Here is a 121,896-nt window from a genome sequence, read left to right as displayed (position 1 = left end):
AAAAAAATAAAGGTTTCTTTGATTGAAACGCAGCACAAAAACGAAGGTTCCCTCAGCGCCGGTGTTTATGGGTTTCCAAAAATAGTCAGTAGTTTCCTATGACAACATGAATGGTTTATTTCAATCATGAATATTCAAACATTTAACCAATCAACTAAACACTTCTAAGAATGTAACTTCTGTTCGTAGACAAATGACTTCTAATTCTTGACAAGGCATACCTAAAACAACACACAAGCGAAATCGCCTGCATATTTTGCAAAATAGCTTGAGTTCAAATTGAGATGAATGCAGGATTGCAGAGGTGCATTCAATTTGGCGCAAAAATGAATGTCAATATACTAAACCAGAGTTATATCAGGAAATTGAATGCTGACTTCATACGACTCAATGTACCCTCCTTGAAATAGAATTTTTATTTATTAAACAGAAATGGGGATTTCAATACTTGTTCTCTAATTTCACTCGAAAACGAATGCTGCTTTTACTAATTCATTTACACATTGTCCCAAACTGGCCAGGAAAACCTATATTAAAATGTATTAATGAAACGCTGGGATACTGAGCCAAAAATGGACAAAAAATTATCGCCAAAACATTTGTAAAGTGTCAGAAAATTGTACAATAACTGGCTGACAGCTTGTTACGATGATTTTTGAAATTTTTTCAAAGCTTGTAAAGTCAGAAAAATTAATCCATTTGAAAGTAACTATGCATATAATCTGTCTGAGGTAAACCACCACATTTGTCACATTTGGCAAGACAAAACAGGAGGAATCCCTAAATCTAAAATGCAATTCACTTTAATTTTTACATTAAAAAAACATTCTCATCATCGTCATTCACGCTGAGAATGCGTCCTGTCAAGATCAATGATTCAAAAGTTGTGCGTGCACTGTCATGTACAAAAAGAAAAATGTTATTTGAAAAAAAAAAAAGCCAACAGAAAGATTTCATCAAGATGCTGAATAATATTAAATTGTTCCAGTTGGCCTCATCTGATCTCTGAAGTCTTATTGTTAGTAACAACAGTGGACGTGTATACACATTAATTGTCAAATACAGTGGGCAGGAGATCTGATCATGCAAAAGCATACACATACAGAAACAACACCTTGAAACCGTTCCAAATTGCACTGTTAATGTCTTCCTTGACACATCTACTTTTAAAGCTAATTTTATTGGGGCAGTTCAGGAGTCTTAGTGTACAGAGAATGCAGTGACTATCTATATTATATTTGTATCTATATTATACGAGTATCTATATTATATTTGTATCTATATTATATTTGTATCTGTATTACATTTGTATCTATATTATATGAGTATCTATTTTATATTTGTATCTGAATCAATTGACTTTGCATCAAGGGTCTTAAGGACAATGAAATGCTGGCTAATGTCCAACATTCCAGTGAGACATTGAGGTGGTACAACTACATCGCAATTACTTGGCTACGGCTTACAGTAACACACAAATCCATGGGAACTGGCTGTGGCCGTGGCTAGCCAGGGGGCTGCCAAAGGTGTGCATAAATGGCTGTGGCTAGCCAGGGGGCTGCCACAGGTGTGCATAAATGGCTGCAGCTGTGGCTAGCCAGGGGGCTACCATAGGTTTGCATGAACTTTTAAGCCGTAGCTACATGTGATTCTAACACAGACTAATTAACTCTGATGACAAATCCTGATCTGCTTACCCTGGTTTACGTGCTTGGCTGTGCTTTATCCAGCTTGGCAAAGAAGGCTTTAACTCGTTGCTGTAGTGAGTCAGTCAAGTCACAGCACTCGTCCCATTTGTTCTTTTCAGGACTCGTCAAGCTGTTGAGGTTCTCAGCACAGCGAAGAACAAACTTCAAAAACCTGGCAGACCACCAACAGAAGGAAATCGACACGAACAGAAATTCAAAATCATTATGATTTTAAAGCTTGTAACTTGATACTTCAAATGATTTTAGCATTATGATTTTACGCTTCCTTCCTGCCTCTAAAACTGGACCTTCTTCCTAACTCCGTAATTTGATGCTGATCAATAAAGGTTATGAATAAACGTACATTTATAGGCGCAAATAGCCTCGGTAGCTGAAAGCGCCATTAAAACAAAACAACAACATTTTACACTTCTATGTTCAAATGTCTTAAATCAGGTGGCGGCTGATTAAGATGATTTAAACAATGAATTAATGTTACATTCATATTCATAATGGTTATAACAACAACTTATAAAAAAATCATCATGCAGCAGTATCATAAGAGAGAGAAATTGTCCACTCACGCCACTAAAAACAATGCACACAATCAAGATATTCATATTTGGTAATGGCATGGCCATGTCTGACAAAAAACTACATTGCAACTGCCTTTCAGCCACATGTCATTTTGCAGCAACAATTACAACGGCATGAATTGCCCGGCCCAGAGAAAAATATATCCTTTCATCCTTCAAGGTATTGTTACATGTAATTCTTTTTCAGGGCAGCACAGGGGCTCACTTAATGTCAAGGATCCTGTTTACGCAGTTGAAATGGAAAAATCAATATTAGTAAAAGGAATCATACACGTGCAATTTGGAAACTTCATGCTGGCAATTGCACATGATACAAATAGAGTGGCAGTCAGCATACAGTAGGCTGAAGAGAAAAGCTTTCTTGAATGTGCTTAGCCATACTGTACAGACTATACAGCCTGATGTCCGTTAGCTACGTAAATTTCATCCACTTTTTTACATGTACAAAACTCACTGCTTGCTTGGAAGCAATATACATTTACATGTACATTTGTATGAGCCTCAATAAGACCACTCCTTAATAAGAGTCATGCTATGTTTATGTCTGGTGATAGGTTCTCAACTGATTTTTGCTTAGAATATAAATTTTTGAGCAATAGATTCTGCTTAGATGATATTCACTGGCAAAAGATGTCACTTCAAAATTCATTCTTCCAGGAAGCCACATTTAGCAAAACTGGCAAATGATGAGCAGTACACAAGTGTTGATACAAGTAATGCAGACATTTTTACATACTCTGGGAGTAAAAACTTGGTTAAGTAATTTAGATCTTGAGGGGGGCTAGGGAAAGCAAAACATACTTAAGAAGAAGTTCAGCCTCCTTGGAAGCAAGGCATGCGATGCTGTGAAGGCTCCTGAGTTGGCAGAGGAGGATTAGTGCGATCAACCTCAGGCCACACGACACCCTTGGAACACTGCAAGTCAACCAAGAACACAAATCGAGGAAAACAGGTCAACCAAAAAACACACTGGATCAAGTAAGAATATAGGCAGACTACTGCATAATTAACCAATCTTTGGCATGACCGTGGAGTGGGTATAACAAAGGTGATATGCTTGTTTATAATTATAGCTTTTGCCAGCCCCTCCAATTTTTATACAGTGACATATATTCTTCAGGAAACTAGCCAATTAAAAAAAAGCATGTAAATGGCAGCTTTGGAGAACTGATCACTCCGGGGACAATTATCCACACGGTCATAAAGTCTGGTCTTGATCATACAAAAAGTCTTGACCATAATGTACCTAAAGCCTAGGGGTTAATTGTTTACAGTCTCAACTGTGCAGGTTCTCAGTAGGCCTATTTGGCAGTGAACATATCAAGTGGAGCACTGCAGGCACGGATCAGGGGGGGGTTGAAACCACCCTGCTCGGACATCAAAAAAGCAAAACAAAATTTTTTTGAAAAACAAACAAATTCAAATTTAAGATAGAAGATGACATCCACCAGGGTTATTTTTTTCTGAGCACATAAGTAACAATTTAATGTATATTTACAAATAGGTCATTTGCGAGACATTTTGTGGTACATGTAAATTTTTCAGCATTAGGGAGACATTGGCTTTTAGGGAGACATTTCAGTGTCTCCCTATTTTCAAACTACCAGAAGGAGGCCGAATTTTACCGTCCATATTTTGAGAGATGATAGTTTAGGGCCTAAAATGAAAACATACAAAGTCTGGTTCAGATCAGATTACGGAATATTGAATTATGGGACAGTAAAGTAGGAAAAATTTTGTGCACGTTCTTATGGTAATGTCTCCCTAATGACCCATTAGCGGTAATTATTATTATTATTTAAATGTACTTTGTGACTTATAAAACATCTGATAGGCCCGACCCCTCCCTGAAAAAAAATTCTCTGTCTGCCCTTGCACTGAGATGATCAAAGCCCAAAAACCACCTACACACATACTGTGATACAAAACCCTCAAAAACAACAGTGCATAAAAATGCATTAACCTCCTGAAATCCTATCAGGGGGATTCCATGGGCTGGATTTAAGGACAACGCTTCAATCAGACTGTTGCATAAGGACTGCATGGTCACGTGTGCCATCAGGCCCTGGTACTTGGCTGGCAAGTCAGGAAACTGGGAGCTTTAGATCTCCCGGAGTAATCAAATTGCTGTGAAAGCGTGAAACAAGCCTGAACGTCCGAGACACGAGCCCCAGAGAGAATTAAAGGCGTGCAGTCGGAAGAACACAGGAAGACAGTCCACTTGTTCACTGATGGAGAGTCAATGAAGCTTGAGTTCATTTTGATGAGAGGAAAATTGGACCGGGCAAGGGACAATGTGTCAATGAACAATTTTGTCAGTTTTGCTTTAGGCTCATCGATAGGCTCATTGTCACCATGTGACATTAGGTTCCACTGGGGTTAAACATGGTTACGTAGACTGTGCTGATTGCTCGAATGGGGGGGAGATAAGGTTTTTTTAAATGAACACTCCCTTGCAAAAAACAATGTTTTCAATAATTTGCAAGAAACTGTATGCCAATTTCTTTTTTTCACGCGTACTCAAACTAATAGTCTAACAGGGCCGGAGCTCATGTCCATCAAAACAAATTTTGTGCATACTCTCTCAAAAAATCTATCATGTTCATGGTATACATTTTTGTAAGTACCCCATACAGTGTGCCATGCATATAATGTTTGATTTTTGTTTGGCTTTAAAGATCACAGTGTAAATTGACAAATGTAGAGCATAGGATTACATTTTCATTTCCGAAAGATTTCTAATACAAAAATAAATGTCAGCTGTGGTGCAACATCAATATATTTCAAAGCCGTGAAAAAAGATACAGAAAGACGATTGGAAAACGATGTAGACAATGTATTTCCCAGGGGAGCAGATTTAATTTTGTTATAAATCTGCATTGTAGTATGCATCTGTCACATTTCATTCCTAACACACTTTCCCACAGGACAAAAAACATACTGATTTTTTCTTTTTCCCCCCCAAAACACATTGTAGACAAATTCATTCATACACAAGGAAGGCCCCTAGTAATGTGGAAACACTGGGCCAGCTATTGTACAAAATGACAGTATTGTAGTTAAAGCCTTTTCTGAGTCTTCAAATAAACTAAACTATCAAATGTGGTCAAAGTCATCAGGCTTGAGACCATGGGTATTTCCAGCATGGTTTCTGTACAAACTCTTATTCCATCCCATAATAAGCACTTTTATTCAGAACACACTGCCTAGTTTTCCAAGCTTGATTCCTACTCTTTCAACTAAAATATTGACACATTTGTTGGACTTGCAAAAGGACTTAACTAAGACACTCCAAAATAACTGGCCTGTGATGGTTCTTCAGAAGCAAAACTGGAGGAGTGCTTTTTTATCATTTGAGGGAAGCGTAATGTTCATCTTTGATCATGTGCCTGGACTCATCTATGGAAATTTACAGATGCTGTAGTGTTGCCACAAGCTTTTAAAGTATCTTTATATGACATCATAAATGTTTGGGCATCACAGGAGTATAATAGATAAAATCTTGAATTCTACATTTGAAAACTAAATGCAGGACTTGAGTGTGTCTGGACATTCTGAGTTTGATCCTTTAATTTTTTGTTCACTGCACTCCGTTCTCCTTCAGCCAACAATTTGTTACACAACTTGACAACTCAAGTACACACCTCAGTGAGAATGTGCATGCATGCCATCTCAGTCTTTCTTTGTAGTAGTAACTGCTGGATTAGTCAGCCATGCATGGAAACTACTTGACTTGCCTTTGGGGTCAAGTGTACATGTACTGAAAAGTGCACCTATACATTGAAACATTAAAAAACTGTACACGCTTTTCAGGACAACTAAGGGTGCTGTTGTGATGTCATTAAAGACACTGTTCAGACAGTTTACGCAGGAAGCGTTTTCTGTTCAAAATTGTGAACCCAAACTTTGCTCACTGAAAACACTCGAGAGAGGGTTGCTTGTGCCCTGCATTTACACAACAACAAAGTAACAAAGAAAAGAAAGTAAGGGACAGCAAAATATACAAAATTCGAACAGTTTTGTGTACAAATTAATATAACATTAAGGTTGCTGTTCCTGGAATGACTTTACAGTTTTGTTTGTGAATATGAAACTTGGGATTAGCATCATAAAAATCAAAAGGGCACCAAATAACTTTAAGAAAAGAAAACTTGAAAATCAGACTATTTAGCACAGAACTTTTAACCAAACACAGGGATTTATGTAACCTCTTACTAAGACAGTCCACAAAAGTTGACATGCCATCCTTAGAGCACATATGGCCAAGCACGTTTCGAGGCGCATGAATTATCAAGGTGAAGTGTGAATCACTCAATTATAATGCTGATGAGGAGGCCAGGACCACATTCAATAAAAACCTTGAAGATTTTCTGGCTTTCCCCAAAGGAAGTCCCCAGATATCTGTCATTCGAGACGTCTAGCTCTTTTTTATTTTTCTTAATCTGATCCCAGGGAAGTCATGAATTGATTTGCCCTGTAACTTGAACCTCCAAACTCCGAAATTTGCACTGTACGGTGCAGTCCTGTCTGCACTCCCTTAAGATGGTTGAAATTTGATATCTTTTTTTTATTTTGGAATGGGCTACTTTGAGGGGTATACAAAAGAGACAAGGGATGAAAAGAGAGGTAGCATTACAGCGGAAGGTACAGAAAGGGTGGAAATACATCCTCCTCCAGGAAATGAGCAAGTTAAATCAATTTGTATGCCGCAATATAATACCAAGTTCATTGGTAATAAAACATTACGTACTTTCACTCTGCAAGGGACACGACAAATTCTTCAAGGAAATAATTTTTAAACAACCTTCTTGATTTCTATGTTGTATCCAACAACATATCTCAGTAACATGGCCCAAATCAAACTTAAAGCCATAGACGCATTTTGTTCACATGAACAACAAAGCATTTTCGCAGTGCCCACAACTTGCGAAGGATCTGTCATTAGTCACATAGAACGATGACAGGCAACACTGTGTAACACTCACATTGCTCATTTGAGTGTAACAATCCCCTAACATGAGTTCAGTTATACAGATTAACAAAAGTGTCTGTTTTGACTAGTTAGTGCCTAATGACAAACAGGCAATGATGTAAATGTGATGTCATCCAAGAATGCACTCTTTGAGATTTAATATGCATGGCCCAATACTGCAACGATCAATTTAAACTCAACTGTTGTACTTTTAATAATAAGCATTCCACCTTGACCAGAAGCACCCGCTCATTGGTTGAAAACGAGCCATGTTGGTCAGGAGTGTTCATTTTGGCTGGTAGCTATGCGACCGCAAGGCGTGCATTTCATAGCTGTCTGTGAACCAGCGAAGTGCGGTTCCTACCAAGGGAGCCTCCTTTGCTAGGAAAATTGTGCCCTCTCTTGGTTGCACTTGGGGCTCTTAGCAGTGGTCAAAATCTTTTTCTGCTACCCCCTTTTATACTGCCAGTGCCACATCAAACTGTTTTATTCAGTTTGTCGCAAGTCAAAGCATGAAAAATTCTCTTAGCAGTGAACTTGTGCTGTATTTTGGAGGTCACAGGTTCGACTCTAACTCTAGTCCCTTATTTGTTCAACTTGAACATTATGAAAAGTATTGAGCAACATGCCTCACTCACCAATTTAGAAGTCTTGTGTAGTTGGCCCGCTGTCGGGATCTAAGGTCTTTTGCCATATATTGTTGATACCGCAACTCTGCCATTTCCCTCACATTACGGCAGACTGCCACACAGTGGACTACGATTCGTCGCAGCAAGGATGTGACCTCAAGCTCTCTGCGAGGCCTGAAGGGAAGAATTATTACAAAGTACTTTCTTTGACTAAGCAGTCATTTCTCAAGTGCCAAGGTCCTTAACCCTGACCCACCCAGATCGGTCACCATATTTCAGGCTGTGCAGGAATTTTGCAGGACTTCACAGTGGGGAATTTGAAATATACAGGAAAGTTTATGAGCAAACATGCCTAAGAGTTAATGTTGACCCTAACAGGACTGAATCTTCCAATTTCAATATACTCTTAAATACATTATGGATTAGTTGTAAGAAGGAAACCAAAAAGTGATGGAGTGGTTTAAAAGTAGTACAATTAAAACTGGTGAGGGGCCCTGGGTTGAAAAATGAACCGAGCCAGACCCCTTGCTGATTTAAAGCCAGTTGGTAAGCTTAGCATCTTTTAAAACCATCAAAATGAGGACTTGTTGACCAACAGGAGTGGGTAAACTATATTATGAATGGTTAAATTGTATATATTAAGTGCAATCAGGTTTTTTGTCTTTTTGTACAAGGAAAAAGTGCTCAAAGAACTGGTTGGCTTTTATGTAGAAATAAATATTTACCTGAACAAAGTTTTCACTGTTGATTCAGATATGCATTTCACTAACGGCTCCGGGTCAGTAAAGGGCATCACTACACTGGAATGAAATCAGAATGAATGGTGGAATAAAAACTGTATCTGTATGAAAATCTACGTCATCTGCAACTGTTCCCAACATCCACAATTTTTTTTTGGGGGGGGGCGACACCCCAGCTTCTGAATAGCATCAATAAACATAGTTCTCAGTTTGGGGATCTACATGTAGGACTGGCAAGCTATTTTAAGTCACAACCCTGCTGAAATGGTAACCTGGAAATTTTTTCTAATTTTCTCTTATCAAAAAAAAAACAAAACAAAGAAAACTAATCCATATTTTAAAGTACTTTACACAAAATTTGTTGAACTTCAGTTTCAAACATACAAGTTTGAGTCAACTAAAAAAATGGACAGTCTGATTTGTTTTACCTCTGGTAAATGTCCTCCATTGCTGCAGGCATCCCATACTGCACTGCAAGTACACTTCTTGCTGCATCACATGCTAAGCTTCCTCCAGTATCTATGCCTGACCACGTCTGGTACCCAAGATCCTCGCCTTCTGGCCTGCTTATTCCAATCCACCTAGACAGGGACTCGAGAAAGGTCAGGAGCTCTCTCTTGAAAAGTGACGTTGGGTGGAACAGTGACTGGTATTCTTCAGCAACTAGTCTTATTCTTTTGAGCATGGGCACCTTCAAAGACACAAACTGCATCAGTATTATGATGCATACCTGAGAGACTTCATCAGGCTCAGCTGAAAATGATTACATGGCATTCGCTTACATAAGATTTCCTTGTTATCAGCTTTTTCTGCAACAGTGTACTTATGCTTTTAATGTTCTTCACCCTCGCACTTTCGCACAATACCAGTAAGCACTATTTGAAGTATGACACCCTGGCATAATGCAAAATCTTTGACTATCAATGCTGCTAACTTTGAGGGAGGTCCAAACTGTCAGGGTACCAGTCATGCTTTGGGGTGACGTTTTCTTGGTTCACGCAACATTTGTTTCAATTCAGTCATAATCTCCTCTTTCCCTCAGTTCGTATAGGAAAGAAACTCCCCACGCACACCATTGCCAGCCTCTATGAAACTTTTAGGCTTGAAAGTTTAATACACTCACACAAACTTAAAACTGGTGAGCGGCACGATTCATGATGGATTGTGCCTTCTAAGAAAGTCTGACTGATATCACATTTGAGTGTTTAGGAACAGGTTTACTCTAAAATTGCTGTTTACAGGTTGAATGTTTAAACACCAATTCAGTCTAACGTTTTTCCATTCACTGATGCAGCCCGGAGTATACTTCCAGAAATCAACCAACACACTTACCTTACATACCTACTGTGGACATTCCTTTCTTTTCGTGCAGTTACGAAAACTCAGTGAAAATACTCATTTTTCTTGAACTGGGAACACGATTTTCAGCTGTTTTTTTGGTACAACGTTTCCTTGGCTATTCCTCTTCCTTTTACGACAGATGACCCCTACCCCAAAATGCCTCTAAATTCTTTTTCAGAAGGGCGAACGTCCTGTGCATGTTTTTAAGTCCACACACTGTCTTCCTTTCCTGCATCGTGTGGACATCTTTTATTCACAAGTCCACACTAGGTATGTAAGGTAAACGCCAATGTTTACGTTACCTATCTTAACACTATCTAAACACTATCTGAACACTCTGTTAAGTTGGATTTTTGTTGATGGTTTTCTGAACTGTTCGACAACCCTGACCCTAAATGTCTCTAAACCTTTTTTTCAGAGAGGGGAAAACCATGTGTGGACCTGGCTCAGTCCACACAAGTTTCACACAACCTGCATTCCATGGACCTGTTTTGTTCTCAGGTCCCCAATAAAAACGATAGGTTGGCATCAGGAACAGGAACAAAATCTGAATAACCACACGTAGTGGACCTCCTGTACCACTGTACATATTTCATCTTGGGGGCTCCAATTTTCCAGTTATGGGCCCTCACCCATCCATGGACCTTGCGTACCCTCCAAGATTAAGTGTGGGCACATTCTCACACAAAGAAAACACAGTAACAAACTCCAACATTACATATTTGAAAAAGCTTCATCTCACATGGAGCAGAGACTGGTTCTGGCAATCTCTCAAGCAGTATGCCGCACAGATAGATATGATGTGCCCAGCAGTGGCTCTTGTCATAGACTGCAAGTCCAGCTCCCCGTGGCTGATGTGATCTCGCAGCCTGGGTCCTTCTGGGTGAGCCAGGATGTCAAGAAGCATCTCCTTTACACAAGAACACATTTCACCAACTGTCCTGAATGAATTGTCTTCAATTTATTTTTTCCCCTGTTTGGTGAACATAGATTTATAAGTTAATTTTTCATAATTTTTATTTTACTTTCAATTATGAATCATTTTCCACACTCTTATCATTTTATATTCCCTTCTACTGATATGTGATGCCTTTAGATTATTGTAAATGGGGTTTTATCAGCGACCCTGATGTGGCTGCCTACCCTGTATATTTTAATTGAATAAACCAGAATAAATGAATAAAATGTTGGGAAGTGAAGTTTCATATTTAGGGCTTGTAACTCCTGATCAAAGGGTCGGGGTTCAAATCTAGCAGCTGGTTATATTTTGTGATCTAGCCACTTGCACCTGAAATGGCTGCATTTGAGCTATATACTTCCCAAGGAGCTGAGATAGCTGTGGAAGTACATGCACTTACAGGCCCTACGATATGGGTGTAAAGCGTATCGAAAGTCCAGCAATACTGAAATGTGCAGCAGAAACACATCACATAATTTTCATTTTTACAGTCATGAATCTTGTTTCATGCCCATCACAGTTTGTAAAGTGATGTCTTGTGCAGTGAGTAACGCCACCCAGCATCTTGAAAAAGGTTGTCTTTCTGACAAAAAATGTTAAAAATGACATTTGAAGTCAAACATAAAAGTATGGAGCGCCTGATGGGCAACACAACCAAAAAAAATCTGCTACAAAGTAAATGACCTTACCATGTAAGAGTCTCCAAGTGTTGGGATCAATACATTGTGGACTGTCTCATCTGACATGTGTGGACAAAGCATCTAATGACAGGGAGCAGTTGATAATGATTAGAATAAAATTGAACCCCTTTTTGTTTGGGATCTGAAATTCTTGTTTCTTTCATCAAAATGAACAAATGTTACTGTGATGATACTTTCATCAAAATGAACAAATTTTACTTTGATGATCTTTCCAGGTTAAATAGGATTCATGAAAATTTCACATTTCTTACCTCATCAAAGGTTGTGAAATACTCTGACTGCAAGAAAATAAGGAAAATATAAAAAATTTATTTATGAAAACAGAAAGTGGAATTACTGCAGCCCAAAAAGTCTACAGTGAAATCTATAATCTACACAATGGTATTTACTGCGTGCCCAAAGTCCTCCTTCAGCAATGAAAATTCTTAGTCCCGAGTAGATTAAACTTTCCAACACCTGTTTATCAACATTATTGGAAGTAACACTGACACTTTGCTGACATAAGCCTTACCATTCTTCTTTCAAAATGTGTACAGTTTGTCAACAAATGTCCTCCCCTCTTGAATAAAACTGACCCACTTTCAGACAAGCACTTGATGTTCAGCACAAAACGAGACATCTTAAAAACCCATCTGATGCGCTCCAGACATTCTCTGCTTATTAGATTACCTGGCTGGATATTTCCACATCACGGCTGGCCATAACGAAATTAAATTTCATAAGGCCCTCATATGCCTTAAAAGCTTCTTAAACGTGCCATGAGAAAAGAATAATTGCCAGAAGAATTGTTTCAAGTTCCCAATGGTCGTATTCTTGAGCAAGCATTTGTTTTTTGGGGGTTGAACGAAATCCCCTTTCCTGCGTTGCGTATCATTGATTAGTTCAATGTCGTCATCTGGAATAGATTCAATCAATTTATCAGGACTAGGAAAATAGGTCAATGGATAATTTTACATTTGTGTCCAACTAAACCGGGTACAGTGGAGAGACATTTCTTGAACAGTTTAATGATATGTATGAGTTGTAAATTAAAGACATGTTTTCTGGTGTATTGGAGTTTTTGAAACACGAGGCACTGTTAGTGAAAAGCCATCCAGAACTACAAAAACAAATGTACCATACTTAATACTTTTGAGGAACCTTAGATGATTTTTACGGTAGCATTTCCTTGGACAAAATCATAGCTTTTACTCACTTCAGCCGTAAGTATTCTCTCTGGACAATCATTGGCTTCTGCAAATAAAAATCTTACTCCGTTCTCCAACTGAGGTAGCAGTAACACACAGGTGATGCCGTATCTAAAAACACACATGTAAATGCAGGTAAATTAAAACCATTTTCTGGAGAATAAAAAACACAAAGATTGGACAAATTGGACTAAGCATTACTTACAGTACCTTTCTGCTCTAAAGTAGTCCAAAGCTTCTTTACAATAAGGCAGCATGGGCTTGTGAAAGAACTGACTAGCTGAGAAGAGCTCCCACAAGTGATCCAGATCAGTAACGTGGATATCTGCAGTCCAAATTATAAAGACACACAATAACATGTAGCATAACAATCCTAACGGTGTATGGTTGAAGGTTTGAAACTGCGGAAGTTAACTTACTTCTCTGACCGTGTTCAGCCAAGGTTTACTTGAATATGAAGAAACATCTTAATCTGCCAACATTCCCATTTCTACCACTCCTTCATTGAGGCGAACCAAATGTCCCAGAGTGGTACAAGCCACTCTCTAGTTCACACGCGCAACTTCAGTCATGTTTTACTCAATTCTGTCTCCCAGAATGTGGAAATATCAGGCGTTAAGGTACATGTAAGTCAGAAACCAGTGTGCGTACAGAGCCCTTTTCACTATGGGGAAGAATACAAGTCCTTTAGCAACTGTCTGTGCAGCGCCTACAACTCAGGCAGTGTGTCACACCACCCTCAAAGCACTAAATTAAACACCGCCATGTTATTTTCTCTCCATTCCTATAGTACCACCTTGTCCTTCAGTATACTTGAGGACTTAGAAAATGTTACGAGTACTCATACCCTCTCTAACTGACCTGGGAATGTTCGCTTGAAGACTTCAGTGTCTATCTGAGGTAACAAGAGCGGCTCTCTGTGTGGAATACTACTGGAAGGGATGTTGAGTTCTTCCAGCAATTGACCTAAACTTGCAGTTACTATCAGGAGGAAAGTGCTATACCTGTAGGAGAAGAACTGAGTAGAGTTAGAAATGATTATGTTTTAACCCTGTCAGATTAGGAACCACAATATCATCATAACACACATATTTTAACATGCCAAGGCACCAGGAGCTTTTATGCTGACATCTTACAATCTTCTGAATCCCATCTTATTTTTATAAGATCGATCTATTTTAGGAGCAGTATTTTAAAAAATTCTACTCCTGAAAAATATTGACCTTTTCAACACAGGTAGCCAAAACAATTAACTTTTTTCACTGGGATGTGCTAATTCAACAACACATGAGAGTGTAGGTAAAAACAAAGACTGGTCATGGGGTGGCCAAGAGCTTGGGGTGGATCTCCCAGGGTACCTAGGGGGCCAAAAAATGACCCTTAATAAGGTTAAAGCTGAGATTAAGTATTTTTCATTGACATCCAAATTGTTCTATTTTATCAGTCTTATGGAATGCCAGTGATGAACCTTTAAGTATTTTGAATGTTTAATTTCTTTGACATTGCTATGAAAATGAGTCTTTCAAGGTAAGTTGCACAAGGATTTTTGTCTTTGAAAAAGGCTAAAAAGGAATTCAGTGAGCAAAATATTTGAACAAAGTGAAGGCACTTCTGTCTTAATTTAATTTTATTTTTTGTGTTAAATACAACCTGTCCAGTTGTGGACATAAGTATGTTCGAAAGTCTTTCTCATTTTTATAATCAATCAAATATGAGGCTAAGCAAACCTTTGAGGAATTTCATCAGGTGCAGCAAAGCCATGCCACAATATATTCCGCAGGTTGAGACTGACTGGGGGACCAATCAGAATGCGTAAAAGACTGATCTGTACAGAAAAATGCACCAATGAGACATCAATTAGCATGACCGCATTCCCTTCTTTGAAATTCATGACAAAGTTTGCTGAAAGACACTTTCAACACCACTTTCACTGAGAGCTATTTCATAGTCATGCATACTCTAAGACTCAAACCATGACTAGGTGACAATGGGAGACTTTTGAGATTCATGGTGGCAGCAACAAACTGGTCCCACGTGACTGATCTGCACAACAGCAGCTGTTGTTTGCCCAAATTGGAGCAACTGGGCACAGTAGTGGACTGGAGGACCGGTAGGTTAGCTGCCACTACACATCTGGAAAGTCTCCCACTGGCTGGCTGTGAGGCACTGGCCCAACAACTTACTGCACTTTCTCCAAAGGTATCCACAAGCTCCTGTGTAGCCAAGAGATTCTTCAGCATTGCCGGGCAAGGATCATTGCTCTTCAAAAGGAAAACCTTGCAACACGCACAGAAATATGACAGTTGATGTAAGCAATAGCCATTTAGAAACTGTCTGTAGCAGATAATATGCTAATGGCTACAATAGAATCTTGTGACAGACAGGCTCCAACAGAGTAGTAAAATATAAGTCAATGAAATAGATATTCATTGATTGTCCCGTGGAGGATTTTAAGGACTGAGGAAGTACAGCCCAGCCACTGCTACTTTACAAGGGGTCCGATATCCCTAGAAAGTTTAACTGCAAAGAATGTATCATCGGTTTCCTGCACAAAAGGTGATCGGGAGTATTGAGGAAGGCTCCTCGTAAGAATGTAGAGGGAGTTATACAGTTGATCCCAGACTTCTATTGAGTAGCCGAGGCTTTCCCTGCAATTAATGGTACTTACTGGTAATTATTAATGGTAATTACTTGGTACTTGGTACCTCCATACGGGGAAAAAACTAGGGGTTATATTCCAGTTAACTCCTGGCTCCTTGATCATTCTCTCCTGAAGGATGGTATAGGGACTTCTACTGACCAGGGTAAAGTTGTTGAATGTAGACTGATCACTGATACCGTAGAATCCTGTAGCGACAGGAAGGGCAGGTACTTCGAAGCTGTTTGGCCTTGGGATAGTTGGCTGTTTGATCCTGTTATACTAAGCAGGCACCTCACTTAGAAAGTTGTTGCATCTTTTTGTGTTAACCAGAGTCTCTGACCACCACCTTAGTGGTGGGTTCAGTTTAAAAACTTTTCTGTAGCAAGAGAACAAGCTGAACTATACACTTACATCTCCCAGTGCTCTTTCCAAGGCTGCCGTAGATAGCAATATGCTGAGACTGGTGTCAACCCCTCGACTTGACCTCGCCATGCTGAAACAATCCGAGAACAGCTAGGAGGAACAGAGATGAGTTGTGCGTACTGTCTCTCTTGCTACCTTTACACTGCTCATTTTTTTGAAAAGGGTCATATTCTGAGAGCTTGAACGATGGATGAAACCAAAACAGAGTTGTAATGAATGCACTTTCTGAGTATTGTTTTTTTACTTTTTTACCTCCCAGTTTGTTTACACTAATCTGAATGTCCAAAGATGTTCATTTCTTTTGGTATTTATTAACGAGTGTCCGTATAACGCAGCTATTCAAACCAAACATTCTGAGAGAAAACTTAGTATCTGGAAAGCGCCCAACTACAACTTAGACCTCAACAAATGAATTTCCAAGGAATCAAAACTGTATGTATAACGTATCTAATTTGACTCTGAGCACAAAACACTTTTAAGCAAATGCACAAAATACCATCAAAATTCAAGGGTAGATCCAGGAACAAATTTTGGGGGCTCCAGAATTTTTTTGGTCAGGGGGCCAAAAATTTAGACATTTCTTTACCCAGTATGTTACCCTTTATGGCAACGCAGAGAACCGATGGTTAACCCCTTGACGACAGGAATTTTTTTTCCAAAAGCCGACTCCAAGAATTCCAGCCTTACTTTGCCACGAAGGCCACCTGCCAAACCGCAAATTCTCGGTTTGTGGCCCTGCGCGCTCTGCATGCTTTGAATTAGAGTGAAAAGGCTCATTGTTCGGTGGCATGCAGCTCTTTTCACGCTTCCACATTCCCGTTGCCTCTTTTCAAAGTGGGGACTATTGTGAAGCTGGCGATTATGATGCAAATTTGGTCTTTTCAGGCCAATCACCATATATACAAAAGTCAGGGTCTGCCTTCTTTCACTGTGTTCGCTCGAGCGTGGGCTGAGAATAATAGCTGAAAAGCAGGCCGAGGATCTCAATTTTTACGGCGCCTCTTACCGTCTCCCGGCGCGAAGGGGTTAAGGGCTTCTTGCAAACTTTTGAAGGAAATGGCAGTGAAATAGTCCCCCCCCACAAAATTGCCTTTTTCACATCATTTTGTTCAAAAACCATAAATATTTTGGCTCTTTTTAGGGGCGGGGAATTGCCCCCATTAACCCCCTATCCAACAGCATCCAAACTGTGATTTGACACTGACTTGGCTGGATAGGCCCATCTCTAAGGATTTCTGGACAAATTTTCACTTCCTATTCTAGCCTGCCCTCCTCCTAACCATTTACCAGAACAAAATACCTTGGCATTACCAGTCCACTCAAAATGCTTCTCATATCTGTCTTGGATGTCTTCACCTCCAAGACAAAGAGCCCACTCATGTACAGAGTGACAGTAAGGAGCTAGATGGACAACATGGTCCTCATACGTTGATTCTGTGGTTATCAATCCTTAGGGAAAAAAGGAAAGGAAACCTTGAGAACGTCACAAACTTCAAATGGGCATGAGGTTACCACCAAAAAGGTCTGTGTTCAAAAAGTTTAACCCTGATCATACAGGTTAAAATCTTCATTCATAAATACATGTACCTCACATAGTTTCCGTATTCAACAACACACAGCATGACCGTGTATTAACATTTGATAATGCCTGCTGCGATTTGATAATGCCTACTGCGTAAAGCTCGCTGGCAACTGGATATGAGACAGTTTAATCCATTCCTGTTGGTCAAGAGTCTGTGTTCACCACTGCACGCAGAACTCGCCACGCACACGCCAAGTCCATATGAGGAGATTCTTCTGGACTACTTGCACAAAGAATACACCATTAAATGGACGGGGGGTGTTCAGGAAAATGAAAGTAAAATTCTTAAACAAAACCCTTGGAAATTTTTCGTATGTTGACTTCTTTCGACTCTATAAGACGGTATTTATGAATGGAATAAATATGTGCTTGGTTGGTCTTAAACTAATGTGTAAGATAAGCTCAGGTGAATGAACATTGATAATGCCCTTGCCTGTGGCTTGGGCATTAGTCGCGTCCACTCTCCTGAGCTGGTCTTAAATGCATGTTTAAGACCTGCCAGGCACAGTTATTCCCTCAATTAAATGGAAGCAAAAATTAACTGTTTTACCAGCAACCCCCAAACATCTTTTTTAACCGAAGACGTCATGTTCATCTGACAGTGAGAAAGTTTAGCTGGGTTGTACTGGACACAGCAAGAGCAAAGTCAAGGGTTTGTTTAAGAGGGCATAAGGTGACCATCACAAGTCAAGACACTAGATCACTAACAAGACCAGTCACAAGACTGGTCAAAAGACCAGACCAGTCACATGTGACACAGTCAACAGTGACAAATGACAGTGGTGGTTTATTTGAATAGCATGTGTCTTGAATTCAGACTGGAGGTCTTGTGTTGGTGTTGTGATGAGTCTCAGCCACAACGATATCATCAGGTTCAGGAAGTTTTATATATTGTGCAGTTGGATTTTGCTGGATTTAGCAGGTGTCCATCGTGAACGTGGGAAAAAGAGGGTAATGGTTATAGGGCACCCAGGATTCAGGTCAGTACCACTGTCAATGTTGACCCCATCTGTAGTGATGCAGCTCCATAGCAACAGGCCTGCCTCTTCTTTGAAGTGGGATAGCCAGCCACTGTCCTCTTGCTGCAATGTTGGGCTGACCAGAGCTCCCAGGTCACAGACAAGACGGTGTTTCTTGGGAGACAGGCAGGTTGTCATTGTCAAAGGTTACTAGTAATTAACCATGATGAAAGGACAACTTCTCCATCGTTGAGGTAATCAGATAAAAGCTGAAACGAAAAAAGAAGCTATCTACTGCCATACCGTTTTCTCAGCTCATTTAAAAAATATCTTGATGTAACTGTTGGGCAGAATTACAGCATCTATGCTATCTCTCCATCACACTGCATAACACATGAACTATCTGTGGCAAAACATTCAGTCAACTGCACATACAGCAACCGGCCCTGGCCTATCTTAGGCCTGTTTGTTTCACACGGATCTGGATCACAATCAATAATCTGTCGTACGTTCGTTGACACCAGAACCTGTGTAATGGATAGCGAGAACCACCTCTGGGATCACTTATTGCGATCCAGATCGGTGTGAAACGAACAGGCCCTTACAAATACACTTTGCAATTAATCATCAAACTACTCCTATACCATCCCCTCCTGCATGATCAGTCAATCACACTGTAACGTACAGTCCACAACAGACAACTAAGACACCGCACAGATCACACCAACTTGTTCTGACAGCATTGCACAAAATGGGTCACTTCCAAGATAACTGATGCACTGATTTGATGGATAGGCGACGTTATATACGTTATACCTGAAACTGCACCTAATTATATGATCTATAATAACAATTCATCAGCATACTAGAAAAAAAAACGAGTCCTAAATAAATTTCAGTCCTAGCGTAGGCAGCAATACTATGCATGGCCGGCCACGACCAAGATTTCTGTGTACATTTTAGGTACTTCTCATTACTAAACAGGTTATCGCAGAGTAATATGACACGAGACAGAAAAAATAAACCGTTGCCATTTCACACATATGAACATGTTATAAGCACATGAAAAGGTTCATGCTTTTAAATTCTCTTTAAAAACTAGTTTGTAAGTAGTACATGGAACTTGTCTACTTCTGTGTGATAATGGAGTTACAACAGGGCTCGATTTTTTCCGTATTTAGAATACACTTTACCTCTGTAATAATGGACAATTCCAATATGGCAGCGCTCAGTCATACATGTGCACTTCGAAACGCAATGCGGATTTTGGCCTCAAAATCTCGCAATTGTGATTTGTTAAGCAACAAATGGGCTGGCAGACCCCAAAGAAACTTACAACATCACAGAAGATGTCAAACTTCGCAATTTTCGACCTGTACTTTTTCGCTTGCTGAGCAGAAGCAGAGCAGGAATTCGCTGTCTGACGACAGCCCGAGCGGTGCGAGCACCCTACCGCTCAGTGTGCTGTTGAAACAGGCAGAAGATAAAGTGAAGGAGAAGCAACAAGACGACGAACAGCGGAAGAAAGAACGCAAGGAGAAATTCGCTCGTTACCAGAAATGGGCACTGGGCATCACCGGTGTTATGCTGGGTGGGGCATCCCTCCTAACACTGTATGAACTTGGTGAGTAATTTCAGCTTAGATACATCGTGGAGTATGGTTGCAGCTAGCATGTGCAGCGAAGCCCACTGGCACTGAACATGCTATGCATTCATCATAGGCCTGCATTGGAGCTGGGATGACATGGTACAAAAGTGCAGCAACTATGTATAGCGTAGATTCTTAAACCTTAGCTGTTAATTTGTTTCATTGTAATCAGTAACTGTAATGGTTAATTATTGCAAATGTTTTTAAAAATAATTTTGGACTTAAAATCTTTGTAGATTATTAGAACTTACCCAGTACTTTGGAATTAACATGTTTACATTTATGACTCCCAAAGTTCCATCCCCTGTTTTCATTCATTTTCATTTCAGTTTTACAAAATCGGGCATTTAAAAATATTTCTGAAAGTGGAAAGGATTTTTGAAACCCTAAGTGGAAATTCAAATTGATGTCTTCATAAAGGCAGTTTTGTTGTTCTTTTACAGGTCAACCAAAAGTAGATGAACGTGGAAAAGCAGTAAGTCTCTGGTCAAGCATAAACAATGTTTAAACAGCACTTAAATCTAATCATTTAAATGTGTAAGAACGGATGGAGTTTGCAGGTTGTTGGATTAGTTACATTGTCAACCACAGAGAAAATGACTGTTATGCAGAAGGAAGTGACCAAGATCAGAATGTAAGGAGAAAGCCCGCACGCTAAATGATTGATAACCAATGCAAAAAGTGTAAAATCAAATTGACATTCTCACCCACGTTGCTTTGATAATCATGTGTATTCATTACTTGTAAAATTTCTGGCAGGTTCAGTGTGTCTTTTAGTGTTCATATTCTATGTCGATCAACAACATTCAAGTGGTACGATGGGCATTTTTACTCTTTGGAAAGGGAACATGTCCTTGCCCCTTCAAGATGAACAAGCCATGTGGATACTCCCACAGTATTATTGTATACATGGCTTACCATCACATTGTTTATGCTACTGTTAGACAGAGAACCTGAAACTCCATGGAATGCACTTGGTCAGTCTTGTTGATATTGTATCCGTTCTTTCTCGTCATTAACCTCACTTCTTTTTTTTTCAACAATCTCTCCAGATTCCAGATGAGTTTTCGGACCAGTTCATTCTAGTAGCTTACATTCAACGGGCTTTCAAAGAAATGAAGGAATATAGAACAGTATGCTTTGCATTTTTCTTGTTTTTTTTGGGGGGGGGGTGGCTATGCATTTTAACCACTTCATGCTGGGGCATTTTTCAACGTTGATGATGCTGGGCCGGCATGACTATCATTTTTTCCGTTTTCAAAATCCTTCAAAAATTCATCATTTCACTGAACGGTCGTTTATAGCCACTCGAAGTAATCTTTAGGCACTACTCTAAGTTGACAGGTGCCCTACATTGACGCCCGAATATTTCAGCCAGGCCTGCAGCCTTGTAAACAGAGCCCAGATTGTGCGGTGTTATACAACTCTCTTTTGTTCAAGAACCTGGCTCAGTGCACTGCTGACCTCTTTTCACTAGGAGCCAGATTAGCGTGCAGCGGTGCTGTGCGGCTCATCGCTGCGGTGGTGGAGCGCTTTTGTCCCCGGTGGTAATCCGCTCACTCTCAATGCCCCAAACCCTGGTATACGGTTTCAAAACAAGATTGGATTATCACCACTTTTGAGAGTGAAAAATGTCAATAATGCCTAGCAGCCTGGTCTTTTATTCGGAGTATGGTCTTTTGTTACAGGGCCCTGTTTCCTTTGTCCGAGTTCGGAGACGCCGGCCACCCGCATAAACCATACGTCTCTGATACCAGAGTCCCCGGCAGGAAGTGGTTAAAATGCAATGTAGCATTGGTGATATTGTGGCATTGTTTTGTTTCCCTGGGCCTAACCTAAGTTTGAGGATCAAGTCTGAAACTGGTTGGGGTCTCGACTCCAGCCTAAACTCGGGTTCCTCCTCTGTCCAGAGATCACTCAAAGCGACTTAAAGGCAAAGGGAGCAGATTCGTTTTGGTGGAAATATACTGCTGATTATACAACAAGGATACCTGACAATTAGACTGCTAGTAACCTCAACAACAGTGTGATTTATTCAGACATTCAACAAATAACTAATTGATTAAGTTATTAGGGATAATTCGTATTGGGTAAGCTTTATTACAACCTCTATTGCTTTGCGTGGTCTTGAGGAGAGGCTATTAGCAATACATAGCTAATATCTCACTGTGTCACGCCAATCAGCAACGCACTGACTAATGTCGCCTCGTGCAACTCCTATATGCAACGCACAAAACAATGTCGCATCGCATGAACGCTATCTGCAATGCACGTCCAACATTGCCAAACGTGAGACCAATTACCAACGTTGGACCCAAGTAGCACTGCACATGTCAGAGTCGCACTGCCTAAACAAAATCGCATTACATAGCCCAGTGTCACTATAGCGATACGGCCCGCATACACTAAGCACCACGGCACAGTTGGCCCAGCCCAAATCTACTTTAATACACCCGCAAGTGAACGGCTGGACCGTACAACCTGTGTAATGCTTCACGGAGACAATCTGCCCGCACCTAGCATATAGCAGTGTACACTACACCCTATAGCAGCACATGCTACAGCGATAGCACCAAGAACTCACGTCTACACAGCTTCGCTGAACTGGCAGGATCTTAACAAAGAGCAAGCTCCGCCCACTTAAGCGCTCACCTTGCACACGCAAACGAAAGAGCTTACTACCTACACAGAGTGCTACGCTCCGCCCATCCTGTATACGTCACAGGACATGTACACACTACACTAGTCCTCATTATTACGCACAACAAAAGTTACGAAAGTTCGTACACTTTCCGCTGCAATATTTTCTTGTAAGTAGAAATCAAATTTTTGACTGAGACAGCACTGAGTATACAGTGTTGGAAAGTGCAGGTCATTGAAGGACACATTAACCAGTGAGGAAATAACATCCCCTCACACAAAATTACATGTTACAAAAATCACATCGGGTGCACCTTTCATTTGTAGGTCCATGTTCTTCTAGAGGTCACAGAGAAGCCATTTTTTGCAGTGCATTGTGGGACATGGTTAACAAATTTTATTTACCTGCTGTGGTATGTACAGAGAGCTTGTTCGCGTGGTTTGCTTGCATAGAAGGTAGAGGTTTCTGCATGTCAGGGCTATTTAGTTCCAGATTTTTTTTATTTTTGTGAGGCATGGAATGCCCAAGTGTATCAAACATTTCCGCAAGTTGTCTACTGACATTTTCTCCAATCTAAATTGCTGCAAGTCAGCCACGCTTTTGTTGACCCCAATCTTGAAAAATGGCCTCTTTGTGGGAACTTTTTGCTGGCACACTGTGCTGTGAGTCAGCTGTATTTAAAAGAAATGTTCTTATTGGAATGCTTGATAGTGTTCAACTCCCAAGTTATGATTCCTGATGCTGTTACCAATCCCTAGATGATAGTGGAACCGTCGGCTCAGAAGCTTCTCCCAGACCCCCTGACGGAACCCTACTACCAACCACCGTACACCTTGGTCCTAGAGATGACCAACGTGCTAGTGCATCCAGAGTGGACGGTGAGAACAATGGCTATATGTATGTCCAAATCAACTGGCTATGGCTGGGAGTCACACACATACTTATGGCTAATGGCTCAGCCCCAAGCCAGTTGCTGCTTTAGGGGTGCATGTTGTTTCTAGCCACAGCCTTTTGGTTGCGGCCTTACACTTGTCTAGTGTGACTTGCCTGATCTCAAAACTCTCCAAGTGAATGTGTTGTTATGGGATTGTGTGAAGGAGGACCCCTTTGTAGTGATGGGCACAATCTCTGTGTCTGAATGATTAAATATTAATGTTACCCCAGCTTGTTTGACCTTGTTACGTGGGAAACATTTTATGGTCATAGCTAAGAGTCGGTCTATTAATTTCTCTTTAGTTTAGGGTATTTGAGTGCTATGTCATTGCTGGTAATTCTTGCTCAATTAAAGTTGCCAATGAGATATGCTACTGAGAAACAAGTGAACAAATTCTTAGTTACAGCTACATGTACTAAAACATACCAAAGTTGGTATCCAAAGAAATTGTACTTATGATTATGACTACTGGGGGCTTCTTGAGGGTTGAAAGAAAGTTTGGCCTTGTGAGATTTCATCCAGTAATAAACATTTTTTAAGTCCTTTATGCAGACTCCATTTTAATAGTAACGGCAATATTATTTTATTTTGATTTTAGTCTGTAAGTGTAAACGCAAGATTTATGATTTTGTCTGTTGTCAGTATTCCAATGGGTGGCGATTCAAGAAACGTCCCGGTGTAGACTACTTTCTTCAGCAGGTTGGACCACCTCTATTTGAAATCGTCATCTACACCTCTGAGCAAGGATTTGTAAGTGCAAGAGATAGCCACCGAAAAAGGCCAAATCATGCCACATCAAACTCATGGCACTCATGGCATGAGAAGTTGAATTTTGAGCTGAAAACTGAGTTTCTCTTGTGCTGTATTGGATTCTTACTTGATCAGAGGATTGATGTAGTTGATGCAGATAGCATGTAATTTACTAATTGAAAGGAAAATTTGCTACCTTCTTGAGTAAAAGCAGATATTTGACGGTGTAAGTACCGGAATATAACTAAAGAATTTGGTTTTCCATTAGTATCATTATGGGTGTGTTGTTTGACCAGCCTGTAATGCTGTGGTACTGTTCTGACAGTCAGGTAGAAAGTGTTTATAATACAACATTAAAAGAGTAAATTATCACCAGAAGACTAATATGAGAATTGTTTTCTCCAGTGTTCTGAGGAGTCCACCACAAGCCCATTCACAAGACCGATCACAAGATGACTCACAAATCCCAGTCACAGAGATCAGGGTGAACAGTGCTAAAGGAAATACTTTTGTGACACTCATTTGAATAACTTGTGCGAGGGCTGAGAGGCTGATTGGCTCGTGATGGATGTGCTGGGACTTTCCAATGGACCAGACTACAATACTGAGCTCTTCACTAGTTTTGCTTCCCTTTTCCCTCCATTACAGACTGGCTATCCCCTGATTGACAACCTTGACCCCAACGGCTACATCATGTACAGGCTGTTTCGAGATGCCACTAAATACATGAACGGTCACCATGTTAAGGTCAGTCATGCTCGGAGGAAAAAACAAACTGCCTATCAGCCAACTCCAGCTCACTGTTTATCATTTCACTGAAATTCAAATGGACAGTTCAACACTAGACTTTGCCTTGTTTGATGGATGCAGGACTGCACAGCGGTTTTGCTCTTGAGCAATTTACAAATGCTACTCTGAAGGTAGTCTCAGCAGACGACTGAGTTTAGATTGTATTGATGATGGGAACAAGTTCATATTACAGGTTTTGCCCTTACCCAAACAAAAACACTGTATACTAAGTGCTTCTCTGAGAGCTTGCGAAAAAATTCACAATCTAACTCGGGTGGGACTCAAACCCACGACCTCCTGCTTACTAGTGCAGACATCTTAACCACTCGACCACCGAGCTTGCCTGGGTTGGCTGGCCAGTCCGATCCAGGTGAAGCAGTGGGTACCGCGAACTATTTTCATCTTGAAGATGGAAGTAGGCCATGAGTAACAGAGGGTACTATCGAAAAGCAGAACCATATTCCGTTGTTGAATTTCAGCGTGTCCAGATTTAAGTGCAGGGAATGAGCCATAGGTTTTACCTGCCCAGTGACGGGTTACTGTGGAGTCAGTTTTCTGCACAGCCACAACTTAGAGTGGTCAGGAAGTTGAGATTGGCGTCTGAATATTCAAGCTCTATTCTGCAATACAGCATCAGACCTGTCTTGTCTGGCTGCTTGAGGGAAATGGAGCCCTCTTGTGGTCAGATATAAATCCTTTTTATACACAGATGCTCTAGAGTCAGTTTATGATGGCATATTCTGGTGCCATTACCTCATCAAGGGGACAGTATCTTTTGTTTGGAAAGCCGAGACTGAGTAGTGGAGACAAACATTTGTCCCCATAATGTTTTAGGTTCCCACAACATCTATGTTCCAACACGTGTGTAGTCCACACAACTACAGGTTAAGGCGATGTTCCCCTATTTTCATACTTAAACTTTCTGTTCTGTTTTCGTCATGCACCCCTTTCAGGGTGTTCCTCTCCAAGGTGCAGTGGATTTGTGCACATTCAATGGAAAATCGGTTGTGCACTCTGCCTCACTTGCATGGAGCCTATAGTGGTGCAGAGTGCATCGCGCCTGGTGCACATGGGAAGACCATACATTGAAATTGCTTGCACATGCTTAGTGCGTCCTGCTCCAAGTGCGCGTGAGCCAGTGCACGTAAGCTATGAGTTCCAACAAAAGGGCTTTTGTTGCTATGTAAAAACACGCCCTCTCTTGTTCACGCTTGGAGCAGATGTACATAGTCTGTACATAGTAGAAGATGTTGATATCTGAATTTCTCCCTTTGTTGTTCTTAAGAGTAAAGCCTGACACTGTGGATGTTGCCTTCTTTATTTCAGGACCTGTCGTGCCTCAACAGGGACATGTCAAAGGTCATCTTTGTGGACTGGAACGCCAAGTCCTATTTGCTACAGCCACAAAACGCCTTTGGCCTCAAGAAGTGGGAAGGGAACGATGATGACAGAGTGTTGGTGGATTTGGCAGATTTTCTCAGAAGTAAGGAATCGTGTTGGCTTGATGCCACCCAAACTGTCATGCGAGAAAAAAAGAAGAAGCTAGGGCTTGTCATTTGAGAAAGAAGGCTCCAAAACACTTAACATCCTCCTGAGAAAATTCACCTCTTTGGTTTTTGATTCTTACCCTTGTGAAAAGGAGTGGTTGAAAAGAACTGAGCATGATGTGCTGTATTGATTTTCACCATCATTCATGTTATGAGCTCTGAGTGCTTGGTGCTGTGATCCGAACATTTGTGAGAGGACACATCACAATTTGATATGGATGGGAATTGAACACATGACCTCTTGCGTCACTTGAGTAGACACCATATGAAAACCCTTCTACCACTAAGCTTGCTGGGGCTGGTGTGGCTAGCTGTTTCAAACTGGAGAGGAGTGGGCTCCACCTTCCAAAACGCAAAAAATATCGCAATCAAAATGGTCGCTGCTGCCGGGTTTGGATGGTGGGTCACAGGTAACTTGGTTGAGTAGTGTCTTGCTCATCTTTGTCATATTTTTCTCTGGTCAGCGATAGCCGCTAGTGGGGTGGAGGATGTCAGACCAGTGTTGGAGCACTACAAGCAGTTTGACGATCCCCTGGGGACGTTCAAGGCAAACCAAGCCAGACTACAGGTAGGATTTTTCTCTGTAGCATCGTGTTAGTAGTTGCTCCAACTAGCTACACCTTCCTTACGGCCTCCCAAAAATGTAAGTTGTGTCGCATTGGTACATTCCAACAAAAGGTTGGTTTCTACATTGACAATGTAAATTAGGTTTGCAAAAATCTGTTTCGATTGTCTAATGCCAACTTTTGCCAGGCAAGATTAATCTGCTGTATTGTAAAAGTTTGTCACTGGAACTCTCGGTACATCACATTTTGATATGACGTTGCTCACACTGCTGAGGGAAAAAATGGGAGAACCTGTGTGAGTCTGTGCTCATCACTAAGATGAGACATTTTAGATTAAGGAGTCGGGGCTCCAGGCAGAGAAATTACTTCGGCCCTTCCCTAAATGGTCCACAAGAATTTGCCACTATTTAGAAATGAATAATCAAGCGCTTAAAATCTTGCTGTCTTTCTGCCGGTCCCACTTTGTCGTCCCCACTCTCAATGAGTGTCCTCACAAGAGCAAGCTATAGTTACAATGCACCACCAGTCACATGCCTGAAAAGTTTTCCACTTTAGCACTTCCAAGTACATGGTGAAAATGTTGCTTAGATTATCCGACAGCTTGGTGGATTGTCCATTCCTCATTCCTTATATGCAGTGTGATGTAATTGCATTGGAGATATTTATATACTTATCCAAACGTCACACCAAAGAAAAATCCAACCATTGCATGTTGCCAAAAGACGTGATACTTAGGTGAAAGAATTCTGTTGGAAAAGCGAATGCCTTACTTTCTTATATTTATAATATTATTTCAATTCTTTGTCGTCGCAAAAAAAGAGGAGAGAATTAAGATTTCCTCAAAAATGTGCAGGTACTGTAGTCTGAATGCCTTAGGAAACTTAGAGAAATTGAAGAAAAAGTTCCAGCCTTAGAGTTGGGAGGAAATCCCTGGAATGGCATTCCAGAGAGAGAACACAGAATCTGCTAGGGAGTGAAAACCCAATCCATGTCGGAGTCGGTGGGGAGTTGAACCTGGATCACAGAGGTTGAAGACAAAATAAAAACCGCTGTGCCATATCTGACTCCCTATCCAAACTGAGTTGAAGTGTACCCTCACCGGCAAAAGAAAGACAGACTGGTACCGAGAACTTTCCAACTGAATTCTTGCATCCGTTCGGCATGCACGTGAAGACCATACATTCCAGGATAAAGTCGTTGCACGTGCCCACGCCAAGCGCACATAAACTTGCACGCCTATGCAGTGAGTTCGTACCAAAGGACTGTCAATTTCTTTTTAAAAACATGCCCTCTTTTGTTCCCACTCAAAGCGGATTACTGAGCTGCCTAAATATGGCCCATGTGGTTAATTTCTTCCATTGAATGTTGATTGTGTAATAGGAGGGCTATTGTGTGGGCACATATGCATAGTTGTTGACAGATGACTGTTACTTGCACAGAAAGTAACAGTTGAGTTGGCAACGTATTCCGAGATTTGCAGGTCACATATGGAACACACTGGACACTGTCTTCTGTAAATCATTTCATATGGGAGGTTTTCCTCTTGGTCAATTGTGACTAGTTGTTTGCCTTTGGGAAAGTTATTTACTGGGATTACTGCTTGTCCTTTCCGTCCAATCACAGCCCTAGAAATTGTGCACACGGGTGCCTTACCCGCCTGAGTGCATGCTGAATTCTTGCTTGGCATTACCTGTCGATGTTATCATTTGGTAACTGTAAATAACGTAGCCCAACTTGTGTGGCCGTGTGATGGATGCTCGTGACTGCAAATTATGAAATGCGCATGAATTACGCTGATCTTGCCTTCCAGGTGGATGTGTCGTTGAACCAAAAAATCAGCCCCTTTGTGTTGGTATAATCACTGTATTTGGGCATCAGAGAGAGTGGAAAGCAGATTACCGGTCACAATCTGAAAATATGCAAAGCGACTGATGGCACGGTGTTGAGCTGAAATTTCTCCAGCCAAATGCCTGAAGGAAGCCTTCGGCTGGATGGCTTGTGATGGACTTGTGATGGCAGGGACACATGATTGACTTTTGGTTGCCCTTTGACGTGCCTGTAGGGTGACAGTGTTTAATTTAGGTTCGCATTTGTGTGGCATGGAGAAATCTAGACTCTGTTCCAAACCTTGAGACAATTTCAGCTCCCCTCCGAGTACTGTCCTGAAAATTCATCGTCACTGCATCGCACATTCATGAAAGGAATATTGTCTGGTCTGGTCCTTTCCCTCTTTTTCCCCCCAAACTCCCCTTTCATTCCGACTTGTCAGAGATTTCAAGCTTTTCCACTAGGGGTCACTGGACGACACACCACACAATGAATCATGGCATCATTTCCGTCTCGTATAATGTTTCGATGACGCAGCTGCCAGATGGGCGATGACGATCGTTGAGGAACAGAATTTTTTTTTGCTCTCTCTCTACTGATGTTAAAGATTTCCTTTTGATATATGGAGATGACATTCCATCGCAAGACGTGCCCATGTGTCAATGTTGGTAGTCAGGCCGGCATGTAATGTTTAATAAAGATGTCACATCTGCCTTGGAATGATATACACACGTTATTAAAGGAACATTGGCAGACTTTCTTTTCAAGTTGAATTTCAAAAAGGAGTTTCCTGGGAATATTTATTTTTTATTAAATTAAGCCGTTTTGAAAACACACCTTTAAATCACATACTTATTAGCTTCTGTGAGTGTTTAAATCTACTCAAAATCACTGAATTCATCTAGAATTAAGATAGACGTCATTAGTCATCCACAGATTCAACTAAATCACTTTTCAATTTGCCAGCATTCAGATTACTTAATCATTCACACTATTCAGGATCCTATCTTTTCTTATTTCCAATCATCTTTCTAATCCTGCAAGATCTTGAAGAAAGTGTATAATCCTTCCTCTTTAATTAAGTAAAGAAACAAATTAAGAGAAAGTTTGGGTGAATTGGACTGACAAACAAGTCAGAGGAAATGATGGCGGAAGGGTGGAAGACTGCTACATGTATGTGTTAGCCAGATCTATACCTGTAAGGAGTCAGTCTTTGATTCTAGAGCCTCCTGACCATGAGATAATTCAGAGACATTTTGACTGTTTGCCATCTGGTCTCCTGTGTGCTTTAATGGACAGTTTGACATTTCCGTGGTCTGTTATTTCACGGGATATCCTTCCTCCACCATCCAGCTTTATATTGCCAGATGCATGGCATGGTAAGGGCATCAGAACATTGATGTTAATCTAGCAATCCACCGAGGTATTTCCATCTTGTGTTGGGGGGGAAGTTTATAGGAAATGATGCCCCTAACTGTGATCAAGTTCAGGCTGTCTTTGATAGCTACCCAATGCTTGTCTCTAATGTCATTGCCAGTGTTGATAAAGTTTGAATGCTTGATGTCTTGTCCCTTCGGAGGATTGGATTTGTTTGGTTTAACTGTCAACTGGTCCTGTGAATGTGATTCTGCGGCATTTATGGAGCATTCAGCGAGCACTTTTGACTGAAGGATTGCCTGACGTTGTTACCCCTGATTGATGTGCTTACAGTCATTACTGGATCCATCTGTTCTTACAATGCAGTGTGTCTAGCCTTTCTGAGCAGTCTCAGTGACAATAATGTGGTTGTACATAGTTCAACAGGGCTTGCATTAAGATCATTCCCTTCCAAATGTACCCCTAGCACCTAGGAATTCAAGAAACTGCCAAAAAGGTTTCAGATTCAATTCTGATTGAATTTCTGATTGACTTTCTGATTCAGTTTTTGACAGGAAATTCTTGGCCATAGTCTTCTTATTTAAAGGAAACCTTTACGTTAGAGAAACCTTGAAAGACACTGCTGGCTGAATGTAGCTACCTCAGTAATACTGGACCAGAAAATGACCGTGGTCTGCTCTGATTGACCTCAGGAATACTGTTTCTTGTTTTTTCCACCCATTACAACTGCACTCTTCAAAGCTAGCAACGTGTATCAAGCTTAAAGCCGCTGCTTGTGATCAGGTTGTCTGAAATCAGTCAAAGAATAGTTTGTAAATGTTCTATGAGTCAGGAGACAAATTGGCTTTGATGGAAAACTAGTCATTTGTAGAAATGACTTGAGAATAACTTGCCAGGGATGAGGCAGCATCTTTAACTAGTTCAACTATTCACCCATAAAAATATTCTCACTCTGGGCACAGGTGAGGCACAGATGACTAGTGCCCTGCCTTTGATGTGTGTCGCAGTTTAGGTGGGTAGTCCTGACGTCAGTCCCAGGCAGTTATACGGCCTAGTAATTTTGGGGAGGCAACATAAATCACGGCCATCCAACAGCTGATAATGATGGCATCTGTTGTGTGAGATACCTTCCCCCTCCGGTAGTAATGGCTTGTCTGTACATAATTGCTGACCCAACGTTGTATTTCATTCTTGTCTCATCTTTCAGGGACTCCCGATCAGTTGGAGTTGTCCTGGAGTGTGTTGAATGCATTTGTTAAACATGTTTTTGTTCCCCCATCTCGTTCTCTTTGTCCAGGTTTATTTTAGGGTTTGTTAAAAGCAGCTCAAGCTGATGAGGATTTATCGGTTTCCAGTTCAGCCCTGTCTCACAGCTGTTTCCCCAACCACAGCTGTTTAATTTGTTATTTGTGATCCTCTTTGCGAGAAATAAGTCACTTCTCAAGCACCTGGAATTCCTGTAAGAGGTTATTAATAAGCAAGAAAGGTTACGAAAAATAGGTCGTTATACTTCGTTCTTTTTGTGAAGTGCAAAAAAAAATCACTGTTTTTCGATTTCGGGCTGAGAAGTTGTCATTTGTAGTATTGGTGTCGAGACTGTTTCCATGTCTAACAGGCATGCTATAGTGCAATATGGTACTGTGAAATTCAGCCTGAGAACTTCAACTGTACGGTCAGACTACATTGGGTTTTGATTATAAGAAGGAAGTGTAGATATTGGACTAAAACATGCTGGAAGTGTCCATATATTTGCATAATGGACCCTGGGAATGACTTAGATTCAAGTTCAATCCCGTGTCCTTTTTTATAGTTCTCTCAATATTGCATATCTTCATGTATGTAAAACGCCCGCATTCAAACTCCAAATAGGCCTTGTGCTTAAGCCTTTATCTGTGCTGTCCCTCTTTACAGTTGAGGTATCGGTAACTTGCGGACTCAGAAAATGACTGGCACTCAAGTTGAAGTCTCAGTCCTCTTGCAACTCTTTCAATGTGTCAAACCCCTGGTACCCTGTCAACAAAGTTTTAGTGTCAAAGCTTCATTCCTACTTTGTGACCATGTACATGTAATTTCACTAGACTTGGGGCTAGCACATAAGGGCTCACCTAAAGCACTGGCTCTTTGGTCGGCACTGGTGATGTAGACCGGTACATCAAAGTCCTCACAAGTCACTCCCGTCTTTAGCCAAGTCAAATTCTGTTCAGATGACCTCTGATAAAAGCACTCCTTTGCCTCTGTTCATCCTGCCACATGTGTCCTCTGACTGTCTTGTGACAATATTCGAATGTTCAATAATCGATCAGATATTCGGATATTCGGCACAGCCCTATTAGTTTTGTCAGTCAGTGATGATTCATGTACAGTGTAGCAGCATTTTCAGTTTGTGAAAAAAAAATGAAGTACATGCATATATGTAAATACTTCTTATTGTGTATTTTGGTTGGTACAGGCAGAACAAGAGAGGGCAGTGCAGCAGGCAACAGAGGGTTCTGCCAAAGCGAGCAGTTTGGCAGGCAGTTGGACACAGAGGCTGAGGGGAAGGTAGAAATGCAGGTTTTGGTAAATGCTGCATCAAGGGGTGTGGGAGGGGATGTTTTATTCTGTAGTCACATACTGTGGTCAGCGGGACAACTTTGTAAATTACCTCTATGCTGTGGGAGTCCTGCACATTGTCTTACACTAGCCAGTGATGTTCATGAAGAAACTCGTATAATCTATATGTGCACATCACCCTTTCCACCTACTGACGGTGAGCATTGTTACCTCAAATTACAATTCATAAATGCCTAACACAGTCTCCCTATTCAACATTGTGTACATTGACCGTGTACTAATATTTGATAATGCCCACTGAGAAGTGATAATGCTTGCTGCGTAAATTGCACACTGATGCCTGGATATGAGGAGTTTAATTGATTTTGATTGGTCTAGTGTCTGTGTGCACACGGCTTGCCGTGCGGGTGCCGAGTCCATATTAGGAGATTCGTTTGGACAACTTGCACAAGGGATATACCATAAAATGGACAGGGATGTTCGGCAAAATGAAAGTAAAATTCTGTTACAAAATCGTTGGAAATCCATCACACATTGACTTCTTTTGACTTTCTGACTGGAAAGGTATTTATGAATGGTAATAAATATGTGCTTGGCTGGTCTTAACCGCTTGCTGCCGGGGAACCCCGTTTCGAGCACCATGGGTTTATACACAGAGCCGTGGTGCCCGAAATGGGACAAAAGAGCTGGTCCGTGTAACAAAAGACCGTACTCGGCACAAAAGACCTGCTTCTGGGAATTGCCATCATTTTTCAGCTTGCATTTTTGGAAGGTAATCCATCACTGTTTTTAAACAGTATATTACTGTTTTGGGCATAGGGCGCCTGGGGATTAGCATCACAGACAAATGTGCTCCAGGGCCCCATTGATGAGTGACATGGCACTGCTGCATGCTAATCCAGCCACGTTGGAAAAGATGCCACTCACATTCCCTGGGCACAAAGGAAAATACGCAACACCTCACAATTCTGGGCTCTCTTTACAGGGCGGTAGGCCTGGCTGAAGGCCTGGAGTCAATGAAGGTTACCTGTCAGCTTAGAGTAGCCACCAAAGAGACATTCATGTGGTTGTAAATGTCCATTAAATGAAATGATGACTTTGTGAAGATTTTTGGAAACTGAAAACCTTGAAAATCGCATTGCATTTTTAAAAGCACCCGGTAGCATGTGGTTAAATTAACGCTTAAGACCGGCTGAGGAGACTGAACGCGGATAATGGTGAGGTAGTTGCGTCCAATTTCCTGAGCCTGTATGAAACGCATGTTTAAGACCAGCAAAGCACATATTTATTCCCCTCTGGGTGTTCTTTACTACTATTCTTACTTCTACTGGACCAGTGCTAAAAAATACACATTTGCCATAAATTAGCAAGGCCCGTTCTGTTAGCCATTCGACAATATGACTGCCCCTTGACACCTATGAACAGTAGCTGACAAGATGCATCGGTGTCGAAGCTGAAACCATCTCAAGACTGTCCATAAGTAACAAGGTGTACAATGACAAAGGAATGCCTCATTAGCTTGTGACTTGAATGAGTCAGTTGGTTGTCCCAACAGCGCATGCCAAAAAAATGAAGCACGTCCGAGGTCACACAACCTTACACAGCTATACTTGTGGGGTATTTCCTTTGTTCTCGTGTACAAAACTCCCAGACAACAGGCAAAAATTTTCAAATCACTCCCATTTGAACCAGATTCACTTCCTACTTTGGAAATTCGACTGAACATCCCTTATTTAAAATACTTCATTTTGCGACAGACACTTGAAAATTCCTCCTTTTTGAGTAAATTTGAAATATTTATTTCGTGAAATCCTTGTCGGGTACCGTCTCAGTACCCCACAAGTACCCTATGGGGTACTTTCCATTGTTCCAGTATCCCACAAGCCCTTCTATACATGCGCATTTGGACGTGCACGCAAGGTCTGCCTTGTTAGTGCGGCCCAGTGCAAACTCACACACGTGCTTTGTTCCCGAACGACCTTGCTTTTTTGAAATTACGAACTGGCTCATTGAGCCTGGAGGTCTTGTGTCAGTCTTCTGATGATATTAAGGGGTCTTCATTACAACCTTGCAATGTGTGTGCCATGATTAGGGGGCGTCCTAATGTGTATGCAGATGTGTGCCTTGAGTAACATGCTTGGGCAATCGGCCATTGGCGAGTTGAAAGCAGGTACACTGTACATGCAGTTAAATAACGCTACCAAGCTAAGTGAAAATTTTACTACTCTGAATGTATTATTTCTATTACTAGCCGTAACCAAGTTATTCAGACATGGCCAAATAAAACTTGGAAAAGTACAAGGGGGATTCTAATGTATTGGAATGGTGTCCTTCATTACAGTAGCTGTCAAGCCACAGAGGGCACGAATGTTTCCTTACTTACTTTGTCCAGTGTGTGCAGAAACTGTGAACAAGCTTGATATGTTTTGAATGCCATGTCTTTAGTCTCTGATAACAACGTAACATGGGGTATGCATAAATATGGAATCAGCTTGTGTTTAGGTTTTCTTTTCGTTTTCTTAATCGTATCTTTGCATATGTTTACATGGCTTGTGGGCTTCGTCCATGTATCTTTAATATTTGTTTATCATTTTCCATGTATCATGTGAGAAGTTATCAAAGAATTAACAACGGCAAAATTGTATATGACATGGGCACGTGTGCAGAACTCTTGAAATAGGAGTTTTATTTTTACTGATTAAAAACAGTGCGACTGCATCCACCAACCTACTTAAGACTCGGATATGGGCTTTTGTAGGCTTGGCAATCGTCCTTGAAAAAATATTTTTTTTTAAAGCATCAATGTTGGGTTGTGTAAAATCCTGTAACACGAGAGAATTAGGGCAATCTGTCCTTGGGGAGTCCTTGGAAGGCTCAGGAAAGATACAAATTTAACCTGCCCTGATAAATATCCCTACAACTTCAGCCCGACAATTCGTTTGAACCTGAGTTGTGGTTAACTCAAACCACTGAACTGTACAATGGACAGCTGTCACCTCAGGGACATGAATTAAGACCATCTTGTTTGGATGAAGAAAAGTCGATAAATTCGGTCTAATCGTTCAGAGGAAAAGGGACTAAAACGTCAACACTCCTCTTGATATCACCCGTTCTGTTTCCACTTGAAACATGTGAAGCAAGATATGGGGCGGAGAGAATTCCCCCCCCCCCCGCCTTTGTGTTGGTCATTGTTTGATCAGAATCTCAGGAATTCTTTAGACACTTCTAGGGGGATGTGTTAGGTAACAATAGTCTAGAGTGTGTATAGGGATTGGACATGTGGGGGGAGGTACCCATCGGCCCCATATTGTGCACGGTATCAATGATTTTGATTTTGTGCATGTGACAGGTCTGGTGCCCAAGCCCTTTTAGGTCTCAGTTGAGCCTCTGCTGGCTGTATAACTGCTGTACATGGAATAATTTCCGTGTACAAAAGAAATGTTCCCATGCATTGTTACGAAAAATGCTAAATTGCAGAAGCTCTAATTCTCAAAATTTCAATTTCGTCTCAATGTATTTGTAGTCCCGTGTTTATTTATCGGAATAAACCACTTCAGAGATATGTACTTGTATCTTTGAGTTACAGTCTGTCCCTATTGCCAGTGGTATACTGTTTCTTTTGCTTTGAAATCGAAGTTACTTCTTAAGCATTCTTAATGATTAACATACACATTCCTTACTTGAATATCTATTACAAATATAATGAAAATTGACATAAGTCATGCATACAATACTTGCAAAATAAAATTATGACATGCACTCTAAGATTTTTATTCTTAAAAATGTCCCTTCTCTTAAAAAAAATCTGGGAACACGAAAAATAAAAATCAGCTGCTTGAAGAGAAAGAGTAAAAATATTGCACCCTCTCTTAAAGAGAGGTCACTGACTGTTTTAGTGTCGATTTTGGCTTGGCAATGATTTGGTGAGGGGGGGGACTCAGAATGCCAAGAATAACTTTGCGTTTTAAGAACACTCGGGGGACTAGGAGGAACATGTCTACAGTGGTCCCGGGCTCCACTGAGAGGAAGGGGGGGGTGTTGGTTCAAGATGAAGAGAAGAGTGAGTCGCATTGCTGGCATGCTCTCCCATTACGCTAGCTTTGCGGTATGCCACCGACAGCAAGAGAGGAGAGAGGTGCCGGACCGAGTTATCTGATGGAAATGGAGCGTGGGAACGCTGCCTGCCGTGGCCGGGCCTGGTCGCCTGCTGCCGCGTCAGCGTACCACAGAGTCTAATATGTCTAATGCAACGTAAAAAATACAGCCAACAATCCTGGTGCCGATGTATTTTTCATTCATCTGTGAATGCATTCACCATGCTAAACTAAATGGCAGTGATGTTGTGACAATTGTTTTAAAGGTATGATCCAGATGTGCATTGGCTGAATATAATCAATTCTTTTTGAAAGGTGAAATATAAATTTGACAATTACATGAATGAATCTACTCCAATACAAAGACTAAATTCACACACTATGTTTTTTACAAGTGCTATATAACTTTGTGGGGAATCTTTTTACACTAAGGGTCACTTTTAGAGACTTTTTGTCTGGCCAGTATACTATGACTTACATTACCCATCATCTTTTGTCAGAGCAAATATTTCAGCAAAGCACATGGTAGGCAAATGACCAGACCATGGATGGTATCGGCCCAAGAAGCCATTTAAGCTATGGAAATGTGCATACTTAAGCATCACAAATTGGAATAATATCCAGCATAATCTATTTATCAGTTTTTAACAATTTACTTCCCAGTACCAACTCACCCAAGTGTGTAAACGCCTTCGATCGTAGACTCCCTATTGTTCCTCTTTTGTTCATACTTTAACTTTTTCGGAAGACCTCCCATATGTTTTGTACACGTTTTCCAACCGTGGACTCTTCGGTAACCGTGGACCCTATTGTCCCCTATTGTTATAGGTCCACGATTGAAGGCGTTTACACACTCAGATATGTTTACACTAAACTGTAACTTACATAGCTACAATACTCGTGCGTCCGCTGACCTACATATTCATATACCTCAATATAGAACAGCTACTTTTCAACACAATATCAAATATTCCGGACCTAAACTGTGGAATAGCCTTCTGATTTCTCGCAGATGATGACGGTCTTATTACAGTTCCCAGCAGAAACTCATATTTTATCTTGTGCAATAGATTTCATGTGTCCTAGTCTCTAGGGCACGGTCCTAGTCTCTAGGGTCCTAGTCTCTAGGGTCCTAGTCTCTAAGGCCCTAGTTTGATATGCGATTAAGTATACATAACCCCCTACCACAGTCCTTCCATTCATCATTACTTTTGATACTCAGTTTGTATATATGTAATGTTTTCCTTGTTTGTATTTTCTTGTTTGTTTTGTATTGTCTTGTTTGTTTCTTGTAATGGCATGCCTGACACGAGCTTTGCTTTTAAGGTTTTGCCACCTTTAGTAGCCTAGTTAAGGTTTTGCCACCTTTAGTGGCCTAGTTATCTCATACATGTACATTGTTAGTACCTGTACCTGTATTTTGCCACAAGGAGGAAATAATGTAATTGAATCGAATGGGAAATCTTTCACAAAGTTTGGGGTAACAGTAACAAAATTCCTGCAATATCCCAATCGCTTCAAGGAAAATCCATCATCATCATCTAGGGCATCAGGTTTATCCTTTAATCTTACTAATTCCCTCATTGGTTATGTGCAACTTAATTGAAAAACTGCCAACAATTCTTTATGTATTTTAATTTTCCTGCAAAATACTGAACAGCTACCACATTGGCCTAATTAGGGGTGGATATTTCCTCTTTTTTTCTTTTTTGAGTTCGAGTTTCATGCTTAGAAATTTTTCAAAAATAAATATTTCTTATTTTTTGTTTACAGTTAGTTTTTAAATAAGTAAACCCCCCAAATGTTATTTAATGAACAGAGCAATGTTTTTCTATATTTATCTGAGATCCAGACATAAAATAGCACAATTGATACACAACACCCTTTCGAATACTTTCAACACTTCAAAGACACAATGGTCTTTCAATGAGTCAACACATAAAAATACCAGTCCCAAATTAGGCCACATAAAAAATAATTAGTTTAGCATCAACTCCCACCTCTGAAAAAATCTTGCCGTGTGGTTTTTTTGTTATTGTTTTTCTTTAAAAGTTGTCTTTCCCATGTCCTTAGCCGTCCCCTGTAGTTTCTACAATGTCCACACAGGATTGTGCACAACATGCAATCCTAGTGCACACACATTGTCATGTGCCCTTCTGTGCACGAGTCTGAAGTGAACATGACACTTTCGTTCCGTAGTTGCGGCAGTCCAGATCAGCATGCAATCCATGCATACCAAAGTATTTAAAAAAAAAAAATCTCCTACCTCCTCGTTTTTTGCAAATATGACTAATGCTAAACTTTTTTTTTAAGCGGCCTTAACTGAGACTCCATAAAAAAGTGGCTATGCATTTGAAACATATATGTACACGACTGTACTTTCATTGCAGGGGTTTGTTACCAAACAGTTCTCTTAAAATTACTGGTAGCAACTAATTTCCAAGTTTAATACTGTATAAAATAGCATAGAAACATTTCTACATAGAAACATTCCTACATTTCAGTTTTACATCCACAGCCACGGTTTGTTTTAAAAATCATTTTGAGAGTATCCAAGTTTTTCCTCCCAAGCGCTGAAGCCCCGATAGAGATTTTTCAGGAGTCTTTTCATTCAATTTGCAGTTGCTTCTTGTTGAATTGAAGTTATGGTTTACTCCTGGGCTTGACTTGCCACACTTGACTTGTCCTCCCTGGGCAAAAATGAGAGGAAATAAGGAGAGATGCTGAGTTGAGATGCTGAGAGTCTTGAGAAAGAGCAAAAAGTTTGGTGGCGGTAACAAGAGGGATAGAGGGTACCAAATATTTACAAAGGCAATTTGAACATTCTGAATCTGCTTTCCTACTTAAGCAGAGTTCCTTACTGTAACACAGCAAAATGTTTCTCTTCATCACTTCCCCCAAATAACTAGCTGTGACTCTTAAGATCAGTTCAGAAATTTCTTGTCCATGCAGATAGCACAACTGAGACAAAGCCAATGAGACAAAGGAAGCTTGACAACTCAGAAGACATATTAGATATTATATGAAACACATGTATGCTCGGCCTACACATGAGCACACGTATGCACTGCCACTGCTAAAAGTAAAGACTGCCCTCATCAGTCCAGCCTAGTTCATGCTTGCACCTCTGTCTATTTACACTGATTTCAATAGAACCTGCCAGTCAAATTGTCTTTCTACCCAAGTCCTGGCAATACACACGATGTCAAATGAACTTAAATGTCAGCATAACACACTCCACAGAAGACAAATGAGGCTAAGGATTAACTGACTTAACTCTAACCCCCCCCTCTTTTTTACTGCCACAAGGCTGTTCCAAACTCCAAATGCAAAGAAAGAGTTTCACTCATTAAAATACAGGAATACAAAGAAAAAGATGAGGACATGGTCCTTTGCTTCCTGTATTTTAACAACCTGGATCTGTCACTGCAACATCGTCGCCTGCTTCAGGCATTACGGAGGGCCACAGTATCAGCTGGGGGGGGGCCACATCACAGGAACACAATATTTTTCATGCTTATGCTTTTACTGACGGGAGGGGCAGCTTCCCATGGGGTGGGGGGCAGTCCCCTTGGGCCCCCTTGGTAACAGACCCGCGTCACCATCTATACTGAGTACATAGGTGGAGTTCCAAATCCAATCTGTAAAGGCTTTGGTACTACACTGTTACATATCAACACAATTACATGCCAATTCCATTCACTGCCACCTGCCATGCTCCTGGTTGCTATGACATTTGCACTAATCGCCGCAGCCAACAATGTGTAACAACTGCTGTCAAGCGTAACCGATTCTCAGCATTTGTCAACAAGAAGACTGCATCCCACAAAAGGAGTCTCCAGGCCATTTATTTCTTTGGACGCATCACTCAATTTGGCATCCTGGTGAAACTGGACAGAGTGTCAGTAAAGAAATGTTGGGAGCTGCTATCGATTAATACATGTACATTTGTGCAAAAGTGGCACTGCTGACTTACTACTCATGTTAGGATGGGGTCACTAATGTGACAATCAGCTCAGTAGAAAACTTGGCAGCCTTATTATGCAAAACATGGTTAACAAATAAAAAAAAGTCACTGTCACGCAAGAACAGTGACAATATCTGTCACTGTATTATAAAAAGGCCAAGCCCCGTCTCTTAGGCAATGTTTCATTGTTGGGATCAAGTGAGGGCAGTATTTAGCAGACCACTAATCATTCAGTTCTTTCTTCCTATATAGAATCATTTTTCCAGTTCTTGGTACCCAATTACACAACCTTACCCTCACTCATTCAATCAGGTTTTCCAATTCTGACTTCTGAAAATTCTTATTTTTGTTTATACAGCTTCAAAAAGCAAGCTCCTGGTTATTTGTCAGATTTACTCACAATTCGAGAGTGTTCAATAGTCACTCGTTCATCTCTCAAACACGCTTGGTTCAGCCACAATTTAACTTGGATCACTATGGCAGGGGTGCCTTCTCAGTATCTGTACCCATCCTTTGGAACAGGCTCCCATATTTTATCAGAAATGCACCCAATCGTTTGTCATTCAAAACAGCACTAAAAACACTAGTTTCGTCAAGTTTTTAAGTAAATTCTTTATGAAGGGATTTAGATTTTAATGTATGTACATGTATAGTTTGTCTATGAATGTACTGGTACATGTATTTTCATTTTGATGTACATGTACTTGTAGTGATGTTTTAATGGGCTATATTGTATCTTTAAATTTGGTTTTATCCTATAAAGCACATTGAGGTCACCTTATGATTGTAATGTGCTACATTATATTTACAAACAGGTTATTTGGGAGACATTTTGTGGTAAATTTTTCAGCATTAGGGAGATATTGGCTTTTTGGGAGACATTTCAGTGTCTCCTTATTTTCAAACTACCAGAAGGAGGCCGAATTTTACTGTCTAGATTTTGAGAGATGATAGATTAGGGTCTAAAATGAAAACATACAAAGTTTCGGTCAGATCAGACTAGGGAATATTGAATTATGGGACAGTAAAGTTGGAAAAATGTTGTGCATGTTCTTATGGGAATGTGTCCCTAATGACCCACTAGCGGTAATTTGTTATTATTATTATTTTCTGTGGGAGGGATTTTAAAGATGTTGCCATGGATTTCAGCACAGTAAGAAGCACAGCTACATGCCGAATGGTTACAGTGAGTAGCCTGGTCTATATGTAACAACCCCCCATATCTTGTCCACCAGTCAGCAAAACCTCTGGTAATCAACATCTCATCAGATGTTGCATAAAGGTCAACTGCCAGTACCAGGTGAGGTTTGGACACCCGCTTTGATTACCAATTTCTCCCCTTTTTTTTTTTTTTTGCACAAGCAGAAGAAGAAATCACATGTACCCTCAGAAGGCGATCACTTTCTCTTGTCGCTGTTGCTCCTGGTAAGGTTATCAAAAACAACGGACTGGGCTGACCTCTGTCAGCGTCACTGGCCAATTTGGACAAAATGCCCTTGCCGTGGGCTCATTCGGGGAAGGCAGATGGGGGAGAGAGGCCCGGCTAGCGAGGGACTGGGCAAAGAGGAGAAACTGAGAGAGTGCAAAATGGCAAATTAGCCCGGGAGAACTGGACTGATGAGAGAAAACGGGATAAGAATCACGTGAATACGTAATTATGGCCTGCCAGAGGACACCAAGGCTATGCGTGTAATATCCGAGTGTGACTTCAAACTGAAAGGTTAATGCATAGGCCTACCCTTTCTTGCTAGGACACACTAAAGGTCAACACTTTCTCATCATTCATTTTTGACATTTAACTCAAGAATCCCTATTATGTACTTATTTTGTTTAGACAGTAGACTGGCCCAGTGCGGGTTTTATGAAAGGGTTTCCTTCAAGCTTGTCTGGCAAGGCTGGGACACAGACAGCAAATTATACAGAAATGGACTTTACACACCCTTAGGGTACGTATGTTCATTGATTGCTATTGTAGCCATGTACCAAATGTTGGCTGAGTAAGCAGGACCATAATTGATCTAATTCCACTTATTTTTCTTTGTATGTGGAGAGGACTATTGATATATAACTCCATTATTTCACAGAAATACTGCAGACACAAACTGCAAACATGGTTCAAGCAAAAAGTAGCCAAGCATTGATATATACAGAACAAAAACATGGACATCGCATCTTCATTGTTGCTGTCTGACAGAGCTATATGTAAGTGTGTTTGCCCCTAGGGTTCATTAGTGTGTTACACAGAGGACCGTGAGTGATAAAGAAGTGGTTTTTGTTCTTTCTCGAGCAAGAAGAGAGTTCAATTGACATGTGTGGTGGGCCGCTTTGCAATCAATATGTTCTGCATTTGGCAGGCAGGTCTGACTGCATCTGCCGCTGACATTCTGAGGTCAGAAGAATAGTCTGCGATCGTCTGGGAAGTTGCATACACAAGCGATCATTGTGGAAATGCTTGCTCAGAGTAACAGCCGGACAGATACAGAGGGCCAATGAAGCCTAGCACGTGGTCATTTGAGAACAAACAGTTTCAAACCAGAACCCACCAGTAGTGTCTGAAACCTCTTGCTGTGCAAAATGTTGTCAAGGAACGCAGAGATTGGAGGTACCTCAGTCACACTAGTGTCACTATTGGGAAGGCTTGGTCTCCTCTCTTCAGGAAATTAATTATCTTGTTATTTGAAAGCCGCAAAGAAAAGACATCAAGTTCCAGCCACTTCTTCCATTTCGGGTTTCGACAAAGCAACCACTGGCTGAATTCAGAGTACACACCAACTGAAGAGCTGAACAAACAGACAGCATCCCCCACAAATGTAATATGACATCAAATCACTCTCGGCCATGGTGAACAAACAATAGCATCCACAGGGACATAGAGAGATGTTGTAAAAGGATGTTTGTAAGAGCCCGGTGCTCATTTGTTGCAGGCTAGGCGGAGGGGATTCTAATAACCCAAGGCCCCACAACACCAAGTAGACGACCTGAGCCTTGCCTCGAGGGGGTCCCAGGCTGGATGACCAGGGACTGCAGGATACCGGGAGGGAGTGTGCAGGTTATGTTAACCTCATTAAAGCCTGCCTGCAGAGTGCGACCACAACAACGTGTTGCTGGCCACACTAATCACAATGATGTTCGTTATGCGGCGCAGCTGCCTGCATGCGTGTGGATATACACCGTCCACTAATCTGCCAGCCTTCCGTGCGAGGTATATTAATTGCACTCCCCGTTTCTCCCTATTGCTGGCTTTAAGAGGGTCCTTAAAAACTCTGCGTGCCGAAGATCCATTTGCCAACATTTTATCTAGTCACGCTACCGCAATTAAACCCCACACTTAATTACGGCAAACCCATTATTCCGCAGCACGACACAGTTTGCCTTTAAACCACTTTAGGCCAGTTTTTTGCTGGAAACTGTCCCACGACAAATAGATATAACTAAAAAGGTCCACAAAATATTTCTGAACTACTTCATTCGAGCCAAGTGTTGACCATAATTGATAACTAGGATTATGCCAATGTAGTATTTAAGAATCTCATACATAGAGAATTAATGACTTTTTTATAGTGTTGCGTCTCAGAGTTGTGTAATTGCAAAATTCAATACATATGAAATCAACCAATTCAATCATAATACACAGGCTTATACTGCACACAATGCACCATTTGTACCATTTTCAACAAGATTGCTTTTAATACAGCAATTTGAAATGATTAAAAGCTGTTCTCTGCTCTCTATGGTAGTTATTTATACCCCTGGGTAAAGAAAGGCAATTGCAATAAAGTGTCTTGCCTGTCAACACAAACACAACAGCCCACACGGGTAGCACAGTCCACTTTTCAGGAACTGCACACGAGCGCACACCCTTAAATGGTTTCCTCCAAAATAGATTCATCAATTCAAGCAAAATCAACAAATCAACTAGATTTAATTTCATAATATAAATAAATTATATATATATATGAATAAATTCAGATGATAATAATTTGAATTTAGAATATATGATGTTCCAAGATAACCACTCAATGAGAGAGAAACATTTACAGAAAGGTTGAAGTAAATACAAGTACAATGCCATGAAAAAATGAAAGTCTGAACAAGTTTAATACATTGCAGGCACGTAAGACTGAAAAGGATTATGCAATCTGAATCTCGTCAAACTTTGGGGTATTTGGCCTACCAATTTCTGTGTCATCAAAGTACCTTGATCAATGAAACTTTGTTCAACTGCACTTGTTGAAAACAAAGAGCAGCTGGACCTGAATACATGCTGAAAACGGCTCTTACATGCTTGAATATGGACATTCTCTAAAGTGAAAGGATTTGGTATAAGTACCTTTGTGGAGTTTTTTCTAAATATCTGCCATGAATGAGTGAGATTACCTCTGGAATTTGTATGTACTTACTACTGGTGCTCTGAAACCGGTGCCCGGGAGTAGATACATGACCTCACCAAGTAGAAATCCTCAATTGCTGTTGCCTGCAGCAGGTGAACAATGTGATCAAACTCAATCTGGGATATCAGCCTTTTGTTTTTCAAAATGGAAATTGGTTGCTGAAGCAGGCTCTTTAGTGTGTGCTAACCCTTACCTTCCCCAATCCTTCATAATCTATCAGGTTTTGGAGGATTTTGTAGGATTGGATAAGGCAATGTTCGTCTACCTACATGTATTACTGTGGGGCTTGATGCCCCTTGAAGGTTAAGAGAACAAAGAAAGTATCACTTATGTTGCTGCACAGTTTAGGATATTGGAGATGGAACCGAAGTTCCTATCAAAATAGATCATTTACAATGCACATTTACAACACTGAAGAATCTTTGCTTTGAAAAACAATTCATTCTTCACAATTCAAGGCAACCAACATCTCGTAGTCTACCAACTCCCATAAAAATCATTGGAAAGGTTTAATCAAGTATTTACAAATTGGAATGAAAAGTAAGACAACCTTGTCTTTGCAAAAACAACATATGGTCAGTGGCATCTCTCTGAACCCTTCCATTCCTGTGGGCTAGTACCGATTGGAATCACACCCTTCTCCCCACCTTCATTGTAGTAACCATGGACTTCAACAGTACCGCCACCCTTGGTTCAGGTACCTGCAACCCCCATCAACCATGCCCATACCCCTCCCTAATCGCAGGGAGGGATGTTGCTGTGGCAGTTCACCACACTCACACACCCTCCATTACTAACAGCCACACCCTAATCTTGGCTGTCCGTCCAAACCACACATTTCTCTGGTTCAATGATTGCTCCACTAATCCCGACCACACTCAACAACCCCAAACCACGTGCAGCAGTCACACCTCTTGCTCGTTCTTCATCCTGGTTGGACGAAACATGGAAATATTGGGTTCACTAATACAGGCTCGTGCATGAAGTTTGCATCAGCGTGAACTAGATGTGCGTCAAGAAGCATTGTGCCCACTACACTCCAAATTTTTGACTGGTTATAGTGTTTGAAATTATAAAATCCTGCAAAGTGTCTTGTGAGTGACCAGCAGATTGACCTGCATGTACAGTACATATTTCCCTCGGCTGACCCTCATCTGGTCACTCACAGTCCCTTGGGGTGCATAGACATGCATGAGTAACTTCATTGCTAGTCCAGGTGTCACTATCCTTCCTCAAAATTTACTGGCCATTCTCATAAGATTCCTTTCAATAATGATAAAAATACTAATACTATCATATAAGTCTTCAAGTACAACTTTCCTTCCCAAAAGAGTTCCTGACCATTTGCTGTTTCATCCTGGTCTAGCCTGCAACAATTTACTTGTGACATGGTATGTTCATTTGCCTCAAGAGATGATGAACTGCTCCCCAAGGATTGTGCAATGTGTACTTCATCAATCAAAAACTGATTCTGACTTTGGAGACAGCAGCCGAGATTACTTTCTGTCCCTTTCAGTGGTATGATTGATAGTCAGACAAAGCCAGCACCACAGCACTTCCAGCCGTCACTGCTGAGGACACAAAAGCTTGTCAAGTTAAGTGACGAGTCAATGTCTACCGCTGTTCACCTTCCCACAATCGAGCATCAATGCTGCTTTTAACAGGCTAAAAAAAAGGAAACGTTTTCACTGTTTTGCTTCCAAATGCAAGTCAACTTTCTGTTCTGTTTTTCTTTGTCTTTTTTTCATGGGGGAGGGGACAATGCAATGGTACTGCTGTCAGTAACTGACAACATAAAAGAATGTCTGACGAACAAAGCTGGCACGTATCCAAGCACACAAATGATTTCTAACAGCGCATGGGGCCTACTTCCCCTTCCTGGGGTTTCCATTTTTGAAACTCTATTTCCTGTCTGCTATGGGTAAACAAAAAAAAAGAACATTTCTTTCAAAACATAAATCTAAAGGAAATGGCAACTTTCCTTTCTCAAACAAAAAAGCCCCCCCCCCCACACACACACAAAAGGGACTGAATGTTGAGTGATTGTTAATTGAAATGGTCCAGACTTGACATTACAAAACCCGAGGCCTAAACTCCTACAACAGAAACACAGACTGAAAGGGTTGACACTCGTACCAAAGGCACACAGAAGCAGCAGGATTATGATTTATGAACATTTCATTGACAGGAAAGCCTGTTGGCGCAGAGGGGGGCTCAAAATGTAAAAGAAAAGTTGATGGGATGTACATGAGAAATAGTAAATCCCCAGCAGCTGCTCTCAGTAACCATTCTTTCTTTCTTTTCATTCCCTTTTTTTTTTCTTTTAGATTTGAGAGTGGCCATTTATGGCAGATCCGACCGTAAACGCCAACCGTTCCTCATTCAGCAAACATGCATCACTGAATATAAACACGTAAACTCCCTCCCTCGTCCCCCTGCCAGATTTTGTGGTGGAAGAGAATGTGAGACCAAGCCATCTGTATTGCTGCATATGCGCACGATTTGGCACTGGTCCAGAATTGAACAGCGGGAAGCCCTCCGAGGGCATTCTCCCAAAATCTTCTTCCCCAGGATCTGCAAAATAATCATGTTCTGACCAGAAACAAGAGAAAAATTTCTAAGATTTCCGAGTCATGAATCCTCGTCTTTTTGGCAACTTTCAATTGACACACAAGCACACAAAAAGCAGTCATCCCACCCCACACCCATTTAGAATTTGGACTGAGGTAAATCAACTGTCCAGTGCATTCAGTAAGCAGCTCAAAGCATACCACACAGCACAGTAACCTGTTGCACCGACCACATGGACACTTCAGGAATGGAACTGCTCATATTGATGAATCCAGGCATGTGATCGCTGTCAAGTCAGGAATTACCCCACCCCACCCCACCCCACCTCACCCCTACCCTAATGGAGGAGCAAATGTGCCAGTCAATGTTGAGAAAATTTGTCTGATCCAGATCTGGCATGCTGTTTCCAATGTTACTTAAGCCTTACGATCCTGAAATGGTCACATATCCAAATTCTTCTTAACAAAATCTGGATTCTGACATAGCTAAGAGAACAAACACAACACCCTCTCACAAAAGCTGTGTTTTGTGGTCGGTGAGAACATGTTCTGAAAAAAAAGGGATTATTTTGGAGGTATTGACACTAATCATCGTTTTTATTTCATTTTTGCTCTGGCATATCATTGATGACAGTTTTTATAAACTGTGGTCTCCACAAAAGTGTTAACAAAAAGGTTTTTAATGTTTGTCTGAAGTGATATATGAATGTATTACAGGACTTCTGGTGTGAAGTCCTAGTTTTTACACAACAAGGGCAACCCCTGTTGTCATCTCCTCTGGGTCTCTTCAAACTGATTTTGGCATCGCAGACAAACAGGTATCATCATCATCATCATGGACCTCAGGGAGGATCTGCATGACAGACTCAGTGACTGACAGTGGCCATCAGAAAGCATTAACATTCCAGAATTCTGGCCAGACTATGGGAAAAGGGGGGGGATTCATCCAACTTTCTGCAATCTGATGACAGACCGCATAGTTCAGAAAACAGCAGATGAAACCAGACCTGGCATGCATGGCTGCTAAATTACTGACAGCAGATGGGCAAAGAGACAGTCAGAAATGAGGACAGGAAAAAGGATGCAGGAGGGAATTAAAACATGTCTCATTCCACCGTCAATACTTTCGGAAGATGCTCCTCTTTTGGAACTGGCACATTTTCACTTCAAAATTAAAAAAGAAAAGGACATTTTCTTTTTTTTTTTCTTTTTTTAATCAACTGAGCACAAGGCCAAGGCTACTCAGAAGCGTGGACCAAAGAGTGAGTGAACAAAGAAACACCAAAGTCATGACGATGGAAGGTGTTCACATTTTTGTTCCAGTTGTGAAGAAGTAAAAGGAAAGCCAGAATTGCGTAAGGGGTGCAAAATAGAAGAAAGACAAGGGGAAATGGAATGTCTCAAGGCTAAAGCTGTTTGAAGTAAGGTGGTGAAAAGATGAGATGAGACAGCTGGGCTTGTGGGCCACTTGAATATTTGGACATCAGGAATTAGACTTTAAGGTGAGGCCTTGTCTATTCCAAGGGCAAAAGGAAAAACCACAGTATGATGGGTATGGAGAGGTTCAAGCACAGACACTGGGTCCTGACCCTGCAGACCAGAGATATATTTCGGGATTTTATCAAACAGGGCAGATGACACATTGAAGCTCAATCCTGTAATTAGCTACAGCGTTTCATCCCAAGTCATACAGTTGCCCCATTTGGATGCCGAATTTCAGAAGAGGACTGGTAAAAGGAGGGATCGTGGCACCAAGTGCACCCTGACCTTTAGAATAAATGGAAGACATTTTAAGAGACTGACTGTGGTTGGCAGAGCTGTCATAACTGAGAAATGATCCCCGGTATCTTCAGAAGCCTCTGTTACACCCTTGGGGAGTGAGCTTAGAGCTCTTGGGACCAGGCTGAGCTCTGGCAGCAGATGTGGGAAGGGGGAATGCGCACACTTCCTGACAGACACCTGAGGGCTGTATTTCACCAATTTCTAACCTGCCTGAAATATGCCAGCTTCCCAAAGAAGATTTCACTCCAGGAGACGGAGAACCCAAAAAATACAAAGTGTGCTAAAATCAGCTATCTATGGCCAGCATAGATTCCAAAATGTTTTGCTCTTGAAAAATTCTTCAGCTGGAAACATATTTCTTTCCTTAAACCTGAAACTGAAGAAAAGGAGGTGACATTTTTTATATTATAACCACAAAAGAACATTGAAAAATGAACTATTTTCTCTAGCTTGACACATTTTTAAGCACAATATATCCAAACTCTTTGGAGCTGTTTATTGGTACCCATCAGAAATAGTTCTAAACTATCATACTTTTCACACAAAATGTTAAATTGCTCCTTCTCAGCTGTTTTCATCCATAAACTGAGATTTCCTTTCTTTTAAATTGCACCTAGACTGGCCTGTTTGATTTTTCTCTTGAAACGTGCACTTTATAACTTCTCTTTAATCTTTTTTGACATCTATACAGGGTTTCAACATGCTCAACATTTCAACATACACTGCTTTTTTTTCCTTTTTTTTGGGCTCTGTGAAATTGTTACGAGTACGTACAGCTGCTTATTTGATCTGTGTAATTTTTTGGGAGGCACTCGACATTTTACATGGTTGATGTTTCAATTGCAATGGCATTGCAGGATGTCTTGGAGACAACTGCAGGCTTGTGGTACCTGGAGATTCATCACGAGTTCACAGTGGTGCTAAATACCATAAGGAAGCAAGTGATTTTTGTGTGTGTGAAAAGAGAGGGAAGCAGTGTTGAATATTACAGCCCAATAGATGTTTGGCAACAGTGTCATCTGCTATTTCAGATGTCACTTCGTACTGCATCTCTCCCAGACGTAAGAGTACCTCATTCTTCATTTCTGAGGACGTTCCCCGTATCATCGTGATGTCACAAACATGTTCCTTTTTACAGGCCATGAAAACATGCCCCCGATATTTTGTTTCAATACCAATTCCTTCAACGACACCCATATTTTCAATACGATTATTTGAATTCAAATGAAAATGTTTCTGGAAGTCATTTATGTTTCCTCATATGACAAATGCTCTTAATTACACACACACTGGTGAGTTGTTACATCCTTATATTATTAGTGTTCCCCCACCCCACCGCATCAAAAACACAGTGCCATGTTCCAGACCACATTTACGAAAGTCTACCCCAGGAAACACCTGTCATGTAATTTCCCTGCATGATGTGTACCCTTCTCCATCATGCAGTATATGCCTCCATCTGTAATTGCAGACACCTGCAATGCATTTCCCCCCCTCCCCTTCTCAGAAACTCCCCCCCCCCCAACTTCAGCTGTTTCCACACCCTATTTGCATAAATCAACACAAAACGATGTACATTTCATCTCCCCAAATTCCATCTCCCTGAACGTCCGCCGATCCAAAACAAGTCATGTGCAAAAACAATCTGCTTGGGGTGATGCAAATCTTCTAGGACTGTATTCCTTTTTTTTTTCTTTTTTGCTTCGCCTCCCTTCCATTCCATTTTGTTTTTCATCACAGTTTTTCATCACAGAGTGGGCCAGTCCCTATGCAACCCCTCTATTTATTCAGTGTATGGTTTCGCAGGTGCTACACAGCAAGCGCTTTGCAATTACCCCAATGTTTTGAAGTCAATGCACTTCACCAAAATAACAACCAAGGGGACCTCAGAGAAGTCTACCTACAACTACCAGGGCGTCCTGCCCGTTCATTTATCTTCCATGGAGAAGGACATCATTTGAGAATGTTGCGGTTGTTGGGAATGGAACTGACACCCTCCTTGAATTTCTGCAGAAAATCCCTGCAAAGGGGGGCTTGTGGACTGAACACAGCGACAGAAGGTGGTGTTGTGGGACTATTTGTGACAGTCCTGATACATATACTGCACTACACAAGACCATTTTGAATCAAACTGTACACAAAACCATGGTATTTACGTGTGGGGAACGGGCGCTTGGTGGCCAGTGCCTGCAAGTGTCTGACAGACCTCTCTCTTTGTCATTGTGTAGGAGGTATGTACATATACATGTGCGGAGAATACACAGAGAACCCAATCAGTCTAACGTGACTTACACTGGAAATGTTGAGTAAGAGAAAATTTTGTGTTTATTTCAACAGGAATCAATGATCACAGGCATCCCCACCACCAAAAATTACTTTTAAGGACATAAGAGAGATTAAAGTAAGCTGTGTTTCCTTTTATTCTCTTCAAGCCTTTCTTCCTAACCATATCACCTGTCTAATAACATACATGTACCTCAGGAATATTAACAGGCTAAGGCCAAAAAAAAAGTCGGTCTCTGGTCAGCGTGCGCGTCGATTTTGAACATGCGCGTCAATTTTTTTTTTATTTCCGCACTGCCTGAATGTTCGGGAGTAGACTGATTCCCGGCCACAAGTCCATATGTCGGAAGGGCAATTTGTTCAAGGAACCAGACTAATTCCTGGGCAGCTCGTACCCGGTGATAGATCCGTTACAACTGCGTAATGTTGATGTCGAACACAAACAGTAGACCATGGGTAGGTTACAAAGTTGCAGCCAGCTGATCACCAACAATGGCGGCATGACGTGCGACGTGCTACTACTAGCCTTTGCTCTTTGATTGAATATGCCACTCATTTCCGTGTTCGTTGCCAGTCTTAAAAAGCCAACCCCATCCCCCTAAAAAAAAAAAAAAAAAAAAAAAGGTCTGACCAGAGACAGAGTGTTTTTTTTTTGCCTAATCAAGCTACATGTACCAGGAGTCCGGTTGGCGTAGTGGTTCTTTCCTCGCCTTCCACCTCTGTGGTTCAGATTCGATTCGCAGCTCAGTCCACATATTGTATATTAGGTTTTCAGTCCCTACCTGATTTAGTGGGTTTACCCAGAATATTCCTCTGGGGTTTTCCTCCCACCTCTAAAACTGTAACTGCTTCTCATTGTCTCCTCTGTACAGGTTTCTTCGTGCTTGCGAGCTACAGTGCCTAGGGCACTTCTGAGGAATCTTTGGTGTCATTACCAGAACTAAATAATAACAATATGGATTACCGAAAATGGGTCACTTGGGAGACATTCCCATAAGAACGTGCACAAATTTTACTGTCCCCTAATTCAATATTCCCTAATCTGATCTGAACCAAACTTTGTATATTTTCAATTTTAGACCCTAATCTATCATCTCTCAAACTTTGGACTGTAAAATTCGGCCTCCCTCTGGTAGCTGGGGCATTAGGGAGACATTGAAATGTCTCCCAATGACCGATGTCTCCCTATTGTCGAAAAATTTACCACAAAAACTCTCCCTAATGACCCATTTGTAAGCATCATAATAACTACAGCTAGAAACAGTTAACACTGTGCTCATGTGAATGCTGCTGTGCTACTTATGTCTACTGCCAACCTTGATTTGTTATTTTTTTTTTTCTTTCAACTCTGACTGATAACATACGATGCACATTTATTCCAGTGAGCATTTCCTGTTTGGCTGTTGAAACAGGTGTAACTGAAACACGAACTGGAATCAGGCATGCCTTCAGCACACATGCAGGTGTGACACAGAAGTGTGGAAAGAAATCATGGAGCTCTGCAAGACCAGGATCCAAACCATATGGAGGTTGGGAGAGGTGCCAGACCATGCCCTGTGGGCAGTGAAGTTACACTGACACAAAGCTCATTAACTCTCTAATGTCTGTATCCTGTGGAAACATCATTAATAGGCTCACACAAACAAGACAAACACATTTGGAATCCTGGTGAGTTAGGGATTCAGGATACCAATGACATATGTATCTCAGTGGGCATGTAGCTAATGAAACCCAATTTTTTACCACACTGAGGATGATAATCCACGGAGATGCTTCCTTCAGAGACACAAAGAGAGGTGTGGGTCCAATTTTCATCCGACAGCTGGTGAACGGCACTCATTTGCGACTGAAAAAAATGGTGCCTTCCAGAGTTAAAATGTACACTAATGACGAGCAGAAGGCATTGTTAGAGGAAGCCATCAGCAATAACAGGTGGTGGGTGTGCTCGTTTGGCATCACAGGTTGCTTACCTAGAAAATCTTTAATCGGAATTATTGCAATGATCACTGATTATGCAGAATGATTTCAGTCTATTAAACTTTTTCAAAGAATCATCCAGACATTACATCTGTTCATTATCTTATACTCCAACTTAGCAAAGTTGGATTAAGTCTGAGATGCTGTCTTCAAGAAAACAAAAAAATGGAATAGTTGATTACTACCACATGTGCATAGTATCCGAGTCGAGGGAACCTTCTTCAAGCATGTGCAAGGTAGAAGTCATGTCGAGACTAATTCTCTCCCTGGCTTACGTCCCCATCACACGTTCCTCAGCCTTGCTCAAATCCATTCTTCTCAACAATACATTTCCCAAACAACTGATAAATACCACTGGGCAAATATAAAAAGCCTTTTTCATTTCCAATTTTCTCTTTTAACAAAATGGTGAAAGAAGTGTTTAATTTTGTGCCTCAGCAACTCAGTACCTCTTTCTATTTAAACAAAATACTTTCTCTCTCCTTGGTAAATTGCATGAATCAACAAGTGAATAAAATGTCCAGTTTCAAAACCTTTGTTACAATGCTATCAATTTATAAATGTTTCAATTGAATAAAGCTTGACAAGTCTAACCTGATTTTTTGCATTCAGATTCCTGCTGATGGCAAAGCCAAAGAAGGAGGGATCTGTGAATTGCTACTTTCCACCTCATTTTCAAGAATGCAGTGCAATGCCCCGCATGACATCTCAAACTGTGTCACTCAGAACAAGAGTCCACAAAGGCAACAAATCAAAATTTAAACAAGAACTTTTACCCCGCTTCTTTCAGATGCCCCCCCCTAATATGAATTAGGCCTAACGGTGAGCAATAACTGATAACATGGTGAGTTTCAAAAAACACCTGAACAAATCCCTGTCATCTGATTATTGGGTCAAGAGGGAGGCAATCATGGGTTATTCATCCCAACATATGGCACAATAGCTAGTGGTGGAAGCTGGGGGGTGGGTCGGGGGGGGTAGCTTCACCAATTGCTGCTGGGTGCCTTTGGAAATGCAGTGTCTAATGCCGGGCGATTTTTCAATATCTTCGGTTTTCCAAAGTCTTCACAATTCATCTCTTTTTCCCTGAACACCTACACCCCATTAAGTGACTGTCTGGTGTCTACTCTAATCTGACGGACAACATCTATTGACGCCCGAGTATTCCAGACAGGCCTGCCGCTTTGTAAAAAGAGCTCAGATTGTGCGGTGTAATGTAACTTTCTTTTGTTCCTGAAACTGGCCCAGTGCGCTGCTGGCGTCTTTTCAATAGGGGGCCAGATTAGCATGCAGCGGTATTGTATGACTCATCACTGGAGCGCTTTTATCCCCGGTGGTAATCTGCTTGTGCTGAATGCCACAAACAGAGATGTAACCTTTCAAAACAATGGATTTCCTCCGCTTTTGACAACTGAAAAAATGTTGGCAATTCCCAGCAGCCCGGTCTTTTGTTCCGAGTACAGGCACCCCGGCTATGCGTAGAAACCCAAGGTACCCGATCCCACACACCCCGGAACGGTTAATGCATCATACAAAAAAAAACGGTTAATGCATCATACAAAAAACCTTTTGACCACATTGCAGTGGGATTCAAGTAGGTGGAGATTTATTGCGGATTATTTCAGACAATGTACGAACAAATAATGAATAATTCGCATGTGTGCAATGGAAAGAATCATTTGGTGATAGATGAACTAATCCATTCTATGCAGCTTGTCATAGAATGGAACATTCCATTTGTCCCCTCATAAAAATTTGTTTTACCACTGCATCCATAATCATAGGCCTATATTTTCTGAATCAGAACAATTCATGTTTTCTTCCCTAACAAGTACTAGAACACTGGCTCACTGACTGTTCCATAGTCTGCAAAAAGGAAGTCCCAGGGTTGCCATTCCCCAGGGCTCTCAAGGTCGCAGCTTTTATTTTTCAGTTGTTTTGGGGTTCCTTGTTTACCAAAACCCCACAGCTGACCAACTGTTATCTCAGCTAAAAACATTTCCTTTTAGTGCAGAAAAACATCCAATCTTTTGAAGAAGGTGTAGATAACAGCTTTGCTGTCAGACCAAACGGCGTCCACTCATACGCCTGGGTTTCTGGCTTTTGTATTGCCTCGTGCTCCCACTTTTTAGATATCGCAAAATTCAAATGCAAATGTTTTTCATCTTTGGTCAGTATGATAATCGCTACCCTGGCACGATGTGAAACAGAGGAACACCACAGAATTTGTTGTGAAATATTGACAATCAGACATGCATTCAGCTCTGTCTTATTTGAGTGCAGCAACCCTTGGTACCAAGCAACATGACTGAATGGTGATGAAATGACACAATATGCTCACTATCCACAAGAACTTGGTAAAGTTATCAAAAGCATCCCCTTTCATTCAACCTAACTACCAAAAGTAAATTTGCCAGGAATCTTCCTTGGCTCTTCAGAATCCTCCCTTGTACAGGAAACCTATGGTGCATTCTTTAGAACCGTAGATGGAGGCTGGACACCATTTCCTCGATACTGCAACACTCCTCTAAACCTCAGGGAAGATTTCAAAGGTTCTGGGAGGGTAATAGGTCTTTGCGCATAAATGTTGGGAAAGCTGATGTTTGTAAATCAATAAAGTGGAGCTTAGATTTTGATTGACAATGCTTCAACCAAAACCATCAGACGCCATCAGGTAAATGAAGACCCACTTGACAAAGACTCACTTGACAGGTCACGTGTCAAGCGGCTAAGGATGACAACAGGACAGAACTTTGCCAAGTGAAATCCAAAGGTTTTGGACAAAATGTCATCTACCAAATCATAAGATCCAATATTTGAATAAAATGCAAACATCACGGTTTCCATCAGGATGACGGACAACATCCATCACTAGATGGGAAGATGAACCCCACGACATGTTTACAAACATGTTTATAGTGACGACAAACATGTACTTGTTTTGGTGCAATGTCTTGTGACGGTCCCAAGCAATCTGTATGTCTGCACAAAGAAAACACTGCAGTGCAAGTATTCAGGAGGTATGCTGTGTGGTGAAACGAGCCAACCCCCGACATAAAATTCCGTATTCCCAGACCGCCCTGAACAATTTATGAACCGGTCTTCTCTCAAAAGGTACCGCAGGAGGGTTCCAGGGTCTGCAGAAATGCAAACTACGCACATGACGGGAGGATAACCATTAACAACAACAAATCACGGGAAATGACAGCTTGATGGGACACTCGATGAGTCTTTGATACCTTGGTGCATTGGTCAAGCAGCAATGGAGCATTTATATTGTGCCAGATATCTTGGAAGCACGCAATCACAGAGCAATCATAAAATCTAGCACAGTCTATTTATGATGCAGCTAAGCACTCTTGTCAGTCTTGCTTGAAGCCCAGAGGGCTACCAATTCCTTTATCAGCCACATCAATCTCAGTTGTAAGAGGGTACAAAGGGTCATTGAAATCAATTTCAGCCTGAAAGTAATATTAAAGTAACACAGGATTTTCATTTTAAATTACAACCTAAGCACCGCACTGGACAATGGACATATGCATGAAGAAAAGTGAACTGAATGCCAAAAAAGGAAATTAGGGAAACTTTGATGCGAATGCACCTGCAGAATTTTAACTTCACCAAAAATCACTGTTTGGCTGATGAATATGCATAGTTTCATTAGCATGGAAAACAGGCCACAAGCCTCCCTACAATAGGCAAAACAAGATTGACAATCAATTACTATGGGGTAATGCATTACACTTGCGGTATTTCAGTACACTATTTCTGTTACATGGCCCTTTGATGTTGAACTTGTTCCCTTTTGCTGCAAGTGAATTCATTACAGGAACTCCAAGCTTGTGACAACCACAGTGCTCAAGCTTGTAAAATGACGCAATGTTCACAGTCACTGTGCATCTAAACATACAAATATTTTTGCGGCATCTTGGCATGACAGGCCCAAAGTTGGTTCCACCCCAACATGACACAAGATTCAAGTTCCAACCGGTCTTAAGTGGGTTCCAAGCTCCCATGACACAAGGTTAAGACTCTGACCGGCAGGCCACAAGGCTCAAAAGATGGACTCACATTTCTGTCGCAGAGTTGCTGTACTGACACCCTACCCTGGCTCATCAGGTACTTCAGGTGGAACAGCTTGCCGTCAAAGAAGCGCCAGGGCATCAGGTTGGCCATGTCCAGAGGCCGGCCACAGGCCCCATTGACCTCACAGACCAGGGACACGCCCCTCAAGAAGAGGGCGGCCAGCTGTACACCCCTGGTATCAATTCGTGGCCTCTGGTGAGATAAAATCAAATTGCAGATCACAGCTGTATCAACATGAGTCAATATCCATGCTGCCTATGTCGGGGTATACAATTTCAATTGTCATGTCATGTCTTGAATAATGTAATTTTTGAAAGGCCACATGGTAAATACGAATGTTAAATAACTTATGTCTTGTGCTGCAGCTGAACCAACGAACCAAACCAAAAATCATCAAAGATGGCACTTTCGAACCAAATTGGTTGGTTTGGATGCTCAGCTTTAATATGGCATGGCATTGATAGCGCACGGAATGCATGCAAGAAAACTTTGTAAAAAAAGCAAACACATGGATAACGAGTTATGCTGCACCAGCACTTGGCACATATGCGTACGCTAATGTAAATGTACATGTACAGTAAACTTACGATGGCTGCGCATCAAGCGATGGTTGTAAATAGCATGTGGTGAGAATTCACATGGTGGCCTAACTCGCCTTTTGTTTGATCAAAAGTCGTAGTGTGACTCGAAGTGGTTTGCAAATCTCAAATAACAAACTGCCATTATCCGTTCGGCAAAAAATTTCCGAACCGTGTCCAAACTGAACCCAAACCGAACCTTGGCACCTAGTTGCAGCACTATTTATGACACTTGAATATAGCCTTACAAATACACATCATCAGCGTCAAAAATGTGTAATACATCTCATGTGTAAATGTGTAGTACTTGCCACAAGACAGAGCACAGTATTACAGAATGATCAACTAACAATTTAAGTCGCATGCTCACGGGGAAACAAAAGTAGTCAACTTATTGGTACTGCAGATGAACAAAACTACCCAGGACTGTATGAAGATGGAGAGAGATGGGTCTTTTCTTATATTGCATGATTGTAACAACTGTAGTGAGGGCTCTCAGCACAATGTCATCAGAGTTCAAAGTTTTCAGATGGTGGACGATAAAGATGCTTCACATGAGAATGGATAAGCGCACCTATGCACTGAGCCATCAACAGACACAAAAGACAGTGTAGCCATCAAAAAATGGCAGCGTCTGAACAAAATCTTGCATCAGCAGCTGATCTGGGTTTGAAAAAAAAAGGTCTATGCATGTGCGGAGATCCATCATCAATCCTACATGACAAAATTCACAAACTTAAAAAAAGCTGAGAAGAAACAGGTGAAATTTGAAAATGTACTAGTATGTGGTTCATACTAACACAATTTGCACTAAATAAACCAGTCTATGCCATTCATACACATACATGTATGTAGCCGATATGGCATTGGGAATTTCAAAGAAATCACAAGACCAAAGAAACTGACCACCCATTCAGTGCATTTAGCCATATCCACTGAAAGGCAAAAGCCATGTAAAATGCCATAACCATAACCCTCTAAAACATTTCCAAATCTCCCAGATGTATTGGACAATTTGGCAGGATTGAGAATGGCAGGGCCAGGCCTCTATTACTACATATAAGGGTCAATGGATGTCCATGAAAGTCTGAAGGACAAAGAGTGTGCCACTGGTTTCCTGTACAACAGAGGATTTCTGACAGATCCCACGCAGAAGTGCTTGCTTACAGGCTTGCAATGATAGCTAGTCTTACCCTGAGATTCTCCAGACTTGCCAGGGTGTACATCGGCAGACACACGGCTTGGGCCACAAAGGCATCAACGTCGTTCTCGCGGAGGAACCTGGGTGTGCTGTGCTGGTCAAAGTAGCGGAGGAGGACGCAGAGGAGTATAAGATGTACTGGGAGGCGGTGGAGCAGGGCGGGGTCCAGGTCACAGTGCATACAGGCCAGGAACACCCGTAGCTTCAAGGGCCACGCCTCTGCCTGTGGGCCCAGCCAAAAAGCCTCTAGCTGGGGTGTGCGTCCTTTCAGATTCAAGAACAACATGAACAACATAAGAAAGGTTTTTCCTCCAATCAGCTACATGTGCTCACCCAAAAATGCTGGTTTTCAGTGAATTTCAGTTGATTCTGTGTCATTTCGCTCATGAGAAGAGTGGTCTTTTTTATGAATTTCATGTTCAAGAATGTGAATTTTGTACCTTTTGTGAATGTTCAAATTCACATGCAAAAAACTATATCTTCATATGGATGTGCAAAATGTAAACTGTTCTGAACCATCAGACATTAAACTCAGCAGCTTGCAATGCATTGAGGCAACAGCACAGAAATCCAACAATCAAAAGTCCTTCTGAGTTACAGGTCCTTAGAAAAATTTTACCAAAAGGAAATAAATGGGAATTGTCAACATTTTCACTGTCAAGATGCAAAACTGATTGATAACGTTACCGAAAATATCGACGAGCTTAGACTCTTCATCATTGGACATCAAAAACTGAACTTTACTTAACACTCAATTCCAATCATTAAGTAATTCAACATTTCTATTTAAGACAACAGCCAATTGAGAAAGAATTATGATTCATGAATGACAGTAAGAACAATACCATGAAGGCCTTGATCATATCCCACTTATCTCAAATTGCGGAAGGTACCACACCTCCCTCACTCCCAATACGCACCTGGAACATTCAAGGGCTCTGCTTCCACAATCTCTGGCTCCATGGCTAGGGTGTGGCCAGGACAAGCAACCCATTCCTTCACTGCATTCACACCGATCACTAACCCTTGCAGTGGTGTACACAAACTCGGAAGGTGCTTGGCAGTTGTGTCCGAGCAAGAGGAGCTCGTTGCTGACGCACTGGCTCCACACAGGGCACTGGTTGGCAGCCGTGAAATGCTCACATCCTCCTCTGGCCCAACCCCAAGAATCAATCCATACATCCGTTTACGAATCGGTCGGAGCAGCAGGCCGGCTGTAGGCATGGTGGAGTCTGTCGAGTCCTCCAGCCCGGGTCTCCGCTGATAGACGTGGTCAGAGAACAAGTTGAAGATTCTGGAGGGGATGTTGGCGTTCACGTGAGCCTTTCTCAAGGCCTCAAACAGCTGTGTCTGGCATTGCGAGGCTGTGCTTTTATCCTGAAAAGTAAGCTGGTCTTCAACTCCTGCCCTGGATCCAGATCTAGACTGAGGTGAAGACTTAACAAGTGCCTGATCCTGGCGTTGTTCCATACAACCGCTTCTGACGTGTGTAACAGCAGGAGGTTCAGGCTCAGTCAACTGAACGTACTGGCTTACCACTTTGTCCATCAGCCCCAACATGTGCTTGGCCTCGCCAAAGACGCGCAGCTCTAAATCTGCCACAACCTTTGGCGTCAAGCGCCCAATCTGCAGATCTGACAAGAAGCGGGCAACAACCGGCAGCAGATCGGAGAACCTATTGGATGGCCATCCCGTGAGTCGAGAATGGAAGCCACTTAAACTTTCATGGGCTATCACATCGTTGCCCATCAGGCAGGCCAAGAGAGGCAGGTGGAAGGGCTGTAGACAGAGCTGCCTACACAGTCTCCCTCTGTCGTATCTCTTAACCTCAAGCCTCCTTTCAAATTGTAGAGAATTCAGTGAAAAGTAGTTGTGGATATCGTACACCAGGAAGTCAGAGTCTTGGCCCAATACACCAAAGGCCTGGTACTTCCTATAGAATTGAAAAATGGCCCTGTCAGCCTCAATGACAGAACTATAAACAGTGGCACCGTGAATCTTAAGGGCTTGTTGAGAAAAAAAGCTAAGACCAGAAGGAAGATACAAAAAACTGTCATTTGGATGTCTACCATCCTTCTTGACACTCTGAAAGATCTTGCCGACCTTCTTGATTTCTTCATTTCGTCTTTTGACCCACTCTGCAATCTTCGAGTTTTCAATGACGCCATCAAATATAAACACTAGTTCAATCCCCACTGCGGTAAAAGCATCCACAAAACACTTAATTCTGTCCAGTAACAGTTTCCACTGCCCACTGAAAATCCAGGGTGTCCTTGGGCTGAAGAATGTACGCATACAGCCCATGCCGTCAACGAGGAGGACTGGCTTCCTGTCATGGTGTCGCTGAAAGTCTGCAGCAAGGTGCGCTATGTTAACTTGCACCAGAACACCAGGGCAGTTGTCAGCAAAGCCCTGCAAGCCTTTGACTCCCATAGTGCTCCAACCTGATAACCACCACACGTCTGATGAGGGCTACCAACCGATGCACCACTGAATAATCCAAAATGGCCTGCAAAGACGGATAAAAAAAGACCCAAGTACGAAAATTGAAATTGTATAAAATGATCAACTTCAACGATTCCTTGGTTTCCAAATTTTTCTTCACAGATTATTTTGAGTCTTTCCAAATTCATTTCAAATCGGTTCAAGTTTCACGGATCTTGGGAATGAAAACTGCATGGTTGGGTGAGTCTACTTATATGAAGAATATCGGGGAGCAAATGGACACTGAAAATATGAGACAATCTGAATTGTTTGTAATTTTTGTGAAGACAACACTTAAACTTTGTTACTCATTTTAATCTTTACTCGGGAACAAAGAGACACTTAATCAGTATGTTGGGGTAATTGGTAGATCTGCATGGTCAATTGACTGTACTGAACCTGTTGATCGATTTTGTAGGAAATCTTTGACTTTTCTTCCCTTTAAGCACATCATAATATCATTCAAGCATCATGAATTAGAAGGAACTGTCTTTATGCTACCTCTGACACCGACTTTTCCAACTGCCTTTCTGTAAGCTAGCTTTGTTGATCAGCTCGACGCCAGTCTGAGTATATGTAACTAGCAGTAGCACTTTACAGGCTGGTCCTTTTAAATTTAGTTGTTTAGTGCAATCTGGAATCTTGCGCAAATTTACTGTACTCCATCCCGAGTTGAAGGAAAACTATTTACTTGACATTCAACTCAGGAAGAGTAAAACACCGTCACTCTAAGTGTCAAGTGTAGTTTGCTCAAGTGGCAAGATTGTGCATGCTGAACAGACATGACAGAGTCCCATACGTTAGCTTAGCAATAGTAAGAATCCGTTTTCCAATACTCAACTTCGTCTCCGTCTGAGGCTTTGTGTAGGAAACCAATCCCCGATTGTGGGTCTGAAGCGTGTAACTTAAATTGAAGTACTGTAATTTTTGGTTCTTTTGCATCTTACTTGATGTTTTGTGGCACTTTCAGAGTTGCTGTTGCGCTTACAACCTCAAAGTCAGGAAGTAAAAAAACAGTTGAAGCCTGAGACGGACATGACGGAGCCCAAGTCGAGTATTGGAAAACGGCCCTAATGTCGAATATTTAGGCCTATGTCTGCCTAGCTTGACTCCAAGATGGCAATTTATCTCCCGCTTCCGTCTCCATCTGACTTATATAACAATGTGAAAGATATAATGACATTTAAGAAAGTTAAAAGTTGTCTGAACCTTCTTTTTCACGGACAGCGGAACCAAATGCGACATGTCACGGGGCATTTAGTCTGACCATGAGTCAACTGTGTGATTATATTGATTCACTTTGCGTCGCATTGTTTTCATTGAATGCGCTCTGGGTACTATACTTCATAATTTGTTTTGGTAGGAGGCCCTCTTGTGGTGGTGCAGCCGAGAAGCGTCCATATTATAACTACACTGTATGTACTCCACGCACTGAAGTGGCATTTAGTGGCCGCTCACGACCCGACCCAATTTTGATTTGGTACATGACGTGAAAATATATAATAAGAGTGAAAGACCAGTTTTGCAAAACATTTGAAAATGAAATGATAAAAGCGTGGTGTGCCTATTCGTTTCCACCTATCCTGGGAACAATCCCCACTCATCCTATGATGTACTTTTGTTTCTTTATCAATTTAGGCAGTGGAATAAATCTGTGCTGGAAATTGGGAGATGGGGAAAGGTGGGGGATGACTTGCCTGGCCATGGAAGCTTGAAAATATAAGGGGGAGTGTTCATACTAAAGATGTACATCTTTAATGTGTATCAAATCCATGCAAAATCTTACATCAGAATGGCATGTTTATGGCTTTATAAAATAAATTATCCCTGTTTAGTGATATTGCAAACGTTTTTATTGTTGGGAAATCCTCAGAGCTCCTTACAATCTGCTTGAATCTTTACGCTCATGGCAAAAAGTGAGTGGGGCGGGATGATTGGATAGCCCATCACCCACCTCAAAAAGTGGTGGGGTGATACATAACCCCATCCCCGAGACTTACGCCCATGAAGATAAGCATGACAACCTTCCAATTTTTGCTCAAGACGATTTCGATTCTACGATTAGCATGGCCGGACAAGGCCATCTTGCTGCGAGTTCCGGTCCGTGCCTAGTCCGGAGTGTGGTCTCTGCTCGACTTCCCCTTTGTTCACAGGGGATGTTTGGATACTTGGAGTTTCCATCATAAGTCGAGCAGAGACCACACTCCGGACTAGGCACGGACCGGAACTCGCAGCAAGATGGCCTTGTCCGGCCATGCTAATCGTAGAATCGAAATCGTCTTGAGCAAAAATTGGAAGGTTGTCATGCTTATCTTCATGGGCGTAAATCTCGGGGAGAAATTTATACCAATCTCTTTATTCAGTTGGGTTTCCAAGGCGTAGGGCCTACTCAATAACCGTTTGCAGAACTCCGTTACTTTGAACACCATGATCGATCAAAGTCCAAATACCACCTATGATGTGATATGATATACTTCAGTACAAAACCTTAGTACGTGCACACCTGTCTTCAGGTAATACCCTTGAAATCAAGCTACGTACAGTCGCTGATAAAAAGCAAATTCCCGCCAAATCTAATACCAACATGGGCCGCATTTTATACCTTGTGCAAACGGACCCTGGACTTCGTCCAGCTACAGCGGCAAACCCCTGTAATCTTTCAGATGTTTGTGCACCTTCAGTCGATTTTTTCCCTCCTTTTTGTCGCGGGATAGCTTTGACAAATGATGCAGACAAAAGTTATCTCTTGGGGCGTGAAATGTGGCGCGTGCCCCGGCCCATTCTGGAGGGCAGGTGGGCCCACACCTGTCCTGCCTGCATATCCGAACAATAGCACCTCACCTGTAGGGCGTCTAAGCCTCTTGACAGGGAAATTCGAACAGGTCCTTTGAAAATATTCCTGTTCATTGTGAACACCTCCTTGTTGTGAAGACTACTGCCGTTTATACCTTTGATGGATTGTAGTCACTCTGGCATGACTACGCAATGAGTGGTCTTCAGTGGAGACAAACGTAGGACACGGCTTGCTGAATCACGCTTAAATTTACGGACATTTGATTTGCACAGGGTTGGGTACTCGTGGCGTGATTTATAGTAGGGTCAAAGGTTTTATAACACAAACTGCAAATACAGGTTTGTGCCTACTAAGGATTCACAGGCGTGAAGCTGACATCGGGAATAAAATGCTAGGGTTGTCCAAAAGGTTCTTTTACGCTCAAACTAACTAATGAAACTCTCCTCTTTCTAAACGAGTACCTTTTACCGAACAATCAGCAGGTTACATACCTTTGTACTTACTCGTGAAGTTGTCTAATTTCTGAGGATGGTGCAGTACCGAAACATTTCAAATTCAGAACTCAATCTCTATCAGATAAACCCCTAAACACAGCGCCGAGAACGTTAGCCAAATAAGACAAACAAAAGTTCATAATCTCTCCCCAATGACGCAGTGAGGGAGAGAAGAAAACGACCCTTAGCAAACAAGGTCAGTTCATACACAGAATATTGCAAAACAGTGCATTATATTCCGCACGAGTTCGGACTCCCTTTGTTCGCTCTATGTTGCTTTGAAAGGATTTCGCCTTGTTGCAATCTTTTTGAAGATCAGCCCCTTGACAATAGGCGCCCGCCCCCAGGGAAGGACTGGCCTACAACCCACACCCCTTCGCTCTCAGCTCACCACGAATACGAGGGGGGTTCACTCTGGGGTGACTATTTTTCAATTTTTTTAAACTGAACCAAATTCTATTTCTTCTGAGTCCACTTTCCGGATAGAGATTTCCAGACTCTCGCGGCAAATCAATTCTGACATTTGGGAATATTACAGATCGACTCCTCCCTGTGTTACCATATACCATGATCATACGATTAAAACGATCCGTGAAATAATAAAACATTTTTAACTATTGATCAGAAAGAAACAAGTATCTACTGTGTGGTTTTGGAGCAAAGGGGGGCAATAATGGAAGTACATGGAATATTTAGGTCATATGCAAGAAAAACACCTTCTTTGTCGCATTGTCGTTATATTTTGTCTGGGGAATGCTTTGTGGCGCTGCCTATGACTGAATGCTGAGTGATGTGGAATTTTGTTCTGCAATCGGGAACAGGTGACGCTACCTTCTCGACACGCTTTATATGCCACGGGGGAAAGTATCAAGAGGCATTGCACACGGGGGTCTCGCGTGGGTCAAGGGTTGCCTTGGCGACCGGGCCAGGAAGCATTAAAACAGGCCCCCTGAGAGGGGAGCGTCTGCCCAAAGTTCACGATCAGAAAGCATGAATTTATGGTCGGGAAAACCGTACGGTGTTTTTTGATCAATCGTCCAGGGTGGTCAATGGGTTTGGCCTCCGCGTGCCGAGCGCACGGGAAGCTTGGATTTGGCACCCGCTGCCCACGTGGTGGCACGCGCAAGAGTGTGCCGGAGCTGACCACAAAGGAATTTACAACTCTGCGCAATGACATAATCATTTTGTTTATCAACCTGTGCGTGTGGGTTCAAAGTTTGTGTATATATATACATATATATTCTGTCACTCTATGAGTCTTTGTCTCACAGCAGGTTTTCAGATTTAGTAACTCAAATGAACCGAACGGAACTGGATGAGAAATGAAGTTTAAACGTTTGGAAAACCAGGGCGTACAATATTACTTTGAGGGCTAGCCAGTGCGTGCGTTGTAGAACTTGTGTCATTGGCCCCGTCTTGTCAACACGGAAGTGAGCTAATAGGCGACTGATGATACTGTGTAAATGGAAAATAAATATTCACAACCACAGGTTTCCTCTAGCTCTCTTACTGTGAGAAAGTTATTACTCTCCTGAATAAACTTGACAGAGTTGGTAGCAATATGCATTAAACCACTTCCTCCAATGAAGATGTCAGGTTTCAGCGAGGGAGCTTGACTCCGTTTATCTCTGAAGTTAGACTTGCTTAATTTTTCGCTGTCGACCAACCTGAATTTCATCACTCGGGAGATTCTCCGAATGCTCTTCCCAATCAAACATGCCAGGGATATCTGCATGAGTGCAGTAGTGTACAGGACGCCGTTGTATCCTTTACTGGAAGAGCAGGGCCACGATTTCGACGCAGTCGACCATTATGACAGACCCCTCCATTATTTTGTGCACTCTCAAATGTCTGAGATAAAACTTCACATTCATATTTTAAAAAGCAATTCAATGAATTAAATGGCTTAAGTAGCTTTTGAAAAACATAGTGTTTACAACCTTCCTTTTAGGGAGATGTCATTCAAGCAAACAACGAACTCTACAGTAACGACAACCCACCCCCCCAAAAAAAAAAGAATTGAGTAAACTATAGAGTTACAAATGAGCAAATCAACCTACTGTACCCGGCCCTAAATATGTCATAACCCCCCCCCGCGGGCCCCCGCACATCCACACACAAAGAGACAATGTTCAGGTTGGTTTTCTTTGGCCTTTCTAAAGTTTGACCATCGAATAACTTAGATTTTGCCTCAAGATAACGGTTTTGACACTGATAATTTTGGTTCAGAGACGGGGATGTACTCTGCATGCCCCGCAGAATTTCGAAACGCTGCACATTAAATCCGGTACCAGTAGGCCTAATGACCCAGCAAACATCACCAGTCCTTCCACAGCACGTGAAAACAAGTTTTGCGTGACAGAAACAAGCAAGCTCTCACTTCCATGAATTCGCTGTAAGAGCAAACATACTTTAGAAAATAAATGCTGGTCGGTATTTCATGCACACAACATCCAAGTACTGTGCATTATGCATATGCGCCATCCAACCGCAAAATACTGTTCAACCTTGTGCAGTGTATCTTTTCCCCTTATCACAAGGCTACTTGCACCATAACATTGACGCTCAGGGGACACGAATGGCTTCGTCGTGTTGGATTTATCGAATTATGCCAACGACTTCCTGTATGGCTCTGATACGGGAAGTTAAACAGGGCGAATTGCCGTGGCCGTCAACAAGGAAATCGGCACTTCGCGCCCCGCATGTGTGTAGGCCCCCTGTCTGTCCTGTGTTGTAGGGGACTTGTGCTAACATGTGTCAGTTGCTGATAACAGTACTTACTCCGTATACCACGGCCACCTGTAGAAATGACACTGCTAACTCCAGCTCTTTTCTGATGATTCCGAACTCCCTCTATGCGGATGACGGAACTATATAGTGGCTGGGGAGCGTCCACGTTTCGGCGTAAAGGGGAATTTGTTCGGGTCGTGGATGAAAGGGGGAAATCCGGAGATACGAGTTTCAGTTTCGGTCCGTTTCATATTTCAAGTCAAACTGTAGTGGAACAGTGGAACAGAATGAGCAGAGCTGTAGCACAACTATTAAGATTTTAGAGTGGTCGTGTTTGGTTTTATTTGTAGGCCTATAGTTTCTGGACCTTAAATGCATAAACTGTTATTATCTCTTGGACTAAACTCCTAGTAAACTGATTCTGAGGAGTAGCCAACACACAGTTCTCCAGGCCCACACTACTGAGCACTAAGGTTGCAGACAGTAAATAAGCTGCCATAGACAAAAGTGATAAATACTCCCACTTAAAAAAAAGTTTCTCACAAGTTTCTTATACAGGTGTTCAAGACATCAAATTCAAGCTCACTTTCTCATCAATGATTTTCTTTTCAATTTTCAGTGGCCTAACCGATACTTTTAAATGTATTTCTCTCCAGAGATAATCACTCTTCAGAACAGTTGCTAGGCCAATCGCCATTTTGAAAATTGATGCCTACATTGCAAAATAGGGCGATTTGGAGGGCCCCGTTTTGTCAAATACTTTCACAAATACAAGCAGGCAGTCTTCCTGGTAGATTCCTTCCTCCTTCTTTACAAACCATTATTATATGTGCCACAAAATGTTCCAATACCAGGGAATTTGACAGCTATACAAATCGCGATTCGGTCCGTGCAGGCAATTTTGGGCCCATTGATCGGCCTGCAACCTGTTTGACCTTCAGTACTTGCAGGAATCGAATCGTACATTATATAAATGTATCACTTTCAACACGTTTTTCGCACCGTTTCGCACCATGTGCTCTCTGTAAGAAAACAGTAACAGTTGTCAGAATACTTAAAAAGGGCTTAAAGAAAATTCCGTTCGACTCAAACTTTTGGGGGGGGGGGTAGATGGCTTTGAGACGGCCTTATTACTGTCGGGCTGTACCGCCGTTCAAAAATTCGCATTGTTTGCCCGAAGCGCATGAAATTAATTTCCACAAAGAATCTGCAAATCTTGTTTCTAATGACAGTGGAAGGATTCGGCGAAGTGAGAACGGCGAGCGAGAAACAAAGGCGGTCCTTTCATTCTGTAACGTCATTACCTGGAGATTATAATGAAAGGCTTAGAAATAATGAACGCCGCCAGTGGGTTTAGCCCATAAAGAATTTGGGGAAAAAGAATACCACGTGCTTTCTCTTCCAACAAAGCTTACCACAAGCAGTGCAACGAGCAAACACAGTTAAACCTCACCCCAGGCTTTTGCTGCAAGATTCGGTATTTCCCTTTTGAAGCGGCACCAAAGGACACTCCATAAACTTTGAGTCACATCCTATATATTTTTCGGTGTTCAAGACTTTCAAAAACTGTTGGAAGCTAATACTAAAACAAGTACCAAAATACAGTCGCAAAACAAGTACTAAAATAAATGACGACGCCGCCGCCGGGGGGGGGGTTGTCAGTACAAAAAGAGACGGCTGCTTGATCCAATTATCGATATCCATTTTGCCATTATGCCCTTCACCATTGCAAACGCATTGCAAAAAGAGTATAGGCTTAGGTGATAATTCATTTTACCAAACTTTTTTCTTCGATCCGAGTTGCACTAACCGTATAATGTTGGGAATGAATAGGGGACACTGGTGGGGGCGAGATTTGAATGGGGGGGGGGGTGAATGCACATTTGAATGTCCAGACATTCACAAAGGGGAACATCCGATGTCCAGATATGGCTCAGTACTAAGCCCATTGGGACAGACTGCAATAAATGTTACACCAGATCACATGGGGAGGGTGCAACGGTGACAAGGGCTTCTGTAACGCATCATAATGGACGTCTTACGCACACAGCTGGATTGGATTTGGAATATCATCTTTCTATTTTTTGACGATCGACGTGTCCATTTTTTGTTGTTTATGAGTGAAATTCTAAAACATTTTAAAAATAAATTTAAAAGTTAAAATAATAAATTGTAACAATATTTTGTACAAAAGCGTTAAATTAGATTTGATTACATGCTTGTTTAAAATGCCTTCCACCACACCACTGCTGACCTGAGCAATAACGCAAGTTTTGTTGCATGGGGGCATTTGCGAATGTACTTTGGACAGGGATGGAAGCAGGGTTAAGCTGTCGGCGTCTGGGAATAAAAAGAAACCGAGGATCTCATTATTCACGACAAAGGACTCATGGGGTGGGGTGGGGGTACCAAACCACGAGCGGCATCCCATTGTTGGTGCACAATGAGGCACGCGACCTGTCCGGAGAATAATTTTAACGAGCGGGCGCCGGGTACTGTATTAAGAAGAGCATTGTCCGATAGTCGGATGCTATCTGTATGGCATGGTGAGTTGCTAATCGATCGGTTCGTCTAGTTAACAATCCTCCCCCGTGCGGGTGAGTTTGCTGGGGATTAGGTACAGGTTGACAAATTGGCGCAGGCAGTATGAAGACGACTCAGTTTATTGGTACATGTACATGCATTTCTGTAAACTACCTGTATGGGATTCCACATTGTCCATACCGGTATACCCAGAGTTCCAACCAGTCGCATCATGAGTTCAAATCGAGTCGAGTCAACGCACCGTGTGTAGTCGAGCCAATTCAATTAACACAGGAGAGAATGTCATTTGGGGGGCAGTTTCAACCTACATCCGGGCTACTGCATGTGGCCACACCACATTTTACTCTTGATAAAAGGAAGAGGGTGGCAGCTGATCACCATTCAACCATGAAATAGAAACACAATTTAACCACTCAAAACCTCTGTAAATGGTTTACATGGACACTTGGTTTGACTTCAGGAATACCATATCTGAAAGTAACTTTTCTGCAAATTCAGCCCGATGTTCGTTGACCAAAGACTCTTTGTACCTGAGCGTTTGATGCTGGATTTACAAGGTTCAACTTTGGATCACGACATTTTTCGCTAATCGCTGATAACGCCAAAACCTATAATTGCATACCAGACCGTTTCTGCTTCTTCCAACTTTGGACCTGTGTCCATCATTATTTTTTTGAAATTGGGGCATAATAGTTTTGAAATTAAGAGCATAAATTTGACCCGAACAATTATGAAACCACGAACTGAGAAATACATTTTAAGCTCGGTTCCAGGCTGGCATTACATGCTGCAGAACCACAAGGTGGGAGTCCGCGACTAGGTGTATGTTTGTTGTACCAGGGAAGGACAACAGACGGCCGATATGTACATGTATATCACAGTATGCATGTAGGATAGCCTATTGCGACATGACGTGAATATCATAAACAGATACCGTAGACCACTGCGAGTTATTTGGCAAACATGTTTTAGTTTTTTTTGGACTTGAGAATTATTAGCTTCCACTCGAGTCGAGTCTTCTGATGAGATACTCAAGTCAGGTCGAGTACTTTATATGCACACAGGAGTCGGTAGAGAAATAGACTCAAGTCATTACAACTCTAGCTATGGCTCCTGTTGAACCCTGTCTGAAGTAGTTCAGTGACAGTGAATTTACAAAGTGACTATTACAAAAAATTATTAGAGAAGCAAAGACCTGCCCTCAATGAGGCAAAGATGGATCCCTCCTTTTTTAAGGGGGGGGGGCAAAAACCGCCCATCAGTGTTAAACAAGAGCTACATTCAACACAAAATTGCAGCCGAGCCGGGTTCCCTCGGAAGCTGTGGCAGAAGGCGGATCAATATTTATCAAGAAAAACTTAATTAATGACTGCATGGTAATTCAAAATGTTATTTTCCAGCTTACACAGAGTTAACAAAGCATACGGGTCGAGACAGAACGTGGTGCATGGTCAACCATTTTGTCTAAAACGATGAATGACAACAATGCTCGTCTGCGTGGCAAACCACCGAACCGTGAAATTTCATCTGCGACAAAAAGAAACAGGATTTTTTGGGGGAAGGGGGGGTCGTAAATCTTTTATTGATCGACGCCTGTCAGATACAGGCAGGCACGCGCCAGATGGCCCATTATGCGCTACTTACATTATCTTACGTAACCGGGTGATTGGTTGAAGCCTAACAAAACTCTCAACCGTGTACAATGTACATGTAGTGCCGTACATAACCCATGTCCATCAAATTTCGGGCCTCTTGAATGATTCGGTATTCATTCGTTCAACAAATTGGTTTCATTTGTTTGTTTTGAAACGGATTGTTTTCTGCGTGTAGAGCCACATTGGCGTGAAATGTTTGCTTTCAATCTAGAGATACTGTCATGAAAGCGTAAGTAAGTTACTTCTCCACCAGTGCATGCATCACTCGGAACTTTGTGGTGGAACAGACTCATATTGATTATCATAACGCACTGGATAATGATTAAAGAAAATTGTTCTACAATTACAGCACTGCTCGAAGTGTGAAACTTATGACAAAATGCCGCATTTTCTTATGGAATACGTCAGCTATGGCTAACAGACAATCCGCATATGAAGCAAACTATGGGACAGAGAGACCCCCCCCCAATTGTGTTGGTCATTGTTATACTTGCATCTCAGGAATTCTTTTCAGACATCTGGGGTGGATGTGTTACGTGACAATAGGCTGGAGTGTGTAGAGGGATTGGACTTGTGTGGGGGGAGGGTACCTCTCTGCCCCATTTCGTGCCTGGTATAACAATCCGAGGCTCCCGGTCCCACGGGATTCTGTCTGTAACTATAGAGAAACGAGCTATAGCAATGTAACGATGTTATGTAAGTGAGAAATCTAAAGTATTTTGTGTAGGACTCACCAGTTTTAGTGAAAGCATTCAGAAGTAAAAAGACGATGCATGAGCGTGTTTATGCGTGCTCCCGTGAAACTTAGGTTCCAGTTTACCACCACATCTTTGAACGTTTCTACAATACGTCTGAAGCTATACCAACTTGCTCAGTTTGTTTCACGTTTTGAGGAGCCTGATAATTGTCTAAGACTAGTAAGAAAAAATAATTACTGCCGTTAAGCTTCGAGAAGGGTTTGGCAAAATTTGTGTCTGATGTTTTAACCACTTCAACCATTTTCGCAGTAAATGGCAAAAGCTAGTAGATTTTCCATAGAGTGATCTATTCATTCCTAACATCATTAATTGGTTCACCCATGGACTCTCCACGCCCTTTGAAGAAGACATCTTTTTACTCCTCAACCACCTCTTTCTGTTCCAACACTTTTGGGCCTGAAGTTAGTGAAAGTTCTGCTTTTGAGACGGGACTTGCGACAGTCGGAAAGTTCTGTTTTCCAGGGCAAGTAGGGAGAAACTGAAGGGTAACGTTTGTGTTCGGCCTTGGCAATAATCTACATGTACTTTCGGGCGTGTGCGATTATCGGCTTAGGCTGCTTTGAGGCGAAAACCATTTCTTTCCTCTTCTCCAATGACCACAAAATTTGTGCCTGGAAGTGTTATACCTACATCCGGCTTTCTTTTTTTGTCATTTCAGCGGGATCGAAGCCCATTTATTACGCGAGCAGGGGTAATATTAAGCTGTACTGAAGAGTCGTGCCTTTGACAAAAGGATAAGGGGGTGATTGGGACAGCGCGCGTGTGGCTTATAAATTGTGATACCCCACACGAAGCGGAGACTGAGCTTCTTTCCTCCCTCATTCATTTGCCGGAGCACTAAAGCTGGTTTTGTTGGTAATCAACTGCTTTAAGGGGGGAACCACGTGACGGTGTTGCCGGAGCACAAAGCCTAATTACAAACGGTAGTTCGAGAAACAAAAGCGGCACGCGACTCGCTCGCGTGGCAGCCTTGCCTCCGTCAAGTGGAGACAAAGCCGATCGGGGATAAGCAGGGGGGTTTAGGCGGGCCAACAAAGCGGGCCTTGCCGGCCACGCGCCGAGTCTTCGATCTCAACTCGGGACACGCGTCCCCCAGGGCCCTGGAGGAACATCTGCAAACAGCGTGTTGACAAAGTTAAACTTCAGCATGTAGCCTAATCGCGGGCGCATTGTCTATAGGCGAGGCACACACACTGGCTGCGGACAAAGGACCTTCAAAGTGGTCACTTTCCACACACCATTGCCTGCCTCCTCTCTCCTGCTTTGTTTTCCTTCCCGATGTGCATCCCCCAAATTGCAAGGGGCAAAGCACTCCCCCTTCAAGTTAAGCGTGTGTAAATTTTCTATGCAGTCCGTAGTGCAAACATCGTGCACTTAATGATTTCGTCCTAGCTAATGCCATTCGAGGGCCTTTTCCACTTGTTTCGTGGGATCCACACAAAGAGAAGCCAACAGGACGAGAGGACAGGTGCTTTGATCTCGACATATCCAACAAGAGGAGGGAACCAATTTTCGTTTCTCTGTCGTCTGTCGTCGCCATGGGCGACAACAGTCTAAGTCTCCGGGGTGCCTCTCCATTTGTGGGGTCATAGGTGATTCCCTCTGATTTCATGAAATCTTGACATTTTTTAGTTTCGTTTTTTAAGAAATCAAGTGTTAACTCTCTTTTTTTATCTGTTCAGTACTTGTTCCAGAACACTCCAAACTTCCTTTTTTGGACCGAGGATCTGTTCATCCGGATATTAGCTAGCAGGGGTGTCCAGTCCCGGAAGAACAAGTGGGCTACAGTAATCTCCGCGTAAATTAACTGTGTAAATTTGACAACCAAGGTGCAGAGGCACCCGCCGATGTCAAGTCGCACCCTCTCCCACACGACAAGCAGTTCCTAATAAGGACACCAACAACCCACAAACACGCGACTTAAACCTAAGTGAAAACAACAAGCGACGGTCTCCTTAAATGCTTCACTGCTAGGCTTGCTGTGTTTTGCATCGGCCCTGACCATATAAGGCGCGGCTGTCACGCGCCACACGTCGTTTGGGTGAGGGCATAGGGACCGGGGGACGGCGTCCGCGAGCCACAGTCAACCCAAGGCCCTCCACGTGCCCTTCCGAATTCCTTCAAATTAGCCCTTGTCACTGCAGACACTTGTAACGCTGATGAAGTACAGCCTGTCTTGGGCAAATATATTAGACAATCCCGAAGTGCAGTAGTGTAAAGATATGGGTATGAAGCTGAGTCGGTGAACCATTCTCACAGCATAAGTTCTAAAACACGACCTAAGTCAGTTTAAACTTTACCGTTTGGTTCAACTGCATAGATTCAAACTTGTCTAACAACCACAGACTATTCTGAGCGGTAATTTATAACATTTTGAAACATTGATTTCACTTTTTCCCCTGTAATTTCGCCTTAGGCTGCGAGTGAGATTTTAATAATGAACAATAGTAATAACAGTGATAATAATAATAATACGTACATGTATATGTACTTGTACAATGTACTGTAGATGCATGTACACATTAATAAATGCCGAATGTAAGGGGTTGTTCTAAATGAACACCTCGTGAGGCATGTGTTATGTAACATCATGTAACACACAGTCAGTGAAGCGTGGGTACATTTTATCTATGTGCATGTACTGCCAATCTTCAGAAGCACTTAGCACAGGAGCTCCATAATTTCTGTAAAGTAGCCTATGAAACCAGAAACAAATTACCATGTTGTGAGAGTTTGCTGCACCTGTTCATGTGTACCCTCAGCACAAGGCCGTTGGATAGGGTTAACGATATGCAGTAACCTTCCTTACTTTTCTTGACAAATTTGTAACTGTTTTCTTGTATTTTGAATTCTTGTCTACTGTTTATTTCCTTATTTAAATATAAATATTGTCATAGTCTTTTTCTTTCATGAAATAAAAAATCTCTGTAATTCAGCTTTGGGCTACGAATGAGATTTCAATAATAAGAAATAAATTACTTATTCTCAGGAAGTGAAAAGCGTTTGCATTTTGCAAGGGTACCTGCAACTTCCCAGCCTACTTTTACCGGAAATTCTCCAATTCTGCTCCCCAACGCCAAATCTGGACACTGGCTGTAACTTGTTGCATTGTACAACTTCAAAATTACTGAATAAGCCAAAGAAGTGACGGTGTCGAACACACAGACGACTAAGCAAGTGCACCTGGCTAGGAAGGCTGGTTAAGTTTCTCGGCCGACAGGTTACATCACGCTTTGGTCCACTGACCAGCCAGCTAACGATGACACGATCTAGAAGAAAAATACAGCTTTATCAGAACCAGGGAAGTTTGACAGTTTCATTTCTATACGACACAACAATGTGCACAATTTTTGTTTTATAAATGAGATGTATAACTCCACTCGAAACCTCCAATCGTCCTGTGGTATCCCCGTTTCACCATCTCAGGATAAACATGACAATAAATTAATAATAAAAATTAAACAATAAAAATGTTGGAGATGCAAGGGCCATATTCAACCGATAACCGATTTAACTGATATTTGACTCTACAAGAAGGGGACGGTGATGGAATCAGCGAAGTCGGTTGTCACGAAAGACGAAACACCATGTTACTAGCAACAATGTGATAAGATTTCTTCCATGCTAAGTATCCACGTCGTACCCAAACCTTTTGGGTTGACTGTACTGATTCCTGAAGACACAAGAGTAATTTTTCTTTTGTTCAGTAAAAAAGTCTGGGGATCCTAGGCCAACCCCATCCCTCGGGTTCTCCACCATTAGTGAAACTTCATTACATTTGAGGTCACTAACTTTGCAAGACAGAGTGATGGGTTAACCTTCCAATGCGTGAAGATATGTACTTCAGAAGATCCAACATTATATAATTTTGCACACTAAGTACCTAAGCTTCATATTTAAAGTGAACTTTGAACTCTTCTGACCCGTACGCCCGGGCTGAATCCGGATATGTTGTCAACAGTCGGATCGAGCTCAACTGAAATTGCCCGGGACACGCTGAAAACATAGGCCTAGACGTAGACAATGCTGTTGAAAACACGGCCGGAGTCATTTCCAGAACACCTAAAGTATAGGGGATGAGATCAACTTGTCAATGGAATGAAACGTTACGCCTTGGCACTTGTCTCAGTGACCGCACCAGGGGGCTGCAAGCTCCGTGAATTCGCTTCTTGTAACCTAAAACAAAATGCACAGAATGGTTTGTGCCTGGCGCTATTCGGTCCTTATAGCTTCAATAGCCACAACAGAGGTCAAATGGAAAATTGAAGAACCTCTCAAAGCGGGAGAATGGACATCACAGCAGGAGTTAATTCCCCAACATTTCTCGCTCACCAACCAGAGTGAAGAGAGGTGTCGGCAGTCTGTCGAACCATAGGGCAACTTCAACGATTTCTTGACCGAGGTCATTTGATAATTACACGCCAAGTACGTTTAAATGAGCTAAGCGACAGTTACTTTACACAGATCTCGTCCCACATTTTCAAAGTCATTCAAGAAATATGTACGATCAGGCTTTTGGTTTTTCGTCAATGTTTACTAAATAAGTGTGCCTTTTGAGACAATTTCAATCTCATGATTTCCTTCAGAATATTAGGCATGTGTGTAGACGCCTGAAGCAGAACAAAAGCAGGAACACGTAGCTAGTGTATCTGTTAATAGTAAATGGGAGGAAAACTATACCTCGGACCGTCAGATTCACCTCCTGTAACGTGTAAACATGAAGAGTGTATAGCCATTCAATTTTGAGTAAATTGTAAAAAGATGTAAAAGTAGGGAAACCATTTTGTTGGCTGTTGTTTGTTGATAAACAGTAAACTGACAACATCATTCACCGATGTGACGCACTTGCCACATAACACAATGCAAACGCTTTACTGCTCCTTCGCTTGTTTACTCGCGTGTCGACGAGCGTTACTGGTGTGACAAAGTCCACTCATTATGATCGGCACGCGAATCGCACACTCACTGAAGATAACCTCAAAGTGGAGGGGAGATTTCAATCGTTTATAGACCTGATAAGACGAAATGAACGTGACACCTACAAACACTTTATTATGCGCAGTGATAAACGTGGCTCCACGTAGTTTGTTGTTTGTAGTTTGTCCCACCATTCGAAGGCATTTTACCCCTTTCCAAACTGTGTTTTGTCGGGACAACAGGTGCGTTTTGTGTTAGTAATTCTGCATGCTTCTTACAACGCGTCCAAGTTGGAAGGAAAAAATACTTTATGAGTCTGTCAAGGTCTTTTAACATTATTAAACTGCATATAAATTATAATATTATTTAGACCTGATTGTCAAAATTGAAAAACTACTGAGACATATGAGTGAACGGTGTCTATAGGCCACGAAAGACATTTTCGAGCTCAGTTTCCATTGGATATAGAACATGTACAACACTCCGACAAACACCATCTTCTTCCTGTTCTATGTCATGGTACTCCTGAACAAATTGTAGAAGTGTTTTATAGTCGCTGATAGAGAATAGTAATGAAACAGTGCATCAAACTGTAACTTTTTTATTTTCTTTTTTTGTTTGGGGTCGTGCAAAGGCAACGCATCGTCGCATGTTTCTAGCGGTGAAGTCTGGGTAACCAGACTGACAGTAATCCACAAGGCAGCCCAAGAACTGCCAACAGGTCTATGGCGCCGCCGAAAAACTCATTAACAGAGCACGCGTTGGCACGTGGCGTTGTCACACACCCTGACTGCGGGGTGACAATTGGGGCCTTTGAGGTCTCCACATGGTGTGCGCGGTATGCCTATTTGGGGGTACCCTCAACATTTTTTTCTTGTTGGTTTTCGGGAAATTGACTTTCTTGGAGACAGTGATTAATTTTCCACATGTCCAAAGAGAACACCAGCAAATTCAACAAATTCATTTTTGGGATTGTCTGATTTAATCAAATAGGATGAAATGTGCATTTTCGGAACGTTTGACCTATGAACTGAACATTGAAAGAAAAGAAGTATCTAGACACCAAAGAACATAGGTTACAATTTGAAAGCAGCAAGTAAAAGTTAACAAATATCTGACTGTGCGTTGTCATCTGCTTTAAAACTTCTTCATTTTTTTAAACAGGCAGAATATCGTAGCCACTGCCGCGTGTCAAAGGTCATCTGCTTAACAGAGCTCAGCATTTTAGCCTTGGTTTCCACTGCCAGCTGTGATGATGACGTGGACTAGATCGGGTCAGAGGGGTCATGCCCTGTATCTCTGTGTTATGATAGAGAGGGATTCCTTAGACCACTAAGTGCATTGACAATGCATATACAGCATATCCATTACCTGCGGTATTGCACTGGCAGGGATCCCCTTGGATGCGCTAACCGCATTCGTCCCAAAATATTACGACTCGGCCCTTTATCACCATGGCAAAGTTAAATGTGTTGTACGCGATATAAGTAAAGGCTACTCCTCCATTGTACATGTATGGAACCATATTATATTATGTGGTATGAAAAGGGTCTTGTTGCGTGGTGAATTAATTTCATCAAAACTTTTAAAATACGGGTGAATCTCAACCTTTTCTGTGATTGTAACGTGAAATGCTTTGAATGGTGAATAACCAATAAACAATCGAACGGCCGCGCAGTAGGGGAAAGTCATCAGCTAGTGTACTGTAGGCCTACTGCTGTTTGTTGTAAGTTTAAGTAAGGTGCTGAGACAATCTATCTTGTTGACATCCATTAAGTCTACACTTTGAAGATGTTTTCGATGAAACTGAGTTGTTTTCAAGTGCATGGTAGCCATTTTCACCGCTGCTTAGCAGTAGTAGTGCACGAGCTGCGTTAGAATGGCGGGAACGAACTAAAATACACAAGGCCAAACTGGCATGACTATTCATACCACGCATGCACCTAATAATCCATGTTCAGGTAGGTAATTAGCATAACAAGAAAATAAGAGCCATTGGGTGACCGCTTCCGGGACTAGGCACGCTTAATGGGGGGATCCCATTGGTCGTTGGTGGCGGTTGTTGACTGGAGGTCATTCATAAAACGGGTACCACTAATCATGTGTACAAAGATAAGGAAGGCGGAACAATAGGTGAAGAGAAACGGACAGGTGCAAGGCAGGGTTTTGGTGGACAACACTGGGCTCCTTGCCAAAAGCAGGCAAGTACTAAAAAGCCCGTCCCCCCGGCGCACGCGCCACAAACAAAGAGAATTGTTGGCAAAGTTTTCTCGTTTGGCAGCAACAAAAGAGATCGTAAAACTTGTTTGGGCCTGGACGACCCGCCGACGCGTGCCAAGTTTGGGCGATCGATGAGTGCATTTCAATGAACACTGTCCGAAGCGTATGTCCGTGACATGGATTGTCCATAGTAAGTCCAAAGGAATTTGGCCAATATAATGTATCATTTTGTTATGCTCCTGCTTGGGCCATTATGAGAGAGAGAAAAAAGAGTTCACATGTATTTTGTCGAAGTGACATACTTGCAGATGTAAAACATGGTCAAGTCATTCACTCTGAGCGTAGCCAACAGATGGTCATGCTTGCAAGGCTATGAGGTGTTAAAAAATCCAAGTCGATAGGATGAACTGATTAACTTCTAATCCAAAGTGCAAACTGACTAGCTTAATTCAAAATGGTCGAGAAGCCATTCTTTTCCTTGGAAACAGGGATTAAGGTCGCGTGCCATACGCGAGCCTAAATAATCGTATGCTAATAAATGCGGGAGGGAAATACTTAAGACACACTTATACTGGCCGACCGTCACAGTAGAGTTCGAAAAGTCTTGGGATACGTTGGTTTACATCGCTGAAGTCTCCGCTACCGCCAGACTGCTGTCGAGTCTCTTACAGCTTGATGGTAAGGAAGGAACGCTAGGCTCCTTCGTTAGTTGACAGAGAGCGGAAACACGTGTGCAGGCAGTTCGAAGCTCTCAAATAAGTGGCTTTATTAATTTGGAAAGAGTTTTGTCGTCAGTCAGTCCCCTCAGTCCTTCCGGAGTTGTGCTTTTACGTAGAAGACCATAGAACTGGTCTCGTGTGTGCACACGTCGGTGCCGTTGGGGCATGCACGCATCACCAAAAGGGGTGTCACTAGCCCCATTGGAAGAGGAGCACTCCCTCATTCGTCCGTGCGTGCTAAGTACTGTCAATCACACTCTGTAGGCGTGGCTTATTCACAAAGCCGATCGGATGCATACGGCCCTGTTCGCTCTTTGATACGACGAGGCAGATATTACTCGCTGCCCGTACACCGAGTGCGGCAGAGTCACATATAATCATGGGTCGGTTACGGCTCTCCTGGAGATATATCACGTTTTTAACAGTTTACTTCATCACATTTTGGACAAAGGTGAGTGTATTTTCTGTTGTTTCACGTTCATCTGTGTTTGTGTGCAAATCCGCGAAAATTTGGCTGGATGATGCGCCAGTCGAAGATATCGAAGAGACCCGAGAATCAGTAGTAAGCACAACCGCGTGGTCTCTTCGCCGTGTGCTTGATATGTCATACTTGTTGTGGCTTTCGCTATGTATGCATACCGTGGTGCAGTATACAGTGTGAGAGAATTCTGCCTGATTTGTTATTTAACAGAAAACCCTCAAAAATAACAACCCTGCTTCATTTATCCTCTTTTGCTCGTTTTAGGTAACTGGAACAGAGAAGTTCGAATTGGAATTATCGTCATTTAGAAACACTCTGGAAGCGGACAGTCAAGGAAATTGTTGTGGTACGGGCGCACCCGGGCAGTGCTCGGCACAGTGTGAAACCTTTTTCAGGATTTGTTTGCTGGAATACATGCGGGATATACCATCGGATGTGGAAAATACACAGGCTTGCACTTTTGGAGAAGAAATTACACCCGTGCTTGGAGATAACTCGTTTGAGATTCCCAGTGGGCCCTCTGAGGAAAATAATTTCGTCAACCCTGTGAGGCTCCAGTTGAATTTCGCCTGGCCGGTAAGTGTTAAATACTTCTTTCCTTCTTTCTTGATGTGTGGGTACTTGTTAGTACTGGACGAGGATTGGAATGCGTTGTGCTCGGTAAACGCATGTAAATCATCACTGGAATCGGATGCAAATGAAGATCAGGGCTGTTGGCTATTTACTATACGTGTAGTCTTGTTGTCGTCATTGCGCGCGATGGCGCCACTGTAACTTTTGTCAATGGGGTCAAGATAGCCCAGTGATGGGATAAGGATTGTACACAGGATTGTTATTTGGTTAGCACGTGTGCACCTGCGCTGCACGGGCAATTCTGGTCTCTATTATGCATGGGTGCATTCGTGCTTTTCACTCCCAAATTACCCCACTATTTCAATGGATCGCAACTGAAAAGCAACTCTAAAACTTTCGTAAAAAGTAGAAATTAGTATTTGGTGTGATCATTTCAACAAAAGTTGTTTGTCTTCTTTCTTCATTGTCTCTTTAGGGGACTTTTACGTTAATTATCCAAGCGTTTCACGACGTTACAAGTTTGGGACCCGCCCCAGGTAAGATTGCAATTTTTTCTCTTCGTGAAACCTCAGTTTTGCTGTTTACATATTAATGTGTGCGACACACCCCTTTTTGAGGGCAATGCACTCTTTGAAAAAAAACTGTTTTGGGTCACGTGACCAGAATGTTGATATTAATTTCATCCGTGTGGTTCGCGGTGCAGTTTGTTGGATGCATTTTCAACAAGAGCCTGTTACACAGGCGAGTGTCAGACAGATAAATTCCATTTATTTATTCACCCCTTTGCCTTCCTCCTTTAAGCGATTTTTTTTCAATCCTTTTCGCCAAAAAGGGATGTAATTTAATGATGGCTAGGGCCCCAAGGTATGGATCGATGGGGTTGCAAGTACGGTGTTCGTGCCATATCGCGGGCACCCGATGGTTGGACTCGAGAATGTTCATACCGTGTTTATTATTGCATATCTCGTTCCTCTTTTTGACAGTAAAAGCTTGATTAAACATAGCATCACCGAATTTCTCCTTTCTAAATCCACATTTTTCTAGTACGTAAATGCTATCGAGGTGGAGCAAATAATTCATATTTCATTGACTGCACTCGTAATAAACGGGACTTGTTGAAATGAAATGCTGACAGTACTAGGCTAGGGCCTCTGAAACTCTACCCCGATCCCTCATGGAAGTTGCCCTTCCATAAATACAGCGCGCGAAGGATTGATGCCTTCGACTGGATTCCTCCAAATTATCGAGCTGATCGTGTCTCTCTGCATTTTGGTTGTATTCTTCGACTTGAATCGTGACAGGGACAGGCCACGGCAGCAGCGGAGCTTGTCACCGGTTAACATCAGATCGCCAACCAACTCTGACAGCTTCTTACGTCCGTTTTTGCACTGGCACGCCGACATTCAAGTTAAACTAAAAAAACACACACACACACACACACAGAAAAAAAATTGGCTATCGAGTCTGTATGTTTGGACAATCGCGATGCGCGTTACCATCTCCCCGTCGCACGTTGTCAACATCATACCCGAACCACCCCAAAGCCATGTTTGTTTTCGGCGGAAGTACAGTGCTGAATCCCCGGGGAAACACTCATAAAGTTCACCTAAACTTCGGGGGCAGATGTCAAGGGAGAGACCCTGCAACAACTGCTTATCAGTTAAGCGACACCCAATGTCAAGCCGGCCACCACTTCCTTATGGTAAACGATTTCTTTGATCCTACCATTTTTCCCTCGCAGATGATCTATCCAATGTTCTCCTCTTTCTTGAAGGCTGTTGCTATGTTGATATCGGGTGCCAATTTACCCGGCATTTCCTGGTCCAAACGTAGGACTATTGCAGGCGATAAAACACCTCGAACATTTCCGGTATTGCCCTCGGGACGTCACCTGCTTGCCAAACCGACCGGACAAGTTTCTCCCCGTTTCCAATTCTTAAACAACAACAAAAAAACTTTCCTGTTTATTCCGGCAGCTGCAGGCATTGCAAAAGTGACCATGCTGCCCACATTTTTGTCGCCTCCTTGGGGCTGATACAACAATGGGCTCCTATGTGAGCACCCATCATACCCCGTTGTAATTCGGGCCAGACAATAAACCTGTGCTCACTCCCACATGGGCTTGTTCGGGCATGTCTTAAGACGTACCAGACCGACCACGTGCAGGCCGAAATGCTCTAAGGGCGTTCCTAAAACAATAATACTATTCCCATAACGGTGGCCATAGTAACAATCCCTCACTAAAGCCATGTACAGATTCTATTTTCTTGAGTAGCATTTTCGGCTCCTGTAAATTTCCGCAGTTCCCCGTCCGTCACTGACTGCCACGCTTCTCACTCCAAAGTTCATGGTCTTGAGAGTATTTCCGTGGTGTAAGCCTATACTAAGAGTTAAATCTGTGAGGCAAACTGACAGTGTGAAAAAGCAGTGTATAAGAGGTAGCCTTCTATACTAAAGTAGAATCATGGTTGATCAGCGCGATCACTCTTTTATAGACACAAAATCGGTCAGTGAACAACCACACTAGGTCTTAAGCTCGGAGTGTGGGATTCGTAACACCTGTCCCTCACTAACATTATTTTATGAACCCAACCCATGGATTTACTTACTTGGTAGTGAGAGTCATTCAAACATGAAACATTTGCTAATAACATATACGACTTCATTTTGACGGTCCACTTACTTGCAGGCAGGGGAGAATTGCGAGGGAATCCAAAAAAAGAAATAAACTGTCAACAATTATACACTCAAAATTTCCCCCTCTTTCCCTCATCTTTATCGATCGGTGAGCGCAGCAAATACTATAATCAATACGCGATATGTAAATATTTGCTTCCGAGGGAACGGTTGAGATAGGGGTCACTTGATTCGAAGAGCGGCAGGTGGAGTTTGTCGGCACGCTTACGCACGCGAATTTTGCATATACAAAACACACAATGCCACCCTGTCCTTGAGCCGATGCTGTCAATGGAGAGGCAAGGGCTTCCAACTATTGTAACCCCGTGCACAAAAAGAGTTTTCTTTAATACAGCAGACTTGCCTCTGAAATGGGCGAACTGAGGGTGAAAACAAAAATTGAACAAAGTTGGCGGGAGTTATAAATCTCGGAGACACCACGTAAAATAGTAATAGAACGTATGGCCTATTGATCAGAATGGACCGCATAAATTCTCTTGGAATTTGAAGACCGCGTTTATATTTTTGATAAAGGCCTAAGCTGTCATTTGTTCGACTGTCCATTTTTACAGGTAGCGAACGGCAGCTTTTAACAAGGGTGGCCTTCCAACAGTATCTAGGAGCGGGCAGTGAGTGGACGAACGGAACGCACATAGACGAGGACTACCAGCACGAGTTGAACTTCTCCTACCGAGTCGTCTGCAATGAGAATTACTACGGCCCGACCTGCTCTAATATCTGTCGGCCCAAGAACGACAGCTTGGGCCACTGGAGGTGCGATGAAAATGGTCAGAAGGTGTGCTTGGACGGCTGGGAGGGACCCTTTTGCACCATAGGTAAGAGAAAAAACACCCTAACGTGTCGTACAAGATAAGATTTACAAATTTCAGATGGAACCGACTGTTTGAATGGGGAACGGTGAAGAGACCTGTGGTTATTGGTGGTAAACCGTTTGGGTCATTTTCTCCTAAAATATGTGGACTTTGCACTCGCTGAACAAATAGTTTTATCGAACCAGATATGGGCAGTGGATAGTCTGTAGACGTTTACCAGATGTTGATTTTATCTAAGACCTGTCATTTTGTTTATTTGTTGATATAAAAAAAATAACAAATTGGAACAGCCTTCAGCCGTCTGATTCCGAAAACAAAAAAAGTTGACATGTATCGTGGTGGTTAGCAAATTCGTACGGTAGTCCAGATGCCCTTGGCGACTACAAGGAAAAGCCATTACACCGTATAAATAAAGTTGAATTCAATGATTTTTGTCACGCGTTTAAAGTCACCTTAGTTTTCCGAGAACCTTTCCCCCGAATGCGTTCAGTAGCCCGAGGTTATAATATTTGCAAACAGATACGTGTGACCGTACCCGTGTAAGAGACACTATTGAGAAGCAAGGCTCTCTTTTACTTCTGTGGAGACATTGAGAATCTCCAGGGAGTCACTCCATATTTATGCCCAAACTGGTCATGGGTGAAAACGATTGATCAACATCAAGGAACGCGCAAAGCGAGAAACGCTTGTGTCAATAAGTTATCAGTGAATGATTTCCCTGGTAGGCCCAACATTATGCTTGGGGAATCCATCAACTGCCGTGCACTAAAACAAAACTGACGAGTCTGAATTGCCTTGATTTTCCCTCATTTTCTTCTTCAATATTATTTACATAAACGCAGTTATGTAAGAGTGACTAGTGCAAGCGATTTTTTTTCAGTATGTGTGGGAGTTTATGGCTTCATTATAATTACAACGAACGCGACCCAGGACGGTGCCATATTTGTCATTGGGGTCAAGCCATGCACACGGGACACTTGCACGTTGAAGACCCAAGATTTGCTCTTTATTTTCCCACGCTCGGTGCGTCAATTTTGCCATGCGCAGCTATTCGGCGAATGCGAGAGCCACGTTTTCAACAACTGCTTAGGGTGCTCAGAGCTGACAGGCGGGGGCCAGGTCACTGGCGGTCTCCTAGGACGATGCAAATATCCTCCGTCCACATTAGCCCGTTGCTCCACCATCGTCTTCGGCACCAGCATCATCATTATCGCCGTCATCATCATCTGTTGACTCCTTGTCGTGCACGTTTACTCGTTGTCCCAGCATCTGGCAGCCTGACAACGAAGCTTTGACCATCTTTTGCCTCTGATTGGGTTAAATTTTGGGGACGGCATTCCTTCCATCATTTCATTACAATAAAGGAGAGTTGATAACTCCTTATGACCCTGGGCTTCCAGCATCTAATTAGAGTGACAGCTGCGCGCAGTAACATTACCAGTCAGGACGCCATAAAAATGAAATTAAATTACTTTCAAACAACATGGCGCTGTCTAAATTTATATGTAAGCAAGGCCGACGAAACCTTGGCAACTATGTCAGCGTAAATCATGTGCTTGGCAACACGTAGCTAGGGCCACCAACCAGCGAGAGCTTTGACTCTGAAAGATGTCAGGCGGGGTGGCATTAAGGGTTGCATTAAGGGTCGCATTAAGAGCGAATGTCAGAAAAATATTGTTCCCATAAATTTTTGAATATGTCGTGCCGTGTTTCTTCTTGCTTGCTACGACAATGAGCGATGATTTCATTCTTCGGTGTATAACAGCTCCCGCCATTGATTAGGCCAGCGCTGTCCATGATTGTTAAAAGCGATGTCGCGTGCGCGCACGGGTCGTGCTGACGGCTGGCAGCTGTCTGCATAAATTAACATAACTTATGAACCACGCTCGGGGAAAAAAAATGGCCCGAACACCACAGTACCCTGGCAACGCTTCTGGATGCAGCTGAGATATCTTGTCGTAGCTGTTTAGTGCGATGTCGTTTATTATTAGGCGTACGCGAAAATATGAACAGGCACGTGTCACGTGATGTCTATAAACATAACATCACTGCACCGTGTGGACACTGTCAATGTAATGGGCGCCCCTTGCATACCTTATACCCTGGGAAAAATAGGGGGTCCCCTTGACAATTTCAGATTCTATTCTTAGGAACTACGCGCGTGCCATTCGCAACTAATGGGCGATCAAATCTTATTGAGTATCATCTCCAAAAGTGGTATAATCTGGTTTAATCTCATGTAGATTTTTTTTTCAATTTGCCTTTCAGCTATCTGTGCCGAAGGATGTGCACACGGGACATGCATCTCAGAGCCAGGAACATGCAAGTATGTTCTCCGATTTTCGAGTGAAACATTATATATTTTTATATGGATTTAAAAATACATGCTTATAGAAATTTTGTCGTATTCGTTTGACGTATCTGGGATAACCATTCACGCAAATGCTAATAGGCCTACCGTCAAACCAATTTCTGCGTTTTAATTGAGAAGCGATATATTCTTTCCTCCAACATCTGACAGCGTTATTCTTATTTTCACAGTTGTCAGTATGGCTGGGAGGGAGAACTTTGTGACCAGTGCATCCCCTACGACGGCTGTGTCCACGGTTATTGCGACAAAGTACCCGGGGAATGTATCTGTTACCCTGGTTGGGGAAATCTACTGTGTAATCAAGGTGAACACAGGCAAACAGCATCCATCATTATATAATTATCTGACTGTTCTGCTGGTACATTTTTCATCCATATTTTATGTCTCATTTGCATCTTCCAAAGGTCCGGGTACGATATGCTTAATAATCCGAATGGAAATACTCCTTTGTTTTTTGCAGATCTTTATTACTGTACAAACCACATGCCCTGTCAGAATGGGGGAACGTGCGAAAACGGCGGTCAACCGGAGGGTTTCACGTGCTTCTGTGCGCCTGGGTTTACGGGGATCGACTGCAGTGTGGCGGTTGAATGCCCGTGTCAGAACGGGGGAACTTGTCAAGTAAGGGCAGAAGAACAGTGACACGAACCATTAATTTTACGATGGGCCAAACGGGAAAAAACAAATGTACACCTCAAGCATGTGTAGGAGGAATAGATCCAGCTAAGTGTATCAAACAGCAACGGTCTAATTTAATGACAATTTAAACTTCCCACGCGCTCGTTAATGTCATCCTGTGAACTTGACACAGTTTTCACATCAATGATCTGTGGTAGTGTTTGTCTCGCCGTTGTTTTGAGATTGAAGAGATTGATGTACATGTATTTTGACCACTTTGGTTTCTCACAGAGCACTGAGAATGGTTATGCATGCGCATGCCCTGCCGGGTTCACGGGCATGCACTGTGACACCATCTTGGTCCCGACCTGTTGCAGCAATGGCGGGACTTGCATCACCACTCAAGATGGTCACCAGTGTCTGTGCCCAGCCGGGTACTCTGGCAACCGCTGTGAGACCAGAGATTATTGTAGCAGTAGCCCGTGTGTCAACGGTAAGTGTTCAGGTTTCGGTTTCAGAACAAACTGAAACTCTCTGAATCAAGTAGAACTCAAATGATAATAGAGTGCCCCGAGACAAAGGAGACTCCTCGATGGTACTTCTGCAAAATTTACTATATCAATAATTAACTGATTCCTCCTCATTGTTTAAACTTGTTATGCAGGTGGTACTTGTGTCAACACCCTGAGTGGATTCTCTTGCGTCTGCCCCAATGGATATACTGGACGCACCTGCAATAGGAACGTGTGTGCACCCGACATGTGTAGGAACGGCGGTACCTGCGTGGCTGACTTTGACACCCTTCGCTGTGTATGCCCCAGACAGTTCACAGGCGCACAATGTGAGACGGAGCTCAGCGAGTGCCAGTTAACTGCACCTTGTGCCCACGGAGCCACCTGCGTGGACCACGAGGACACTGGCTACGAGTGCCTGTGCCATGCTGGATATACCGGCCGGAATTGCACCGTGCCGATGGCCTGCCTGCCCAACCAGTGTCTGAACGGAGGGACCTGCTCTCCAAATCTTACTAACCCAGTGGATTTTGTGTGTAACTGCCCTCCCGGCTGGATTGGAAAGACGTGTGGAATGGCCGAGACGCATGATGTGACGGCGTTCGCCACTACGCCGGAGACGTCGGTTACCTCCGGTTCGATAGACCGTCGGTCATCATCGTCCATGTTGCCGGTTGATGATAAAGACGGTGTTGATGATGAAGACGGTACCAGCTCGCCCCAGCTGCACTCCTCTTCTGGCCTGTCTGATGTCACTCAGATTGCCATCTACGTGTCCTTCGGTGTGCTCATCATTATTCTCATCATCATTCTCATTATCGTAGTGTACAGAAGACAACACGTGGACCACAGCCATGCACGTGGTGCACGCGATGTTGAGAAAACGGACTCAACACCCAACAACAGACACATGTACAGAGACAACTTTTCGCAGGAGGAAAAGGTCCTGCCTCTGCTCAGCATCAGCAGCAAAGTTTGCAATACGGAAAGTGACAATTTTAGCAAAGCAAAGTGCAAAGACTACTCCGCACAGGAGACTTACCACGAGAGCTTGCCCGTGGAGAAGATAAGTACCCAGGAGTGCATGAGTTACGTCCAGAGACATTCACTGCCGAGACTGGACTCGGAAGACAATTATTATTATTATGATGAGAAAGCTTCTCAGCTGAAAAGAACTGAATCGTTGCACTCGACGTGTCAGTCAACGGAAAGCACACCGAGGCACAATATTAAGTGTTCCATCGTGCAAATTTCGTAAGTATTATCTCACTGTTTCTTGATCCCTTCCTTTACCTGTTCATCATCCGAGAGGAAATTGCTCCAGTGTTGAAGTGATTCTGTTTCCCTAATGGATGTGTGATGTGAGCTAGCCGCGCTCAGACGTAAAGATAAATGTCTTTTCCATCTGCCCTAACCGAGCCGCACGTGGCACCCGTGCTCCAGAATTGAACTCGATCTGGAGTCGCCACGTGATGACGTCAACAAAAATGGTGATATCGGGTAATTGCATTTCGATAGAAGAGCGCTTCAGTTTGCACGCGTCATGTTGATCCATCATAGATTAGCATTGCCCCTGTCTGGTATGAAGTTGTTTTAGGGGATCTAATTCCAGAAGTGGACTCGTTAGGTTTCAAGATGCCAAACGAGTTCAATCAGACATCCATTCCTTGGAGTGCAGTCAGTGATATTACAAGAAACTCGACGGTCTCTTTGGTCTCTGTTCCTCAGTTGAACCGGCAGCCTTTACATGTACAGTTACCGGTATTGAATATACACACATGTATACGCTTGGTGTTGGTAATGTTTCATTTCTTTGAAGGGTTTTCGTGCTCGATTCCATTTGAGTTATGTTAACAATTAACCCCTTTGCCTTGGAGGATGTAGAGGACACGTGCTGATCCTACATAAGTAACTTTTCCCTCAAAGAAATCAAAACCCACTTAAACTGTTCTCTGTGGGCTTTCGACGGTCAAACTTCTTTTTGTTTTGCTCAAGGTTTCTAGTACATGAATAATCCTCCTAAGCTGATCCAAGGTTGTAGTAATAGGCGTGAGAAAAGTAGCATGGATTTTTCTACTCACCGTATTTTCCCTGTCTTTCGTTCCTCCTCCACAGTGCAGTTATTGAAGATAGCAACCCAAAAAGTGTAAATAGAAATTCACAGTGTTATTCAGTACATCTCAACGAAGAAAGGTCGACGCCGGCAAGATTGCAAGCCACAGAGGTAAGTTGAGACGAAGAGGGCACGAGTGTTTGTTGTCCTGTGTCCTCCCACTTATCCATAAAACTTCGATCTTTGAAAACTATTCCATCTCGCGGCTAACATATCATCTTTTGTGGTGATGTCCATTTCGAGGAACGGGGAACGGATGGTTTCATTACAACGTCAAGAAGAATCACTCGCCAAGTACCCTGTCGGGGAAGCATCAACTAAAAAATTGATCTATATCTGGGACTGTCAAACAGTGTTGTGAAATATGATCCCTGACGTGCTCTCACGTCTGAAATCTCCCGTCGACTGCGCAGCTCTAACGCACAAAAATAGTTTGCGACATACAGGTCCCTCTCTGCCTATCTCCAGTTATGTCTTCTTCAAGTATAGCTTCTATGAAGTATTTTGGCTGGCTTGGATCAAGAGGGTCTCACCGAGGACCAAAATAATTAGTTCAACGAAAATTCAATCCATCCCCCCCTCTTCTACATCAAAGACTCATTCATATAAAAACGATTCCAAAATACCCCAAAAGGCGCATTGTTTATGATAACCTGTTTTGTGCCAACTTATTTATGTACTTCTTTTTTCTTTCCTTTTCACTTTCTTGTCGTTCACAGGTATGAGTCTTCAATGTTGTGGTCGCCCTGTAATGCCAACACTGCCATTTTTGTTTTAAAAAACCTGCTTTACATCACTGCCAATATTGCTGTCGTTGATGACTTTGCCTCTCCTTCGGAAACTGTTCTTCTATGCAGCCTGTGCCGACGATGCGTAAAACGGCCATGGCCGCTCCTGTACGTATGTACCGCAGCTAAGGAACCATTGTGCCTTGGATGATAATTATATCATAGTTAATTCGCAGCAATATTCCAAAGCTTCAGAAAAAACAAAAAAAAACAAAACAACAAAACAAAAAACATAAGAGTTTTTCAAAAACAAATAGAAAAAGTAAACTGTGTTTTAGTGAAAGGTGTCTGCTTTCTATAGCGCGCTGTTTTTTGATTATCTTTGTATAGGATGGCTGTACCATACAGAATGGTCATGCTTTGTACTGGGATAATGCGGTGATGTAAGTTTACATAAAGAAAGAGGTTCACATGATCCCTTTTTACCGATGTAGTTTCCTTTTTCTATTGAAAGTTGTTACATATTCCTATTTATTGCAAAAATAAAACTTAAACTGATCAAAACATAGGAACGTATGATTGATTGTGTTGTTAAATTATTGAGATATAAATTTTCTTGAAATATTTTATATATTTTTGTGAGTTAAGAGTTTCCTTTTTGATTTCCATTATTTAATTATTGAACTAACAAAGGCGAAAAATGACGAGAATCAATTTAATGACTTTATTGGTTAGCTAGAAGTTTCTACTGATTAGGACCATTTTCTAGCTACCGACTTAATTACTATGCATGCGGACCAAAATGTATTTTATTGTGCCGGCCTTAACATGCGCAAACTTGGATGTTCTCACCCATGCGATAGGTGTTTTTGCTGGCATTTGTCCAATTTTGTATATGCTGTGTATATTTTATAGGGAGAGTAAAAAATGCACATTTGTATATACATAATGTGGAAAATCATGGATATCATATTGGTATTTTGTGATTTTAGAATCCGAAATAAATGAACCAAACTGCCAGATTTTCCTTTTCATGACCGAAGCACTCGCCAAACATTTTGTCACTTGATATCTGCAGTTTTGTTCATGGTCATCAAAACTTTGTATCCAAAAGAAAACACTGTTTGATCTGTAGATAAATAAGGATGTTATTGAGCAGCGGCATGTACTTACAAGAACCTTATGTTTCCGTGGCTAAACGTGGTAAGTCCATGGTTTGCCAAATAATCACAAAATACATGTGACGAACTGGTTCTTCAGTGTTGATTTCCTTTCAAGCGTACAGACTACAAGTACACAACTCCAGAAGAGCTAACCTTTGATATATACAGCTTGGCTTTCTTTCCACTGAAACAGTATTTGGATGGTGCTTCGATGATCACCTTTCCAGCCCTAAAATCCGTCAAGATAAATTTGTCAATTCTTTTCAATATCAAACCCAAGCTACAATGGATTATTTACCAAACGGTAGAATCCTATATATAGAATATGATCACGTGTTGTGACGCAGTGTGATTTTCAAGACAGCCAACGGTGTCTTGGGACCACCATCATTTTTTTCTCGCGGGAATGACGAATTGAAAAGAAAATGGGGGAACACTAACATTATGAAATGTTGGGAACAGGATCAAGGAAACAAAGATTGGACTATCACTGCCTGTATAAACGAAAAAATAAATCGTGGCCTTTAATAAATGAAATTCAGTAGTCTGGTCTAGTAACAACAGTTGTTTTTTCCTTTTGAAACAGAAGACGACAAACACCTTTCATTGTTCAAGGGCCAATGGCTTCTTTACCGGTCACTTATTAATATTAAGAGGGCTCAAAGAAGGGCCCTGTTTGGGAACAAACTGTTGTAATTCAAAGTGCACGGCCCCAGTTGAGTGGTGATTTGAAACGCTGGCTTAGTTCCACATGGGTGACCCTAGTGAACTGACTGAATCCTGCCCCATTGAGTCCACTAAATGGGGCTTTGTGATGGCGAGCAGGTGCAAGTTGCTAGCTCTTTCGCGGCCTAGAAACAACAGCCAGTTAAAACTATTGTTGGGGCTGTCAAAAGAATGGCGACCTACATTGTGTGGTCTTTCCCCCCAAGTCGGTATAGAGTCTGGATGGGTCTGTTTTCAAGTTGAGAGGAGCCCACTTGCTGCGTTGTGGCCTTTCGACTAAATATGAAGACCTCAGACGTCAATTTCAGATTATGCACCCTCTAATTTCCTCTAAAGACCCCTCTTCAAATCAATCATTTAACTGCACTTCACAAAAGGCAGTTTTCCAATCTCAGGCTTTCCTTTCTTTTATTCCGTATGAAACTGCAACCCCATTGCTGTCAAATTTCCAACTTTATCATAAAATCAGGCTACTCCTTTTACAATTTGAGGTCTTCCATTTTCAACACAGCTTAAAAAGCTGTGGAGATTGAGTATGAGATCATGTTACTTTTGAAAAAATGATGAGAAGACTTGAAATTATGAATACATAATACATGTATACCCCAATTTTTACCTGAAACTTTTGCAAGTGTTGTGTACAAGTCCAATCTATTGGAAGCCTTTTAAGAATGAATATGCATTTCATAAATAATTTCACATTAAAAACGGTAGAAGTGAGAAGGTTTGTAAAAAATACTTGTACATCGGACCAATGATTGGAAATGCTTTGTCACCGCTTTGTACGTGAATAGTATAATGTTGCAAATCTCTGTACTGTAATTAAGCAAACCTTTTACGCGCTCTCTAAATTTCATATCTTCGAGGGATTTTGTTTCCCTTATTATACGTAAAATTGCCTTTTTTATTGGGAAATAAGACAAGCCACTGCCAAAAACTTTAAGGACTCGGCCTTTCTAAGTTTCAACCAGATATGGTATTCAGCCTGTTCAAGGGAATTTCTCAGAATGTGAGGCTGTCTTTACTCACTTGGGCAGACAAATTAATAGGCAGTGCATGATACAGCGTTGACAAGGCCTCACACAGCAGTTAATTTGGCGCCATTTAACGTCACGCTGCAGACAAAATTCTGGTGACGGCCTTGGTGAGATGAATGCCTTTGAAAACCGCAGAGAATAAAGACAGGTTCATAGTCTGACAGGACGATTTGAATTAATGTAAATTGTGCCTCTCCTGACCATGTATTCAAAGTCTGTAATCTTTTTGTATGTGGACAATGCCCACTTTCGCCGTTTTTATATAGTTTTCCATCACCACACAAGTTGTTCATCGTTCAAGCGTTCTCCTTTTTAATATTTATAAAGTCAAAAACTACTCGCCTTTTCTTTGGAAAAAGGGCTCTGTAATTTTCTTCAAGAATATGGAACAATTATGTTGAGTGATGCTGTTTTGGATGATCCTGCGGTATACATGTACAGTATGTGTCCGCCTTCTATTGTTTTCACAAAATAGGCTAAATAGTACACAGAAAAGACCTTTTTTTCCAAATCGTACAAAGTATTTTACGTATGAAAGTGCAAGGTCAAGTGCAAAAATCGCTGAAAGTCGGTGTTTTTGTTGTGAGCGGAGGTCTGTCTCCGTACGTTGGAGCGTGAAACTGCTTATAATTTATACGCCATGGAAAGTCTATAAAATATATAAATAAATACAAAAAACATTAAAATGGCAAAAACCGTGTCTAACGATGTATTCATTTCTGTTTGTAGGCCTACTTGTAGAATGAGATGTTAAAGCCCATGCGTAGGCTATATGTATTATATTTACTCATTCGGAAGGCAATGTGGTACAAAAATTGTTTAGGATGCATGCAACAGGGATATTCTTCAAATTATCCAACAGAAGGTGTGGGACTTGTGCACAAGCCAAATTTGAAATGCCCCTTCGATATAATTTCACGGTATATTTCTGGAGGTGTTTCGAGCTTATGAACAGCCTTTGACTCTTAATTTCCATGTCCGTGATTAAAATAATGGCCTTCATTGGTGAGACAGTAGTGTTGATTATGGTAATGAAGCACTTACAGGCACCATCTTCTTGCTAATTATACACGTTCTCGCTGACTAAAAACAAACCGAGATCCGGAAATGGACTAAGTCTTGGCGAGAACGGATCGATAAGTTTTGAAACCGCTAGACTCACTTCCACTCATAGCGCTTAGACGCCGAGCACTGGTTCGCATGAGCTAAAGACAACGAGGCTTAATACTAGAAGACACAGAAATGGCATACACAACGAGTAATTAAATTCTTGCATTAAACATGCATCGAAGGATGTTAACATTAAAAACGTGAGTACAACAGAGAGGAGAAGAAAACAGGACTGAATCTTACCCGACACAAATGTCAGCTTAATTATGTGGGCTAATGCCATCAATTGATTTGAAACCGCATGTTCAATTTTCAGTTAAGGGTCCATGGCATTTCAATAGGGGAATGCTATGTTTTACATTGTGGAAAGTCTTTGTTCAGAGATGTACAACGTGTGGAAAGGGTTGTACACAGGCGCGTCGCCCAGATTCTGCTTTGCCCTGCATTGTGAATTACAATCTGTATCTCATTTCGGTTCACTTACAAACATAATGAAGATAATCTGAAAACAACTGCGATTTAAGAATAATTCAGCAAAACAGTGGTTAATGCTTCAGCTCTCCTGATATTCATTTACATGTATACTAAACCTACCTTGCCCTCACATTTCTGCTGCTTCCATAAGTATGGCATACCCAAGGGCGTTGGCTGCGGGGGGGGGCGGACTCCGCACCCCCAGGGCTAAACCAGCCTACGCCCCTGATACCAGTGTCCTGCTGTTGCTTTTAAGATTTCAAGCCCGTTGCATTCTGTCATCCTAAACTCCGGCTACGCTGTGCTGCACAGGTCGGGCGTAAATCCCTGGGAGATGGGGGGGTGGTATATATTCCCTCACTTTTTGAGTGGGGATGGGCTATTGAACCCCCCCCCCACAATTTGTTGTGAAGAATTTTTCAGACTTCCAACGACTTAACTTTGAGAAACCAATTGGAAATCCATAAATATGCCATTCTTAATACATACTACACTTGTTCATCAATACCCCCATGATGAAATCCCCACGTAAAAACTAGTGTTATTGAATAGTAACTGCAAAAAATATCTTCCTCTTTGGGGCAAATGTGCATTTTGAGTCCCGCTCCAACCGCTGCGAGCTTCAGCCGCCCGAAATGATAAGCATTTTGAGAACGGTCTATCAGCCACTGATGTTTGTTCAAGTCAAAGACCAACTTCGAGGTGATAATTCAAACCTACGTGGGGGGGGGGGCTCGCCTGACTCACATTTAAGCAAGGAACAATTCATCAGGGGTGCATTAAGTAAACATAACACATCTTTGAGTAGCCACACCGATGCATGATTTTCATTCTGTTCGCCTTGCGAGATAGCATCTCTCGGTGACCATGGTGGATTTTGGAGCCAAGAGCCTGTCGAATTGGCGGTGAGGATCAGACGGTCCTGCATGCCTATATAACAACCGTTTCACCTGGATTGAAATTTCGGTCGAACGTACGGCATCTATTTTCTGGTCTGCCGTTTCATCTTTGCCGACATTTTCCTCCTTCTTTCAACACTAGGCAAACACGCTGGCTCGAGGATTAACCGGAGTCTGCCGTCGTTATGGAAACGCTGTGTAAGCAACAACATGAATTCTCTATGGCCTATTGTGGACTACAATGAATGAGCACAGCGAAACTTACTGCTTGATTTAATGTGCAAAACATCATCGGCAATGTTGTTTTTGCTCCGGTTGCAACTGCAAATTTCTACCACTTACGACGACGTCAACAAAATGTATAAGACAAAACGACCATATTCTTCATGATCAGGAAAGCTTTTGGATCAATTTTAACAGCAAAACCTAGATGACGGAGAGTTATGATGAGCAGTATTTCGACAGTCCTGCCTGCTCACGCCAGCTCCTACCCTGGATTTATTGATTAACCAAGCCCCGGCCACGTGCTACAGTGAAGTGTTTGACCCCCCGCGCGCACGAAACATCTTAGTTGAAACGAAGCCGGCACCTCTACATAGCACGCACGCGAACGTGCCAAGAGAGGTAGGATAATCATGGCGAACGTCAGGTCTTAATGGCCAACAGTCATTACTGGACCTTTTGCATCCCTTTTAGCCTTAGGCGGTGCGGTATAACCGATCTTGGGGCTTTAGAGTTCTATTTCTCCTTTTGTTTTTATCTTTCCATTTTTTATGCCCGTCGGCTGACCTATATTTTTGTCGATAGGGATAATACCAGAATGATAATTATTAATCACAACTCCTCATTCTGAATGGGAGATTTGTGCTGAATGGTTCGTAGTTCGTATGTTTGCTTGCAATGATAGGTCAATAGTGCAACGGTCAATAGTGCAATGGTGAAGACCCTACGTAATTATTACTATATGATCAATTTGCCTTTTGAAATAAAACCCAACCCGAAACGGCCCAGCTTGAAATTTTATCTTCCTTATAGAGAAATTAGATATTTTGCAAGATGTCCTATGCAACATGACAGTACTCAAAGTTTAAGTTATGTGAGGATTTCGGCTCGGAACAAATTTAGGCGAAGTTGCCCATTTTTGTGAAGGCAGTTTCAAAGCTACAACACAGATACTTTCCAACTTCAATGCAAATTTTGTGTAAATGGGCACGTTAATACGCCACTGTACACATTCCACTCTTGAGACGTTGAATTGACCGGTCGTGAGCCAATTTTACATTATCGATTTTCTACTTTTTTATGCGTTCCGTGTTTTTGTCTGGCCAAACTCACCATTAATGTCAACAGGGCGTGTTTCGTGGAAACGTACAAAAAAAAGGAGGGCTGCACAAATTGTAATGAGCGTTAGCTTTTGGTCTGTAAAAACTCCAAGCCAGTGTTTTCAAAGCAAGCCAGGTTTTTCACGCAGACGATGAGGATTTGCAGCCCCAGGACCGTGTACTATTGTTCGGCTTATTGTTGACAAAAAAAGCTTTTATCGCGCGGTTTGTACCTTGCACCCGCTCCCTGCGATTTTGCACGTGCAGCTAGTGCTGTGCAATTACCCAGTTTGGCGTGCCGCCAAGAAATCTTCGAGTCGGCGGGGCCCACGTGCAGGACACGCGCCTGGTTGTCTGGGGGCCACGCGAGGTTACTTTTAAAGCACGCCCCTTTTTTAAAGCACTGAGATAAACCAAGCACTCTGCCGCTTCTAGCGCGCTCGGCATGGTGCAGTGCATACCGGGGCCAACAACAATATTTATGCAGCTTTCATATCAAAACTAACTGGGACTGAGTGGCCCACGCGGGCCGACTTACGCCCCCTGTGGCCACATCTTCAACCGTCCGTATAGGTTTCCAAATTCCCAATCGCAGAATTACTGCAGCGAGCTTGCCGTGGTGGGGGACTTTTCCGTTCAAAGCTTCCATATTACAAACCTCGATCGAACAAGCTCAATGAACTAAATCTCGCTAAAATTCACAGTATCTTGTCTCGTTGACGAGTGACTCGTCAAGTGGCGTTTAGCATGATGTAGCAGGCTGATTGTCATCTACATTTATTTAATTAGGTAGGTGTGTGCCTTAAACAGAATGTCAGTCGCGGATTTTTCCACCGATTGATCAAGTTGTAAAGGCAAGTCACAGGGATGGGACATGTGATGTGTGAACACGAACTTGTATTGCGGCACTTTTTGGTTCACTGTAGTACTGACAACTGAAATAATGGCCATGCTTCCTGGTGTAAATGTCTGTTCTTCTAGCTATATCGTTCCTGGTGTATTTTCTTCTAACTGTATCATTCCTTCGGATATTCGATATACTTTGAACGGAATACCGGCACAGAAAACATGATACGGCTGGTGTCGTGCTGGACAAGGCCATGCCAAGAGTAAGCCCAAGACGTACGGCAATGTAAACCCCAGCTGGTTTCCCCCTCATCTGTACCCCTGTACTGACAAAGCTATCAGGCCGACAGCAAGCGACGCTGCTGGCAGCGTAGATGCTCTTCGTTCAGAATCATCTCACTTAACATGCCAAATCGATATGCGCCCAAACCGGAAAGAAACTTGTGAAAAAATCATTGCAGCTTAGCGGCCGACAAGCTATACTACAACGCGCAAGCAGGATGACATGGCATATGCCATCTAGTCTGCTGTCCAAGCCATCCGCGCCGCAGCACCAGTTTATTTATAACCATGGAAGTCAAGTCAATAATATGCAAATTACCAAACCTCGGCGATCACGTGAATCGACTGCAGTGCGCATGGTGAATAATACATAGCAAGTTTAAATCTCAATAATGATTCGAAAAAGGATCGATTTTTTTATACTCTCACAAGTACTGCCATATTTTGAGATTTGCGAAATCGAATTCACAGGGAGACCGATACATGAAAAATTTCACAAGAAAGTTAAATGTCATAATTAAAACATGTGTACCATTTCATTAAAACTAAACCATCAGATAAAATAAGATTTATTTCTCCAAAATACGTCTCAAATTCCCATTGCCAAGTTATTTTTTGTAACAGACCGTTTCATTTGGCAATATCTCCTCTACATTATTGTTACGACCACAGATTGACGGTCTGCAAGGTCCATTGTAGTCAGTTGAACCTGAGGGAGGGGAATCATACCTGAACTGCAGCCCCAAAGTGAACGTGACTGACCCAGTCTTGGCTGCCTGGATGGTCCTTGACTCTCTGTCTGCACGCCAGCAGACTGTCTCTACTTGCACAATCTCTCCTGCTTTTAATGAAGATTAAACACAAAGGGTGAACGAGACACTATTGCTGCCGTACAGTCGGTCGACCGGCTGGCAGTCTGCTCCCGACCTTCGGTTGGGGGTCACGTGTTGAATTTGCGGTTGAATATAATCTTTGATAAAAATAAAAGCAACATCGGGCTATAACTCATTAAAAATTCATATACCGTTAACTATAGGCCTAATAGGAACAGAAAATCAACCATTAAACGCAAAAAGAATTAAATTCTCTTCTCAACTACTGACTGCAAAAACGTGCATATGGGTCACGTGAGATTTCTTTTATAATTAGAGAGATATTTCGACACAGGTGCTCAGCAACGTAGGAAAAAGCGGTTGATGCAATTTTTGATTCCCCCAAACACCCAATAGGGACTATACACTGTACAACCAGTTCGCTACAACATGGAATGTAATCACCAATGCACGAGAAGACTGCATAGCGGCAATGAAACATGCTTATAGCGAAAGTGACGTAGAGTTGGACAGAACTGCAGTGGACATGGAGTGCAAAAGAAACGAATAAATTACGCAGAGTTGTTGTAAAAAGCGCCACCTCTTCTCCTCTAAAACCGAGTGTGTGTAAAAGCCAACGTGGGGCAACTCGATGATCAACTGAGGAGAAATTAAAATGTCGAGAATCCCAGGCCTGCCTTGCGACATAAGAGACTGGGCAGATGGATAATAGCATCTCGCAAAGCAAATAAAACTATAACTTGATAACCGTTCACACTAACCAAAAAGTACATGCTGCCTACGAAAATACACTTTGTTTACTTCCTTTGACCAAAAAAAACAAAAAAAATCCAAAAATTTTCTCAAACTCCGTAACTGTATACCTTCCACAAAACAAGAACTTCCACTTCAAATACCGTTGCCTCTGTCAGATTGTCTGAGTTATTTCTCTTTCCTTCCGTTCAAGTAGGTGACTCAAAGTAACGATAATTTAATGTTGGCTACACACGATTTTTGGAAGAGCATAATTAGAGTGTGCGCAAACAAATTGAACAACACGTGGCCCAGTGAGACAAACACCAAGCTGCACCATTCAAGCCCGGGAATACGGTTCATAAGGTAATTAGTTGTACCGTTCGATATTCCAATATCTGATATACATGTAATCCCCAACCAAGGCCAGTTAGCTTCTATGGAATAGGCCAGAAGTGTTTTTCATATCGAGGTACCAATTTCTCCTAATGCATATTTATTAAATACGGGTTTATTGAGCTATAACATCCTACGATTGTTTGTAATTACCATGTAAATATCAGGTTAAAAAATTACGATTGATATTCTGGCCAACTTTTAACAGAAATATATGAGTGACAAGCGTAATTATAACAAAACGGTCGAGGTATAAATGCAAATAGCCTAATGTGATAGAAAATGATTTGTTTGACGTCCAAGTTCTCTTAATACGACATTGCTACAGAATGACCAATGCATGATACTCGCATTAACCAATTTATTTGATCTTTGGGTTACTTGTCCAAATGTTGAAAGAAAATCATCTCATATTTTCCAGAGCAGTTTGTCTGATTTGGAATCTGATTAAATAGTCACGCTAACGAAAAGAAGGCTCGGTTTGGTAGCAAGTAGGCCTACTGTTAGCAAAAGGACCAATGAACAAAAGCAGAATTCAAAATGAAGGCGACAATACAGCACAGCTATGCAACAGTAGATATGTTTACGATAATAATGATCAATATGCTAAACAGCCATAGGGTGTTCTGAAACAAGTGAATATCATAATCACGTGGTTGCAACTTCGACTGCTATTAGTGGTTTTTCAGCTTTTGGTATGCTCAATTACCAACGCGGGTGTGTAGACGTTGTAATACGTAAACGGTTAGCTAACCTAGTTTTGCGGATAACTGCTGTACTGTACTTACTGGATATAAACTATACTCTAATCAGATCTTATATTTTGAGCTTAATCGAACATGGTTGACATTATTATGCAAGCTAGCAGCAAAGAGTGTCTTGATTAATGGTGTTTTTCTGTTGCTAGCCTGTGGGGCTCCGAGCTGGACCAAGAGAGGGCGCAATTTTCCCAACAATGGAGATTCCTTTGGTAGTAACTACGCATCACTAATTCACGAACGACTGTATAAAGAAACGCAGGCGTTGCAGTCGTATCGCTAGTATAACTAAATGAACACTCCCGACCCATATGCCTCTTTTCAACCGATGAGGGAGTGCATGTGCTCAGGGCGGATTCAGTCACAGACGTTACACAGCTCTGCAATTCGATATTTCAAGTGGACTATAAACCCAAACAAACTGAAAACCTGAACAAGTTTGGCTACCAGCTGTTCCCTCTTTTTGCATTTAACACGTGAAGAGTGCTTAAACGAATCGCTCCATTCCAATCATGGACACAACTGACCTAGGACTACTTCACCAGGGCAGCTCAAACCAGTATAGCTCAAACAGCTCGGCTAAACAGCGCGATTGTCCAGTTCGGCAAACATCTGGTGCGCGTGTGTGTTTGTATTTTTTCCACACACTGGTCATGCACCATTTTCTCCAATGAGTTTGTTGGGAACTCGAACCACCATGGATCAATGCCTGATGTTTGGACCCAACTAATATGCACGAGGCAGTCCATAAAGTAGAATCGGACAAAATACCGACTTTCTGGACTCCGTTTCCATGTTTAAACGTGCCAAACCCGCCTCTCCCTTTATAGTATGTACACATATCTCTTATAGTATGTACGCATATCTCTTATCGTATGTACGCGTTCTCTTTTGGTTTATTAGACCGATTGTAGTGGTACTGGTAAGATAAAAAAAATTGTGCTAAAAGACACTGTGTTCTTTTCGACGTATAAAAGCGGGTTCTGGTAAATATTAAATCAAAAGAAAGTACATGAATTCTATGGTAATTCATATAAATCAAAATTAGCGCTTTGCACATTGAAGTAGGCCTATAACGGTACCTTGGGCCTCCGTCCTTTTATACGCAAGTGTGTATTAAGTACCATCCCCTGTACATGCTCTAATACACCCCTCTAATGTGTGAGAGTTGGCTGGTGAGCTCGTCTCAAAAACGTTTCAAGGATGCATCATACCTAATTCGCAAACATTTCCAACCCGGTATTTCTGCCCTTTGCCAGGTTAACTCTAGTCTAAACCAAGCCTATCGTCACCGACACCACAGTCAGTTGCAAGTGGGCGTCAATTCGTGAAAACCGCGTTATCAACCATTTCCGTTTCACCAACCAGCACCCGGTAGTGGGCGTGCACATCGGACACTGAAACCAAATAATCAGACAGACTTTTATTTTCACGAACTGACCCCGAACCCCCCCCCCCAGCTTGTTAAGGCAATTCAGCACAGAGAAAAGTGTTTTGAATGGTTTGACATGAATTTAATCCACTCATCTACTTGCTACCTTACCAAAACATTGATTTAATATTCGTTTTAACTAGTGGAATAAAGATCGGTACCAGTATCACTTTAGCGGGTGTCAGTTCATGAAAACGAAAATAACTCGGTTCTCTTGAATGCGCACAACCTCGCGCACGCCCGAGTCAGTTCGTGGTGGTGACACTTTAACCACAACTGTTTAACTCGGTTAAGGGAAAATGTCAAACTTTCAATTAAATCCAAGGTACCTTGTGGCATTTACGTATTGCGAATGGTTTCCCCCAGCCAAATTCGTCGAATGGCCCTAACGCTGATCGATAACAACCGTCAAATCCTCATATCATTTCTGCTGTTGTTTCAAAAGCGACTTTATAGAAACTCCGGAAAGGACTTACGTTACCGAGACCTGCAGGACACTGATCAGAAGACGGCAGCGAGGTCACAAAACTGTGCATGTCGGGGAAGGGAAGGGGGGTTCAATGCACTGTTGTTAAAATGCAAAATCTAGCCATACCGAAATATGTTTGTCCCTGTTTGATCTTCAACAATGCCCTTTTAAGATTAGTATTCAGGTTTTGAAAAAACCTCAACACTTTTACACGGATAACTTAAAATGCATTTGTGTCCAGCAAGTAGCATTTTCTTTTCAACAAAGGACGAATAAATTGGTAAAAACTTTATACCACTTTGCATGCAAGATTTTTTCCAAGGTATCATAGTATAAACCCTATCTAACTGAACATGTTTTCAAATGTAACTTTGGGACCTTCACTATGCCCAATTTCAATGTAATCAACGAGACTGCTGCCGCATACTATTTGTCATGACGCAAATTAAAAATTCACACTCGTTAAGAAATATCCACAATCATTCATCAAGGTCGTGCAACTTTGGCCGCGATTGCATCATTGTTCATGTACATGCAAGCTACTGAACATATCAACGCTCGTGCAGCATCAATATTCATGATGCTGGAGGCGCTGTCCCGAATAAGCACTGTTGATTGGTCCAACGCAGCTCATGACGTTCCTTTCGTCATCGGTGCACTCGCCACATGACCCGTGGGTGGAAAACACAACGAAGGAAAATCTCCATACGGATCACAATCTCGTAGGTTTCCTATTCTAGACACCGCAGGTCTTGTCGAATTCCTCTCTCAAAATGGCGCCAAATTACCATTTATTACCCGAAAATTATACAGACACGACATGTCTTTGGGTTTTCGGCTACGGGTCGCTTCTTTGGAAGCCAAATTTCGAGTATTCAACACTGGAAATCGGTCACGTCAAGGGCTACGTTCGGCGTTTCTGGCAGGGCAACACAACGCATCGAGGCGTGCCGGGAAAGGTAAATGCTACATCATCTACATTAGTTTTACTTGTTAGAAGTTTCTTTCTTATATTTTCACTGCAATTATGGCTGAAATATCGATCATGAAGAATACCAATATTTCGCACCGATATTTCTTTGGATAAAAAAGGGATGACAATAAATCTCTTGCCGTTTTGTTGTATGTTGCAGCCTGGAAGAGTAGCTACTCTAGTCAAACAAGACGAGGTAAGTCTTTGCCACTAATTTCTTTCTTTTTCTTTTTTTTGTTTTGTTTTCCAGTTTCAAACAGGTTTCACTGTCACTGATAGTTATTTTGGGAGTCACACATCGCAGAAATGGGGCCTCGGCTGTCATTTTCTGTGAATTCCGCCCTGCAAATAAATCAGTGTAGGCCTAACTATGGAAAATTATGCGACGCCGTTGCAAAAAAACAAAACAAAACACAAACAAACAAAACAAAACAAAACAAAAAACAAAAACAAGTGTAACAAGAAATACTCAACGAGGTTATTCAACTGAATGCCATCAGTCAAACGGAAACATTCTTCCTTCTTCGCATTGCCAATACCTTATTTTCATCACGACAGTGACCCTCTTTGCATGTTAAGGAGTTTTGTTTGTAGGCCTATGTTTTTTGTTTACATTTTTGTTTATTGTAGTTTGCAAGGGTTGGTGTCTGTGGTGCACTTCTTGGTGATAAGGCTTGACTCTGTGTCAGTATTTAAGAAAACATTCGAAAAATAAATCATTCCTGAAAATGGTTTCAGGTAAAGAATAATTACTTCACGCAAATTTTTAAAAACTCTATGACAAACATAGCTCTACATGACTGACGTAGCTCTACAAATAATTAATGCAGTTCATAAAAATAATGACGATGTAATTTCCGTAGTGAGTCAGACTTCGTAAGCCACTTCCCTTTTAGCGTGTCAGATCAAAATAATATTTTAAGTAGAGGTTGATTCAGGTTATCGCAAAGGTCTCCATCTTCTGTGGCATTCCATGAATGTGACACGGTATGTTTGTGTTTATCCCTTCGGTTGACCCAAACACGCCTGGGGTTGTTTTGCCCACGCACCCAGACAGATTTTTTTGTTATGAATGAATCCCCAAATACTACAACCTGACCGCTTGACACTGTTACACCCACACACCACCCAAACCGGCTTTCCAAGCATCGCACTGAGCACGTGGAGTTGTTGACAAGGATGACGTAAACGTGTCGGTCACATGATGTGACGCACTTCGCAGCTGCGGAACTGACGTGACGTATATGCTGTGTGATACTCGCTTTCAACTGATTATTGGCAGTGCGGTTGGGTTCCAGAATTTATCCTGACTGAAATGTCGACAGCTTTTAAAAGTAAAGTTTAAGGTCTTTTCAATTCTATGGCTTATTCAGACAGAATGTAATTAGTAAGGTAACTGAACCGAGTGAAAGCAATACAAGACATTAGTTTCAAATGCATGTAGCTGAGTAAGGAAAATTGTTACGATTGTTTTTTTTTCTAAAAAAGGAAAAGAAAAAAGAGCAAAATTGTTTGTTTTTATTTTTAAAATTCAAATGTGAATTCCATGACTTGTATGACAACATGGATTATTAACACTTATCATTCAACGTTTAGCAAAGTTCATGCATAATGCGTAATATTATTTAACCGCACACATTCGACATGCAAACTTAGCAAACCTTTGCGCAACACATCCCGCCTATGTGGAACTGAAACCTAGGCCAGCTAGTAGATTGCTAATAAGTGGTAGACCGTGGGAACTGGGCGAGAGTTGGGTGGACAAAGCTATACAGACGTGCACTGGCCCAAGGCCTGGCTATAGGGAGGTGTTGGGAAATGTGGTGTGGTTATTGATCCAATCGCCCATATCGTAAAGGTCGATCGATAGATTAGAGGTGGAACGGGGTGTATATATGTAAATGTCCGTTTAATAATTTCCAGCCTGTAGAAAAGGCATAAGCTCACATGTAGACCGTTCGAGCTTTAAGTTCACTTTGCATTCTGTTTTCCTCCGAAAAAAACAACAACAAAGAACAATACAACACCAAACAAACAAACAACTCCCAAACAATAATCTTATTGGGAGGGGAAAGCACTTATTTCGGTGCTGTTTATTGTTGGATGACATGGAACCAAACCGGGACCAAAGTTTTCTTAGATTTCAATACTTACCCACACAAAAAATACAATTTCCTCCGGTTGATTACCGCGTGTTTACGTTCCAAAAACATATAAATAATGCCAAATATTACTTCCCTCTCGGTTACGATAATCCACTCAAGAATCTCCGGCATTTCACCGTTCAAAAATTGCCGGTCTTCTGAAAAACGTCCACAACGCAATGGCGGCAGACATAGTACATGTACTATGTGACTTGCTAAATTTCACCGTAACACGACGTGTGGGTCGATCACAGAAGGATGAAGTTATACATTCGCCAGTACTTTCACCAATGTAACGATGGCTGGTAGAATAAAATGTACATCGTTTGTGTGCTTCAGTTCCATTATGTGGAACGTTTGTGAAGTATTTTTATGTTGCTATTTTTCATACCAGCCCCAGACTCTATGCCGCCGATCAGCGACTGGGTGACTTCGGCAATTTTGTACCAAATGTGCCACGCGCAACATGCAAAATAAAAACAGCAATATTCCATTCTGATATATCAAACATGCTGTGTGTTTGGGACCTTTCTAACTTATGCTGTTACATTTGAGTTTGATAAAAATAAAACAAAGAACGCCTGCATTTCATGTACATGTTAGTTTATTTATACAAGACAAAATGTCATATTTTCATTCCATTTTTATTTGCACTGAAAAGCAAAAATAAAATATAATCCTATGCATTGTTCGCAATAAGGACATAAAAAATAAACTTCATCCTTTCAGTACAGCATTTAACATTTGAATTGGTCAAGAGATATTTTGCTGTTTTTATCTTCCAAACTAACAAGAAATGTACAATTAACTTATTTTCATCACTGAAATGCGGTCCTTTTACAAATTTATTACCACATTTCTTGGATTTAGTAATACATTTGGATCAATCCTGCAGTTCTAATTAAGCCACATTCATATTTAACATAGATGTCTTCAAATTCTCTCCCCAACAGTGTTCACAACTTTCAAATAATGTTGTTTTTTCCTTCTCCGCTAATCATGCTTTCAAATAAATGACAATTAAAATATAAATTTAAATTAAATGCACGAGAATGCAGTTAAAACTACGTACAAGAATGAATAAAAAACCAAGTAATTTCTAAGTACACTGTGTACACGTCGGTCCTCAGAACACTTTCACAATAATGTCAAATTTGCTTAGGACGGACTCCTTCATCGGCCGTTTTATCTTTGACCATGTAAATAATTTTTGTTTCATCTTTCATCTACTTTTTAAACACATAAGGCTTCCAGTGTTAAGGCCGAGTTATCACAAATATATCACAAGTCTGAGGAGGCATATAGGAGGATCACAACTGATTAAAACTGGTATCTTACCATAGAGAGCTACTATCTCTCTGTGACAAGTTAAACATAAATCGAAAATGGTGAACCAGTGACTCACTGACATCAACCACGATGAGGTACTACTCACCACCACGAGTAAAGTACTTGCCACAGTGAGTTACTATCTTGCTATGACAAGACACTAATTTTGAAAAAAAAATTATAGGTTGTGGCCCTTCTATGCTTCTGTACAAGTTACCGTCTCAAGCCAAGTTGCAAGCTATTTAAATTAACTGTAATCAAAGCATTCCTTTACCACTGTTCATTCCTTTTTGCTTGTGGCTTAACTTTTGACTTGACCTGTGACTGACTTGACATGGACTTTTCCAAAAATCCAGCAGTTGATATCCAAGTAGTTAATATGTTTATGACTTACATCAAAGTTCTGTTTTGTTCGTTATTCACAGGGTGTGACGTGGGGAATGGCCTTCCTACTCAAGGGTGAAGCACAGATTCTGGATGCGCTAAGCCACTTGAACACCAGGGAGTGCCAACTGGGTGGATACACCATCCACAGCACCACCTTCCACCCCAGGAAGGGTTCAGAGCATGAGGTGGTGGTCTTCACTGCAACGCCGGGCTGCCTGAACTACATGGGGCCAGCGCCCATGGCCACCATAGCCAGTGAGATCCTGTGCTCCCGAGGTCTGAGTGGCCACAACCTGGAGTACCTCTTTCGACTAGCAGAGACCGTCCGGCGGCTGATTCCTGAGGATGAAGATGAGCACCTTTTTGAGTTGGAGGCTGCAACCAAGAAGATGTTACGACGTCTCAGCTGCCGCACACCCTCCCAGGAGATGTTTGCCATCCCTGTAAAACATTCAGAGGAGTCTAACAATAGTTTGAGCAAATGGCCGTCCACTCAGCCTACTCTACAAGGACAGATGCTCACCAAAAGCCATTGAGACAGATTATCAGTATTTTGTGATTTGTTGTGAGTCAGTAGAGAGAAAGATCTGTACCTCCTTTCAAATGAACGGCATCTGAGGCTGTGGTGTACATCAACAAAAAGGTGAAACTATCAGGCAAATGAGCGCTTCATTTCAAAGTGAATCGGGTAAAGTCGAGCCAAAAATGGTGCAATACTCAAAACAGCAAAAATACACGGACATTGAAATAGTACGTGGCACACACCAACCTCACTAGATGATGTATATAAAATTACTTTGTACATAATCATGCTCAAAGTGTGAACAAGGACAGAATAGGAATGTTTATAAACTATTATATTCTATGTGATCATCACTTTAAAAAACTGACCACCTAAAAATTGATATATATTGAAGCAATAAATAGTATGTGCATATCAACTATATGTTTATCAACCTAACCAGATAAATACACATTTTGCAAATCATGCAGAAAGTCTGATTTAATAAACACAAATAAAAATGCCTAGAACTGATTATACCCTGTATGAATATAACTTTAACAAAAGACTCAATTTCCTTAGCAAAAATTAAATGGCCCATTCCAAAATTGGAATCTCTTGCAGCTGTTGTGAAGGCTGTGTTTTCCAACAGCAACAAAATCCCTACTTAGCTATTCTGTATCTATCAGTTTGTGTAAAAAAATAAAAAGGTCTCTCCTATACATGTGATTTGGAATGTCAAGGTTTGCAATAAAACCCCAACCTTTCTCTTTCTAAAACACCCAAAAATAATTACTTTGGATCCCTAATCCCATTCGTTCAAATTGTTTATCCAAAATCTTGCCACAAATGACTATCATGGAGATTAGCACTGACCTTGTAATATTCAATATTTTACGTGTATGTTGGCACTGATGCCAACAGCGCAGGCCAGTAGAATATTGCGGGATGGGTGAGGACTAGTGCACAGGGCACTATTTCACCTCAACTCTTCTTTCATCATGAGAATAATGCACAAAGCCAGAGAGGATGGGCTTGGGAGGGGAGTCAGGGGTAAAGACATATTTTGGGGTGAACTAAATTTCAGATGTCAAAATTATGCAAATATAGTGCAAATACAGTGAGTAAGGGGCAAACTGGAATGGAGGGGACAGCACCTGCATACTTCAACCAATGCATTTCCTTTGTGATTAACACTGAAATAACACAAGCATTCTCAAAAACATCAATTTTATTTTTTCTATTTGAATGACTGTAAAGCAGCTGTGCATATAGTTGTATACACAGAATAGTGTAATACCAATGGATTATTCATGCCAATGTAGGTACTTCAGAATACAATATCAAAATGCATGTTTCCATTTTAAGAATTGAGAAAAATAAATTTGGATTCATGTGTAGTCTGATATTTTTGTTTCCATGTTAGACTGTTTTGTTTTGTGGTGGTTCAGAGGGAAAGAGTATTTTGTATTTTTAATTTTTGCATTTGGGAATGCTTAGTATTGTTTTTGCCAAAAGCATGCTCCTTTTTTATACATTGTGTTTTCCATTAAAAGCAATATAGTAGACTACTGATGTAACTTGATTTCATGACCTCCAGCTTAATTCCATAAGGCAACTCCTTCTACTTTTCTCTTGAAAATGCTGTTTATTTTACAGGGGAAAGTCGGCGAAATGCCACATCAAAGAAAATGACAGTGAGAGAAAGCATACCAAATCAGGAAGGAATCGTGGATGAGCACGATCTGTTGGGCTGTTTGTCACTGCCGCACTGACACAGCCTACGAATTAATAACGGCAACACAATCTTGTCAAATATTGACCTAGGCACCCTGCAAACACACAAACAGCCCTGGACGTGCAACAAAAACTGTCATAACACCCACCCCTCTGACCAAAAGGGTTGGCTGGGCAGGGGCAGTGGCGATGGTGATGGGGGGGGGGAGGTTGGCAGCAAGGCACTCTGGGGAAGATAACACCCCGTAATTAATACATCGGAGGAGATGCAAATTAGAGGGAGAGATTAGGTTCATTAATTACATGCCCCGACTTCACAATATACGTAGACAGTGACGCATCGGGCAAGCTGTTGCCAGGTGAGGCTTTTGTGCAAAACAAGTGAAGCTGATCTGAGTGCAGCCACTTCATAAAAGTGCAATTTGGGCGGGGGGTTCCGAATAGCTACGGTGAGTGCACGTCAATTGGCAGCATTAAAAATTCAGCATCAGTGGGCTATAAATTGCATGAAGAATAATACGTCTTTTGAAATTATAGGGGGGTGGGGTGGGGCACACGACGCACAAAGACTGTTTGCATGACTGCCATGATGTGACATTTACATATAGATGCACTTTTCCATTCCGAAAAGTGAAGCAATCAACTCAAAGTACATAATGGCCTGTGTGAAAGGTCAACCTTCGACTTTCATGAAGGAAGAACATGTACAGGCTGCAGGATAATGCCAATAGAGCCCTTTCCAAAACCATCTTTCTCTTGATAAATTAGTTTACAATTGAGAGCCGGGGGGGGGGAGATGCTGAAAAAGAGACGATTCTCCGGCCGTAAAATTGGAATCATTTACTGTCCTCTTTTTTACTTGGGGACAGGAGAGGATTAGAACAGAGGACATGGAAATGAATTGTCTCTCACTTTGGTGGGTGAATGCACTTTCATGTTCTAATGCTACAAACACCCCACTACAAAACCATCGATCTGATTTTTAAAATACTGATCTGGACAAAGAGGTAACTTTAAAAACCAAAACTGTTTCACCAGACAGCAAAAAGTCTCTGATACACCATTTTTTTTCTCAGACAGAATGCCCACCACATCGGCCTGCATGAACAAAGTCTTGGGCCTTCACACACATTTACAATTGATGGGCAAGGCCTAATATTAAACTGACAACATTGAGTCCCGTGTCCTACATGTAGGTAGGCTCCAACACCAGACACCAAGAGATGCATGTATGGTACATGTACTTCATATGTCATCTACTGCAGGCATACATCTTGCTTACTGCACCAAGGCAGATACCAACAGTGTTCTTAACACTCCATTAATTTTTCTAATGCTGGTTTCTAATCTCCTCGTGCAAGTTCTGATTATGCCCAAGAACAGGTACGTTCAAGCAAGAAAAGTCTGCACTCTTGCACTGATTGGTAAAATAAGTTCATCACTTGACAACTCTTTTTATACGATTGGGTTATTTTTCAATCTGTCAAAGGCTTTTGACACAATAGATCATCATATTCTGATTAGTAAACTGAATCGATATGGAATTAGAAGATTTGCTCTAGAATGGATCAAAAATTACTTAAGTGATAGGAAACAGTATGTAGTATGGCACAACACCAACTCTTTATTAACATTTGCACCAATCAGATGTGGTGTCCCTCAAGGTTCAATACTTGGTCGTATACTTTTTCTGATTTACATAAAATACATCTGTAACTTGTTGAATATACTAAAAACTTACCTGAGGCAATTCACACTATTAATCGGCAACTATGCAAAATCTCTGAGTGGCTTAAATGTAATAAATTACCCATTAACTTAAATAAAACCAAATGTATGTTGTTTTCTAATTGTAAAGTTACTAGGAGCAACACTGTTTATTTGAACAATACACAATAGGACAAGTTGATACCTGTTAATTTTTAGGAGTAATTATTGAAAACAAACTTTCTTGGAAGCAACATTGCCAAAATTCCTTATATCACTTTCTCAGAAAAAAGGCATTTTAAGAAAACTAAAAAATGATCTATTCTTAATCTATACTCCCTTGTCCCTGCCACACCTTCAGTATAGATGGGGTAACACTTACCCCTCCTATATCAATAAATTGTATATCATGCCTAAGAAAACATTAAGAGTAATTAATAACTCGAGATCCCTCGAGATCCCATTCTGCAAACCTTGTCAGTCTTTGATTTATATGAATACCACCTCAGAGCACTGATGAGTAAATTTGAAACGAAAGTCTTTCCCTAAATATTTACTCATTATTTAACAAAAACTCAGATGTTCCTTTTTATAACACAAGATAAGCCTCAAATCTACAACTCCACAAAGCAGAAACATCTCTTTATTTATCTACTGTCCCCAATGCCTGGTTTTAGGTCACTGGAACTTGTCAAAAAGTATCTTAAAATGTTGCTGTTGTCACATTATTCTGATAAATAACTTATTGTCACTTTCATCATTCCACACACTGTTGAAAATTTACCATTACTATTATCTGGCCACTTCCTTTTTGTCATCATTTGTTATTCTGTTACTTTCTTTCTTCTTATTTGAGGGGTTTACTCGTTCCCTTGTAGTTATTATCATAGAAATTTATTTACTTTATATGAAACAGGATTATTGATGCACACACAGATAACTTATTCTGTTTCTGATCTTGTAATACATAATAGCCCATTATTTAAATAATTAGAAACAGGTTACAGATCTTGTACAAACATTTGCTTCTTATCTGGAATCCTCAATTATTAGAGAATTAGAGAACTAGAACTAGAGAACTAGAAGTAGAAGTAAAAGGAAACCAAACCAAACCAAACCAAAATAAAATTGCGTCATGCTCAAACTGAAGCACTTTCTGAAACTGAGCTCACAATCAGACAATTGGTTAACTTTCAAAGTTGCTCTCAGGTCATCATTCCACCCTCACATCGTTAGTTCAAAGTTGTATGGGATTGTACTTTGTCAAAATTTTCAAAGACCCAGTGATATAACAGAGTATCCTCACTTTTACATGGAGCATTCCAACATGCAGTAGCTACCAGCCTAATGAGTTTAATTAGGCCGTGTTTGTTTCACAATCAGTGAGCCGCTGTTGGTTTATGGGCACCAAAACCCAAATAGTATATGGTGCAACTCAGTATTAGGATCATTAATCAAGATCTAGATCCTTGTGAAACAAAAGGGCCCATAGCCTCAATATCTGGGCAAGAACAAAGATGGCTGCCTAGCAGGAGCTCTGAAAAAATGCATGTAACTATGTGGTCTCTTGTGCCCCACACTGTATCCTCCTGATACATTCTGCAACCAGCGGATGGATGCCCCCCTCTGCAACCAGCAGATTGATACCCCCCACTGCATTCGCTGATAACATCTTGCTATTACCTTCTTGAATCTTGGCGTTCACCCAAATGCTAGGAGGGCCTGCTACACTGACAGATTGATGCAATAACCATCATGGCAACCAGATTACGCTCAGGGTTGCTGAATATTCAGAGAGCGTTTTCCCGGAAGCAGCTGAGAAAAACTGGGTTGACTCTTTCAACCTGGCAAAAGGAATTACTTAACCACACAAACAAGGCCACAAGATATGGCTAGACAAACCCATCTGAAAAGAAAACTAATTCCACAATCCCACATCTGACTTGATTGTTAATACACATGTCACTTTTGCTGCGGAAAGTACTTGTGTTCTTGACACCATCTACGTTAAACAATCTCCAAACTAAGCACTTTATAAGAAAATTTGTCATGGGGCCATATCAATTAAGATAACTGCCTTACAGCAGTAGGGAGAAAAATTATGAGAACATTTGTTACTCACACATCTATTCATGAAATTGGAAGACATCCAACAGAGTGATTTTCATTGCTATTTGCTGGCTCTTCTATTGTGAACAGTCTAGGAAATGGACGGGGCTTAGAAAACATTGTAACTGTTTGGAAAATGATGATGCATTGCGTTGGAGATTTTTGCCACCTCTCTGTGTAAATGTCTCACTGAGCAATCTGCTAAACTTTGCTACAAACACAGGAGACGGTCATTACAACAGTTCAATTGCGAGTCATATATTTCTCCTTTCTGCCACCGGATAAACTGACTGCTTGAGAGAACCTAGCGGCACTTTTCACCTTTGGAAGAACATCCACACTTCCAAGCAAGCACAAAGCAATCACTTTTTCATGAAATCTTCACACAGAGTGTAATGATGGCATCATTACACACATAGCAAGAGCATTCCCTTCGGCAGGTACCATACTGATGGCTCTAGGCAACGGGAACATTCAAACAAAATTCTTCCTTTCAGAAATGCTTCATTAAAAAGCAAACCAGGGACCTGCCCCCAGTGCAAGCATGATTTAAGACCTGGCGGGCAAGAGATCACAAGGTAGCAAGTCTTGAAAAGGATTCATTGACTCGGTGGGAATGTTTCTGGATCCTGCTGGGAAGAACCTGCTTAGATATCAACATCTCGATATTTTTATAATAAAGAATGGATGTGCTCCGTTCTTATTTGGAAAGTATTTTCTTCCACTTTTTGTCTCCTGTTTCAGGTCACCGTTCCTGTACACAACAGTAACGATTGCAATGACAGACAACAGGAAATTTTGTTCAAGTTACTTTCAAAGCTGACTGATAAGTTAAGGTGGAAGATCTGTTTATGTCCAACACTTTATACTACTTACTTTGTGGGTTTCTTTCATTTCTTTTAAAAGGAGGAAGGAATCCTGTTTTTTTTGGGGGGGGGGCTTCGGTTACAGATGCTAAATAGGTAAAATTGAATAAAATAAGCTGTACATATTCAAGAATTAAAGAAGTTGTGTGGTGTGAAAGACATCTGTTGCATACTAATGAGATGGGTATTAACCTTGAAACAATCAGGTATCCCACTACCCATATAAATAAGTAATATAGTGCATATCATCTCAGTGAGTGCATGAATCTTTCAATTCTCACACAGTGAACTGCACTTTGGTGGTGTGATGGAAGTGCGATGTTGAAAAAGGGGGAGGGGCATGTGATATACAATAGGAGGTGGTACTTCTATTACTTCTTGTACTTCTATTAGAATGATCAGTGGGGATACAAGAAGCAGATTTCACTGAAATAGATCAGCTCCTTTGCACCATCTTATTCCACCTGAATATACCAATGCCATCATTGGGTATCCAGTTTTCAACTTACACCACTTGTGACCCATTTTGAATATGAAACAGAAACAAGAAGTTCATGCACAATGTCGATATCGGAGGTACCTACACATAAATGTGTATGAGAAAAATGCTGCAAAGTTCCAATTCTTACCCAGAATTTTGCACTGCTGTTCAGTTGATTGCCACTTACTTCCATTTCTTGAACTGTTGACATTTAGTTTTAAAATATCTTTAAATATTTAGCAAAATGTTTTACTTTGCAATAATGTAAACCAACCATTTCAACACATTCTACCTAACTGTTGTTGACATGGTTACATGTTGCTTTACCAAACAAATAAAACAAAAACATAAATAAATATCGTTGAAGGTTTCCGCAAGAAGATTCAGAACTAGGGAAAATGGAAGTGGAGTTCAACAGCAAGGGAAAGTTGACAGCCGCACAGCCAACCAAATACTCCAGTTGTCTGTATCACTTTGCATCTATCTTTTAAGTCCCGATGCTATGGATGGCTGGCTGCCTGCATAGCTAATGTCTGTTCCAGTTACTAAAACACCCGTAAATTGTGGAGAGAGATGGGCTCTCATGACTTTTAAAGAGTTTTAAAATGAAGAGGGAATTACGTGTAGGTTGAGTGTCTAGTTGTGTTGGGATGAGGATAAGTAGGTTACGGTGTGGGATGAAGGACTGAACACAAAAACATTCGCTCAGAGTAAATCAAACAGAGGTGGAGCTACAATCCTTGACAAATCTCATTGGAACATGCCTCCCCTCGCCCCCTGTCAATATTGTTTCTCATTGGGTAAGTTGGGCTTAATCTTGGTCCAATAAATGACCGCAACACTGAATGGGGGAGAGGGGGGATCTTTTCACAGCGTCTCCCACAAGGTGTTCCAACTATTTTATCCAGGATTGTAGGACTGGGGGGGGGGGTGGGGAGAAGGGGGGAGTGAGTAGTTATTCACGGCATTCAGGGGACAAGTTCTTTTGTAAGGGAAATTTAAACCGAGTTGTGGGGACATTTCTGAGTCCCTACAAAGTTTTCGGCCCACACAAAATAAGTAAAAATGTTGAGTGTATGTCCCCACAACTACGGTGCAGGAGTACATGAACACACACTTTGTTTTACATACAAAGTGTGGACATTCCTTTGTTTTCCTGTGGTTAAGGTACATGTAAATGATTCTTTTTCTCCCACTCGGATAACTCTTTCCAGCTGGATTTTTGATTATGATTTCCAGGACTTTTCCTCTTCATTTTGCCACAATAACCTTGACCCCAAAACACATCTGAAACTGTTTTTCAGCGAGGGGAAAACATTTTTTGGACATGTGCCAAGGTAACACGCAATGCCAAGGTACCCTGCATTATGTGGACTTCCTTTATGCCTGTACACAGAACACACACAGAACACACACCTCATGCAATATGCCAAAATTTGAAATATTGTGTGACATCGTTCCAGTGAAAAGAAGCAGATATTTTGAATTAATCAGAGGAAAATTGATTAAGGTGCCGGTGAAGTGATTGCTACAAGAAAATTGGATTCCGTTTTTCCAACACTGTCAATATATCTATTAAAGCAAATGGCAAAAGACCACCTAAGTTAAAGGGAATTTAGTCAAGTATACACTTGTTTAACTTGTTACAAAGACATTGAACAAGTCACATGGCCTGACAGTTTGATCCCTGTAAGATCCTTCTTAGCCCCTGTGAAGGATTCTGTTGGGTCTGAAATGTCAGGCTTACTGACCTGTACAAATTGTAATTTGCAACTCATGATTGCTTTTGCTTAAAGAAGAAAAGGAAATGCCTACTCTGCCCTTTTTGGAGATCGGCGGTCACTCAAGTGAGTTTTCTGTTATCTAGTGATGAAAGTAAAACTCATCGGGGAAAGAAAACAAAACTTTATCAGAGCCTGAGAGGCTGAATTGCTTAGACAAATACAAAGCCATTATAACGGCTCGATAATCAGACTGAAGTGACATTGTTCGAGGAAGGAAATGAAAAGACAACAGTCCAATTAGGAAGATGGCATTTGTTGTTTCGAACTGCTGTATTAAAGAGAAGAAAACACAATCACGCTTGGTTGAATAAAAAGCTGCCGGGACAATTGCCTCATCAAGCTGATGGCAAATTGGAGAGGGGGATGGAAACCTTTTTTTTCTGATGAAAGGAAACAAGCTTGAGGAAGTGGACTCGGGGGAATCTTGCTTTACGGTGATATCATCTGAAAATTGTCACAGGGATAATATAAGAAGTCATTACCACAATGCTTTGTCAGTCCAGTGTACGCCTACACACCAATGAATGATTTGACTTATTTGCAAGATGAGCCATTCAGTCTGGCAAAAGTCTGGACCATGAATGAAAAATGGACAGGAAATGAAAAAAGAAGAAGAAAAAAACAGAGACTTTAAAGAGACAGTTAAATAATGCAAGAAAAAATATTACCGAGGGACAGACCAACACAGCCAGGCAGAGTAGGCTGAAGATGACACGTGTCAGCTGTGCTGTGTTGGCTATGTAGGATGAGTTATGACAGCATATAAAACCAATGACAATGGCCACCAATGCAAGCCATCAAAAATGCAATGATGTAGTCTACGACCAATCCTCCATTCCTAGAAGCCTCCCCTCCCACTCTGGCCATCGCAATTTGGCACCAACAAAATTATCCAGTGCCTACGCGAGTCAACGGTAGCCGAGCCTGAACTCTGCGGTTAGGCTCCATCCGAATGCGGGCACGCAATCAGCCAAGTTGCAGCTTCATTAGGACTAATTTGCTGATCAGTGGCCTACAACCTTTTATTTCAGCCTTTGTGTTAGCATTTGAGCAAGAGCAAGAGGCACAGCAGGGAAGCTTCCGGGTTTGTCAAAATGCCCACTGATGTCGTCAGGCTGTCGGCATGTAAGACAATTAGGGTAGGTTGTCTTTGCATCTTCCCTGCCCTGCCTGCCCTTTCGGTTATACAGCTACAGACCTGCATCACAGGGAGACCTCGAAGAGCACAAGATGAAACAAGTTGGCATGGCCTCTGGGAGGATGACTTTTCTGGGAAGCGAACAAGGTTGAGGGAAAGCAGGATGGAAATGCCAGGCATTATGACAGACACAGTCATACAAGGCACTCATGGGCGGGGGATCAAACAGTTCATCATCCCGTGTCATTTCATCACACGTATAAAAACAGGAGATAGCCACCATGTTTTGTAATTCACCATTAAACATTCTTCCAAGAGCCCCTTCTGTAATTTTGTTTGAACCCAAAAGAAAAGAAATGAGAAAGAACATCAAACAGGCATGTGTACATTAAGACATCCCTGAGAAATATCACCTGTAAAAAAACACACAGCTCTTAAAGATAGCCAGCAAGAAAGAACAAATTGTTTTGGCGGAAACAAATCTTTTATATTTTTCCTTCTTTGAACATTTGATGCAACCTTTTTTCTTTGCTAATCACCCTAAGCATCCAGCACTCCTCCAAACCCTGTATGTTGCTGATCCCGGAGTTTTCACCGTGGGGTGGACAAGATGTGAAGTCAAGACACACACAGACCAACTGGCCCATATGGAGAGCTGCAATGTTCGGCATTTTATGACATTCTTGCTGCCACCATCCAATTTTGTGCCCCAAATTTGTTGGTCTTGAAGGAAAATCTTAATTTTTGCCTACCCCTCACCCACTTTTTGTCATAAATTTCAATGCAACTTAGTTTAGACCTTGCAAAGCTCTCCATCCCTTTGTTTTGTAATTGAGAAGGTCCAAACAAGGGATGCATGATGGCTATTTTGGAGCCCCCCCAAAATGGGACACTTTAAAGTCTCAGAATTTTCTTAAGGCCAAAAATCTTCTGCACAATAAGGAACATGGAAGGTACAGGGTCAGCATTAACCCTAACAGTCCTCAATCCTGCACCTGTTGGAGGACAGAGGACTGTTAAGGTTAAGGCAGCTTAAAGAGTGCCCTCTACCATCATGCATAATGTGCACATGGACTGTTTCACAGAGGAATGGTTCCCACGGTCCATCTCAAGGACCCATCTCTCCATCATCGCAAACTTTAGGTAATCTCTCTCGAATTTTGGACAACCATGTGTTGCACTGATCACTAGTTACAATGCTTTGTACTAGCTATCTACAAAACGGTAATATCTTTCAAATGAGCATCATCTCCACTACTTTCCCATCTGCTCATCATCGCCACTCTCGTCCTTGCTGGACAGTGATTACAGCTCGCGGGAGGGCTACGTATTGACATCCACTTGTCCTTATGAGCACCGCTGTCCCTAAGCACGTTGCCGACCTTCCTGAACTGCACGGGAGTGCAGCACTTCTGATTAAATCTCAACCTTAACACGCAATAACCCCAGCAAACGTGCCACAAGCTGAAGACTGCCACTTATATTAAAATACTCTGACTTTTTTGTTTAGACTGAAATGTGTCTGGCCTTCCCAAAGCATTTGCTTAAGGTCATTGTCCATTTTCATTTGCATTTTCCAAACAGGTCTATCTCTTATTAAAAGGAGCCATATTGGATGGGGAATGAAGTATCCTCTCATGGAATTTTCCTCACAGTGAGGGAATATCTCCTCAAAACAGAACTGAAGAGGACAATCCTCATTAATACCTTTATTTCCCCCGTGGTAGCCTGCTGTGGATATATTTGAATGCTGGCCAAAGGAAGAAAGGTTAATATTATACACGTATGTACTGCACGCTAAGTAAAAATAAGTACTCTCCCTTGAGATCTGCTGACTGTGATGCCCTGCACTGGGCATAGGGTCTCCCTGTGATGTCTGTCATTCCTTGAAAGGTAACATTCAAAGGAAAATGGGGAAACTTTGAAAAGAAGGAAGCCCCCCCAAAAAACACCTCTACCCAACCAGTTTAATATTTCTCGATAAATGAGTGTTTTTGTGGAAAAGCTTTTTTTAAATATATTTTAAAACAAGTCACTTTGCTATGTTTTCTTCATTTGTCCT

The 121,896-nt window shown here is 41.8% G+C and overlaps 6 protein-coding genes across 15 annotated transcripts in view; 3 read left to right on the top strand and 3 right to left on the bottom strand.

Moving 5' to 3' along the window:
- Positions 1-1,703: 1,703 nt before the first annotated feature.
- On the bottom strand, positions 1,704-19,371 carry ermard (ER membrane associated RNA degradation). Of its 4 annotated transcripts, none has more exons than XM_022227339.2 (17): positions 19,234-19,371; positions 18,447-18,686; positions 17,177-17,325; positions 15,865-15,966; positions 14,996-15,088; positions 14,540-14,637; positions 13,674-13,816; positions 13,023-13,137; positions 12,821-12,923; positions 11,877-11,903; positions 11,614-11,685; positions 10,709-10,876; positions 9,054-9,316; positions 8,611-8,685; positions 7,895-8,059; positions 3,086-3,199; positions 1,704-1,860 (listed from the first exon to the last, which is right to left on the bottom strand). In XM_022227339.2, the coding sequence occupies exons 2-17, from the start codon at positions 18,613-18,615 to the stop codon at positions 1,704-1,706; spliced, it is 2,013 nt and encodes a 670-aa protein (XP_022083031.2). In that variant the 5' UTR covers positions 18,616-18,686; positions 19,234-19,371. The 4 variants fall into 4 exon arrangements, with proteins under 4 accessions (XP_022083031.2, XP_022083032.2, XP_022083030.2 ...); XM_022227340.2 differs by having other exon boundaries at positions 19,284-19,367; XM_022227338.2 differs by having other exon boundaries at positions 19,146-19,359.
- A 239-nt stretch (positions 19,372-19,610) lies between these two features.
- Positions 19,611-36,621, top strand: LOC110975149 (mitochondrial import inner membrane translocase subunit TIM50-like). The gene is made up of 9 exons (XM_022227344.2): positions 19,611-20,041; positions 20,509-20,540; positions 21,118-21,198; positions 23,465-23,584; positions 24,283-24,390; positions 25,039-25,137; positions 26,506-26,662; positions 27,191-27,294; positions 32,946-36,621. The coding sequence occupies exons 1-9, from the start codon at positions 19,621-19,623 to the stop codon at positions 33,039-33,041; spliced, it is 1,218 nt and encodes a 405-aa protein (XP_022083036.2). The 5' UTR covers positions 19,611-19,620; the 3' UTR covers positions 33,042-36,621.
- On the bottom strand, positions 36,545-65,418 carry LOC110975146 (constitutive coactivator of peroxisome proliferator-activated receptor gamma-like). Of its 6 annotated transcripts, none has more exons than XM_022227318.2 (6): positions 63,672-63,762; positions 60,899-62,487; positions 59,971-60,242; positions 58,185-58,391; positions 45,511-45,584; positions 39,698-39,833 (listed from the first exon to the last, which is right to left on the bottom strand). In XM_022227318.2, coding segments are annotated over exons 2-6 (2,067 nt in total). In that variant the 5' UTR covers positions 62,412-62,487; positions 63,672-63,762; the 3' UTR covers positions 39,698-39,832. The 6 variants fall into 6 exon arrangements, with proteins under 6 accessions (XP_086992733.1, XP_086992718.1, XP_086992727.1 ...); XM_087136616.1 differs by having other exon boundaries at positions 39,700-39,833; positions 45,488-45,584; XM_087136607.1 differs by lacking the exons at positions 45,511-45,584; positions 63,672-63,762 and adding an exon at positions 65,304-65,418 and having other exon boundaries at positions 36,545-39,833.
- Positions 65,419-81,147: 15,729 nt separating this feature from the next.
- On the top strand, positions 81,148-95,819 carry LOC110975145 (uncharacterized). Of its 2 annotated transcripts, XM_022227316.2 has the most exons (11): positions 81,148-81,744; positions 82,039-82,350; positions 82,823-82,883; positions 85,596-85,859; positions 88,125-88,182; positions 88,398-88,531; positions 88,688-88,848; positions 89,137-89,338; positions 89,510-90,611; positions 91,473-91,581; positions 92,190-95,819. In XM_022227316.2, the coding sequence occupies exons 1-11, from the start codon at positions 81,673-81,675 to the stop codon at positions 92,193-92,195; spliced, it is 2,481 nt and encodes an 826-aa protein (XP_022083008.1). In that variant the 5' UTR covers positions 81,148-81,672; the 3' UTR covers positions 92,196-95,819. The 2 variants fall into 2 exon arrangements, with proteins under 2 accessions (XP_022083008.1, XP_022083009.1); XM_022227317.2 differs by lacking the exons at positions 81,148-81,744; positions 82,039-82,350; positions 82,823-82,883 and adding an exon at positions 82,908-84,049.
- Positions 95,820-105,346: 9,527 nt separating this feature from the next.
- chac1 (ChaC glutathione specific gamma-glutamylcyclotransferase 1) lies at positions 105,347-111,418 on the top strand. The gene is made up of 3 exons (XM_022227583.2): positions 105,347-105,636; positions 105,811-105,846; positions 109,549-111,418. The coding sequence occupies exons 1-3, from the start codon at positions 105,451-105,453 to the stop codon at positions 110,044-110,046; spliced, it is 720 nt and encodes a 239-aa protein (XP_022083275.1). The 5' UTR covers positions 105,347-105,450; the 3' UTR covers positions 110,047-111,418.
- The window catches only part of LOC147800600 (chromatin-remodeling ATPase INO80-like), a 119,163-nt gene continuing 107,083 nt past the window's right edge, over positions 109,817-121,896 (bottom strand). Inside the window, exon 8 of the mRNA XM_087135258.1 lies at positions 109,817-109,951. The gene's annotated coding sequence lies outside the window, so the exon portion shown is untranslated. The remainder of the gene's footprint in view (positions 109,952-121,896) is intronic.

The sequence above is a fragment of the Acanthaster planci genome, linkage group LG01 (genome assembly GCF_054643075.1).
Source record: "Acanthaster planci isolate LZ-2023a linkage group LG01, COTS_SCS, whole genome shotgun sequence".
Classification (NCBI taxonomy): Eukaryota; Metazoa; Echinodermata; class Asteroidea; order Valvatida; family Acanthasteridae; genus Acanthaster; species Acanthaster planci.
Note: the sequence above shows the minus strand (reverse complement) of the source record. Positions and strands in the feature narration are given on the sequence as shown.

Excerpts from the sequence above, each read along its gene's own strand:
- ermard (XM_022227339.2), bottom strand. The coding sequence starts at position 18,615 with ATGACAACCTGCCTGTCTCCCAAGAAACACCGTCTTGTCTGTGACCTG. Across the intron at positions 14,638-14,995 it reads ATACCTTTGGAGAAAGTGCA|ATCAGTCTTTTACGCATTCT; the intron begins GTAAGTTGTTGG and ends TTTTCTGTACAG. Across the intron at positions 1,861-3,085 it reads GAGGCTGAACTTCTTCTTAA|GTTTTTGAAGTTTGTTCTTC; the intron begins GTATGTTTTGCT and ends GTGGTCTGCCAG.
- LOC110975149 (XM_022227344.2), top strand. The coding sequence starts at position 19,621 with ATGGACAATTCCAATATGGCAGCGCTCAGTCATACATGTGCACTTCGA. Across the intron at positions 23,585-24,282 it reads TAGTGCATCCAGAGTGGACG|TATTCCAATGGGTGGCGATT; the intron begins GTGAGAACAATG and ends GTCTGTTGTCAG. Across the intron at positions 26,663-27,190 it reads TTTGGCAGATTTTCTCAGAA|CGATAGCCGCTAGTGGGGTG; the intron begins GTAAGGAATCGT and ends TTCTCTGGTCAG.
- LOC110975146 (XM_087136607.1), bottom strand. The coding sequence starts at position 62,411 with ATGGGAGTCAAAGGCTTGCAGGGCTTTGCTGACAACTGCCCTGGTGTT. Across the intron at positions 58,392-59,970 it reads CAAGTCTGGAGAATCTCAGG|AGGCCACGAATTGATACCAG; the intron begins GTAAGACTAGCT and ends TTATCTCACCAG. Across the intron at positions 39,834-58,184 it reads AGCAACTCTGCGACAGAAAT|GGAGGACAAGTCAAGTGTGG; the intron begins GTGAGTCCATCT and ends ATTTTTGCCCAG.
- LOC110975145 (XM_022227316.2), top strand. The coding sequence starts at position 81,673 with ATGGGTCGGTTACGGCTCTCCTGGAGATATATCACGTTTTTAACAGTT. Across the intron at positions 81,745-82,038 it reads TCATCACATTTTGGACAAAG|GTAACTGGAACAGAGAAGTT; the intron begins GTGAGTGTATTT and ends TGCTCGTTTTAG. Across the intron at positions 90,612-91,472 it reads TGTTCCATCGTGCAAATTTC|TGCAGTTATTGAAGATAGCA; the intron begins GTAAGTATTATC and ends CCTCCTCCACAG.
- chac1 (XM_022227583.2), top strand. The coding sequence starts at position 105,451 with ATGGCGCCAAATTACCATTTATTACCCGAAAATTATACAGACACGACA. Across the intron at positions 105,637-105,810 it reads ATCGAGGCGTGCCGGGAAAG|CCTGGAAGAGTAGCTACTCT; the intron begins GTAAATGCTACA and ends TGTATGTTGCAG. Across the intron at positions 105,847-109,548 it reads CTCTAGTCAAACAAGACGAG|GGTGTGACGTGGGGAATGGC; the intron begins GTAAGTCTTTGC and ends CGTTATTCACAG.